Below are 144179 nucleotides of genomic sequence, written 5' to 3'. Positions count from 1 at the left end.
TTTTTTGACCAAAAGAGGTAGATTTTAATGATAACTTTGATACAATAATATATAAGTTGTTGCAATAAACAATTTGCTACTTCTAATATCTTGTAACTATAGATTATAACTTCACGAATCTTATTGCAAATTATTGCAACGATACATTCTTTGCAATAGATAATTGTTTCAAATTTGTCATTAAAATAGATTATAAAATAATTAATATTAGGTTATTGCAATGATATCTTCATTGCAACTTTTTTTTTTCATTACAAAAATAGATTGTAAAATAATTAATATCAATATATTACAATGATATCTTCATCTTAGCTTTTTATGTTTATGATTACAATAGATTGTAAAATAATTGGTATTAAGTTATTATAATGATATATTTGTTGCAATAAGCTATCGCTTTAAAAATTTTGTTCTAGTAAATTGCAAAAATAATTTGCATAAACTTATTGGAATGATCTTTTTATTTTAAGTTATTTCAACAAATTATTCTCATGCAGTAAGGTATTAAAGCCACTATTTCAATTGAAAATTATGAGTTATTGCAACTAATGATTGTTAATACAATAATTTATCACTTTTAAGTTACTATTGCAACAACTTTTAATTTGTAGATGTGATATTGTGTCTAATACCACCACACTAATTTTGTTGAATTAATATTTGCTGTAATAGACTTATATTGCAGTAGTGAGGTGATATACATTGTACCGACTATTAAACAAGTATCGATATCAAGCTGTACTATAGATTTTTCAAGTGTTTAGGTTGGTATTGATGTTTTAGACAGTACAATAAAAATAAATAATTAAAAAAATTATATAATATATTGTTTAAGCTAATATACTAGGTTAATATACCTATATAGGCTAAAATTTAATCATATAAAATATATGCATTTTAAATTATATCTTTATAAACAAATAAATAAATACACACATATATAAATAATGGTAATCTTGAAATGGTACATAGAAATTCATCAATACCAAAACATTTTGTTCTCCATGTTAAAAACCAAAATAGTCTTCGATACAATATCAACTCCCTTATTTATTTATTTATTTATTTTGAACTTAAATGGTTTAAACAAACAGTAGGAATCTTCAATGTTTGGAGGGAATCTTGAGATCATGACTTCAAGGTGATCTATTGACTAAGGGTAGAAAAATTGGACATGACCTGTGAACCCGATATGACACGACACAAAATTAGCAGATAATGGGTTTAGGCTTAATGAATTCATGTCATATTCGGGTTGACATGATTAACCTGTTTAATAAACGGATTGGATTAATGTTCAACCTATGGAACCCGCTTGATCCATTTAAACCATTTAATTAAATGCAATTTTACTAATATACCCTACAAACCCTAGGTATATAAACTTATTAGTTGTTATGGTTTACCTTCTTTGACATAATGCGATTGATTATTTGTGATAATAAGATATGCTTTTGAAAGCTCAGATTTGTGTTAAAAACACAAGAGCTGTTCAAACTCCAAATTAAAAGATTACGGCTAGGTTGATTTTACTCCAACTTAAACTATGTGTGGAATAAAGTAAATGCTAGCGAACAAAAAATAAAACTACTTTAAGCCATATTCATCATATCACAGTAGTAAAATGAAAGCTAAAAGAGTAGAGAAGAGAAATGCAAACACAAGATAACACACCGATATGTTATCGAAGAGGAAACCGAAAAACTCGGCAAAAAACCTCTCTACTGCCCTTCAAGCGGTAAATCGATCCACTAGACAATAAGTTGGGATACACAAATAGCAAGAGACCCTCCAAGCCTAATCTACCCAGTGCACCTAAGCCCTTCAAGCTCCTACTCCAACAAGACTTCTCGGAATCGTGTCTTGTCTAGCTTTCCAGATCCACCAATGCGCCCGATTGCATCCACCAAAGCTTGGCTTCTTCCAATGCTTCCTAGCAGCACCAAAACCTCACTTGATACTCAAATTGGGTGTAGTAAGTGTTTGGGCTATCAACCTCTTAAGGATATGGATATGGAGAGGTAAGAGTATAAGGACAATCACAAAGGATTGTGTAGATGATTGTGGGTATACAATCTCTAATTCTCAAGTGTGTTTGCTAGGGTTTTCTCTCTGAAAAGAACTCCTTACCATTGTTATTGATTCCGTTCCGTTCCGGCCGAAACGGCCGGAATTTTCCATTCCGGTATGCAAATTGGTACCAGAATACCCCACATTCCACCTCGAGTCAGATTTCGGGCAGTTTCGGGCCATTCCGGACAATTCCGGCCAATTCCAGCCGAAATGCAAATTCCGGCCGGTATAGGATTTGGCCTGCTATGGAAAAAAAAAAAAAAAAAAAAAAAGCTCATTTACGCCGTTTTGGGCTTCACTGTTTCTCATTCAGCTTCAACATTGTCTCTTTGAGCAACCACACTTCTCTATTGTTGACATTTTATTTGCTAGAGAACACTTACCTGTTGGGCATGTTGGGGTCCAGCCTTGATTGTGTGAGGAAGCCTTAAAACTTAAAACCAAGGAAAGCATTAAAAAAAAAAAAAAAGCAAAGACGTTTGTGAAGACTGGAGAAGAAGAATGGAGGAGATCAGATGGGAAGGACATGGTAAGTGGAAATGGAACATACGTGTGGAGTAATGGAGGTTGTAAGGAAACTTCTAGGAAATTTCCCAACTCAAAAACTAATCCTAGATTCTTATTTATTTACAATAATGCCACAAGTAAAAAGTTAAAAAATATTCACATAAATTTTTTATCAACTTTACTTCATTTGCTTTTAAGGGGAAAGAGTATACACTGTACATTTATTAATTTGTTTATAATTATGAATTTTATTTGTAGAAAATTAAAAATATTTAAATATTTTTTAACCCCACTTTATTTAAGATTTAAAAAAAAAATTAAATTCATTATTTTATGTAATAATAATATATATATATTATATATTTTTTTAAGGAACCCGAAACACCTTGAAACGGTACGCCGAAATAAGCCGGTACTGAAATATTCCATTCCACTGGACAAAACAAAACGGGTCCTGAAACGGAATTAATAACATTGCTCCTTACAATATGTGGGTATATATAGTGTGGATAAAGACATGGTGGAGCAGATGAGCCAAAATAGCAAAACAGAATGTTTCGTGGGTATCTCGCGGGAAGGCCTTACCCGCGAGCTACTCGTAAAAACCAGCTGTCACCAGATTGTCATAACTCTTCGCATTCCAATCATATGCTCTTCACGTGGCTTACTTTGCAGGAAGTTTACTAGCGAATTACCTACGAAAACTCCTCATTCTTCAATGCAAGCTTGAGTCTTCACACTCTCTCTCACACATAATCCATACAATGAAATCCCACATAAAATACAGGGTAAACATGATTGAATAAAATTACAATAAAATTTGGCCAGGGATTAAAGCCAACATAAAATAGTTGTAAATAACAAGTCTATGTAAGTATCAAGATCAACAAGACTATTGACTAATCATTCATAACAAGCTTGAAGATCAATTTACAACAATCACACATAGATTTCAAGATTTTTTCCATAAAGATAGATGTGCATACAAAACAAGCTACGCTCGTAAATGCATTATGTCATTAGTATGAAGGTACTAGGCCAAACTCACATGTAATAAACACAACACAAACGATCAAATTTTTTGGAGATTTTTCAATTTTTATGGGTTTTTGAATTTTTCAACACACTTAAAAACAAAACAAGTAAAGTAAGATCAACAAAAGCAACAAGTACAAAACAAAACTTGTAAAAGAAACATACTATAAACCGGAAGCAATGACACAAGAAGATTATGCATGTCATGATGCATGAACCTATGACCCTGAACATTGGAAGAATTTAATGCATGGGCATAGAGAGTGATCATGCATAAGTGCCCTTCTTCACCCACACTTTACTAGTGTTTTGGGTGAGACCTTTAGATGGAGGGGTACTACCAACATAACTTTCCAACCTCGAAGTGAAGCTAGCAAGGCATAGAGAGATGTTCTTCAACATTTCCATAATGTCTCCAATGAGAGGTCCCTCATTTTCTCCCTTAGGTTGTGCTCCTTTTGGTCTTTTCTTTGAACTTTCTTGACCACGCATTGAGTCAGCCTTCTTGAGTGCATGAAGCTTGAAACAATTGGGCCTTATGTACCCTTGAATGCCACAATGATGACACACATGTTTCACTTAAGGTCCCCTTTGATTTTTGGGTAATGACTTCCTTTTATCCTTTGATTTTGCACCAATGGTTCAATTTACAGCAGCAAGGGTCTCAATCTCAGGCTTCACTTCTTTGAGTTTCTCAACATTCTTGGTTGATATGAACCTAACTTCCTTCTTAGGTTCGTTGATGAAACTTCCTTCTCCAGTGTCGCCCAAACCGGTCTTATCATGTGAAGATTTTTGTGAGGACAATACGTTGTCAAGTTTCTTGGTAGAGATACACTTAACCTTGACATTAGCTTGGATAATTTCAAGCTCAAGAAACTTGATCTTAGAATAAGCTTCAACCAACTCTCCCCTGAGTCTCTCTACTTCACATTTTGCTTCCTTAAGTTGCACAAGGGTACACCTATGCTTTTCTTTAATCTTCTTCATCTTTCTCATAGTATGGTTCACAACCTTGGTGTATTTACCACAATCTTCTAGCAAAGAATCATATGCTTCTTGAAGGTTGTTATCACCTTCATTTTGGCATACATCTTTATCTTCCGATTCTTCAACTTCCTCACCCTCGGAATGCTCACCAAGTTTATCTACCAAATTGCTCAAATCATCCTTAGAGTCAACGGAGGTAATTTCCATGAAGGCCCTATAGTTTCCATCACTGTCACACTCTCCTTTCGTGTCTGAATTTGAGTTTTCGGAGTCGCTAAGAGTAGTGGTAAACACCTTACCCTTCCCTCTCAAATAGTTGGGACATTCCTTCTCGAGGTGTCCATGGCCGTTGCATTCGTAGCACACGATTCCTTGAGGGGATTGAGAGTCCTTCTCATCTTTCTTCTTGAACTCCTTCTTACCACATTTGGAAGATGAAAACTTTCATTTGCTGAAAGACTTCCCACTGTTTTTCATCTTTAGAAATTTTCAGAAGTTCTTTGCAAGGAATGCTACCTCCTTCTCCACATCATCTTCTTCGGAGGAGTCATCCACTCTCTCGTTGATGGTTTTGAGAGCAAGTGATTTGCTTGGCTTGTGGGAAGGTAGTCCAAGCTCATATGTTTGGAGAGATCCAATAAGCTTTTGAATCTTGATCTCATCCAAATCTTTGTTTTCTTCTATAACTGTGACCTTTGCACGATAGCTCTCTGGTAAGGACCTCAAAATCTTTCTCACCACCTTAGAATCCTTAATCTTCTCTTCGAGATTGAGCTTGGCAATCATGTTTTCATTGAGCTTCCCATAGAATGAATCAGATGACTCATCGTCACTCATCTTAAGCTCTTCAAATCGGGTGGTAAGCATTTGGAGTTTTGTGTCCTTGACTTTCTTGGTACCTTCATAGGTAGTCTCAAGAATTGTCCAAACTTTCTTGGCGGTCTTCACATGCGATATCCTGTGAAATTCATCAGTAGACACACCACAAAAGATAACATTAATTGCTTTACTATCGGCATTTGTCAAAGCAAGACCTGCCTTGTCCCATTCGGACTTGGCTATCGTGGGTCTAACATACCCGTTCTTAACAGAATCCCATACGGACTTATCTATAGCACAAAGGAATGCCCTCATACGGACTTTCCAAACACACATAGTTGCTCCCATCAAAGAATGGTGGAGCATTGAGCGATTGTGATCGATTCATCACAAAAGGGGTCTAGGATTGCACTTAGGTAATGAAACCACAGCAAGTGCACCCGATCTAATACCAATTGAAAGCTAGGATTTGTGTTAAAAACACGAGCTGTTTAGACCCCAAATTAAAAGATTACGACTCAGTTGATTTTACTCTAACTTAAACTAAGTTCGGAATAAAGTAAATGCGAGCGAACAAACAATAAACTACTCTAAGTCATATTCATCATATAACAGCAGTAAAATGAAAGATAAAAGAGTAGGGAAGAGAAATGCAAACACAAGATAACACGCTGATGTGTTGGAAACCGAAGAACTCGGCAAAAAACATCTCCGCCGCCCTCCAAGCAGTAAATCGATCCACTAGACAATAAGTTGGGATACACGAATAGCAAGAGACCCTCCAAGCCTAATCTACCTAGTACACCTAAGCCCTCCAAGCTCCTACTCTAACAAGGTTTCTCGGAATCGTGTTTTGTCTAGCTTTCTGAATCCCACAATGCGCCCGATTGTATCTGCCAAAACTTGGCTTCTTCCAATGCTTCCCAGTAGCACCAAAACCTCACTTAACACTCAAATTAGGTGTGGTAAGTGTTTGGCTATCAACCTTTCAAGGATATGGATATGGATATGGAGAGGTAGGAGTATACGGAAAATCACAAAGGACTGTGTAGATGATTGTGAGTATAGAATCTCTAACTCTTAAGTGTGTTTGTTAGGGATTTTTTCTCTGAAAAACACTCCTTATAATATATGGGTAATGTGGGTATATATAGTGTGGGTGAAGACATGGTGGAGCAGATAAGCCAAAATAGCAAAACAGAATGTTTCGCGGGTATCTCGCGAGAAGGCTTTACCTGCAAGCTACTTGCGAAAACCAGCTGTCACCAAATTGTCATGACTCTTCGCATTTCAGTCATGTGCTCTTCACATGGCTTACTTCGCAGGAAGTTTACTCGTGAGATATCCGCGAAAACCACTCATTCTTCAATACAAGCTTGAGTCTTTATATTCTCTCACACACACATGAAATCCCACATAAAAAACAGGGTAAACATGATTGAACAAAATTACAATCAAATTTGGCATGGAATTAAAGCCAACATAAAATAGTTGTAAATAACAACTTTACAACTTTAGTTTTGAATGATTATTTGTGATGCTTTTACTCATTAGTTCTGAACTTTATATTAAAAATATTTATTTATTTATTTTTCATAATTTTTTTAATTTTGATAAAATCTGATAAACAGGTCAACACGACTGATCCGTTTAATTAATGGGTTGTGTTAGGATTGATGAATTTTGACCTGTTTAATGAACATGTCAAGTTAGTATTGACATATATAGTCGGATACTTATGAGTTGACACGAACTGAACACGCAAACACAAATTACCACCCCTGCCCCTACCATTGACAAAGAAGGTCATGATATCCTCCGTATTCCATTCATAATAATATCACCTATCCATAGCTTTCTTTCTTCTTGTTTTCAACGTTATAATCTTTAAATTTCGAAAATGCTACTAGACCCATTGACTATTGACGTCCATAATATTTTTATTGTTATATATAGTAATAGTGAGGCGTTAAATAATTCAAAATTTCAGTGTATCTAATGATCATGTTAAACATTGGACACAAATACCAAACAAGATCTAAGACTAAAAATTGGACACCTCTCCATAGCTTTTTTTTTTTTTTTTTTTCTTTTTGTTAATTTTTCTCTCAAATTTTCTTCTCTAATTTAAGACTAAACATCTCTTTCCATTGGATTCCTTTTATATCTTGCTTTATGTTAATTACATTTTATTTTTTAATCAAATGGCATCTTTTTCTAGTATCTTTTCATCTTTAGATTGAACAATCATTCCAAGTTGTTGTTATTATTATTATTATTATTATTTTCAGAATGATAAATGTAGTGGAAATAATCAAAAACAAAAAAAAAATTAACATATACTGACAATAAATAATATATACAATACTTTAGATATTGTTCCTTAAGTTCCTCTCTTAAAATTCAACTATATGACATATTTCTCATGGGATGAAAGTGTATTTTTAGTTAAGTAATCATATGACTAAATTTTAAAAGCAAAACCTAAGGAACATCATTTAAATACTATACCTAAGTTTTACCCAATTGAAAAATTGTACATCACATGGACTACACAACCTGCTTAATCCTCTTTTATTTTTTTATTTTTTTCTTTTAAGATAGTAACAATATGCTACTTACACTATAGCTCAAACATTTTCTTCCCTAGACCCCTAAATACTTTGTACATGGAAATGTGTCATCTTAAAACCACATACTAACAACCAATATTATTCAAGTTTCAAAATTGTATTCTATAAAAAATAAAAAAAAAAAGTTTCAAAGTTGTACTTTCCAAAAAATAAGAAAAAAAAAACATTTTCAAAATTGTGCATATTGTGGGGAGTGAAAGAACCTAAGTGGGTATTTGGGCCTTGGGCTTTATCAATGGGCGCTAGTTCGTTCTTGACTAAAGGCTTTTAGGGCTGCAAGTTGGCTCACAAGCCGAGAGCCCGAGGATTCATCCAAGGTAGAGTCTCTCCTCGGACAGACCCGTGATTACTTGGAGATTCACTAGAAAGATCAAGACAGAGTTCTGGAAAGACTGTAGGTTAAAGAGGGGATCCAAATACTCCCTAGACATGGTAGTGTAAGAGAAATATCTCAGAAAAAGGCTGCTGCCTCCACATTAAAGACCCTGCACCTACCTCCCTGGTCGCATTAATGGGAAAGTGACCCATGAACAGTAGAATTCAGCCTTCTAGCTAGTATTTAAAGATTTCAAGAAAGTGGTAGAAGGGATTTTTTGGGTGACACGTGGATAAAAGGAGAAGGAAAGGAAGTATTTAAAGGGTAAAGGGGGTAGAAGAGAGAGGAGGCCTTTTTAAAAAAGAACTTGAGAAGGACTAGAAGCTGTAACCTTTATAAGGAAAAAAAGAAATAATATACAAAGGGTCCTCGGCCTACGTCCGAGGAGGTTCATTTTGCCCTATTTGTCCATTGTTTATAAATGCTGTAATATTCTGGCCCGTTCATCAAGTTTCGAGCACCATCGAATTAGATTTTGAACCCACACTCTACAAATTTAATTGTTTAAGGCTCATTGGGCTTGAGCCCACGTACGTTTTTGGGTCCAAGTGCAGTTGTGCATTTACAATTGGCGCCGTCTGTGGGAATCTAGCGGTGGAAGAAATCGAACATCATGGCAGGCTTAGGCTCACACCATGCAGAATCTCAGGGATCGCAACCTGAGGATCTTTTCGAGCATCTTGAGCGCCGAAGGGATCGAGAGGGTAGCGCTCGCACCGAGTATGCTAGAACGAGTCATACTCACAGTGGAGGAGACAGTGCCACCCATGAAGATGGTGCTAAAGCCATGTAGAGGGAGATTGATCACCTTAAGAAGAAGCTGCGTCGCGTCAGGCGGAGGCGTGCTTCACCTTCATCCAATACCTCTTCGGGGGAATCTCGGGGAAGTAGTTACAATTCGAGGTCATGGTCGCACCCCAGCAAAACATCCTCTTGCGAAGAGTATGGCCTACCAGGTCATAGGAATAGGAAGCTCCCTTCCAGGGGCTTAGGGAACGATGCCATGAGCCGAGCGTTGCACCAACTCTCTAAATCGCCATTCTCACGCAGGATTGAGAAGGGGAGGCTCCCCAGGAGGTTCACCCAGTCCACCTTCACCATTTATAACGGCCGGACCGACCCGGTGGAACATGTGAGCCACTTTAACTAGAGAATGGCTGTTCATTCTCACAATGAGACCCTAATGTGCAAAGTCTTCCCTTCTAGCTTGGGACCTGTTGCTATGAGGTGGTTCAACGGTCTCAAATCAGGGTCTGTAGGTTCGTTCGGGGAACTGACCAGAGCATTCGCGTCACGGTTCATTACGTGCAGCAGAGTTCCTCGACCATTGGACTCACTGTTGTCTATGGCTATGAAAGAGGGCGAGACGTTGAAAGCATACTCCGACAGGTATTGGGAGATGTTTAACGAGATAGAAGGTGATTTTGATGAGGTGGTGATCAATACTTTTAAGGTGGGCCTTCCCACTGATCATGACTTGAGGAAGTCCTTGACCAAAAAACCCGTACGGAGTGTACGTCGCCTCATGGATCGTATCAACGAATACAAGAGGGTTGAGGAAGACCAACAGCAAGGGAAGGGTAAGGCGAAGGTTATCCCGCAGGAGAAAATGGATTTTAGGTCGGACATATATCACAACAACAGGTCGAGAAGAGATTACTCCGGGCAGTCTGGCTCAGCGGCAACTCAGACTGTTAATACTGTATTCCGAGAACCAGTGCACCAGCTACTGGAGAAAGTCCGTAAGGAACCCTACTTCAAATGACCCAGTAAGATGGCGGGGGATCCTGCCAAGAGGAATCAGAATCTTTTTTGTCAGTACCATCAAGACGTGGGTCATACTACCGAGAATTGTCGGACCCTCTGGAACCACTTGGAGCAGCTGGTTAGCGAAGGAAAGTTAAGGCAGCACCTGTACCAACCTAGCGGACAGGGCAGTCAGTCTGACTTGAATAATCAGAGGAATAACTCATCTTGCCCTCCTTTGGGAACAATCAACGTTATCTTCGCTGCGCCTGGCAGAACTGGCTCATGTCCCACTAGGGTGATGGCAGTTTTGCACTCCCAAGCCGAGGAGGGGGCTCAAAGCCGAAGAGATTGAAACTGAATGTGCCCGTCTTGGAATTTTTAGAGGAAGATAAGGTTGGGACCATCCAACCCCATGACGACGCCCTAGTAGTTACTCTTAAAATAGGGAATTATGATGTCAGAAGGGTAACGATTGATAAAGGCAGCGGCGCGGATATCATGTACCCTAACTTATTTAAAGGGCTGAAGTTGAAGTTGGAGGACCTCACCCCTTACGACTCGCCGTTGATAAGTTTTGAGGGGAAGGCCGTTATACCGAAGGGACAGATCCGGTTGCCTGTGAAATCTAGCTCGGAGACGGTCGAGGTGGATTTTATTGTGGTCGATGCATATTCCCCATACACAGCCATCCTTGCCCGGCCCTGGCTGTACGCTTTGGGGGCTGTTTCTTCCACCTTGCATGTCAAGGTTAAGTTCCCTTCAAAGGAGTACATTGAAGAGATTCTCAGCAACCAACTGGTGGCCAGGCAATGCATATCGGTCGCAGTGCTACATTAGACCGAAGCACAATCCTCACTCTCGACTGTGAAAGACTCATAGCAATTAATGACTTTGGATGCGCCCGATGTGGTGGCAGCAGAGGAAGCCATATGCGAAGACCTGGAGAAGTTTCTGATATCTGATGATCTCGAAAGGTTCTTTCAGGTTGGGGTATGTTTGCCACACCAAGAGAATATGGAATTGGTGGAGTTTCTAAAGAATAATGTCGATGTTTTTGCCTGGGACCCCTATGAGGCTCCAGGAGTGGACCCAAGCTTTATTTGTCACTATTTGAACGTTAATCCCGCTATTCCTCCTAGAAGGTAGCCCCCTCGGCGTTCTTCCAAGGAGCACTCTGAAGCCGTTAAGGAAGAGGTGCTCAAGCTCAAGAGGGCTGGGGCTATCAAGGAAGTTTTCTATCCAGAGTGGCTGGCACACACAGTTGTGGTCAAAAAGAAAAATGGAAAATGGCGGGTATGTGTGGACTTCACAGATTTAAACAAAACCTGCCCAAAGGACTCGTTCCCGATGCCGCGCATCAACCAACTAGTGGACGCCACCGTCGGACATCCTCGGATGAGTTTTTTGGATGCCTTCCAGGGTTATTACCAAATTCCATTGGCCGCAGAAGATCAGGAGAAAATTGCCTTTATTACTCCGACGGGAAATTATCACTATAAAGTGATGCCGTTCGGATTGAAGAATGCTGGGGCTACTTACCAGAGGATGATGACTAGAATGTTTGAGTTGCAGCTTGGAAAGACCATTGAGATATATGTAGATGACATGGTAGTGAAGAGTAGGACGGTATCTGCACACGTGAAAGATTTGGACGACACTTTTCAAGTACTTAGAAAGTACAAGTTGCGTCTTAATACCTCGAAGTGTTCATTTGGTGTGAGTTCTGGGAAGTTCTTAGGTTATATGGTTACTCATAGAGGGATAGAGGTGAATCCAGCACAAGTCAAAGCTATTCAAACCTTACAGCCACCTCGGAATCCGAAAGAAGTTCAAAAATTAACCGGAATGATCGCCGCTCTTAGCAGGTTCATCTCTCAGTCAGCTGACCGATGCAAGCCTTTCTTCCAACTTTTGAATAAGTGGAAGGGGTTCCAATGGTCCGAGGAGTGCGTTGTAGCCTTCCAACAACTCAAGGAATATCTTTCCCGGCCACCCATTATGTCTCGACCTGAAGTGGATGAGGTCCTATTTGCGTATCTGGCAGTAGCCGTCCATGTGGTCAGCCTGGTCCTCATAAGGGACGACGGTGTGGTGCAAAGACCGGTCTACTAAGTCAGTAAAACGCTGAATGACGCCGAGGTGCGTTACTTACTTTTGGAGAAAGCACTCTTAGCCATAGTTCATGCCACGCGGAGGCTTCCTCATTATTTCCAGTCCCACACCGTTGTAGTTCTGACCCAACTGCCTCTCAAGTCAGTTTTGCGTAGCGCTAACTACTCTAGAAGGGTGGCTAAATGGGGAACTATTTTAGGAGTGTGATCACGGGTATAGGAACCCTGACTTGGGAGGTGTATGTTGATGGGGCCGTTAACCAGAAAGGGTCTGGTATCGGACTTGTCCTGGTATCCCCCGAGGGAATTATCTTTGAAAAATATCTGAGGTTGGCGTTCTCGGCTACAAAAATGAGGCCGAGTACGAAGCAGTCCTAGTCGGCATGAACATGGTGTATAAGATGGGTGGAAAGGGAGTTCACATGCGCTCGAATTCTCAATTAGTGGTTGGTCAGGTAACTGGGACCATGGAGGCTAGGGACCCAAGAATGCAAGAATACTTGGCCCAAGTCAAACGTTTACAATCTAGCTTCGATTCCTTTATCCTATCACACATTTCTAGAAGTGGAAATACACATGCAGACTCCTTGGATACCTTAGTGACATCCTTCGTTCAGAGTTTGCCTAGGACTATCCTTGTTGAAGATTTGCTAGAGCCAGCTCTTACTACTGTTTCTGCAGTTCGGATCCACTTAATAAGGCCTGGACCTAGTTGGATTGACCCTATGGTATCTTTTCTGAAAAATGACATTCTACCCGACGACAAGTCTGAAGCAGACAAGATCCGTCGAAAGGCAACGCGTTTCTGGTTGTCCGAGGATCAGAAGCTGTATAAACGATCGTTCTCCGGACCATATCTGTTATGCATGCACCCCGAGTCAACGGAGGCACTTTTGGAAGAACTGCATGAGGGGATTTGTAGAAGCCACACTGGAGGAAGGTCCCTAGCCCATAGGGCCCTGACTCAAGGATATTGGTGGCCCAATATGTAGAGGGCTCAACTCAGGAGACCAGGTAGCCGGTGCTCGGCGCACCTCGGCCATGTCTCTAATCTCCCCACTCTCAACTGAACGAGCCCGTCCTTTGCCCTTGTCCAGCTTCTGTTGTTGAGCTTGCTGTGGCTGTTGTCTTGGCTTCTTCTGTTTTTCGCCACCAGCCTCCTCGGCCTCCCCCTTCCTTTTCTTCTTAGGCTCCTCAACCGGAGGTTTAGGTTTGGCTAGAGGAGGGGGAGGTGGCAAAGACGGAGGAACTTGGGACCCTCCAGCTCTTTTTTGGGCAACTTTCTCGCCCCTCTTAGTTAGAAGGCCTTGAAGCTTGTCCATTTCTTCCTCCTCGGAATCATCTTCTGGATGGGCAACTACTAACCCTGCAACTCCGGAGGCCTCGGCGGGCTCTTCTTCCTCGTCAAAGAGCACGACGAACTGGTTTCCTCGGGGTCTTTTGATGTCCTCGAGCTGAAACTTGTCTATCTCGTCGTCCAACGTGTGCGAAGAGGACACTTGCTCCTTCGGGACAGCAGTTGCTTGAGAGTGCGTCGAGAGAGGGATCGCCGTAATGGGACGTGTGTACAGAATGGTGTTGAGGTCGTCGGGGATGTCGTAGTCAGCAAGAAAGTTTGGTCTTGCTACGTTTATTCTCTTGCGCCTCCTATCTCCCGCGATAATTGCGTTCTCTATCTCCTGGAAGTCCAAGGATATTAGGTCGTACCCTGGTATTAGGTGAGCCACTCTAAGCTGTAAGTCTTCACTCACGAAAACTTCTAATTGCAGCACGTGGTTCAGGTCAGCAACGTTGCGATGGCTCAGGCGTGGGCGCACGAGTTGTTTGTCTGAGGAAAAAGAGACCCAAAAAGGCAAATGTGGTCAGATTAGTAATGCATATAACAAATCGAAGTTAGACAGTTTGTGAAAGTAAATAAGCATTTAAGGATTTTTAGATGGAATTACAGGGTTGGGAAATTAGATCCTAAGGAGTCACACCTGGATCTCCCCATACGACTGGGCAGTGTGGGCCGTCGTGCCAGTTGCCTGAGGCGATGAGGTAGTCGTCCTTCATGCCTTTATTGGACTTGGGCAAACAGGAAATTAACCTAACTACACTAGACTGGGATTTAATGTAATAGCCTACGTTCCTAAGTTTGTGGCATTCGTACATGAAGACAACGTCATGCCAAGTGAGGTTCAAGCCCATATGCTCATTTAGGGCGTCGACATTTCCTAATACCCTAAATACATTGGGTGTGCACTGGTCAGGGCACAACTGGTGATTGTGAAGATATTCCCTAGTTACGCTTCTCATAGGGAGGGTCATCCCACCTTCTATGAAGGCAATCATAGGGATGATGACCTCTCCCGTCTTCCTAGAACCAACTACGGCTTCCGCCGGACAGTATTTCAAGCCTACGTCGCTGAGAATCTAGTATTTAGCCCTAAAATCTTCCATCCCAGCGGCGGTGTCAACTAAACACTTAAATCTACCCATCTATGAGAAAGGAAAGGGAAAGTTTTAAGAAGGAAAATGGTTAAGAAGGGAGCCGAGGATAGAATCTGAGGAGAAAGGAGTAAAAGAAAAAGTAGGAACTTACGAGTTTGTAGTTATGTGAGTTTCCATGGATTTCTTGAGAGAAAAGGCAATGACTGATGTTTTGATATGATTAAGTTCTGAAGAAATAAATGATGGCGCATATTTCCAAAGCGTTATGACATGCGAGAAGCGGTCTCGAAATTGGATTCATCCCGCCAAATTTTCAGGGGGCAATACGGACCGTTGGATGTTCATCTCACCATTGAACGTGGGAAACAAGGTGTAACTTACGGTCATAAATGCGCGCGTTTTGAAATTCGAAGCGCCAGACGGCATTTTCTGGGAAATGAAACGATTTCCACACACGTGGTGAGGTACGAAACATGTGGGAGAAGTTTTCGTCGGATCAAAACTCCATTTTCCTCCTCGGATAGGGAAAAATAAAGTTTTGAGGGGCTATTGTGGGGAGTGAAAGAACCTAAGTGGGTATTTGGGCCTTAGGCTTTATCAATGGGCGCTAGTTCGTTCTTGACTAAAGGCTTTTAGGGCTGCGAGTTGGCTCACAAGCCGAGGGCCCGAGGATTCATCCGAGGTAGAGTCTCTCCTCGGACAGACCCGTGATTAATTGGAGATTCACTAGAAAGATCAAGACAGATTTCTGGAAAGACTGTAGGTTAAAGAGGGGATCCAAATACTCTTTAGACATGGCAGTGTAAGAGAAATATCTCAGAAAAAGGCTGCTGCCTCCACATTAAAGACCTTGCACCTACCTCCCTGGCCGCATTAATGGGGAAGTAACCCCTGAACAGTAGAATTCAGCCTTCTAGCTAGTATTTAAAGATTTCAAGAAGGTGGTAGAAGGGATTTTTTGGGTGACGTGGATAAAAGGAGAAGGAAAGGAAGTATTTAAGGGGAGAAGGGGGTAGAAGAGAGAGGAGGCCTTTTTTAAAAAGAACTTGAGAAGGACTAGGAGTTGTAACCTTTATAAGGAAAAAGAGAAATAATATACAAAGGGTCCTCGGCCTACGTCCGAGGAGGTTCATTTTGCCCTATTTGTCCATTGTTTATAAATACTGTAATATTCTGGCCTGTTCATCAAGTTTCGAGCACCATCGAATTAGATTGTGAACCCACACTCTACAAATTTAATTGTTTAAGGCTCATTGGGCCTGAGCCCACGTACGTTTTTGGGTCCAGGTGCAGTTGTGCACTTACACATAGTTAGCATAGTACTACTAGATTTCAGTCTAAATAGTAGTGGCGGCTCCTTGCTAAAAAATGTATATATATTTGCCACAAAAAAAAAAAATTATATATTAAACTAACCTATTGTGACCACCCTAATAAAAATAAGGAATATCTTGACTTGAAAATCACTAGAATTTAAGTTTAATAAAAAGAAGATTAATGCTACATATACAACAATTCCACAACAAATCTTATGTAATAAGTAGTTACTGATTCTAATTTAGACCCAACACTAACATCACTTTTAAACCTACCCATAATAGCTTATCGTATAAGATTTGTTGTGAAAATATTGTGGAAATAACATTATTCCAAAAATAATTTTGGCTCCCAAACATAATCTTTAACCCCTTAAATCCAAAAAAAAAAAAAAAAGTCTTAATAACAAAAATAAAAATTAGTCAAAATAACAAAAAAAAAAAAAAAAAACAAATAAAAACAAGACTAAACCAAACAACAAGTGAACAAATTATTTAACAAAAACCTATTCGAAAACAAAAAATAAAATAAAATCCTTAATTATTAAAATTCTCCTTAGTGACCACCCTTAAAAATAATCCTGAAGTCGCCATTGTAAAGGATGCTTTGTTTTTGTGTTTCACTTTTCAATATGGACTCCATAATAATTAATAAAGTACAATTTTATTTTGAAAATCAAAGTACATGTATTAAACACTGTATAATATAGGTATGTGTTTATATATATATATAAAACTCATGTTCAACCTAGGATGAAAATTTATATTAAAAATACATGGTTTTATACTAATATATACAAAAATATGGATTAAACGTTTTTCATATTATAATAATATATACAAAGATATTCTAACTTGATTAAATTCTATTATAAGCTTATTGGCACTATAATTATTATTATTTACTTTGCAAGTTCATATTTTATATATATATATATATATATATATATATATATATAATAAATATAATTGTCAAAATCATGTTATATGTACTAAACATCGATATTTTTATATGCTGGGACAAAAGTAGAATTCCATCTTAGAGGACTAAAGCATGACATTTTCTGTGGGGGGGGGGGGTAAGATCCAAGTACAGAATAGAACCCGTCGGCCAAGTCCGAGAAAGGGAAGGGGCCCGCCCACGCACTAGTCTTTACCCAACACGTGGATTAGAATCCAAGGAGGAACCACGAAGAGGCTGACCTTCTGAGGAGCCTGAAGAGCGAGCATTCCTCGGGAATTGCTGGGCAGACCACTTGCACTAGATAACAAAAGGTCAAAGAAGATGGTAGAGACGTGCGAGCAAAGCAGAGGGAAAGCATCCAGACAAAATAACATTCACCTCTGCATTCAATGTATTGCACCAACTCAAGTCGCTACATTAATGGAGGAATGACCTCTGAACAGTTCCTTAACAACTTGCAGCACACTCTACCACTTCCAACAAAACCTTGATAGGATAGGCATCTAAAGGAAAGTCAGTGACTCTACAAGTGGAGGGCTCAAATGCAATTCAGCTAAGTATATATGGAAAGGAAGCCCCAATAGAACAGGGATGAAAAAATTGAAAGGAAATACTGATATTGTATAACACTATCCTGTAATCAAGACTTGAAAAATCTATGAACGACTACTCTTCGGCTAGGCCCGAGGAAGTGTTAATTCCAAAAATCTATTCTTCTTCTTTGGAATGTCTAACTTTTATCATCCACCTAAAGCTTAAATCATACTAGCACATTGAATTTGACCTTGAAAGCCCATTTTCTAACAAATTAATTGTATTGGGCCGTCTAACCTAAATCCATTACTCTAAGTGAGCTTAGCTTGTTAGACACGCTTACAATTGGCACCGTCTGTGGGAATGGGTCATCTTTAATCTATCTTTGTGGTTCATTCAGTGCTAGTAAAAATGGCAAACTCCAGGAGAGATGAAATGGGGGCTCATGGTGATAGAAGGGGAGATAAAGAAGAATCTGTGGGCTCTCACTGAGTCAACCAATTTGTGAACTTTAAGAGAAGAAGGGACCAAGAGATAGATCGGTCTCCCAGTATTAGGGTTGAACCTGTCCATTCGGACCACATCAATTGAAGCCACGCAAGACTAGGAAGTCATGTATTGCATAATCAAGAGATGCAAAACCTTAGGTTGGAGATTGATCACCTACGTAGACAACTTCTATGTAGAGTTCATGTCAGAGAGGATAAAACACCTTTGTCGTGCCAAAGCTTTGATTCAGAAGAAGAGCGAAGTTACAGGCAAAGATCTAGAACTCTGAGTGAATCTTTTATGACATCCTCTCATACAGGAGATGGAGAAAGACATCGTAGAAGAAGAAACAGAAATTCACCCCCCAAAAATATGGGGAATGATTGTATGAGTAGGGCCTTGCACCAAATTTCTAGGTCACCCTTTACACACCGCATTGATAGGATCAAGCTACTTCATCGTTTTGCCCAACTAACTTTCGCTATTTACAGTGGAAGGACTGACCTAGTGGATTATGTGAGACATTTTAATCAAAGGATGGTCATTCACTCCAGAAACGAAGTGCTCATGTGCAAGGTGTTCATCTCAAGCCTCGGGCCCATTGCCATAAGGTAGTTCAATGGATTGGAGGAGGGCTCGATAGGGTCTTATGAGGAGCTAACTAGGGCACTTAGGGCCAGATTCGTGATCTGGAGCAGGATCCCTAGGCCTCTGGATTCTTTGCTTTCCATTGCCATGAGAGAGGCAGAGACCTTAAAAACTTATTCTGATAGGTATTGAGAACTTTTCAACGAGATTGATAAGGATTTTGAGGATGTGGTTGTCAGAACCTTCAAAGTAGGGCTGGCCATGAATTTATATCTAAGGAAATCCCTTACCATAAAGCTTGCTTGAAATATGCATTAACTTATGGATCGCATTGACGAGCATAATAGGGTTGAAGAAGATCAAGTGCAAGGAAAAAGGAAGGCCAAGGTTTTCACACCCGAGCGAAGGGATCCTCGGCCTAATAGATTTGGCCCTAATCAACCAAGGAGATACTTTTTTAACCAACCTCCCTAGTGTAATACCTCAATGGTTAGCTCGATATTCAAGTAACCCATATATCGGGTCCTTGAATACTAGAAAGAGGTGGCATCATACCCATCATTGGGAACTATCCATGTCATTTTTTCCACACTGGATAAGGAAGCAAGGCCCTCATCTAGGGTAATGGCTATCTCACCATACTCTGAGTTTGGAGAAGAGGATAAAGGGTCCAAGAGGATTAGGTCAGAGCTAGAGCCAATTCTGGGCTTATCGGATGCTAATAAGGTGGACCTTCTAGCCCCATGATGATGCTCTGGTGGTTGCTCTCCAAATTGGAGGGTTTAACGTAAGAAGGGTAATGGTTCAGTTTACTATAGTCAATCACATAAAATTTGTCCTTAACACAGTCCAGTTTACTATAGTTGCAAAAAAATTAGCTTTAGCTTCTCCAACAACACATTATTTTTTGGTACTTTGGTGGTAAAATAGTTGTTTTTATTAAAATATAATCACTATTGTGAATATTTTTATTGTTTTTGTTAAGTTTTTTTTTTGGGATGGTTGCTATTTGGGTGGGGATAGTTAGGCTTATTGTGGAGAAAGGGGGCCTAAGGTTTTGGGAGGGGGCTTAACTACAAAAATTGAAAAAATATATATTATAACTTAAAAAAGAAATTCTAGACCCAAGGGGGCTCGGGCTCCCTTGGGCCCCCGCTCCCTTGGGCCCTCACCTGGATCCATCCCTGATCATCCCTCTTAACATCTTTATCTCTGTATTATAAGGAATATATAAGATTGTTTATTTGTTTTTTATACAGGATTCTTCTACTTATTCATTTATTTATTTTTTTTTATATATTTTTGTTTTTTTTTATGTGATGTACATCATTAGTTGCTAACCAATTAATCTATTAACATATTTATAACCTAATTGCTATGCAAGATTTAAATCACAACTGATAGCATATTTGTAACCTAAATACCATGCAAAACATTCATACAAAAGATAACTATAATGTTCTTTGGCCTTCCTCTCCTGGTCACGATTCTTTTTCACCATACCTTATGCACAATTATTTTAGAGTATTTACATCAATCTTAAGGTCATTTTAATCAAATTTCGTCTAAAAATCACACTTTTACTACTTTAGCTAAGGAACTATTCATAGATGACTATAGATGACTACACCAACCTCAATACTCTATAATATTATATTTGATTATTAATTTTTCACTCTCCATTAATTTTTGAGAAGAGAGCTTCGCAAGAATGTAAGAAAGAGTAGTACATGAACAAAGAAATTAATACTCTATTCATCCCAAACTGTTGGTCCTCTATTCCATTTCAAGATGTCCCAAATTGAAGTCATTTTTATAATAATAATAATAATAATAATAATAATAATAATAAAATTTCTATCCTAATCATTTACCTTATTTAAAAAGTCAATACTATTCTTTTTCTGTAGTTTAAATGAATTAATGTAGTTTTGAAAATTTGTACCTTTTTAACTGATACAGAATAAATTAAGAAGTTGAATTTTTTGAACAAGACATTTTGGGCTAGAGGAAGTATAAATTTTTTTTTTATAGATAAATAGTGGCTCAATATTTGTATTGAGACTAATATAAATTAGTTTAGTGGATGGTTTATTGAGGCTTATGCAAGGGTGATTTTGTGAGTTTAGTATTTTTTAGCTAAATATTTGGTATATTGATATAACACTCAAAACTCATACCAAGGATTTAGATGCACGACTTGTCTTATAAATAATCAACATTTGCTATAATGGAACATGGTGTAATTAAATATCCACAAATTAGAATCAAGCCATTAAATATTTGTTATAAAATTTATCAAACTAAAACTTTAACAATAAAGTCTCCAAACACAATCCTAAATAGTTTCAAGAATACTAAACTCACTATACTAAGAAAACATAATAAAACAGTCCATCAACTAATATAACTTCAAATGAAGTCTTTAATCTATGGCTTCAACGATCTACCACCAAAAGATATTCCACTGCTCTAATCTGAAAGGGTAAAGAAAGGGGGGTGAGCTAAAAGCTCAATAAGAGACTACATAGCATGATGATGTCTCTCAAAACAAAACAATAGTATCATTGACAAAATATAAGCTTTACAAAACATTTACAAATAGTTTGAACATTAATATAATATACTTTGTAAAACTATCATGAAGAAAACATTTAACTATAAAACTGTAATTAGTAAATAAAATACTAATCATTTTAATTGGCCAAAATACACTAAATAGGTAGAAACAATATGATATAAAAATAAACAATTTTTTCACTTACAAAGGTCAATAACAATAAAACAATAGTTCGATATGGAAAACATTAGTCAACCAAAAGACATAAACTGCTAAACACATGATGGGTATTCTCATGGGAAACAATAATACTAACCTCATAGAGACAACACTAGCTCCAAAGAGCATACTATAACACTGGCTCCGAGGAGCAAACGATAACACTACACCACACCACGATAACACTACACCACACCACAATAACAAGACGTAGGCCGAAGACCAACACTTAATCCTATGTTGACAAAGGTTGTAGAAAATCTAGCTGACCACTTGAATTTTTTTTATTACAATATTGTTAATACAAATCATATATCATATAATGAATAGTTTCTCAAAAATGTAGTTTTTGAGTCATTCTTAACAGATATAATTTCAAAGAAACTTACAATAATAAATTTCAAGTATGTATAAAGCATTGGCAATAATATAAGATTTTACAACTTCACTGTTGCAAATATGTACACACACACACACACACACACACACACACACACACACACATGTTTTGAGAGACGTCATATTCTGAAGTCCACTTATCTCTAGTTGCTAAATCAAGCTTCACTTCAATTGCTCGAAACAATGTCAACTAAAACCTTTAAGGATCAAATAACTCAATAATGGCAGGTTTTAAATAACAAAACGTCCCCTTATAAAACTTTTCCTTAGCCACTATGAAGATTTTGTAATATTAAATATAACATAGCTTTCTAATATACATCATGTCTATACTATATTTTGTATAATTGTAGTGTAATCCCTAATACTACAATCTGTTATACCTATATATATATACCATTGAACACCACGTATGGATGTCTATATAGGCTCAACTTATAAAATGTTGATACTACTACACATATATATTAAGATCTCTTTCAAAATCAAATAACTAATGTACGTTTATATAGATACTTCCATGATAGCCGATTTTCCCTTGAATATATCAATATAATTTCTAAGACTTCCCTGCGACTATGAGATGATGAATCCTAAGATAAAGATGCGTTTAATGATTTTCAATAAAGCATGTATAGTTAGATGTTTACCTCAGTTTAATATGAACTTGCTGGCTGCCTCTAGAAGTACCATGCTATTCTATTCTTTTCAATGTAGAGAAACCCAATTTCTTTGCTCTTAAACCTTTACACGCTAAGCACTAATTTCTTTTTCTTTTGATTTTTTTTTTTTTGTTTTTCGGAATCTTGTAGTCTCTCTTTAGGTTTCACGTGGCTGACTTAAAAAGACCCATTATATACCTCTAAAATAACACTTTTATTCAGTCTAGGAAGACCAATCCTACTCCAATTAGTACCCTTAAATAAAATAAATTCATCTTTACAGAGTAAATACATTTCCTACTTGGGCTAGAATTTAAAACTCACTAAAAATTATCTCTTTAGCCTCCAAGAAGCCTATAAAACTTTTTTTTTTATACAAAGAAGCCCATAAAACTTAAACAAGCTTCCAGGACTTTAATTTCATAGACTAGAACTCTAAAGGATTCCAATAACACTTAAACTCTTAGGTTTTAATCTCTTATAATTTTTCTTAACTGATAAGAAAACTAAAAGTTTAATATGAATAATCCACAAAATAACTCTCCATGCTACATCTTCTTTTATTTATTTTCTTTATAAATATCATAATATAAAATAATATCACCTTCAAAATAAATTAAATAATTCATCAATTCCACTTTAGAAACAACTAAATTAATTTTAAGTGGGGCGAGTGTTACAATTGAGTTTAATGTGAGTGCTGTTAGGACTTTGAAGATTTAAAAAGAAATTGAAGCGATTCATAATCGGTAAAAGAACATGTTGCAATTGCAGTAAAATTTAAAAAGAGCCTTCTCTGTCACTATAGTTTTTCTTTTTGTTGATAATCTTGTCACTATAGTTTAATTGGGCCGACATTAGATGACGACAAAGATTCTCCATAGTCCAATTTTTGTCGGTTATTTTTTTAATGTTTATTTGATTTGTTTGTTGCATTTTCACACATGACTATTTCCTTTTCTTTCTTTTCCATTTTTTTTTTCTCTCTCTTTGAATCTCACTTTTCAGTCTTTTGGTGGTTTGTATTGGGGCCACAAACTTTCAGCCAGGTCAAGTCCTAGGAGGCTAGTACCAAATACGGTTGAGCTTCCATTCAGCAAACCACACACACACACACACACACACACACACACACACAAAAAGAGCTTCAATTATTTTATTTTTTTATTTTGGGAGGGGGGTAGAAGAATCAAAATCATAATTTGATTAACCGATGGTCTAGCAACATAACCTATTTTATAATGTTTTTCCCATAATTGGTTAAAATGTAAAATTGTGAGGGATGTCAATGTATTCACTTAAAAATGATTGTCTACTGCTCATAAAGTTAAGCTTAATATCATAACAAGTGTGAAAATAGTTATGGTCTAGCTAATTCTTATAATTAAACCATTTTCGAGTTAGAATGTGGTGGACTGACCATATAAAGTAATTTCTCATATGGTATATATGATTTACAAGTATATGTGAAATCTATTTACTATATATGAGGGAATGATTGTATATAATCATTCCACAGGATATTTACCATTTAGTACTCTAAACTCAAAAGAAAGAAAAAGAATAGATAAAAAGGAGGAAAAAAAAGTTGAATTGGATAAGTATTCTAAAACATGTGCTGAGAAGTGAGACCAAAAAAAGTTGATTTCCACTGTTGTTGTACGAATTAGCTAGGGATAATTCTTGCTGCTGGCTGGGTCATGTAATTAATTGGACGTGGACATAAAAGAAATCCATTCATGAATGAGGAGGAGGAAGAAGACGTATTGTATACACACCTTTTTTGAGGGCTTAATTCATTGGACTGACTATACCTGCTATTGTTGTTTAAAATTTTGGTCATGGTACATGGTTGAGTCTTGCTGTACTTTTAATAGGGATTAGGTTTATTTATTTATTAATTATTATATTAGTCTTAATCAAGGATTAGGTATTTTGACTTTCATGGGTTATGTGACCAAGCCCCATGACCTCTCCTCAACTTTGTGATGCACAAAAAAGTCAATGTTTTCGATTTTAACGAACTTTTAACGATTTAATATGAAGTTATTATTGTAAACTATTTCTCACAATAGGTCACTAGACAATCTATTAATTACTCATAAATTATAAGCTGTAACAAGTTCAATTTTGGTGTGCTATGCTTCTCTGCTATAGCTGCACTTCCATCCTGGAGGGCTCACTCGATTCAGTATAAGGCTTAGTTAAGACCTTAACTTTAGGTTATGTATTTTTATATTTTACATATCAATTAAACTAAAAATTATTCATTCTTATTATTTTTTTTATACCAAAAATTAATTATTATGTTTTTGTATCTAAATTTTAATTAACTTTTAAATCGATTTTAATTATGATCTTATCAATTTTAATTCTGAAAAACTTTCTTTTGCTGAAGCAACTGTAACAACAATTCTATAAGTAATATATGTATTTGCAAAATGATTTCGTCCTTAGATAATATCAAAAATTGTTATAATACATGTTTGAACATCTTATAATTATTTTTATTTTGACCTTTATGTCTTATGATTTCATTATTTCCTAATTGCTTCATTTTTATGAATTTCTTGTTTATTTGGGAAATTTAATTTCATCTAAATTTCCTATTATATCTTTTATATTGTTAACAAATCATATTTGAAATTATAGATTCTTTTCTCTCAATTTCCTTTTTAAGATTTTTTTTTATATTTAGATTGATATTTTCTAGTATGTTCTAGTAGACGTTTATACTTAAAAAATATTTACAAATAGAATAAATTCTATCTACAATATAAAAAATAATAATATGACAAGAATAAAATAAAATTTAAAACCGACTATTATAATAGCTACAACAACTATAAAATTATCGTTATAGCAACTTCTAGTTCCACCATCAATATTACCGATACTATTATCATTATCACTACCATCATTGATATCACCTCACACTACTAACTCCCTACTACCATTACCAAAATCAAGATATACAATATCACCAATGTTACTAATTACTAAGGATGGCAATAAGGTTGGCTTCCTATTTTCTGCCCTAACCCTACTTTGAGAAGGTTTCTTTGTCCCTACCTCTACCCCCTTAAATAAAATTTATAATTTATTAAAATTAGATTTAAAAGTATCCTACTTTAAATTAAAACTCATGAAACATCATAAATTAAGTTCACACACACATAATTCATGAATAAAAACAATTAAAAAAAATCAAATCTTATATAGTAAATAACATCTCATTAACATGAAATTTAGCATGCATATATATATATATATATATATATATTTTTTTTTTTTTCTTTTTTTTAAAAAAAATGAAAAATATCGAATTCAATATATAGGTTAAGGTCAAGTTACGCCTAGTGTAAATCTTTATAGTATTCCATTAGTTTAATAAATTTTTAATGGATTAATACTTTGAAAATATGATTCTTAGATTTGATATTTTCATTTCTCTTAATATGTACGCTAAATTTTATGTTAATAAGATCACAAACTCATGTTTTGTGTGTAATGATAAAGTCAATTTTTTTAAAATATTTTTTTTCATCTTATATTAAAAAAGTTATCAATCTTTGATCACCTTAATATTTTTTGATATTCATGTTTATTCATCAAAACAATTATTATTATTTTTTTTTTTTGGAGAAAATCAAAACAATTAGTTTAATCCACAGGATTGAAATTTTTAATGAATGAAAAGCTTTTGAGCAGGACTTTTTGTCAGGGTTTATATTTATTATTATTTTTCCCTAGTGAACAGCTTAGCAACAAGGTGAATTAAAAAAAAGATTAAAAAAAGAGTGAATAATTTTTTAATATAATGCACGTTTTCCACAACTTGTCACAAATTGCAAGTGACAATAGACGCACGTGTTCACCGAAATGGTAGTTCGCCACCTCGACTCACCTACATGTAGTAGGCCGCTTAATCCTAAGTGCTTTTTTTTTTTGCTGGAATCCTAATAAATGCTGCTGACACATACAACAACACAGGAGTTTTTTTTGTTTTTGTTTTTTTTGTTTGTTTGTTTGTTGTGGAAATTGAACAATTCATTCGTTCATTAATATGTGAAAAATCTTGATATAAAACATCCACAGTAGTAGGTGGTGAAGAGTCTTCCATCAAATACATTTCATCACTAATTGTCCTAGCATGTCGAGCTAAAGAGTGTGCAATTATATTACCACCCCTTTTAATGTAGCTAATTGAAGCATATTGCAGCCCACGAACAAGGTGTTGGATGTCTTCAAAGATGTGTCTCAGCAAGGAGTTGTTTTCTGTAGAGCATGATATTGCATTCATCACCAATGCATTATCCCCTTCAATGACCAATCTTGAAAAACCAGCTTCAATGGAGAATTGAATAGCTCTCCTACACGCCAAAGCTTTAGCTTCTGCACTGTTATGAACCAAAGGACCCTTGATCGACATCCCAACCATCACCTCACCCTCTTCATTGTGGATAATTGCCCCAAATCCAAAGCAGATCAGGTTAAAAAAAAAATTGCTACATCAAAGTTCAACTTGTATACTGATGTAGGTGGTGGTGTTCAGGAAATTCTAGCAGGTGCCGTGACTGGTATAGCAGCTAGCTGAATCTGTGATTTTTTGTACTCATTGAGGTAGTCCGGTGATCTTTTGTTCAAACCCCTTGGATCCATCATCTGTCCTCCATGCACCACCTTATTTCTTTGATTCCATATAAGCCATGATTGAACAAGAAACAACTCAAAATCTGCATTAGATAACCTGTCAAAAAGAAATTCAAATAGCTGAATAATATCACATTGGTTAGTTGATCACTTTTGCAGATTGATTGAGCTTCCTGCCCACACATCTTGAGCAGCAACACACTCCCATATAGCATGAACAGTAGATTTCGGAAAAGATTTTCAGCAATGACACATTGGATCTGATATGATTTTTCTTCGAGCAAGGTTGACACGAGTTGGTAGAATTTCATGGCAAGTCCTCCATCCAAAAACCTTAATTTTATTAGGCACCGTAGCTTCCACAACTTCTTCCAAATCTGCAAACCACCAAGACCCCTTGAACTTTCTGCCCAATCCTCTTTTCACATCACCCTTCTTGCTATATAATACTTGGACCTGACTAAATACACTCCCTTTCTATTGTGCAGCCACACCACAAAATCATATACTTGTCTATGGCTCAAATGAATTTTGCAAATAGCTTTAGCATCCTCCCTATGGAAACTAGACATGATAATATCACGCCTCCAACAGTGTGATACCGAATCAATAAGCTCGGACACCAACCACTCCTCACTTTCCTCTTGAGGTGGGTGAAGAATTTTATTAGCTAGATAGTTAGGAATCCATTTATCCTTATGCACTCTAATGGACACGCCATTCCCTACCCTCTAACAACAGCCACTCTTTAAAATTGTTAGTGCAACCACCATACTTTTCCACACATAAGAACTATTAGGCGAGACCACAACATCTAGGAAATGACACCTTGGAAAGTACCTAGCATTGAAACACTGAAAAATGAGTGAATCATGGTCATGCTGTAGTCACCACCCTTGCTTAGCTATCATAGCAAGATTGAAGCTTCTCAAATCCCTAAATCCCATCCCACCATAATTCTTTGGCTATGATAAACTATCCTAACTCTTCTAATGAACTTTCCTCTCATCCCCCACTTGACCCCACCAAAATTTAGCACACAAAGCATTTAGCTCATCACACAACTTCAATGGCAATTGAAAACTCCCATAGCATAAGTGGGAATGGATTGAGCAACCACCTTAATGAACACCTCCTTTCCAGCCTTAGACAACATCTTGCATTTCCAATCTTGCAACTTTTTCCAAACTCAATCCTTTAAAAAAGAAAATGTTTGGTATTTTGCCCGACCCACCAAAGTTGGTGATCCCAGATAGGATTCAAACCGCTCCACCTCCTTCACGCCTAGGACTAACACAATCTCCACTTTTTGACTGGCAGGGGTATTTCTACTGAAAAATACAGATGACTTTTCCATATTAATACGTTGGCCAAATGCACTTGGTGCGGACACAAGATACAAGCCCTCAATTATACGCATGTATGGGAGGAAAAGCAAAAAAAAGACGGCCCAACCTGTGGCCTTATGGATGGAGCCTGTTAGTTATTGGGCTTGAGATTAAGCAAGCCTAAGCATTTAATAATTAGGGTTTCTCTATACATTTTATTGTTAGCTATTTAGCACTTTTTCTGATTATTGTAAGACATTTTTTTAGAAAAATAAGAAAACGTGTGTTTCTTTTTACACTGGTGTCGACTCTAGTTTTTGCTTGGTGTTGATTTCAAGCAGCCCTTAGGTGCTGACTCCTAGGGTTTATTTTGTTGTTTATATGTTCCATTAAAATAATGTGGTTGTCCTACGTCAGCACTGTCATAAGTATGCAAAGCCTCATTGACCACAGCAAACTCACTGTTTGTGGCTTTAATTTGATCATTGTATTTTGTGGGATTTTATTGTATTGGGTTTAGTATTAAGTTGGTGAAGAATTGAGCATAAAATGAAGAATTAGTGGATTTCGTGAGTGCCTTGTTAGTAGCTAACCCATGAAAGAGCCACGTGAGAAGCACATGCTAGAAGCTGAATAGTCGTGCCAGTTTGAAGGATTTCGCGAGTGTCTCGTGGGTAAGGCCTTCTCGCGAGATATCCACGAAACTCTTTGCCTAGACGATTTTTAAGTGTGACTTTTTTATCTTTCACCCATACTATATATACCCTCATTACCCACAAATGTAACAGAGACCATTTAGAGAAAAAAACCCTAGATAGGTTTTCTATAACACACCCCCATCTCTTAGAGAGAGAGCTACTCATCCTTAGTGATATATCATTATAGCCTCTTCTCCTTCCCTCTCCCATTGTCATACCTTGAAAAGAGATTTTTACCTAAACACAACCCACACTTTTTCATAGTGTAGAGAGTGTTTTGGAGCTTGGAAAGTTTTGGGGATTTGCCAAAAGAAACCAGTAAGGCTTGGCAGATGCAATCGGGCGTATTGCGGGATCCTGAAAGCTAGACAAGACATAGTTCCAAGAAGCCTTGTTAGAGTAGGAACTTGAAGGGCTTAGGTACATTGTGTAGATTAGGCTTGGAGGGTCTCTTACTATTCGTGTATCCCAACTTATTGTCTAGTAGATCGATTTACCACTTGGAGGGCGGTGGAGGGGTTTTTCGCCGAGTTCTTCGGTTTCCTCTTTGATAACACACTAGCGTGTTATCTTGTATTTGTATTTCTCTTCCCTACTCTTTTAGCTTTCATTTTACTGTTGTGATTTGTTGAATATGGCTTAGAGTAGTTTTATTATTTGTTCGCTCGCATTTACTCTATTCTGCATTTAGTTTAAGTTAGAATAAAATCAACCGAACCGTAATCTTTTAATTTGGTGTCTAAACAAGCTCTTGTGTTTTAACACAAATTTGAGCTTTCATATATATATATATATATAAAAGTTGAATGGGCAATATCACTGGAAAAAAATGGCTAGTGAATAGTGCAAATTGAACAAAAAAAGAAAAGAAAAATGTAGCTACTACTATAACTTTACGACATTCACACTTTTGTTATAAAAGTGTTGTGAAAAATGTTGTAAATGTAACACTTCTTTTTTCATAATACCTTTATTTTTAGTTGTCGTTAGTTATAGTATGATATTTTATTTTAACCTATAAGAAATTAACACCTCAACAATTGTGATATTGTGACAATTTATTGTATTAATTAACAGCTCTATATAAAAATAAAAATAAAAAATAAAAAAGAGTAGACGGGATGATATTACCCGAAGGACAAAAAAGGGAGCAACGAAATAGTGCAAAGGATTGAATAAACCAAATGACTATAGTGCGCATCTGCGACTTCTATATATAGAAGAAAGAGACATAACTTCCTTAGCATATTTTTTAATATAATAAATAAAAATTGGAACAATAAAATTTTCCCACCACTCGATCATTAAAATCAATTAGAATGAATATATATATATATATATATATATATATATATATATACACACACCAATATTCTCACTAAAAAGAAAAGGAAGCATATAGAATAGAAGAAAAAAAAAATGAAGATCTGGCAAGAAAGTGTGAAGCGCGTAGAAAAAAAGAAGAAAGAGAAGAAGAAGAGTAAGGATGTTGCATGGAACGTGGAAAATGCTTGGAAACGTGACAAGAAAGTATAGGCCCTACAGACCCTACATTATTAAAAAAGTAGAAAGAAAGAAAGTGTCGGGTCAATTTAGAACTTCTCCAGACTTTTTTTTCTTTTTTTTTTTTTGTTGAGAAATAAGACTTTTTTTTCTTATAAAAATTACTTTTCCAAATTTCAATATCTATTACATAGTATAGTACACACCAATACCGCACCCAACCCAATCCATTGTTTTTTTTTTTTTTTTAATATTTTAATTTGATGGTGTGCGAGCTTGACTTTGAAATTTTTTTTTTTTAGTGTACAAAGAATTCTAGTGGCAACCGACACACCTATCACATTCATAAAATAATACCAAATTAACGCACGCCAAACAAAAGCGAACCCATGCAGTAGTACTCTTATCCTTTTACTATAAATATATACTTTTAAATATGCAACTAAAAAGTTCATGCCAGCTCTTCAGCTAATAAAACTCTCTTTCCACCAAGTTTCCTTTAACAACAAGTTGATCTTTTTTGGTTTATATATATATGCTCTTCCATTAGGATCACTTGGCAGAAATTCTAACAATTTGAACACTTCCTCACACTTGAAAGTTGTGACTTGGTCTGGGTTTTTTGTTGAGGATTCTGTAATTACACAGCTTTATCTCTTTTGGTCAAACTAACTTGCATCTTCTGGAAACTTGGGTTCTGGGTTTTGCAAGAAGATTTGGTTGGACTAGTTCGAACTCGACGGCTATGGATTATTCTTCATGGAGAAGAAGTACTTGCTTGGATCTTAATGTTAATGTTGCTTCTGTACCGGTACGTACGTGTGGAAAATTTAATCTGGCATTCCCAGAAGCTAGCTAGCTCTAGCTCTTATTGACATCATATTTACTTGAATTCATAAACTGAGAAGTTTCTTTCTATTTTTTTTTTTTGGTTCCAGAACGAAGAGATGGAAAGCAATTTTATAGACTTTGAAAGGAAGCTCTCAGTTAAACAAGAGGTTGGTTCATTCTCTCTTTTCTTTGTTTTTCCTTGTGATTATGTTTTATTTATTTATTTTATTATTCCTTTTGTGGCTGTCAATTGAAGGCTATGAAGTAGAAAGATAAAAGTGAATTTATATTAAGTTATTGGCCTAATGAAAATGAAGTTGAGCAAGGTTCATGCGACTCCAGCAAATAAAATTGAGAACTTTTCTTTTCCCCAACAAAAATGACATTGTTTAATGTTGCTTCATATGTAGTGCTACTTCATTGAAGTCACTAAATGTTAAACCAAAATTACTACTGAAACTTGATTTAAAAAAAGTATTTCTTCTATGAAAATGTTGCTCTTAATTAATTGCACTGCATGTCTGAAAATTGTTTTGGTACTATATTCCACCTTCAATGTTTTAAACTATATTCGGGGTGCTAAAATTATTATGCTTAATTATGTTCAGACTGGTGCTTTGGTGGAGGAATTGAGTCGAGTGAGTGCAGAAAATAGGAAGCTAACTGAAATGCTAACAGTGATGTGTGAGAACTACAACGCTTTGCGAAGCCAGTTGATGGATTATATGAGCAGGAACCCCGAAAAGGAGCTTAGCCCCTCAAGGAAAAGAAAGTCTGAAAGTAGTAACAACATTAATAATAATGCCAATGGAACTAATGGCAACTCAGAGAGCAGCTCAACTGATGATGAATCATGCAAGAAACCTAGAGAAGGGACAATCAAGGCAAAAATCTCAAGGTCTTATGTCAAGACTGAAGCATCTGATACTAGCCTTGTAAGTTATTTACTCACATAGATCTATATATTAATATATATCTCTCTCTTTTTTTGGCCGGCCATGCATATAGGGCGTAAATTAATTTACATGCTTTACTTACTTTCCATGACTTTGTAGGTTGTGAAGGATGGATATCAGTGGAGGAAATATGGACAGAAGGTCACCAGAGATAATCCCTGTCCTAGAGCTTACTTCAAATGCTCTTTTGCTCCAAGCTGCCCCGTCAAAAAGAAGGTGAGTGATTATATTCAAAACCATGTTTCCCCTAATTTATGATTATCTAAATTGTTTTTCTCAAAAAAAAAAAAATTAGCACATCTCATCCAACTCACATATATAGATAAATAATCATGTCGCTAATCAAGTCGCTAATCAATTCTCCCTTAAAATATAATATGGAAAAAGATCATCTCCATTTGAAATGGATCAATTTCGAAATTTAGATCAAATTAAACAAAAGTGCATTCTCTGACATATCATTTAAAGTTTTTTGAGACATCTAAAGATGAATACAAAATCTTTTTTGACAACATGTTTCCCATTCTGTTTTAATAAAAGTATTTAGTAGCAATCTAAAGTGGCTATGGTTAAATTTGGCTGTTCAGGTACAAAGAAGTGTGGAAGACCAATCAATTTTGGTTGCCACCTATGAAGGTGAGCACAACCATCCTCATCCTTCTCAACTTGAGGCAACATCAGGCTCCAACCGCTGTGTGACCCTTGCATCACTCCCCTGCTCAGCCTCTCTCAGCTCATCTGGCCCAATCCTCACTCTTGAGTTGACAAAATCTAAATCCAGTACTAATGACATCAAACCATCAAAACCCAAAATTGATTCACCGGAAATCAAGCAGTTCTTGGTGGAACAGATGGCTTCATCATTGACAAAAGATCCCAATTTCACAGCAGCACTTGCGGCAGCCATCTCAGGAAGAATGTTACACCAAAATCAAACTGAAAAATGGTGAATGTCCATAAAGAAGTTACACATCAAGCATTCTGTAATGTCATAGAACTATTTCTAAGATTAGCTAGGATGTTTATGTAAATACAACAATCGAAAAGTGAGAAAAAAAAATATATTTGGAACTTGTATTGTTGAATTTCCTCTAACTGAGAGGAATGTATTTTTCAAAGTAGGACTGCAATTTCAGAAGATTAACCACGAGGCAATCCAAGCTCAATTGAGCTATACGCTTTGATCTATGCAGTTTCATGAATGAGAATTAGAATCAGAACCTTGGAAGTATATTAAGTGGGATTATTTGGTCCTGAGTCTAGGTACTGAGTTTCTGCCCATCTTATGTTATGAGCCCCTCTCTGCTAGGATTTAAGGAATTGTATGGTAGCTGAATTTGAGGATGCTAGGCCTTCAAGAATAGAGAAGGGAAGAGATGAGTGATAAGGAAGAGTAGAGAGGAAAGTATAAGAGTGGAAACAACAATCTTCTGTATGTGTTTATACATACACACCTTAGGCTTAATACCCTCAATAGCTACAACAATAACCACCACCCTAACTGCCATAACCACTCACAAGCACAACTGTATAACTGCCTTGCCAGCTGGCCAATCCTACCCATCATCCTAACTAACTAGCTTGGTTAACTAACTCAGATACAATGCCAATGTTAACTAACTCAGGTACAATGCCAATACAGCCCAATGCTACTCAATGGTTAACCCTAGATATACTCTAGTACAAGTATATACATCATAGTACAGGTATACAATGACACCTAAGCAATTACAATACACTATGACATAGCTACGGTGTGTATTTCCAGCAACACCACCACAACGCCACAGCACCCCAGCATCAGCAACACACGCATGTAGTGGCACCACAACAGCTTAGCAACTCAGCAACCCAACGTTAGCAGCTCATAGCATCTCAACATACCACACACATTCCTAACAATTCCCTCCCCCTTAAAGTACCTTGCCCACAAGGTGTAGAAACCTTTGCTGAAGATCAAACAAATTCTCCCAAGTGGCATCATCCTTGCTCTCACCATGCCACTGTACCAGCACTTGAGTGATGAGTTTGCTCCTCAACTGATGAGATGACAGCCAGAATTGACACAAGTTTAGGTGAAAGAACCATGTTTGCATTCATAGCTAGTACGGTAGTCCTAGGAAGCACATGTTATCCCAATTTGGCCTTTAGATTGAAAACATGGAATACAGGATGAATGAGTGACCCTTCAGGTAAATCAAGCTTGTAAAAGATTTCTCCAACCTTCTGCAGGACCTGAAAGGGACCATAAAACTGAGGAACCAACTTCCCTAACTTCCTATATTGCACAGAGGTCTGCTTATAGGGCTGTAACTTGAGGTAGACCCAATCTCCCACAGCAAAAGACCTATCCACTCTCTTTTTATCAGCAAACCATATCATCCTCTCTTCAGAAGCAGTCAAGTTGTGTTTAAGCAAGGACAAGAGCTGCTACCTATCCTTCAACAACAAATCAATAGCTTCCATTCTAGTAGTGCTTGGTACATAGTCCATGACCTTAAGGGGAGGATAACCGTATAAAGTCTCAAATGGAGTGAGCTTAAGAGAAGTATGGAAGTTTTTGTTAAATCAAAACTCAGCCAATGGAAGCCAATCAACTGAGGAATGAGGTTTGTCTGCAGCATAAGCTCTTAAGTAATGCTCCAAAATCTTGACAACTTCAGTTTGGCCATCAGATTGAGGGTGATAAGAGGAGGACATAGCCAACTTAATGCCTTGTAATTTCATCAATTCTTACTAGAATTTAGAGGTAATGACAGGATCTCTATCACCCACAATGGTAGAAGGCATACCATGCAACTTGAAAACAAATTGGATGTACAAGTTAGCTACCTTAGCAGTAGTGTAAGGGTGAGATAAGCGAATAAAATGAGCATACTTAGTGAGTCTGTCTACCACAACAAATACCATGGTCTTCATTTGGGACTTGGGTAGACCTTCTATAAAGTCCATACTCACATCAAGGCAAGGTCTTTCTGGAGTGGTTCAAGGCTACAACAACCCAGCAGGGAAGTAAGTCTCATTCTTGAGCTTTTGACATACATCACACTCCCTTAATTATTGTTTCAAGTCCTTCACCATACCAGTCCAATAAAATTCCTTTATGAGTCTATGGAAGGTCTTCAAATACCTTAAGTGACCCCCTAAAGGACTATCAAGCACCTACTGCAACACTATTGCTTTCAAATCCCCAGTATTACTTCCCAAATATAGTTTGCCTTTATAAAACAATAAGTAATTACAAAGAGCAAAACTTGAGGGAACACTCTGCCTAGATTGAATAGCTTGAATGATTCTTTGGACAGTAGGGTTAGTGACATAGCTAGACTTGAGATCATGGAGCCAAGTAGGAGTGGGAAAAGAAATTATACACAAGGTGCCAATTCCAACAGTGGAAGGTTTTTCAGTAGCAGCCAATGTGTCTTTGCTTGCTTACTCCCAAGTGCAGGAAATTGTAGCAATATAATTCTCGGGGTACTGAGGTTGAACCACAAGGAGCAGGGTAAATTTAAAGACAAAATAATTAAATAACAATTTAGGTGAAGAAGAAAAGTACTTTTTCTTGGAGATTGTTAACAAGAATAATAATAAAAGCCAATTTAAATCAATAATGTAAATACTAGAGCATCGGGATGTTTACCTATATCGATATGAGATTCTTTGTGATCTACGAAAATATATATTTCGTAATTGATTGTTCTTATACAATTAAAAACTTGTGATTTGGTTGAATTGAGACAATTTAAGAACGCATGATAACCTTCATTAATAATGCGGTTAGAAAAGTTTTCAGAAAAATCAATTCACTTTAAAACCTGATTTCTATTTGAAATTATTAGAAATTCATCTAAACAATAAGAAAAACATGATTGAACTTATTTAAAGCATGGAAGAATGAATACATCAAAAGAAATCTAATTAAACAATCAAATATATTGTTGATAAAATCTTAGAAAGAATCACATTGAATATTCATACCGTATAGAAGAAACATAACCCCTAACCCTAGCAAAGAGTTTAGGCTGCCATTAGAGAAAGGAAAATACAAGTTTTTTTTTTTTTTTTTTGGCCAAAATTCGTTCTACCAGCCTCCCTTCAAAACCCTAGCGTCAAAGTGTCCAAAGAAAATGAAACTTTTACTATTTTAATTTCTGTCCAGGTTTATAGTAGTAAATTATGAGTTGATTTCGGCCTTCAAAAGTTGAGAATTTCGAAAAACTTAAAAACTGGAAAGTTGTAGATATTTACGTCACGGTTCCAACCCATTTGGCCTTGTGTTAGTTGGAATTTTGAGGAGAGAGATACACCCAAAATACTGATCAGTACTCAAATATAATTTTTTTTCCTTTTTAGATTCTACATCTTTGATTTCTTTCCTTATTTGAAGCTTCCAAACATGGTAGATGGCCCAAGCACTCCAGTTGCACCTCCTCAGACATTTAAGCATGGTCCTTTAGCTCCAATTTAAATCTAGTTTGGCCTCCATTCTCTCGCAAATTCTTGTAAACTCATCTTTCTCATATGATTTTCTGAAAGTAGAAAATTACACACAATGAATGACATCTTATTCAAAAAATTATGTAAAGATAAATAATAGGGACTAATGCAAATCATGGCTTAATTATACAGATTAAGTATAGTAATAAGGAGATAAAGTTCACATAAATATATAACAAATATACATTTTATGGCGTTATCAGTCTTCCTTTCTAGAAAGAGCATCAACCACCAAATTTTCTTTTCCATGCTTATGTTCCACTATAAAAGCATAACCAAGAAGCTTTATGATCCATCTCTGCTGTGCTGGAGTTCCCACCCTTTGCTCTAGCAAGTATTTCAAACTTTGATGGTCAGTTTTGATCACAAAAGGCCTACCAAGCAGATAAGGCCTGTTAGGTTTTGAGTTTGTAATGTTGGCAAATCATGACAAAAACTAAGTCTCATTGGTTTAGAATGGTCTACATTGAAGTCCAAGGCAAAAAACTCATGTTCGGGATGAAACAAATTGAGGTACAATCTGTTTTGTTCAATTGGTACTCGATTGATCAAAAAGCATTCAATTGGTACTCGATCGATCGAAAGTCGCATATCAGCAAAAATCAGCAAACGTAAAAGGACCATAACTTGACTGTTTAAAGCCCAAATCGTGAGCTGTTTTTTCCAGTATTTAAAGGAAATTATAAGCAAACCCTAGAGAGAGTTTTCAGAGTTTTTTTAAGAGAGATTAGAGTGCATCTTGTGCCTTTTTTGTAGATCTAGGGTTTTGTACCCAAAAGCTCTCTAAGGTTGCTCTTTATGCTGTGTGTGTGAATATCTTGTGAGATCTAGAGATGTTTCTCTTTACATACACTTAGGGTTATCAAGATCTTGATTGATGTCAAGAGCTTGGTGATCAATTCAGTTGCAGATTCAAGAGTTTAAAGATATACAAGCGGGAGTGCTTGTGCTTGTGCTTGTTAGGAATCCAAGAAAGAAGTAGTCTGTGGACTCGGAGCTGTCACGTGGTCGTGGTAGTAAGTTTCCTACTCAAGGTAGCAATAGGATGTTAGTGGTTTAAGTTGCTATTGTGTAAACTTCAATTCTTTCATAGTGGATTCGGTTTTACCTTGAGGATAGCTAAGTTAAATCCTCCCCCAGGTTTTTTACCGGTTTGGTTTTCCTGGGTTATCATATCGTTGTATTATTTATTTTTCCGCACTGTTTCAATGATATGATTTATATGTGTTAACCTAGATCTACATAATTTACCTAAGTTAATCACTTGGCTAAATAACTAAGTTAATCTAGTTGTGTTTAAGGGGTCTAAAAACTGTACAAGTGGTATCAGAGGAGGTTAGCTCTAGTGTTTAGATCCTTTGATCTAAGAGTTAATCCTTGATCCCTGTTATCATGGATAAGTTTAAGTGTCTTTCTGCTTTTGATTGTGATGATTTGAATAAAAAGGACACTGTTGTTTCTATTGATCCTTTTGATGCTTGTGAAACTCTTCATAAGGAATTATCAAAATCTTTTAAAATTGCTAAGAAATTTAAAGAAAAGTTAAAATTGGCTAATCTTGAAAAGGAGGAATTGATTTTTAGATTAGATGAATCTAATAAAAAGAATAAATTTTTGAGAAATCAAATTTCCTCTCAAGATGAGAAAATGAAAAGCTTAGAACAAGAGTTAGTTGAATCTAAAGATAAAATTGAAAATTTGATTAGTACCAAGCCTGCTGTTGATAATAGAAGTGTTTCTGTTTCTCTTAAGCCTAAAACTAAAAAAGTTTATATCCCACATTTCAAGAGGAATAATAAAGAAAAGACTTATTTTGTTAGGTTAGACAAAGGTAAAAGTTCTGATGTAGACGCTGAAATTTCTAAACCTACGTCTAAACCTACGTCTAAACCTACTGCTAGTGTGCAAAAGAAATTTGTTTTTGTACCTACCTGTCACCTTTGTGGTGTTGTTGGTCATCAAATTGTTCTTTATTGAGGCAAAAACCAAAATCTGAGACTAGATTTGCTGTTAGGAATATTGATGTTTCTAAATTTGTTCCTGTTTGTTGCTTTTGTGGTGTCTCCGGTCACATTCTTCATAATTGTCAAAAATTGAAATTCAAAAATTCTACATTTCAATCTAGGATATGTGATGATATTTCTCCTGCCATAAGTCCATATAAATTGTTTCATATTCTTTTGAAAAGTTTGAGCTTGTTGGCTTGTGAAAGGAATTTGCAGAATTTCAGTATTTCTTAGAAGATTGGTGTAATCCCTCAATATACTCTGCTTCTCATGGATTTTCACCTACAAAGCCGAAGACTCGTGCTATATGGGTGAGAAAAGATTCTCTAAGGTGAGTGTTGCTTACTTGTCCTTGATTTAATTCTTTCAATTATTTGTGCCCATGTTTTGTTTTTGTTTTTGGTTGTTTTGTTTTTTAGTTTATTAAAAAAAAATCCAAAAACATTGAAAAATTTCTAAAAGACAAAAATATTTTATTTTGTCTAGTTTTATTTTTCCTTGAGGATTACATGAGTTATAATATCTCTCTCTTGATTTAGAACATGCTTGACATTGTTGAGAAACTTGAATAGTATGTATTATATAAGTGCTTAGCTATTTCTGATTTTATATGAGTATGTACTAGTTTGTACACATACTCATGGGTTAATTAAGAAATTGATATTTCTTGTTTGTGTACCCTCTATAGCTTAGTTTTGCACTGTCATGCATTGCATTTGCATTTTTAAACAATTAACATAATGTGTTCTTTTTAATTTTGGTCATAAATTTTTTAAAACCAAAAAGATTTTTATTTCTTTTGTATTACACATCATAGATATGTAATTGAGGTTGGCCATACTATCTTTACATAAATTGTTTATGTACTTTGTTTAGTTTAGATGAGCTTATTTTATTGCACTTTACTAGTTTGAGCTTTGTAGTGCATGTTGTGTGAGAGATGTTTATAGTTTTTGATCATTTAATCTTAATCTTGAAGTCACATGCTTTTCATTGTTGGACTTGAACTTAACGAGAAAGACATAAATAACCATCTCATCACTGTTTACTAGCCAATCATGAACACCTTAGTGCATATCATTAGATTTTGTGCTCAAGAAAGTGTAGCACATGCACAAAAAGAACATAAGGTGTAGCCTTGGATTAATGCTAAAATTGGTGTGTATATTATTGGGCTATATTTAATTCACAATGAAATAAAATTGGTGTGTACATTATCTTGACTATTCAAATAATTTCCAAATAAAATAAAATTGATGTGTACATTATGAGGCAAAATAAGAAACTTACATGATTACAAGCTTGTTTTCTAGGAGATGTGGAAGTTATATGATGTAACTCTTTAAATGATAGTCTCTTTCAAATTTATGTGATGAATTTTGTAAAAATTGTGATTGATTACTATCTACATATCACATCACATGTATCTCAAGTTTTTGCTAGTTGCACACACTACACAAGCTACTCTTTGTTAAACTTAGTACATGATATTGTGTGTGATCTTGTTGTGGCCATCCAAAAATATGTTTTCCATGGTGTTTGATGCAAAATATGTTTAAGGGTTGGTAAAAATTATGTTTTTGATGATTGAAAACTTTGTTTTGAAGTTCTGGGTTGAAAACTCATGTTTTTGAAAAAATTTTAAACTCATTCTCATGCATTTCATTCATGAAATAACTTGGTTTGAGTGGTTTTTGCAAAATCTTTTGCTGTTGTTTTTCAAAAATTATATTTTCTAGAATTTCGATCGATCGAATGTGTTTTTCAACCGATCGAAAATCCCTTGATTTTTAATTATTGATTTCTGCCTGACTCGATTAGTATTCGATTAATGCTCGATCGATCGAAATTGAAAAATTTTCAGTTTTTAAATTTGTGACCAAACTGCTTTTTTTCATGCATCATTTGTGTTTAGGATTCTCATGCATTGAATTGTTTTTTTTGGATCCATCTTGCAGTTTTGTGGTCATATCTCTCATTGTTTTCACACATACCATGCATAAACTTTGCTAAATAGGGTACTCAACTTGATTTAAAAATTGATTGATTAATTTTTGAGTCTTTTGTACATTTTAGTATATGCTATGTTTTATGTGTGAACCACATAAAATATTTTTCTTAAGAGATATGATGGATAATCAATGTGCAAATATTTTCTCTACTCATGCAAGTGTTTATGGGTCACATAGTGTTAAGTTTGCTTTTATTGAAATAGAGAATATTTTTCTTCATGTGTATCCTCAACTTAATTTTTTTTGAGTTTGGTTTGTGTTTTTTATTTTATTTTTCCCCACCTCCTATATTTTCCCCAAAGCTGTTTTTCCCAAACCCTGTTTTGTTTTTTATATTTTTATAGGGGGAGAAGCTTGTTTTTAAACTTTGTTGTTTATAGGGGGAGTTGTCTCTATTTATTGTAGAGTTGAATTGTTATGTGTTCCCTTAATTCTTTATTTTCTCTTATCTTTTGTTGCGTCTGTATTCTGTTTACTCTTTGATTGAGCTGTCTTTGTCAATACGTGACAAAAAGGGGGAGAAATAGATGGAAATTTGGAAAAGTTTGTTTTGTTTAGGGACAGATGAAATTGTTTTTGAAAGGGGGAGAAAATAAAACTTTTTGATGTATCTAACTTAGGGGGAGAGTTAGTTTACTTGTTTTTATATTGTGTTTAATATTATTGTTTATATGTCTTTCTTTCCACACATGCGGTGATGTGTTCTTTTGAGTATTTTCAGGAAAGACAAGTACATTCTGATCAAGACCTTCTACCTCTTATTGAAACTTCTAGGTTAGGAGTCCTAGATTGGGATTTGTGATGTATTTGGGCATTTTATTGCATATGGGCATTATGTTGTATGTGTGTTTTGTCACGGATTGCCAAAGGGGGAGATTGTTAGGTTTTGAGTTTGTAATGTTGGCAAACCATGACAAAAACTAAGTCTCATTGGTTTAGAATGGTCTACATTGAAGTCCAAGGCAAAAAACTCATGTTCAGGATGAAAAAAATTGAGTTACAATATGTTTCGTTCGATTGGTACTCGATTGGTACTTGATCGATCGAAAGTCGCATATCAGCAAAAATCAACAATGTAAAAAGGCCATAACTTAACCATTTAAAGCCCAAATCGCGAGCTGTTTTTTTCAGTATTTAAAGGAAATTATAAGCTAACCCTAGAGAGGGTTTTCAGAGTTTTTTTTAGAGAGATTAGAGTGCATCTTGTGTCTCTTTTGTAGATCTAGGGTTTTGTACCCAAAAGCTCTCTAAGGTTGCTCTTTATGTTCTGTGTGTGAATATCTTGTGAGATCTAGAGATGTTTGCCTTCACATACACTTAGGGTTATCAAGATCTAGATTAATGTCAAGAGCTTGGTGATCAATTCAGTTGCAGATTCAAGAGCTTAAAGATATATAAGCAGGAGTGTTTGTGCTTGCTGGGAATTCAAGAAAGAAGTAGTCTGTGGACTCGGAGCTGTCACGTGGTTGTGGTAGTAAGTTTCCTACTCGAGGTAGCAATAGGATGTTAGTGGTCTAAGTTGCTATTGTGTAAACTTCAATTCTTTCATAGTGGATTCGGTTTTACCTTGAGGATAGCAATGTTAAATCTTCCCAGGTTTTTTACCGGTTTGGTTTTCCTAGGTTATCATATCATTGTGTTATTTATTTTTCTGCACTGTTTCAATGATATGATTTATATGTGTTAACCTAGATCTGCATAATTTACCTAATTTAATTACTTGGCTAAATAACTAGGTTAATCTAGTTGTGTTTAAGGGGTCTAAAAACTGTACAAGGCCTCCGATTCTTCACTGCCACCACTAAAGCCAACAATTCCTTTTCATAAGTTGAAAGGGCAAGATTCTTCCCCTTCAATGCCTGACTGTGAAAAGTAATAGGTCTCTGATTCTACATCAAGACAGCACCTAATCCCAATCTAGAAGCATCACACTCCATAGGTAAATGTTTAGTAAAATCTGGTAAGGCCAATACAGGTGGATTATACATAACATCCTTGAGAAGCTGGAATGCACGTGAAGCTTCTATGGTCCAAGCAAAAGGATCATTTTTCAGCAAAGCAGTCAGAGGTGCTACAATCTGTGCATATCCTTTCACAAACTTCCTAAATATCCAGTGAGGCCCAAGAAACCTCTCAAAGTCTTGACATCCTTAGGAATAGGCCATTGCTGCATAACAACAGTTTTCTGAGGATTAGTCTTCACTCCTTCACCTGAAATGAGGTATTCCAAGTACTCTACCTCCTTACAAGCAAACACACACTTGGATTTAATGGCATACAATTTATTTTTAGTTAGAGCTTCCAATAGTGAATGAAGGTGACCAACATGATCAACCAAATTCTGGCTATTTACAAGAATGTCATCAAAGAAAACTAAAACAAATTTCCTTAAGAATGGCTTGAAAACAAAATTCATCAGGGATTGAAAGGTTGAAGGAGCATTGGTTAAGACAAAGGGTATCACCAAGAACTCATAATGACCTTCATGAGTTCTAAAAGCAGTTTTAGGTACATCTTCCTCTTTCATTCTAATCTAGTGATAACCAGACTTTAAGTCCACTTTTGAGAACACAGTAGCCCCAAACAATTCATCTAGCAGTTCATCAATAACAGGAATAGGGTACTTATCCTTAATTTTTTTTTTTTTTGATTCAAAGCCCTATGATCTATACACATCCTCCAAGAGCCATTAGTCTTCCTTACTAAGAGAACAGGTGAAGCAAAGGGACTACAATTGTTTCTAATGAACCCAACAGACAACAATTCCTTCACAATTTTCTCAATTTCATTTTTTTGATAGTAAATGTACCTATAAGGTCTCTGACAGATGGCTTGAGTTCCTTCCTTCAAGTTGATCTGATGCTCATGATCCCTTAAATGAGGCAGCCCCACAGGAGTAGCAAACACTGAATCAAACTCAAGTAACAAATCAGCAACTTCCTTAGGCAATTGAACTTGACGATCCACAGATAACAATTGGGACTAAACTGAAATATGCAAAACCAATCCCTTCTTCACTGTCTCTCTCAAGAACTGCTCCCCATCTTGTAACTTTGACCTTGCACTCCTCATACCCTACAATAAAACCTACCTTTGAGCATAGTGGAAGCTCATTGTTAGCAGCTTAAAATCCCACTGAATGACCCCTAAGGCACCTAACCACTAAGTACCTAACAACAAATCACAACCCCTCATTGGCAACTCATGTAAATGTACCAAGAACTCATGTCCTTGCAGCACTACTGGAACCTCCCCACATACACCTTAAGTCTTGATCACATCTCCATTAGCTAACCTTAACTTTCAAAATCCGAGAAACATCCACAGGACTGTGTAATTGTGAGACCAATGCAACATCAATGAAATTATGAGTACTACTTGAGTCTATGAGAATTACAAAGGACCTCTGCTTAATTCTTCCCATAACCCTCAGTTCCTGAGGTAGGAGTGCCACTCAAAGCAAAATGAGTGATCTCAGCCTCTTCTTGATTATGCAAAGCTTGATCAGGACTTCCACCCTCATCCAACTCAGTAATTTGTACACCAGAATTTGCTTCTTGAACAACCTCCACATAATCAAGAAGAAACAACATGGCATTCTTACACTTGTGACCAGGAACCCACTTCTCATCACAATTATAGCATAAACCTTTCTTTTTTCTCTCCTCCATTTGTACAGGTGAAACCCTCTTAATAGGTAGCCTAGTTTTAGGATCCAACAGAGGACGGGTCTTAGGTAAACCCAAGATTGAAGGCTTACCTTGTTCGAATTGCACTATAGAGTTCTTCTTGCAGTTCCAATTGTATTCTTCTTGGATCTTGGATAAGCCAAAAGCTTCATTTAATGAATTTGGATTGAGCATTCTCACTAGCAGCCTTATCTCATCTTTCAATCCACTAAGAAAACAACTCAACTTGTGGGTAGCAGACAAGCCCTTGATTCAATTAGACAGAACCTCAAATTGGGCTTTATTCAAGGATACTAAAGTAGTCTGCCTTAGCCTAATGTTTCCATTGGATCATTATAGGTAGTAGCATCAAATCTAATATGCAAAGCTTGAACTAATGACTCCTAATCAACAAAAACCCTTGCTTCCTCACTATCTTGAAACCATATCAAAGCCTCTCCTTCCATGTGGAATGAGGCTAGCATTAGCTTCTCCCTAATGGGTTTATTGTAGTACTTGAAGTATTGGTTGGCCTTGTACACCCAACTTGCAGGATCTTCACTAGAAAAAATTGGAAATTAGTCTCACAAGACAAGACAAGGTTAGCACTAAAGAATTAGCACATCGGGGTTCCTCATTTGTTGGAGAAAAAGGCAATCTCCCCCTGATCAGAGGAACCATATCTTTGTACAAGAGAAGTCAATTGTTGATGCATTTCATTCAAAGTATGAGTATGCACTTCTTGGATGGTTTGCATTTCATTAATATCTTTGGCATGATATTAGATGCAATGCGAAGAGAAGTAAGAGCTTCTTGTGTTGCAGCAGTTGTGGAACGAGTCTCAGCCATAGCCAAGGAAGGTTAGCTCAGATACCAAAATGCTAGGATTTAAGGAATTGTATGGTAGTTGAATTCGACGACAGCTAGGCCTCCAAGAACAGAGAAGGGAAGAGATGTGAGATAAGGAAGAGTAGAGAGGAAAGTATAAGAGTGGAAACAACAATCTTCTATATGTGTTTGTACATACACATCTCAGGCTTAATACCCTCAATAGCTACAGCAATAACCAACTCCCTAACTGCCATAACCACTCACAAGCACAGCAGTATAATTGCCTTGCCAGCTGGCCAATCCTACTCATCATCCTAACTAACTAACTCAGTTAACTAACTCAGATACAATGCCAATGTTAACTAACTCAGGTACAATTCCAATGCAGCCCAATGCTATTTAATGGTTAACCTGAGATATACTCTAGCACAAGTATATACATCACTGTACACGTATACAGTGACAACTAAGTAATTACAATACACTCCATGACACAGCAACAGTGTGTATTTCCAGTAGCACTGCCATAGCACCCCAGCATCACACACGCATATAGTGGCACCACAGTAGCCTAGAAACTCAACGACCGAACATTAGCAACTCATAGCATCTCAACATACCACACACACTCCTAACACTCTCTGTGTTAGTTTTTTTATTTATTTATTTTTTATTTTTAAATTTTTTTTTTGCAAGTTAACAAAAGTACAATAGTACAATAAAACTAACAAATTACGTAATTAACTGAGAGCGGTTAGTCCAAACATACTAATTCTTAAACCTACGGGCAATGGCAAGCTCATGGTCTCAGTCTAACAAGTTTTATGTTCCTTCCACTTATTTAATTTTGAACTAATTCTGCCAATGCTTGCTTCTCATTTGCTGAACAACTGCCTTTGTTGTAACACTCACAGATGCTTCAAAGGGCCAACTACATCTATTTTTGAACCATTGAATTAATGTCTCAACCAGTTGAGATAGAGGTTTGAATTCAATAATAATCCTGCCCATGGGGAAAAAAAATTTAAAGATCAATTGTGAAAACTGAAACTAAATGAGTGTGAAAATTGAAGCTGAAGGTTGGCAACCAAACTCTTCCTTTTTAAATTTTTTATTTTATTTTTTTATAATGGGTTTATAACCGCATAAGATTCAATAGGTTGAGATAAAGAGGTACTGTTTCCTATGTTCAGGAATGGACAGGAGGAATGCCATTGATCAAACAAGAAAACTAATATTTCGCAGTATCAATTCTGTAAATAACCAAGTCATTTGAGATTTTCGAGTCACAGATGCTTCAATCTATTTTTTCATATGTACATATATTTGTACATAAAACACTTCCCCAGAATCACTGCACATCATTGAGGTGGAGCCAACAAGAACAAAATTTATTTACTGTACACCAAATAAGTAAGATACCAATTCGATGTGAAACTCAATTCATCGGTAGTTCTTGCTAAGCCCAAGTGAGTTGTGTCATCTTGGATTTATGAGTACCATCTTTTTCATCTGATTTGGCCACGGTCAAACACTCCTTGAATCTTTTTTTTGAAAACAAAACCAATATTCATTCATTCATGTTTAAACAATCTTGATACAAGGCTTCTATAACCGGGGGAGGAGAGTCCTCTAGCCAATACAATTCATTATCAACATTTCTAGCATATTTGGCCAAAATATGGGCAACCTGGTTTCCCCCTCTTCTAATACAACTTATATCAGCATATTGCAAACCATGAATGCTGCATTTGATATCCTCATACACATGTCCCAGCAAAGAATGATCGCCTGAAGTGCTTGCTACTGCCTTCATAACAGCAACGTTATCACCCTCTATGATCAACTCAGCAAAACCTGACTCCACAGCGAATTCAAGAGCTTTTCGACACGCCAACGCCTCTGCTTCTTCACTGCAGCTAACCGAGGGTCCTTTGACAGACATTGCCACCATTAATTCACCTGCAGAATTTCTGATTACAGCTCCAAATCCCGATCTCTGAATTCCAGCAAATACTGCGGCATCGAAGTTAAGCTTGTACAACTGTGAAGGGGGTGGTTTCCATCTCTGTCCGGTCTGTGGCTGTGTGTGTGGAGTATTTATATGAGTTTGAGCATTTCGATACTCATCTAAATACTCCCCTGCTCTCTGATTCAGCCACTTCGGATCCCTCATTTGTCCTCCATGTACAATGGCATTTCTCTGATTCCAAATAAACCAGGCTTGAACAAGAAACTCCTCCATCTCAGCTACTGAAAACCTGTCCAAAACATACTCAAACAAAGCCATAATGTTAGGGAAATCAGTGGTACACTTCTGCAACCTTATAGCATAGCCAGCCCACACGTCTTGCGCAACTCCACACTCCCAGATTGCATGTATTTCAGATTCAGGCACCCCTGTGCAGCATTGGCATCCCATCTCAGATATTATTTTCTGTCGAGCAAGATTCATTCGGGTTGGGAGAATATTTTGGCAAGCTCTCCAGCCGAATATTTTTATTTTGTTTGGCACACGTAGCTGCCAAAGTTTCTTCCATATTTGCTGACCGCCAGCCCCTACCGAGCTGCCAACCCCATCATCATTCCTTACCACTTTCCTTGCCAGATGATACTCGGACTTAACAGAGTATTTCCCATGCTTGGTATACATCCATACCACTGAATCAACAATGTTCCTTCGGCTCAATGGGATTTTACAGATAGCAGTAGCCTCCTCCTCACTAAATTTTTCCAGAATAGTATCACGTCTCCACCCATTTAATTCAGTATCAATAAGCTCTGACACTAGCATCTCTCTATCAGCATCTTGTCCCCAGTGCAGAATCCTATTTGCTGAGCATTTAGGTATCCATTTGTTCAAGTATACTTTGATGGATTCACCATTCCCCACTCGCCAACAACACCCGTTCTTAAGAATAGGTAATGCAGCAACCATACTCTTCCATACATAAGAACAATTTGGTGATTCAGTCGCTTCCAAAAAATTACACCAAGAAAAGTACCTTGCCTTAAAGCATTGAAATAATAGAGAACTTCGATCATGCAGCATCCTCCACCCCTGTTTTGCTAGCATGGCAAGGTTAAAATATCTTAAATCTCTAAATCCCATCCCCACTTCATTTTTTGGCCGAGACAAAACATTCCAATTCTTCCAATGTATTTTCCTCTCATTGCCAATCTGACCCCACCAAAATTTTGCACACATAGCATTCAACTCATCACATAATTTCACCGGTAGTAGAAATACCCCCATAGTATATGTTGGTATGGATTGAGCAACGGCTTTTATAAGCACTTCCTTCCCAGCTCTTGATAACATCCTACCCTTCCACCCTTGTAATTTTTTCCAAACCCTATCCTTTAAATAAGAAAATGTTTGATATTTGGCCCTTCCCACCAACGTAGGCAGCCCTAAATATGCTTCAAACTTCTCCACCTGTTTAACACCCAAAGCAGCCACAATCTCCTCCCTTTGTTGATTAGGAGTATTACTACTAAAATATACCAATGACTTATCCATATTTATGCATTGACCAGAAGCGTGAGCATATACCTGCAAAACCCCATTAATCACTTCCACCTCACCCTGTGTAGCTCTACAAAAAAGTAAGGAATCATCAGCAAACATTAAATTTGTAATTTTTGGCGCTCTTCTACAGACAGATACCCCATGAATTCGTCCATCATTCTCAACCTTTGATAATAGTGAAGTCAACCCTTCTGCACATAGTAGGAACAGGTATGGTGATAGTGGGTCACCTTGACGAATCCCTCTAGAAGGGTTGATATTCCCATAAGGCTTACCATTAATTATAATGGAAAAAAAGGGTGTGGTAACACAACCCATCACCCAACCAATCCACCTATCAGGAAACCCCATCCTATGCATCATACCTTGTAAAAAAGGCCATTCAACCCAATCATATGCCTTGCTTATGTCAAGCTTCAAAGCAATCGAACCTTTTTTGCCTTTTTTCCTCACATGCATAGTATGCAAGGTCTCATATGCCACCAAGATATTATTTGTAATAAGACTGCCTGGGACAAAGGCACTCTGAGTAGGAGATATAATGGCTGGAAGAATTTGTTTTAGCCTATTAGCTAACACCTTAGAAATAATTTTGTAACTAACATTAAATAAACTAATAGGTCTAAAATCAGACATTTTCTCAGGATTCTTCACTTTGGGAATTAACACAATATTAGTATGATTAATATCAGGATGCATCACACCAAAATTCAGATAATCCAATATAGCAGAAACAACATTATCTCCCACAACATGCCAAAACTTTTGGTAAAATAGAGCATTCATACCATCAGGTCCTGGAGCCTTTGTTGGCCCCATTTGAAACAACACCACTTTAATCTCATCAGCCGTAAAATCACTGGACAATATCTGATGCATGTCAGGAGTAATCTGATGTTCCACAGTATTAAGACAATCCTGAATCTGGTCACACACACTTGCATTAAACAAACTATCAAAATAGTTAGTAGCAACTTCAGCTATTTTCTCCACTTCCTCCACCCACTCTCCATTCACATCTTTAACTCCATGAATATGATTTCTTCTTTGCCTTTGAGATGCTTTAGAGTGAAAAAATCTTGTGTTTTTATCCCCATGCTTCAGCCAAGCAATTCTAGATCTCTAGGCCCAGAAAATTTCTTGTTTCAACATAAGATCATCCAATGTTTTACTCACAATCAAAAATTCAGATCTAGACTCCTTAGTTCTCTCGGCTGCATTAATAATTTTAAGCTGTTTTTGGAGCTGCTTTATCTCCTCATCATTCAGCCTAGACCTTGAAGAACCCCATGCTCTTAAATCTTCTCCACAAACTTCAATTTTCTGCTTAAGCCGAGCCATACCATTCATGCCACCCACATCCACACTCCATGCTTCTTTAATCACCGTCTCACAATCTTCGCATAACAACCAATTTTCTTCAAACTTGAAACCAGCTCTTGGCTTTAGACCATTCCTCCCATAATGATTTGTTTGAAGAACAATAGGGAGATGATCTGATGCATGTGGAGAAAGATGGTTCACTGTGGTTAATTGGAATTTGTCTCTCCATGGTTTTGTTGCCACCGCCCTATCCAACCTCATTTTTGTGTTAGCATCCCCCGGTCTTTTGTTATTCCAAGTGTAAGGATATCCCTTATAGCCCAAGTCCTCCAATTGACAATTCTCCAATGCTTCACAGAATGCATCAACTTGACTCATCTGAGATGGTCGTTTACTAAGCTTTTCCGTAGTTTGGCTTATTGCATTAAAGTCCCTAATACAAAGCCAAGGCCCCTCCACAAAAGTCCTAATATGGGCTAGTAACTCCCTAGATTTATACCGTTGACACGCCTCAGGCCGACCATAAAAACTTGTTAACCACCATTCAAATCCATCATCCTCCCGAACCTTAACCAAAATATGATTTGCTGTGTAATTCACTAATTGTAGTTGTACTTCATTCTTCCATATCAATGCTAATCCACCTCCTGAATTAGGATGTTTAACAATAATCTTATTCGGAAGAGGTAGTTCACCATACAACTTTTCAAACCCTTCCTTATCTAACCGAGTCTCCATCAAGAAGCAAACGGTGGGAGCTTGTTCCCTCACTATTTTGCGAAGGCTATGACCTATCCAAGGGTTCCCAAGCCCTTGGCAGTTCTAGCTTCGTAGCCTCATTGCTTCCGGCAAGGGTGGTACTCCACCCTCGTCGATCCATCATCAGATTTTAAGGAATTCATCACTACCTTTCCACGTTTAGTATGCTGCACACTTTCACGATCCTGCTGACTGCTATAATCAGCTTCACATGATTTACCTCTCTTTCCCAACAGTGGTATCTCGCTGGCCCCAGGAAGCCCACCAAGCCCATAATCCATCCTCATTATACGTGTCCAAGTAGACTTCAACTTTGTTGATTTCAATTCACTCGGCCCACTCACTAACATGTTACTCTCCTTGTACACCTTGTCCACCAGCCTATCATTTGAATTCACGTTAATACTCTCCACAAAATTCGGGGTAGAGGTATCATGAATCTCACCCTTATTTGTTCCCATAAAAAAACCTTAAACTGTCATCTGAACCAACTCCTTTGTCTTTGCCTCGATTGAACCAACTCATTAAAAAATAAAAGTGTGCATGAAATGAGACTGGAAATATAGAAATCCTCAACTGTCATCTGGATTATGTCAAGTAGTGTTCCACATATTCTCACATCCTAGGTTTTGGATCACACTTTAAATATACCATGGCTGACCCGGTACTAATAGTAAGCTTTGCAATGATGCTGACACGTCAGCTTGTGTGATGTGCTGTTATTTTACTAGTAAATAGCTAAAGCTAATAGTTTGTTAGTGCTGATGTAATTGTCTATTAGTACTGATGTAAGCAATTAGTTAGCTGCTGCTTTGGTAAAGAGAACTGAACCCATAAATACTTGTAAGGTGACAGAGTGGAGGCATGAGAAGGCATGAGAAAATAAGACTACAACTTTTCTTCTTGAATCTCTCTATTTTTCTTCCTTCTTTATCTCTTTCTAGTTCTTGGAGGAAGACTCCCTCGAAGTAGTCAAGAATGTTTACCGCAATTGGTATCAGAGCAACAATCTAGCTGATAGGTCGAAAATGTATTGACCCTTTGTGATGAATTAACCAATTAATTAATCAAGTGAATTAATTAGGTTCAATTACATGCAATGAGCATGACAACACAAACAAATTATCAAATAACTAAATAGGCAGCGAAATTAAATGACACGGTGATTTGTTTACGAATGGGGAAAGCCTACAGGGCAAAAAACCCATCGGTTGATTTTAAGGTCACTACTCCCGAGAATTCACTATTATCAAAAAAATCGGTTACAAGTAAAGGAATCCCAATACCTTATACCAATATACAGTTGAACCCTTACCTCAATATCTAATTGGACTTGTTCTGTAGTGACAATCTCTCATTGTATTGCACGGCTCCCGTGACTAACTAAAAGATGCGCGGATCCTCGTACGCGACTTTATCACCAACTTGAGAAGGATGTTGGTTGCAAAGTTCTTCTGTTCTTCAACACATGAAGATCACGAAGTTGTTTGGTCACAAAACCCTACGGTGTACAAACACAGCAGCTTCTTCAAGAATAATGGCAAACTAGGTTTCCGGTCACACTTGAGGAATTATGCTCTTGTACAATTGTGCTCTTGGCTGTGCAACTTAATATGGCTCTTAAAATAATCCTTATATATGTTTTGGGTTGTGCGACAAGAAAACCCAAACACATATCACAGATTGGATGAAAAACAGTCTTGAAAAACTGAATTTCATAAACCTCGATAGATAGCCATTTATCAAGCTAGTTGTCGAGCCACGGGCTTCAGTAGCTTTTAAACCTCGATAGATACTAGCTGTCGAGATTTAAAATCCAACACTTGATTCTTGGATAGACTTGCATGGCTTCAATACTTGGACTTGAACTCTTGTTCCTTGAAGCATTAAACATATCCTAGATTTATCCAAATACAAGTTAAGTGTGTTTTGTCAAAGGATTAACCAATACATAACATGCTGACATATGTTTCTAACATCCAATCACATATGTCCTAACACCAGCCATGGCAAAAGGTACCAGTGCCAGATATTCCCAATTATTTGAGATAGTTGTCGGGGTAAAAATGAAACAAGATCAACATCAAAGAGCTATTGAGATCATAACACAGCGACCAACTTACCCAATTATCTGAGCCTGTTAAAGAAATTAGGTTAATTACACCACTTAAACCCACCAATAGCAATAAAAAAGAGGAATTAATGATGACCAATGGAGGTATGGGTTCATTCCCTAGGAAAATAAGATTAGAATTTCCTATGTTTGATGGGGAAGATCCAACTGGTTGGATCTATAAGGCCACACAATACTTCAAGTACTGTGACATCCCAATCATGAGAGGATTCTCATGGCTTCCTATTACATGGAAGTATCTACATTAGAGTGGTTCCAAGATGCATAGTTTTGATGGGTGGGAATCTTTCTTAAAGGCACACTTCACACTAGGTTTGGGCCAAGTGCTAATGATAATCCTATGGAATGCCTTACCAAACTTAAACAAACTTCAACTGTGTCTAATTACAAAGCTTAGTTTAAGGTTATATCAAATAGAATTAAAGGGTTATCTGAATCACATAGGTTGAGTTATTTCTTGAGTGGCCTTAGAGATGATATTAGATTACCTGTTAGAATGCTTAATCCATCTTCTCTGCATCAAGTCTTTGGATTAGCAAAGATCTAAGAGGAGTACTAGATTAGCAGTAGGAAAGGTGCCTTCAAACCAAGAGATACAGGGCGGGCAACAAACCAAACCATCAATACTTGGCCTTCCCAAATTAGATTCCAAACCTAGAGTTTCAATTCATAAAATTAGCCCTACAATAATATAAGAGTGGAGAAAGAAGGGCTTATGCTATTATTGTGAGGAGAAATGGCATTTAGCTCATAAATGTAAGACAAGCCCCAAGATTTTCCTCATGGAAATGGTCCATAATGAAGAGAACCAACAAGAATTACATTTGGAAGAGCTAGAACTAGCAGTGATTGAAGGAAGAATTGAGAAGGAAAAAAAATGCCATGACTTACCTCGAAATATCATTAAATGCTCTCTTGGGAAGCCCAAATCTTGGAACAATGAGGTTAATAGGGTTTATCAAGGGAGTTAAGGCTACCATTCTTCTTGATACTGGCAATAATCATAACTCCATCGATCCCTTTATTATATCCAAAGCTGCCTTAGTGATGCAAGGAGCAGCTATGGAAGTCAAGATTGCAGATGGGTCTATGATAAGGAGTGAAGGGGTCTATAATAGGGTACTGATTAAGATGCAGAGTCACACTTTCAAGGTTGATCTATTTGCTTTACCTATGGAAGGTTATGATGTGGTGTTAGGAATTCATTGGCCAAGTACATTGGGGTTAATTCACTGCTACTTAAAACAACTCAATATGAATTTCACATATGAAGGTTAGCAAGTTTTGTTGCAAGGTTTGAAATCAATGGGGCCAAGGTTTCAAGAGAGTGAATATTTAACAAAAAAATTCACCTAAGAAGGGCCTGGTAATAAAGATTATGGTGTCAAAAATATTTCAACATTCACCTCAATCTAATGTAGCCTTGCAAGAGCTATTGCGACAATTTGATTATGTATTTAATACACCAAAGGGGCTACCACGAAATAGAGGACATGAGCATCAAATAGTGCTTAAGGAGGGCATTCAACCTATCAGTGTTAGGCCTTATAGGTATCCTTTCTACCAAAAGAATGGGATAGAGAAGATTGTGCAAGAGATGCTGGAAACAGGGGCAATCAGATCTAGCCAAAGTCCAATTTCTTAATCTGTGCTTCTGGTTCGAAAAGTGGATGGCTCTTGGACGATGTGTATTGACTACAAAGCCCTCAACAAAAAAATAGTAAAAGATAAGTTTCACATCCCTGTTGTTGATAAGCTTTTAGATGAACTATGTGGTGCACAAATATTTTCTAAACTAGATTTAAGGTCTAGTTATCATCAAATTAGAATGAAAGAATCTAACATTCATAAAAATGCATTTAGAGCTCATGAGAGTCACCTAATTACCATCCCCAAACTGAGGTACTCAATAAAGGTTTGGAGCATTACTTGAGATGTTATGCAGGGGAGCACCCTAGACAGTGGTCTTTATGGCATTAGTTGGGTTTTGGTACAACAAAAACTTCCATACCTCTACTAAAACTAGCTCTTTTGAGGCCCTTTATGGCTATCCTTTCTCCCACTTTACTACATTACATTCCTGGTAAACACAAATTGGAGGCAGTGGATGCTCACCTTAAATCCAAAACAGTTGCTTTTGCTTTACTTAAGCAAAATCAGGTTGCAGCCCAACAGAGAACCAAGTCTCAAGCTGACAAGCATTGGACTGATAGGGAATTTTAGGAGAGAGATTGGCTCTTTCAAAAGCTTCTTCCTTATAGAAAAAAGTCCTTGGCCACTAAAGCTAATTTGAAGCTATCGCCAAGGTTTATGGACCATTCCAAATCCTTAAAAGGGTAGGTCAGGTTGCTTATAAATTGAATTTACCCTCTCATTCCAAACTTCACCCCGTTTTTCATGTTTTTTGTTTGAAACCTAAATAGGGAGATAAAGGAAAAATCTGGTTTTGTATCTCATACAAAATACACAGCGGAAGCAACAAACAAGAATCTATTTCATTCATGATTGATAACGTGCACTACGTAAATTTCAGAATTTAAGAACAAGATAGCGTACCTTGTGAAGGAAAAATTCTGGTTTTGCATCTCATGCAAAACCCACAGCGGAAGCAACGAACAAGGATCTATTTCATTCATGATTGATAACGTGCACTATGTAAATTTCAGAATTTAAGAACAAGATGGCGTACCTTGGTGTGGAGAAATTCAAAACAATGATTATAAGCACTTGGGAACACTTTTAATCTTCACTCCAATTCCACTTTACGCCCAAGATGTGTGGTCTCTTAATCAGTTTTCAAGGGAGAATGAAAGTGTGTCTCACACTCTCTCACACACCGTTTCTTATTTTTTTTCACTAAGAAAAATTCTGTATGTTTCTCTCTTTATAAGTAATTGATTATCTAATTGGACTGGCCTATTGGGCTTTAGTGTGTGGCTTGGAGTAGGACCAAAAGGGACCAATAAGACACTAGCTCCAATGGGCCTTGGGCTTTTCCGTCAACTCTTGACAAGTCCAAAGTTACCATTAATTATATTTAATACCACTATATAAATATAATTGCACTCTAGGCCTTATTAATAAATTATATCCCAAGACTTTATTATGCATGCAACCCTTTCATTAAAATATTCGTAGTAATCCAAAGTCATGAATATAGACTGCCACTTTGAAGATTACTACATCTTAATCCTTGAGTACCCGGTTTAATCCTTTATGTTATTCATCATATATTTATGAAATCCAATTTCATAAATATATACTTTAGTAACTCCTTACTAAAGTGGTTGGGCCCAACACTCTGAATAACTAAACCTATTAAACTTATCTCAAGGGAATATTTTGTATCTCCGTTAAGAGACTATGAATTCCATCTTGAGAATATATGTTCCATCAACACTAAATGTGGATGCCCAACATACTGAGGTTTTGACCGTAACTAATAGATCTCACTTCTGATATATCAAAGCAACCTACATCTCATGATCAAGTCCATTATTCTCTCAGGATTTAGAATTGATGTAAATAGAAGTCGTGAGATTTATTATTCATTTGACAGTCATTAGGAGAATAATAAATCTCACAGCGGTCCAGTTCAATATGTCTTAACTCTTAAAACATATCAACATACCAACTAGAAGTCTCCACTTCCATGATCAAGACAAATCATCTTAGTTGATATGTTATAGTCTTCGTAGATGAAACGCCCAATTTCATCACCGACTACGAACTAAACTTCTGAGTTTACAAAGAACTTGTGATTTATATCTTCTGTGACTTTTCACATAAATCACATACAATGCATCTCATGGACTATGATAATGTCTTAGTTCATTTATAGATAGTCTCATATAATTAAACAATTTAATTATTATATACATGCCAATAAATTGGGTTTTAGGGCATAAACCCCAACACCTTGGTGTGGTGAAATTCAAAACCAAAGATTGAAGTACTCGGGAATACTTTTAATCTTCACTCCAATTCCACTTTACGCCCAAGATGTGTGGTCTCTCAATCAGTTTTCAAAGGGAGAATGAAAATGTGTCTCACTCTCACATACACACCATTTCTTATATCACTAATAAAAATTCTGTATGTTTCTCCCTTTATAACTAACTGATTATCTAATTGGGCTGGCCTATTGGGCCTTTCCAATTGGGCTTTAATGTGTAGCTTGGAGTGGGACCAAAAGGGACCAATAAAACACTAGCTCCAATGGGCCTTGGGCTTTTCTGTCAACTCTTGACAAATCCAAAGTTACCATTAATTATATTTAATACCACTATATAAATATAATTGCACTCTAGGCCTTATTAATAAATTATATCCCAAGACTTTATTATACATGCAACCCCTTCATAAAATATTCGTAGTAACACAAAATCATAAACGTAGATTGCCACTTTGTAAATTACTACATTTTATCCTTGAGTACCCAGTTTAATCCTTTAAAATTATTCATCACATATTTATGAAATCCAATTTCATAAATATATACTTTAGTAACTTCTTACCAAAGTGGTTAGGCCTAACACTCTAAATAACCAAACTCATTAAACTTATCTCAAGGGAATATTTTATATCTCCGTTAAGAGATTATGAATTCCATCTTGAGAATATATGTTCCATCAACACTAAATATGACTGCCCAACATACTGAGATTTTGACCGTTACTTTAGATTTTACTCCTAATATATCAAAGCAACCTACATGTCATGATCAGGTTCATTATTCTCTAAGGATTAAGAGTTCATGCAAATAGAAGTCGTGAGATTTATTATTCATTTGACAGTCGTTAGGAGAATAATAAATCTCACAGCGGCCCAATTCAATATATCTTAACTCTTAAAACATATCAACATATCAACTAGAAGTCTCCACTTCCATGATCAAGACAGATTATCTTAGTTGATACATTATAGTCTTCGTAGATGAAATACCCAATTTCATCACCGACTACGAACTATAAATTCTGAGTTTACAAAGAACTTGTGACTTATATCTTCTGAGACTAAATCACATAAGTCACATACTATGCATCTCATGGACTATATGATAATGTCCCAATATTTATGTTACCATTATTTTAGATAAAAATAAAAAACTTTATTAATCACAATATTAAGTCATACACAATGTCATACATAATATCATACATAGCATCATACAATAGGATTTAAGGGCACTAATCCTAACAAGAGATCATGTTCAGACCTTAACTAACCTACCACCAGTGGATTCAGATGGTGTTTTATGCCTTGAACCTCAAGCCATTATTCAAATAAGGATGAAGAAGCTGCACAACAAGGCTGTGACTAAAGTTTTAGTTCATTAGCAGGACATTTCTACAAAAGATGCGACTTGGGAGCTCCTCCATACTCTTCAACAACAATACCCCCACCTTGTGGGCAAAGTGCTTTGAGAGGGAGGTGTGAGTGACTGCGCCCTCAACAAAAGAGAAACCATCAACACCTCTCTTTTGGAGTTTTGTTTATTGTGGAGTCGCCACTTATTTTTTATGTTTTACAAGAGAATAAGAAAAACCTATAAAAAATACCAAGTGCATGAATAACATTGAGTTTTTATTTATTTGAACATTTACAATTTGTGAAAGAAACTTTACATGGCTTTGGTCCTAATTACAATCTAGTAAAGAATTACAAAGCTCTCTGTCCTAGTTACAATCTATCAACAATAAAGACTACTCTACAAACCTAAGATCTATGGTCTGGGGGCTAGGTTATAGGATGGGAAGGTGTTAGGCACCATCTTGCCCAGACAAAATCCGGTCTTCTAGACTCTAATGATCATTTAAGTACCCATTAACATGCAATGATGAGATGCAACATGTGTTTGAATAACAAATCTAAAATTAAGTCAAGAAGTAAAGTTTATGAATCTACTCTTTTTTAAACTAAGAGAAATTTTGAAAAGGTATTCTAGATCTGTTTTTATTTAGAACATAAGAAAATTATAAAGAAAAATCCAGATTTATTTTTATTATGAAAAAGAAACAATGAATTGAAAAAGAAAAATTCAGATCTATTTTTATTATAAAAGAGAACATGAGATTGGAGAGGAAACTTTAGATTTGTTTTTATTATTGAGAAAAATTCAGATTTGTCTTTTTTATTGTAGAAAACATGAGATTTGAGAGAAAAATTCAGATTTGTTTTTATTTTTGTAGAAAACATGAGATTTGATAGAAAAATCCAAATATGTTTTTAATATTGCTGAAAACTTGAGATTTGATAGAAAATCCAAATCTATTTTTATATATTGAGAAAACATGTGAGATTTGATGAAAAACTTAAATCTGTTTTTATTTGTTGTAAAAAAAGATTTGATGAAAAAGAGTAATAGATTCTTAAAAAGAACTTCATAAACCATCTTAGATCTATTATGCATGAATCATATGATTATGAGATGAACAGATTAATCATAAAACATGAAAGAAATACATAAATAAACTTTGACTTGCATGCAAACAAATATATGAATTATGGAAACATAGAAAGAAAAGGACTTACAAACTAAAAATCTACTTGCACGAATTTTCTCCATGAGAAAGGATTACTTTAGAGATCAGAGAGAATGAATCTCTCTGAGATCTAAAGTAGTATCACTTAACAAAAAAGAAATTCCTAAAGCAGAGTTTCCAAAATTTTTTTAACGTAAGGGGAAGCTAGGGATGCTGAATGTTAGGTGGTCTACTCTATTTATAGACATGTTAGTTTCTTAGAAAATAAGGTAGGGTTGTTTAAGAATCAAGCCAGATCAACTTAAAAAATAAGCAAAAAATGTATGGAGAAAATCCTAAAAAAAAAAATTTGGATAAGAGTAAGTTGATTTTTTTCAAATCTAAACACATTTCAATATGTTGATCATATCTCTTTACTCAAAATTTTTATTAAGCTAAAATTTTGATAGCCAATGGTGTAAAGTTGTTATTTACAACTATTTTATGTTGACCTTAATTCCGTGCCAAATTTGATTGTAATTTTGTTCAGTCATGTTTACCCTGTATTTTATGTGGGATTTCATTATATGGGTTGTGCATGAGAGAGAGTGTGAAGACTCAAGTTTGCATTGAAAAAGGAGTGGTTTTCGTAAGTATCTCGCGAGTAAAATTCCCGCGAAGTAAGCCACGTGAAAAGCACATGACTAGAATGTGAAGAGTTATGACAATCTGGTGACAGCTGATTTTTGCGAGTATCTCACGGGTCAGGCCTTCTCGCGAAATACCCGCGAAACATTTTGTTTCACTATTTTGGCTTATCTGCTCCACCATGTCTTCACCCACACTATATATACCCACATTACCGACATATTGTGAGGAGTTCTTTTTAGAGAGAAAACCCTAGCATATACACTTGAGAATTAGAGATTGTTATACCAACAATCATCTACACAATCCTTTGTAGTTTTCCTCATACTCCTACCTCTCCATATCCATATCCTTGAGAGGTTGATAGACTAAACACTTATGATGGGAAATTTAGACCCTAGTTGATATAATTAACAAGTTTTAAACTCAAGTTGTTAATTAGATTTATTATAAATAGAACTTGTTAAAACAAAAAAACATCAATATCATGTCACAAATAATGCAACGGAAAAATAAATAAGACAAGATATGATGACCCAGGAAAACCAGTGAAACCAACCAGTTTCACAGTAAAAAACCTGGGGGGAAACCTTCCCGAAAAGCAATTCACTATAGTAAAGAGAAGTTTCAGATTTAGTACAAAACATTTGTCCTTAGACTCTACAATCTCTGTACATGAACTTACAGCTAAAACCTTCTACCGCTTCAGAACCTTTGAACTCTTCAATATATGAACGCCACCCTTTGATGCACGGATCCCAGTACATGACTAACTTCTTTGTATGAATCCTAGTACATGACTCACTCACCAACTTGAGGAAGAAGAATGTTGGCTAAAAAGTTCTTCACTTCATCAACAATGAAGATCAAGAAGCACTTGGTCACAAAACCCTAAGGCGCAAAGACATAGTAGTTTCTTTCATAGAGAATAAGGCTCCGGTCACCTTTTGCATGTGTTCTCCTTGTATTCTCTTATGTGACAGCCTTTAAAATAAGCCTTATATATATGTCTAGGGTTATGAGAAAAGAAACCCTACACAAATCCATAAGCATGGGCCGAAAATCAGATCTGAAAATTCTGATTTCTGTAACCTCAATAGATACCTCGATAGATAGTATCTGTCGAGCCTCATTAAACCTCGATAGATAGCTATCTGTCGAGAAGCTGTCGAGCTATCTGTCTGCAGGTGTCGAGCTATCTGTCCAACTTTAGTGAACAGATTTTCTTCACTTGTTTCTTGGTCCAGTCTTCATGGCTTTAATACTAGACTTGAGCAACATGTTCTTTGAAGTATTAAACACATCCTAGATCTACCTGAATACAAGTAAAGTATGTTTTGTCAAAGGATTAGCCAATTACATAAAATAATGACATATGTTCCTAACAAGTGAACCACATATGTCCTAACAACTTACCACACCCAATCAAAGTGTCAAGTGAGGTTTTAGTGCTGCTCGGAAGCGTTGGAAGAAGCCAAGCTTTGGTGGATGCAATCGGGCGCATTGCGGGATTAAGAAAGCTAGACAAGACATGGTTCTGTGAAGTTTTGTTGGAGTAGGAGCTTGGATGGCTTAGGTGCATTAGGTAGATTAGGCTTGAAGGGTCTTTTGCTATTAGTGTATCCCAACTTATTTTCTAGTGGATCAACTTACTGCTTGGAGGGTGATGGAGAGGTTTTTCGTCAAGTTCTTCGGTTTCCTTTTCAATAACATATCGGCATGTTATCTTATGTTTTCATTTCACTTTCCTACTATTTTAGCTTTCATTTTACTGCTGTTATATGATGAATATGGCTTAGAGTAGTTTTATTATTTGTTCGATCGCATTTACTCTATTCTGCACTTAGTTTAAGTTAGAGTAAAATCAACCGAGCTGTAATCTTTTAATTTGGGGTCTTAACAGCTCTTGTGTCTTTAACACATATCCGAGCTTTCAATTGGTATCAGAGTGGGTGCACTTGTTGTGGTTTCATTACCTAAATGCAATCCTAGACCCCTTTTATGATGGATTGATCACAATCGCTTAATGCTCCACCATTCTTTGATGGGAGAAACTACGTGTTATGGAAAGTTTGTATGAGGGCATTCCTTTGTGCTATAGATGAGTTTGTATAGGATTCCGTTGAGAATGGGTATGTTAGACCCACGACTGCCAAGTCCAAATGGAACAAGGCAGCTCTTGCTTTGGCCAATGCCAATAGTAAAACAATTAATGCTATTTTTTGTGGTGTGTCTAATGATGAATTTCATAGGATATCACATGTGAAGACCGCCAAGGAAGCTTGGACAATTCTTGAGACTACCTATGAAGGTACCAAGAAAGTCAAGGACATAAAGTTCCAAATGCTTACAACCCGATTTGAAGAGCTCAAGATGAGTGATGATGAGTCATTTGATTCATTCTATGGGAAGCTCAATGAAATCGTAATTGCCAAGCTCAATCTTAGAGAGAAGATTGAGGGTGCTAAGGTGGTGAGAAAGATTTTGAGGTCTTTACTGGAGAGCTTCTGTGCAAAGGTCACTACTATAGAAAAGAGCAAAGATTTGGATGAGGTCAAGATTCAAGAACTCATTGGATCTCTCCAAACATATGAGCTTGGACTGCCTTCCCATAACTTGCTCTCAAAACCATCAACGAGAGAATGGATGACTCCTTCGAAGAAGATGATGTGGAGAAGGAGGTAGCATTCCTTGCAAAGGAGTTTCGGAAATTTCTAAAGATGAAAATAGTGGGAAGTCGTTCAGCAAAGGAAAGTTTTAATCCTCCAAAGGTGATAGTAAGGAGTTTAAGAAGAAAGATGGGAAGGGCTCTCAACCCCTTCAAGGAATCGTGTGCTACAAATGTAGCGGTCATGGACATCTCAAGAAGGAATGTCCCCACTATTTGAAAGGGAAGGGTAGAGTGTTTGCCACCACTCTTAGCGACTCCAAAAGCTCAAATTCAAACACGGAAGGAGAGTGTGATAGTGATGGAAATTATAAGGCCTTCATGGCAATTACCTCCGTTGATTCTAAGGATGATTTGACCAATTTGGTTAATGAACTTGGTGAGCATTCTGAGGGTGAGGAAGTTGAGGACTCGTAAGATGAAGATGTATGCCATAATGAAGGTGAGAACAACCTTCATGAAGAATATGATGCTTTGCTAGAAGATTGTGGCTAATACGTCAAGGTTGCAAACCATGCTGTGAAAAAGATGAAGAAGATTGAAGAGGAGTATAGGTGTACACTTGTGCAACTTAAGGAAGCGAAGTGTGAAGTAGAAGGACTCAAGGGAGAATTAGTTGAAGCTTATTCTAAGATCAAGTTTCTTGAACTTGAAATTATCCAAGCTAATGTCAAGGTTGAATGTATTGCCATCAAGAAACTTGACAACGTGCTATCCTCACAAAAATCTTCACATGATAAGACCGGTTTGGACTATATCGGAGAAGGAAGCTCTAGCAGTGAACCCAAGAAGGAAGTGAGGTTTGTATCAGTCAAGAATATTGAGAAACTAAAAGAAGTGAAGCCTGAGATTGAGACCCTGCTGTTGTAAAGAGAACAATTGGTGCAAAACCAAAGGATAAAGGGAAGTCATTACCCAAAAATCAAAGGGGGCCTCAAGTGAAGCATGTGTGTCGTCATTGTGGCGTTCAAGGGCACACAAGGCTGAATTGTTTCAAGCTTTATGCACTCAAGAAGGCTAACTCCATGTGTGGCCAGGAAAGTTCAAAGAGAAGATCAAAGGGAGCACAAGCTAAGGGAGAAAGTGAGGGACATCTCATTGGAGATATTATGGAAATGTTGAAGAACATCTCACTATGCCTTGCTAGCTTCACTCTGAGGTTGGAAAGTTATGTTGGTCGTACCCCTCCATCTAAGGATCTCACCCAAAACACTCATAAAGTGTGGGTGAAGAAGGGTACTCATGTATGATCACTCTCTATGCACATGCATTAATACTTCCAATGTTTAGGGCCATTGGTTCATGCATCATGACATACTTAATCCTCTTGTGTCATTGCTTCTGTTTATAGCATGTTTCTTTTACAAGCTTTGTTTTGTATTTGTTGTTTTTGTTGATCTTACTTTACTTGTTCTGTTTTTGAGTGTGTTGAAAATTTAAAAAACCCATAAAAAATTGAAAAATCTCCAAAAAGTTTGATCGCTTGTGTCGTGTTTATCTAATGAGAGTTTGGCCTAGTACCTTTGTACTAATGGCGTAGTGAATTTACGAGCTTAGCTTGTTTTGTATGTACATCTATCTTTGTGGGAAAATCTTAAAATTTATGTGTGATTGTTGTAAATTTATCAGTACACAAACACACTGTTTTTGTACTTTTCTGATTTTTCAAATTTTATTTTATTTTTATGAAGGAAAAAAATAAAAACAAAACTGAAAAACAACCAAACAAAAACATGTCAAATAAAGCAATGCATAAAAACTAGATTGTCTTAAATTAAGAAAGCAAAACACATAAGTAATGCAAACATAACAAAAACAGGGAGAGAGAAAAAGTGACTAAATCACTTGGAGCCCTTTTCCTTCCACACCTTGGAAGAACCTTTCCTTTGAGCAAAACCTTGAACTGGCGGTGAGGGGGAAGAATTGAAACCGTTCAAGTTTGAAAGAAACATGAGGGCCTTGAGGAGATCTCCAAGGGGAACAAGAGATGATGGAAGCTGATTCTGGTTTCCCGACGAAATCATGTTGTTGCTTCGTTGAGTGGCTAACCACTTATAGAAATTGGGTCGAGTATGTCCAGTTGTGCCACAGTGATGACAGAGATGTTGCTTCTTCTCTTTAGACTTTTGAGCATTACTCTTCTTAGCCCTAGCATTTTTGGTTTCTTTCCTAGCAAGCTTAGGAGGTGCTCCTAAGATAGATTTACCCTTGTCTATGTTCTCACTAGCTATCACAGTTTTAGCATCATTATTCTCAGAATCAATATTGTTAGTAGGAGAAACAAAAATAGTAGTACTAGAAGAAGCAATATTAGGAGAAGAAAGATCATACCCTAAAACGGTTCAGTCGGAGGCAAATTTTTGCATGCTGACATCTCATCAAGCTTTGCACTTAAGGTCCTCTCCAACTGAACTCTCACTTGGAACAGTTCCGCTTCAAGCTTCTTGGTCTTCTCAGCCAAGTAATTGTTCTCAAACCTCAGTACTCCAATAGTCTGATTTGCTTCATCAAACTTTGTGGAGAGTTATTCTCGTTCAAGCTCCACATCACTGAGCTTCTTGGTAGCCAACCTATACAGCTTCTAATGTTTTTTAGAGACCTCGTACAACTTTACATAGGCTGTGTGGATGTTATATTACTCATCCATCTTCTCAAATTTTGATTCCACCAAGTTTTATTCTTCATCCCCATCTTCTACAATCCCCTCAGTAGGATTGACACTGGCAGTGAAAGCATTTAGGATTCCGTCATCTTCATTTTTGGAATCATCCTTAGGTTCGGTGTCGTTTAAGGTTGCAACAAGTGCCTTACTTTTCCCAATGGACTTGAAATAGGTAAGGCACTCTTGTTTCATGTGACCGAAACCTTGACACCCGAAACACTTGGGTCTTGAGGGAGCAGTGTACTGACCGTCATCCCTAGCATCCTTCTGCCCTTTGTCTAGGCTCTTAAACTGAGAAGAACTTGATTGCCTACGGTCCTTGTCGAAGCCCTTTGCATTGGCATTCTTCATGAACTTCTTGAACTATCGGGTGATGTAGGACTTCATTTTAGAATCTTCATCATCGGAAGACTCATCAATGTCACTGCTCTTGGCCTTCAGTGCCATGCTCTTGCTCTTGCTTAACTTCCCGAGCCTAAACAAACCCAACTCACAGGTCTGCAGATTTCCAACAAGCTCTGTCAAAATATTCTTGTCAATATCCTTTGATTCCTTAATGGCGGTGATCTTGGCATGAAATCTCTCGGCCAGAGATCTGAGCACCTTTCTCACAATCTTGGGTTCGGGAATGGTTTCCCTAAGATTGAACGCTGAATTCACTATGTCCTTAAGCCTAGCATAGAACTCATCAAATGACTCATCTTCCTCCATCTTGATTTCTTTAAAGCTAGTAGTGAGCCTTTAAAGTTTTGAATCCTTGACAGCCTTGGTTCCTTCATAGGTTGTCTGGAGAATGGTCCACGCCTCCTTTGCAGTTTCAGTAGAGGAGATCTTCTTAGATTCCTCATTTGTGACCATACTAAATAAAGTATTTAATGCCTTACTGTTGAAGTTCCATCAAATAAAGGAGGTGACTATCCTCTATCCATGACAAACAGGGGTCAATGGATCTCACAACAAAGATTAAAACCACTTGATAGGCCAAGAATGTATTGACCCTTTGTGATAAATTAACCAATTAATTAGCCAAGTGAATTAATTAGGTTCGATTACATGCAATGAGTGTGGTAGCACAAACAAATCACCAAATAACTAAATATGTAGTGGAAATTAAATGACATGGTGATTTGTTTACGAATGGAGAAAACCTACATGGCAAAAACCCCACCAGGTGATTTTAAGATCACCACTCCTGGGAATCCACTATTATAAAAACAAGTGGTTACAAATAAATGAATCCTAGTACCTTATACCAACCTATAGTTGAACCCTTACCCCAATGCCCAATTGGACTTGCTTTGTAGTGACAATCTCTCCTTGTATTGCACAGCTATTGGTACGTGACTAACCAAAAGATGCGCGGATCCTAGTACGCGACTTGATCACCAACTTTAGAAGGATGTTGGCTACAAAGTTCTTCAGTTCATCACACAATGAAGATCATGAAGTTGCTTGGTTACAAAACCCTATGGTGTACAAACACAACAACTTCTTCAAGAACTAGGGCAAAGTAGGTTTCCGGTCACACTTGTATAATCATGCTCTTGTGCAATTATGCTCTTGACTGTGTCACCTGATACGGCCCTTAAAATAATCCTTATATATGTTTAGGGTTGTGAGAAAAGAAAGCCCAAACACATACTCACAAATTAGTTGAAAAACAATCCTGAAAAACTGAGTTTCATAAACCTCGATAGATAGCCATTTATCGAGCTAGCTGATGAGCCACGGGCTACAGCAGCTTTTAAACCTTGATTAGCTGTCAAGATTTAAAATCTAGCACTTCTTCACTTGATTCTTGGACAAACTTGCATGGCTTTAACACTTGAACTTGAAACCTTGTTTCTTGAAGTATTAAACACATCCTAGATCTATCTAATTACAAGTAAAGTGCGTTTTGTCAAAGGATTAGCCAATACATAAAATGTTGACATATGTTCCTAACATCAAATCACATATGTCCCAACACTTCACTAAATGGGTAGAAGCTGCCTCATAAAAGGTTTTGAATTCAAAGAAAGTTGCTCAATTCATTCAGACCAATGTCATTTGTAGATATGGTTTACCACTTGAAATCATCTCAGACAATGGTTTGCATTTTATGGGAGAAACAAAAAAGTTGCTACGACAATTCAACATTCAGCACCACAAATCCTCGCCCTACCATTGTCAGACTAATGGAGAAATTGAGGCTGCTAATAGGAATATAAGGCGAATCTTGAAGAAGAGCACAAAAAACTACAAGGACTGGCATCTATAATTACCCTATGCACTTTGGGGGTATAAGACATCAATTCTATCTTCCATAGGAGCCACTCCTTGTTCATTGATGTATGGGATGGAAGCAATCCTCCCCATTAAAATCGGTGTTCGTTCATTGAAAACAGTGCTGGAGAGTGAAATCCCTGAAGTAGATTGGTTGCAAAGCAGATATGACCAGTTCTGCATGATGAACGAGAAGAGACTCAAGGCCTTTACCATATTCAAGGTTACCAAAGGAGGCTTAGGAAAGCTTTTGACAAAATAGTGAGAACCAGAGATTTGAAGATGGGAGATTTAGTGCTAAAAGAGATCCGAGCCCTGATTCAAGATGCAAACGGGAAGTTCAAGCAAAATTAGGCAGGTCCTTACATTATCAAGTAGATATACTTTGGGGAGCAGTAAGGTTGATGGACTTAGATGCAAACCCTTTCATTGAGCAAAACCAACATGGATCAATTGAAGAAATACGACGTTTGAGGTGGTAGTCTCAAAGCACCACATCTGAAGTGGTTGTAAATTATATTGTTTCCCTTTCTAGGTTTGTCAAAAAATAAAGGGGTAGGTTGAAAACCCAAAAGGGCAATCTATGCAAAAGGGAAAAAAAAAGTGATAGAGCCTGCTAGGTTGAAAACCAAAAAGGACAACCTTGGCAAAAGTTAAGGCAAATAAAAAAAATGAACTACGTGATGACCTGATTCTTCTGCCAAGAGGGTACATAGGCAACCATGCATTGGTCCGGTCACAATTTCCCCAAATCCACCATTTACCCATTAAGCAAAAAAGAAAAAAATTTCTAAAGTTCCACCATTCCATTAAACCATGCCATTACAAAAAATCCAAAACCTAAACCCTAAACCAAATCTTAGGAACACCTTAAATAGAGCCCTTAACTTAAAATTCCTAAAGAATTCCTAAACTGAAGAGTTTCACACCCACTTTTAAAATAAACATGTTCAAAGCCAAAGAAAAGATGGTCATTTTTTCTTCAGTCTTTTCTCATTGGGTCGCCCATTTCTTTCATCTATGTTAGGTACCTTGTCATCTGGGTCTCTCCTTTTAAATTCATAGTTGTCAGCCTCATCTCTTTCTTGGTTGTCTCTGAGGAATTGCTTTCTCATAGTAACCATAATAGCCTCCTTGTCCACAATCTTGTTCACTAGCCAGTTAGAGTAGTCCGTGGTCATCCTTTGAAAGTGAACCTTAACAAAGGACTGATCCACTTAGTTAGCCATCTCCAAGTCCAACAACATGTTCCTTATAGAAGTAGGATTTATGTCCACGAGAGTAAAATGTTTTCTTCTTTTTCCACCAAGTATTCCTTGCTTATATTGAAATTGTCTCAAAAGTTTGTCAGCCTTGTAGAAAGTTGCTTTCCTTAACCCAACTAGGAAGATGTGATCTGATCTTGGAGACCGCAACAAAGGGGGTGGGCGCTTCCACCAATAACAATACCACCGAATGGAGGCGCTAGATTTCTTGTTCAGAAGTTTCACCCAGTCACTTTCAATTTGACACTCAAATTTGAGGATAGTCCTACTAAGAAAATTGTTAAGACCATAATCAGCAACAATAGGTGTGGCAATCATGTTCAATCTTTCCATTAACAATATTTGCAAAGCCAAGAGACTCCCAAGAAAGTTTTGTGACTCTCCACCATGGAATACAGAGTCCAATCCCAGAACAGTTTCTACTAAGATCAGAGGAATAGGATTATCACCATTTTTAATTTGATTAACAACACTTATGGCTCGGGCATCCACAAAATCAAGCCTTCCAAAGCAAACCAAGAATTTTCCCACAAAGCAAAGAGCTAAGCCAAAATTCTTCTGTATATTGTCAGCCACTCCATGAGTACGTTTATTGATCAATCTAGAAAGAACCGTACGAAGATTCACCATGTGCCCTTCGATCATGCTATTGGTAATTGAAGTAGGAAGTCCTAGAGCATCAGATAAATTTTCCCTATGCCTAGGATCATAAGAAACTGCTACGGATTTCTTGCTAGGATCATAACCCAGGATAGCTGAAAATTCTTCAATAATGGGACAAAGTTCAGCAGTTTGAAATCGGAATACATGGTCTTCAATATCCCAGAACTTCACAGCAGCACAGAGGATATCCCACTTGATCTTGACATTCCTCAGAGCCTCGATTCCCTCTAGTTTGTAGGTTGTAAAATTGGTCTTTGATTGTTAGCCATGGACTTGCTTGTGATTATTATGTCTTGCTCACCTTGATTCAGAGAGTTGTTTGTGAGAAATATTGCTAAAGTAAGCTACTTCAGATCTTAATCAGTTTTAAATAAGTTTCAAAGGGTTTGAAGCTGAGTAGGAAAGTGTTTCATGGTCACAAACGAAGAAAATATCTTTCAAAAAACTTGAAAACGCAAAACACGTGTCGAAAAATTGTGAGGAGTCAGCCCACCATGGCATAAGCCAGTTGACGCATTAAAGTGCCTTTCAGCACTTTAAAGGTGTTGATCGACACTTTCAAAGTGCTGAACGGCATTCCCCTAGTGCCAAACGACACTTAACTCCACCAAGGCTAATTTGTCCTATTTTGCGTTTTCGGGCACTCTTTAGATCCGTTTTTTACCCCATTTAACACTCAAATTTTTTTTAATTATAAACTGGGGCATTCAAACATGCCTTACCCACTTGTTTTTTTTTTTAAAAAAAAACATCACTTGCATCACTACTTTCAAAAAAAAAAAAAAAAAAGAGGAGAAAAAAAATTGATCAAATTAAGATTTTTCAAGACCATGAATTCATATCTCAAACTAGGGGCATTCGACCATTCCTTGTTCATTTTCAAAAAAAAAAAAGGGGGGGGGGGGGACCACCATCATCATATTTTCCTAAAAACCAAGATTTCAAGATTTCCAAAAATCATGCATTCATTTCTAAACTAGTGGCATTTGGCTCTACCTCATTCAAGTAAGTGCAAATTCCATCAGAATTAGTCAAGATTGGTACTACAAGATCTCATCAGGTGAATTCTAAAATCAATTCCAAGGGCAAAGAGCTAAAAAGTGAAATTAATACAAATTTGTCTAAAGAAACACTTCTTGTTTTTGCAGAAAGTAAAAACACAAATCAAGCATCATTGGGACTCTGGGTCTGTCTACGCGAAGACCTCCTTCACCCACCTCTAGAGGAGCCGCCTTCAGTGTTTCCTTCTTGACTTGCATAAAACTGAGATTCCTACAGCCGGTTCTCAGGCTCAAGATTTCTGATCCTTTCATCCAAGGATCTTTTGTTGGCATCAGCCAATGCCATTCGACTCACCTGAAAAATCAACAAAGACAAGTGTTAGATCAATTGTCAGGAAAGTCCATGCAAAAAACACTTAGAAAGCATTATCTTATACCCAGCTCACCTCATTGATCACATATACTGAGTACGTGCTACCAGTTGCAAGCCTTCAATCATTTGCATACTTTCTTCCCCAAGATCAACATCGACCTAAAGTACAAATGCATCAGTTCATGAGCAACTCAGTGATCCAAAATAAATGAGGACAAGAAATTAGAAAATTCAGGAATGTACTAGATGAAGCCAAGGAACATTTGGGTGTGTTGTGGCCTGTCTAAAGTCATGGAGCTGTACGACCCTTCAGGACTCAGCACTTCATATTGCCATGCAAGAAAGTGGGGATAGGTCTCCATGAAAGAACTAGAAAAGCCATTAGCATGACTAGGAGGGGGGGTTCTCTTCTTCCTCTTCCTCTTCTTCAGAAGATGAAACCTAAAAGTGCAACATGCAAATATTGTCACAAGGCCAAAATATAGAGGATGAGCATACAAAATGAAATACAATTTGACTTCAAAAGGGAAGGGAAATACCGATGTCACAGGAATGCCAACTAGATTGCCCTGCAATTGAGTTTAAATAAATTCAAAATAATTTCCTGGTATCCCTAAAACAACATGGCTAATTCAAGCATAAGCGATCTCTTCATTAGCTAGAAGGTCAGCGAACCGGATGAAGGGACAAGGAGGAACCAGAATTGTTGTAGGAGGGTACATGTGTTGAACTTAAGGCGACACCTGACGACTATTCAGGTCCAGAGCCCATTCACATTCAGCATACTCCTCACATCGACACCAAGGATCCAATGACATCTGAAAATCACAAAGAATCCAAAATGAGAAGAAGACCACACCACAATCAAACACCAAAAACCCCACATCAAAAATGGCAAACTCACATCAACCACAGTTAAATTGTCAATCACCATGCGCCAAACTTCCAAAGAACGCTTGGAAGGCATTGATAGACGGAATTTGGGCAACCAATAGAGAAACCTCAGATATATGCCATCAACATCTTCCTGAACCTAAGGACCAACCCCAAAATATTCACACATCCAAACTTAAAAAAAATCAGCACACATCATTATGACATAACCAAAACAATATTCAAAAGAAAACCCGCACAAAACCAAAAATTCCAAACCTCACCTACCAAACAAATGGTGCACCACCTAAGCTTGAGAGGCTACGTCGAGAAAGTTGATTCATGAAGTGCAAAAGGGTAGCGTAAGCCATGCCACCCTAGTCATAAATTTTGATTTAGTCAATATCCTCCAAACTCCATAGCTAGCACAAACTCACAGTACTACCTAAGTCCGGGCATAAGAAAGTTCCAATGAAGAGAAGCATGAACATGCATGCACCGGTTGCTATGGTTTTACAGTTCTCAATATTCTCATACAGCCACATCAAAGAGACATTTTTGCTCTTCAGTTTTGAAGGCATTATGCCAAAGAGACTCTTAATCTCTTTTGAAGTGAAGGAATCATTGATCTTGATTCTTTCACGGTCCAATCTCAAGCTTGTAATGATGGAGAAGTCTTAAGGCGTCAACATCACTTCACCAATGCCTCGAAAATGGAATGTGCACATGGTATCCCAAAACGTTCTGACAAAGCAAGGAGTAACTGGACATCCTTGTACTCATGAGTTTCCTTGTTCAATAACTTTGGAAAAAAGTTTGAAAGCTGGCTTCATTGATGATGTTCTTAATATCCGGAGACAATATTTCTGAAATGCCTTTCAACATTTTAAGGCAACCTCAGCTCTTAAGTTTCTGCAAAACAACGTTTGACCTAACATCAGCACGACCAAAAAATCTCATGTCCAACCAAAAAACTTTTTCCATGACCAAAATCACAACCAAAATTTTTTTCCATGACCAACATCACATCCCCAATAGAAATTTTCCATGATTCAATATCACATACCCAACAAAAATATTTCCATGACCAAACATCACATACCCAACAAATATTTTCCATGATCAAAGTTCCATGCCCAATACAAAAAAATACATGCCACCACAAAATTTTTCCATACCCATACTCACCAAATTTTACCATGCTCGTGAAATAAAACTTACACATACCAACAAATTTTCCGCACTCATCATGAATTTGTTCAACGAAGCCTATACAACAAAATTTTCATAGCAACAATGCCCCAAAATTCAAGCCAAAATTCATTCAACAACATCACAAATTACCAACATTGCCAAATTCCATGGGTAATCAACATTGTTCAAGTTACACCATGTCAAAAACTCAACAATTAAAAAAAATCCCCAAAGTCAAGATTACAACATGATCAACCATGCAATGTCCAAAATTCCAACAAGAGCAAACAACAACAAAATGACAATGTCTTAACACCAAACTCTCAATGAAACATGAAAACAACAAATTTCCCTACAAAAAAAACTCAACTTGAAGTTCATCTTAGAGTGTAGAGCATGGGTCTTGGGGTCTTGAAGGAGCCCCTCTTCATCGCTCCATTCAAGAGATGGGTGATATTTTTTCCCATGAAAAGTGAGAAAAGATGGCCCGTTGGAAGATGATGACATTGTTAGTGCAAAGAAAAAGGAAGTATGGAAATGGGTTTCACAAAATGGGTGTATAGCGAAAATGGCCAAGAACATGAGAATCTGAAAACAATATTGAGGGATAGTGAATAGTGACAATGGTGGAGGAAGGAAGAAAGAAGAGAGAAAGGCAAAAAAAGAAAAAGAGAAGTCAAGGATGGGGGCCAAAATTCGCCCCCCCCCCCTCTCATTTTAATCTGAGTTGCTGAGTCAACTCCCAAAAAAAATTCTTATTTTCTTTCTTTCTTTTTGAGAAAAAGAAAAATCAAGAAGGATGAATGAAAATATTTCAAAGCTTAAAAAATATATCAATTAAAAAAAATTTGTGACTTTGAAGAAAATTCTTGTAGATGATCAAGAACAAAGATACCATTTTTCTTATAAAGAAAAGGTTAGTTTTTTTTATAAAAAAAAAACTCTCAATTTCAAGTTTCAAATTTTCAATCCAAAGTTTTTTATAAAAAAAAAAATCTCAATTCCAAATGTCAAATTTCAAATCCCAAATTTCAAATTTCAAGTTTCGAGTTTCAAAATCCAAATTCTAAGTTCCAAGTTTCAAATTCCAAATTCCAAGTCTCAAATTTCAAATTCCAAAGATAAAATCTTTTTCAAAGAACTACAAAAATCAATCAAAGTTTTCTTGCTAAAAGAAAAAAAAAATGGAAAATTAGAAAAGAAAAAATGAAAATCACAGGTCTCAAAAACAATGGGATAGCAAAGCATTCATCATTTAAAGTCTAATCCCAAATTTTGACTTTTTGCAAGCAACTGTTCAAATCAAGGTAGAGAAGCCCTTTGATCGACTTTTCAGCAAGATCAAGGTAGAGAAGCCCTTTCATCGACCTTTCAACAAGATCGAGGTAGAGAAGTCCAGCCTTTTGATCAACCTTTCAGCAAGATCAAGGTAGAGAAGCCCTTTGATCGACTTTTCAGCAAGGTCGAGGTAAAGAAGCCCTTTGATCGACCCTTTAGCAAGATTGAGGTAGAAAAACCCTTTGATCAATGTTTTAGCAAGATTGAGGTAGAGAAGCCCTTTGATTGAAATTTCAATAAGATTGAGGTAGAAAAGCCCTTTCAACAAGATCGAGGTAGAGAAGCCCAGCCCTTTAATCGACCTTTCAGCAAGATCGAGGTAGAGAAGCCCTTTGATCAACTTTTCAGCAAGGTCGAGGTAGAGAAGCCCTTTGATCGACCTTTTAGCAAGATCGAGATAGAGAAACCCTTTCATTAATGTTTTAGCAAGATCGAGGTAGAGAAGCCCTTTGATCGACGTTTTAGCAAGATCGAGATAGAGAAGCCCTTTAATCAACATTTCAGCAAGATCAACGTAGAGAAGCCCTTTGATCAACGTTTCAGCTAGATCGAGGTAGAGAAGCCCTTTGATCGACCTTTTAGCAAGATCAAGGTAGAGAAGCCCCTTGGTTACCTTTCAATAAGATCTAGGTAGAGAAGCCCTTTTTCCTTTGTCAATCTGCCGCATTTAGGCTGGGATAGAAAAGCCTCTCAGTCACTCCAGTTATCAAAGATTCATTTCAAAAGTTATAAGTTATCAAGTAGGACAAAGATTCACAGTTTTCATTTTTGACAAACAACAAGATACTAGTTCTATGTTCCAAGGTTTTTGGTTCTAGGGCTAGGTAGTCTTTGAAAATTCAACCTCAATCCAATCATGAATGCAAAAGTCAATGTCTTTGTTTTACATTGACATTTGCTTTACAAGCTTTGTCAATGAGGGGCATTCTATATACACTTGATTTTGCAACCATGATTTAATCAAGGAAGATGGCTAGAATGACCATTCATATACCCAAAATTTAGAGTTGCATTACATGCATTAATTCATTCATTGCATATCATAAAAATGATCTTGAGATTCTAATGATCACGAAGGTATGTCAAATTCCTGAATCAGAATGTCGGATTGAAAGATATGACAAGATCAAGTTTGCCTAGTCTAGTCTGCATGCATTTTGTTTAGGTGGAACCAACCACATATGATTAGTTTAAATTAATTTTGATTGGATAGACAATTAAAATTAATTAATTAATTTTGTGATTGGTTGTTAGTTAGTGTCAAAAATAGGCTTGCTTGCATGAGAATAAAGAGAATAATCAGATAATAATAAAATTATGGATAATCAAGACTTTTGGGAATGTTTACCTACAAGATAATCATTGTTGAAGAGACCTGAATCATCAAAAAAAAGTTCAATTTTTAAAATATAGATTAAAAGCGCGTCTAAGTGCAAGTCCTGGCTTAAAAACCCTCAAAAAAGCAGTCCAAGGTGGACCAAAATTCAAACACAGGATCGGCACCCAAAAGGGTCATTCGGCACTTTTGGAGTGCTAATCGACACAAATGTGGGCCCTAGCTCGAGGACACTTGGATTGAGATAAAACACCTCATTTTAAATTTTTAAGAAATAAGGATGTGGCTCAAGGGCCCTGATCATTTAGCTAATTTTTCAAACATCCCAGCCTCTATAAGTAGAGGCTGCATCTCAAAATTCAGCACACTTTTTTGACATTCTCTGATTACTTTCTTTCTGGCTATTCTCTTCTTTTATTTTCTCTCTTACATTAAAGACATTCTAGAGGCTCTGGCCTTAGGAATTTCTTTTCTGTAAGCAAAGTATTTTAGGGTTCAAAGAGAATTGAATAAGTTTCTTGGAACCCTAAAATATTCCTACACTAAGAAGAGCACGCTTATGCAAGAGGTAGTTTTTCTTTTCTTTTTCTATTCCTTTATATTAATTCTACTTGATGATGTATGAATAGATTTATGATGTTTTTATTATTTTTTTATTCCTAATGTCGTTGCCAGGTGTTGTTAAACTTTTCTTTAAAACATGTTCTTAGTATATTTTTGATTATTTCTATTTTGAGTGTGAGTTTAGGAAGAGCGTTTTGCTCATTTCCAGTGGATGCTTTTTTTTTAGTGGGTCCCATGTACTATTCACGGGACCCACAAAGTACTTTTTTCAGCAAAAACAACTTTAAAACTAGGTCACACGACACTATTCATACATTTAAAAATTATTTTCAGTTTTCAATTTTCAGCAATAAGCGGTATTCAAACAGACACTGAGTCTCAAAAATCTTTTAATTAACAAAGATTTAAAAAAAAAAAAAACTAAAACTAATCTTTATTTTCATTAAATACAGATCTGATTTTTTTCACAACTCAAAACTTATCCGTATATTCATTAAATACAAATCTGATTTTGTTTACAACTCAAAACTAATCTGTATTTTTATTAAATACAGATTTGATTTTTTTACAACTCAAAACTGATCTGTATTTTCATTAAATACAGATCTGATTTTTTTTTTTACAACTCAAAATTGATCTTTATTTCATTAAATACAGAGCTGATTTTTTTACAACTCAAAACTGATTTGTATTTTATTAAATACAAATCTGATTTTTTTACAACTTAAAACTGATCTGTGTTTTCATTAAATACAGATCTGATTTTTTTTTTTTACAACTCAAAATAAAACTGTACTTTCGTTAAATACAGATTTGATTTTTTTTACATACCAAAACTGGTCTGTATTTTCATAAATACAGATCTAATTTTTTTTAAATATTCAAAACTGATCTGTATATTCATTGCATACAGGCCTGATTTTTTTTAATAACAAAACTGATTTGTATTTTCATTAAATATAGATCTAATTTTTTTGAGAAACTTTTCTTTGTCACAAAATGGTAGATTCTGGAATTTGAAACAGGAAGCCAAAAGTTGAGATTTTTTTTTTTTGGATGCATGTAACATAGATTTATTTCATGAGTGTAGTTCCTCTTTTAAAGAAGAAGTCTTTTCTTATTTTATTCATAAAATATTTAGATCTAATGTTTTATCTATAAATCTAGATTTTATTATTCATGAAACAAATCTGATTTTTTTTTATACACATCACAAAGATCAATTTTTTTTCTTACAAAATAGATTTGGTTTCTTTTTAATGAATCAAGATCAATTTTTTTTCTTACAAAAACAAATTTGATTTCTTTTTAATGAATCAAAAATCAATTTTTTTTTCCACAAAAACAGATCTGAATTTTTTCTAAAAAAAGAGGACACATTTATAAAATAGATTTATGTGAGTCAGTTTTGGTTAAGTGTGTCATGTATACAACGTATCATTCATATCATGCATAAAAGGGTATATTGGTCATTAAAGTCTAGAAGACCAGATTCTGTCGAAGCGGAATAGGTGCCTAACACCGTCCCATTCCATAACCTAGACTCTGAACTTAGTTTCTTTTGGATAGGTAGACCTATGCTTTGTCTTTCTTTTTATTTTTGGGTAGATTGTAACAAGGACAAAAAGCCATGTATTCTTTTGGTAGATTGTAACTAGGACTCAAAGCCTTGTAATATTCAATCTACCAAACTTGTATTTATTTTTATTCAATTAATGACAATGAAGCATTTTGATCATGTAAAGTTGTATTATTATTATTTTTTTTTGGTACAAAAAATAAGTGGCGACTCTACACCACTTACCCCAAAAGAGAGGTGCCCTTCAAAGCACCCAAAAATCTCTTTTTTGAGAGGCCTAATTTTACCGGTCTCTCACAATCACCACTTCTAAGACGAAGAGTTGCATGGTCCATATGCGTTCAATGGCTACCATCGACCAGGAAACAAGGAATCCTACTAATGCCTTGGAAAGGCAGGTGCAAACCCTGGTTGTGGCGGTAGAGTGACTCAACTAGGAGTTGGAGCAACAACTGAACCAAAGGAATGAGTGACGCCAAGAAGGCCAACACGATGAGCAGGATATCAACGAACAGTATGGAAGTCACCTACCGATAAGAGATAGATAAGAGAGGGAAGACCAAGAAGAGAGTAATGCCCCCAGTAAGAGGGATGGGCCGGAAGATACTAGCCACTCCTCTAAGATGGAAAATAGTGCGCTTCGCATGGCCCAAGACATGTAGATGTTGAAGGAGAAGATGGATATGATGATGAATGCCATAAGGGGATGGGTATCCACTAGTCTAGATAAGTTGGTCCATCGGATGGACTCCCCATTCACTGCCCAGGTGACTTACATCCCCCTCCCAATGAAGCTCCAGATGCCACAGGTAGAAGCATATGACAAGTCAAGGGACTCGCATAACCATCTAGAGTCATTCAAAACCTTCATGCACCTGCAAGGAGTTCTAGAAAAAATTTTGTGCAGGGCCTTCCCTACCACACTCAAGGGGCCAGCGAGGGTATGGTTCAGTAAGCTTACCCCAAACACCATATCTACCTTTAAAGAGTTGAGTAGACACTTTGTCATGCACTTTATTGGGGGGAAAAGATACAGGAGGTCTTCAGCAGCCATACTAAACATTAAGCAATGGGACGATGAGAGCCTAAGGTCATATGTGACCCGTTTCAACAAAGAGGCCCTCCTAATTGACGAAGTTGACGACAAAGTCCTTGTCATTGCGTTCGCCGGTGGATTATATTCGGGAGAGTTTCTTCTTTCTATCTACAAAAATGATCCTAAGACGATGGCTGAAACACTGTACAAGGCCACAAAATACATGAATGTTGAAGACACGATGATTGTCAAGGGGGACAGACTGAAGAAGAGAGAAAGACAAGATGACCCTTGTCTAGACAAATGAAGGAAGTCGGCCAAAACAAGTGACCAAAGGGATGACAGGAGACCAAGGCCTCATCTGGGGAGGAAAATGAACTTTACTCCTTTGAATACCCCGTTGGACCAAGTTCTCATGCAAAGAAGGGATGACGCAGCGTTAACTTGGTCGGATAAACTGAAGGGTAATCCAAACAAGAGGCCATGAACAAGTACTACCACTTTCCACAAGGATCATGGGCATGACACTTCCGAATGCTATGACCTCAAGCAATAGATTGAAGCCCTCATCAAGTAAGGAAAGCTACAACGGTTCATCAGGGGCGAAGAAAACCCGCTAAGGGACCTTGAACCCAACCGACGAGCCGAAGAAAGACCCAAAGACCCACTCAGAGATGTAAGGGTGATTGTAGGAGGAAACATAATGGAAGGATCCTCTAAGATGGCAAGGAAGACATACTTACGAACGGTGCAAAGCATCCAAATTTCTAGACAATCGTCTGAAGCAACCAAGGTTGACAACCCTACCATTAGTTTCACAAAAGAGGATGCTAGATAGCTACACCACCCTCTTGACAATGCCTTGGTTATCAACTTATCGATTGCAGACTTCAATACCTGACAGGTGCTAGTGGACAACGGAAGCTCAGCAGACATCATTTATTACCTCGCATTTTAGTAGATGAGGATTGACAAGGAGCACCTCTCACCCTCAAGTACCCCATTAGTTGGATTTGGTAGCACCAAGGTTTTACCCATGAGAGCCATTACCATGCTGGTAGCCATTGGAATATACCCTTAGTAGCGCACTAAGGAAGTCATTTTCATGGCCGTCGACTGCCCTCCCCATACAACACCATCATCGATCGACCTACGCTCAATGCATGGAAAGCAACATTGTCCACATACCACCTGCTAGTAAAGCTCTTATGGGGTAGTGAAAGTATGAAGAGACCAAAATGGTCGCCTGCAAATGCTACATTGCTATGCTAGAAATGGATGATCACTTGTAGGCCCTAAACATTGAAAAAAGAAGGGTTACAGTATGAATCGCCCGTATCGGCACACAGGCCGACCCCTCAATCCGCAAAGAGCTCACCATCTTCCTGAAGAACAATCGGGACGACTTCGCTTGGAGCCATGAGGACATGCCTGGCATCAATCCAAGTATCATGGTCCACAAGCTCAATGTGTGCCATCCTTCCCTCCGGTCTGACAGAAAAAGAGAGTTTTTGCCCAAGAAAGAGACAAGGCCATAGCTGAAAAGGTGCATAAGCTACTGGAAGCAAATTTCATTAGGGAAGTTTACTACCCTAAATGGTTAGCCAATGTGGTCATGGTTAGGAAGACAAATGGAAAGTGGAGAATATGTATAGATTTCACCGACCTGAACAAGGCATGCCCCAAGGACAGCTACCCGGTCCCGCACATCAACCTTCTCGTAGACTCTACAACCGATCATCAACTGCTGAGTTTCATGGATGCCTTCTCTAGATACAACCAGATCATGTTGTTATGAGCCAAGGACTCTTTTGTTACAAGGTCATGTTGTTTGGACTAAATAACACAGGGTGCAACGTACCAAAGGCTTGTAAACAAAATCTTCACACAACAAATTGGGCGGAATGTCAAAGTGTACGTAGACGACATACTCGTGAAGAGCGCGAGGGAGACTAGCCACCTGGATAACCTTCAAGATACATTTGAAACCTTTTGCCTTTACGACATGAAGCTCAACCCTAGCAAGTGTGTATTTGGTTTAGCGTTAGGAAAATTCCTTGGCTTCATGGTATCAGAACGGAAAGTGGAAGCCAATCTCGACAAGGTTCGAGCCATACTGGAAATGATGCCTCCAAGAAACACTAAGGAGGTGTAAAGCCTAAACGGTAGGGTAATGGCCCTCAATAGGTTCGTCTCCTGGGTGATAGACAAGTGTTTACCATTCTTCAAGACACTAAAGAAGGCGCTTGAATGGACCAACGAGTGCCAGAAAGCTTTTGAAGAATTAAAGGTGTACCTTGCGTCCCCACCATTACTCAGTCCATCCAAACCTGGTAAAGAAATCTCCCTTTACTTGGCTGTGTCACCAATGGCTGTCAGCTTCGCTCTTATCCGAGAAAAGGAGACATCCCCCAATGAAGAAGTTGGCCTTCGTGCTAATCACAGTTGTGCGAAAGCTCAGGCCGTACTTCCAAGACCACACTATAGTGGTCCAGACAGACAAATCGTTATGGAAGGCTATGAATAACACGAAAGCAGCAGGGCAACTAGTCCTATGGGCAATAGAGCTCGATGAATTTGACATCCAATACTGGCCTAGAATCACAATCAAGCATAAGCCTTGGCTGATTTTATTGCAGAGTTCACGACAGAAGGGTGCGAAGGAAACAGAGAGAAAAAACCAACAGTATGGATGATATGGACAGACGACTTGTCCAATCAATGCAGTCGGGGGAGCTGAGGTCCTGTTACAATCACTTGAAGGAGATAACGATAGATTGTGCAATCTGCCTCCAATTCCCTACAACCAACAATGAGGCGGAGTACAAAGAAGTCCTCTCAGGTGAGTCAGTTGTCATACACTGCGACTCGCAAGTTGTTGCCGAGCACATCAACAGTGACTATGAAGCAAAAGAAGAATGGATGAAGGAATACCTGAGTCTGGTCAATGAAAAGACGAGAGAGGGGTTCTCAGCCAAATTTGTGCATAACCGTCGCTAATTAGGTACTATCCTTTGTCCAATATGTTCCTGCCATTGACAGAGTAGAAGTGCAAGCAATCCCCATAGGAACCGACTAGACAATGCCAATTGTATCCTATCTCAAGAACGATACGGTCCCAAAAGACTGCGATGCTTCCCAGAGGCTGAAGGTACAATCGTCACGCTTCGTGCTAATTAGGGACGTCTTTTACAAGAGGGGCTTCTCCTGTCCATATTTGAGGTACCTAGCCCCCGAAGAAGCAGATTGTCTCATGAGAGAGGTCAACGAAGGAGCATATGGAAACCACTTGGGGGCACACTCGCTGGTCTACAAGCTGATATGAGTAGGATACTATTGGCCCACCATGCAGAATGACACCCTTTCCTACATAAAGGTCTGTGACAAGTGTCAACGCTTCAACAACATTATATGATAGCGATGGAGGAGCCTACACCGATGAGCGTCCCATGGCCGTTCCCCCAGTAGAGGTTAGACATAGTAGGACCCTTCCCCATAGCAGTCCGATAGCTCATGTTCCTTATTGTTGGAATCGACTACTTCACCAAATAGGTTGAGGTAGAGCCACACAGAGAAGAATATATGAAGTTTCATCTAGAAAAGCATTATTTTTTGCTTCGGGATCCCTAGGGTCTTCGTCTCTGACAATGGAGAGCAATTCGACAATAACACATTTCGAGATTTTTGCCAATAACTAGGAGTCAAGAACCGTTACTCCTCTCCGGCCCATCCTCAAGCCAATAGACAAGTTGAGGTAACTAACCGATTCTTGCTCAAAATAATCAAGACTCGACTAGAGGGGGCAAAAGGTATATGGCTAGACGAACTACCCGGAGTCCTTTGGGCGTTCCGAACGATGGCGCGAACACCTACGGGTATGACACCTTTTCGCCTCTCATTTGGAAGTGATGTTGTCATCCCAACAGAAGTTAGATTGACCAATTATTGTGTGGTCCACCATGATTAAGGAAGGAACGAGGGGGAAATGCACCTATAGTTGGTTCTCTTGGATGAACTTAGAGCAATAGTTGAACAGAGGACAGCTCGTTATCAGAACCTCATGGTGAAACTCTACAACACCAAGGCCAGGCTTTACCATTTTTAGGTCTAGGACTTGATCATTAGGAAAGTAACAATGGCCACCAGAGACCCCTCACAAGGCAATTAGGCCCCAACTAGGAAGGACCTTACAGGACCAGCAACTACCATAGAAAGGGAATCTACCACCTAGAAACACTCAACGAACAAAGGCTCCACCACCCATGGAATGCCGAGCACCTGAGGAAATACTATTAGTAGTAGTCGAATGCAGCTTATTTTATCGCTTTCTTTTATTATTTATGTCAAATTTGGATACTGAGAGATTTTTTATTTTTTAGGGATGTTAAGATTCTTTCTATCTCTTCTATTATTACTTAAACGGATTATCAGAAATGTTGTCCTACTATCGCTCGCAAATTGTGTTAAGTCCTACCTACAGGGTGGACAGACGTCCAAGGATACCGACGGGTACCTGGTCTCAAAATTATATTAAGATTTAAGTCTTACCTACGGGGTGGATGGACGACTAAGGATACCGACGGGTACTTGGTCTCAAATTATGTGAAGTCCTACCTACGAGGTGGACCAACAACCAAGGATAATGATGGGTACCTAGTCTCAAATTATGTTAAGTCCTTCCAACGGGGTGGACGGACGACCAAGGATAATGACAAGTACCTAGTCTCAAATTATGTTAAGTCCTTCCTACAAGGTGAACAAACAACCAAGGAAACTGACGGGTACTTGGGCTTAAATTATGTTTAAGTCCTACCTACGGGGTGGATGGACGACCAAGGATACCAATAGGTACCTGGTCTTAAGAGAGCTGCTAAGTAGAACACGCAAAAATAGCTACGAGACAAATGAACGAAGTAAAACGTTGATAGCACAAATATGACAGAGGCATGTACACAATTATAGCAAAAATAAAAAGCAAAATGAATATAAGCAATGGATAAAAGCAATAGATATAAACTCGAAGGGGTAAATGTTTTTACATAAAAGCCCAAAAGAATGAGCATCCACCATTGTCTTACAAATAAACTTATAAAAAGGAGATTTAAATTCAACTTGAAAAAGAGCAGGGTAGAAGTCAAGACAGAGGAGCATAAAAAATAGTTGGATCCACAGTAGACAGAGCGTCCGCGATAGATTTAACATCTACAGCAGACAAGACCACGGGAGCCATCAGGCCTTCAACGGCAGATTGGACGATGACCTCAGCATCGGTGTCCTTCACCTCCTGCTCAATGGTATAGGTAGAGTCGTCAATCTCATTGTTGACGACGTCATTCCCCCAAGAGTCTGTAGGACAGTGTCATCGATGGCAATCTGGGACAAGTCCAGATCAAGGTAGACAACTTTAACCTGTTTTAGGCAGTCGTCAAAACTGTCACTGTAAAAGGCTCCACACTCATTGAAGAAGGGTTGTGAGACCTGAAATGCTGCCACAGCGTTAGCTTTGGCCTTGTCCATCTGCTTGCAAAAAGTAGCCAACTCCGTCATTAGGTTGGTCTTTGCTTTCTCTACCTCCTCACAATGACGGGTCTCCTCCTTAAGGAAGAAAATCTTCTCCGTCAGATCCGTGTTAAGAGTACGAGTGGCCTCCTTGTACTACTCCCTCTCCTTATTCTCTATCTCATAATGCTTGCAGAACCAACGAATCTCCCCCTCGCTGGCCACACATCTGTCTTGAAAGGCCTTCATTCGTACTAATGCCTGAAATAAAAATGATAGTTGGAGTGGAAATACAAGAATTACAAACTACCATAAGCGATGGAGACATGCCCTTGACAAGTCATAGAGAATGGAAGACCCTAGGTCCTTTAACAAGTGCTCACCACAGGGATCCAAGTCCGTCTCCTTGATGATCAAATTATCCATCTCGACGACATAATCTTTATGGGTGACCAGCCTTTGGACGAGCTCAAAGATGACAGCTCTTTCCCTGTCATCAAGCCCTACCCTACTCCATGACGAGAGGGAGGAAGGGGCGAAAGAGACTTCTGCTGTTGCTCCCTAACAGATAGGCTCGTCCCCTTCTTGGATAGATGGACGTCCTTGGCATTGCTCTTTCTCTTTTGAGCAACCTTAGGGCTTACCTTGAGGGCTGACGGTGACGCCTTCCCCTGCTGCTTGCGTGCAGTAGCAGACTTCCTTACCAACGCCCTCTACCTATCAGCTTCCATCTTTGAAAAAATTAACAAAGAAAGTTAAAAAAAATAACAAACAGACTAAGAAATGAATGGACATAGATACTCACAAAGGCGAGAGAAGGGCCTAGGACCATATCAGGTAGAAATCGTTCACTGTCCATATCAAAGGATGAAGGGACTAGGATCATCACTGTCCATTTGACCCACCATCTCCTCATGACCCTTTTCCTCCTCATCTTCCTCCCCTTCTCCCTCTTCCTCTCCTTCATCCTTTTCCTTGTCACCCTCTTCCTCCCCTTCCTCTTCCTCTTCACACTCCTCCTCTTCCTCCTTGGTAGGGGAGTGAGTAGACGGTTTCCTCTCTAGGGACCAGTTTACATCCTCCTTAGGCTTGCGCCCGGACGAATAGACCTCATCGTAGCCCACAACCTCACAGACTGATGGTGATTGTTCACTTGTCGCTTCTCTATAACCTGGCATCTATTCACCTACAAGCGACGGAGGTATTCTAGGAACCTATCTAACGGGTCTCTAAGCAAGTAACGACCAACTAGAAAAATAAATGAAAAATAACAAAGGAAGAGGTGAGGAAACTTACCAAGAGTGGACAATGGCTCAAAGTGATGGGCCCCTCAAAGACAACGAGGTATACGGTGACGGTTGCTTGTGAACGACAGCGCGACATCTTAAAACTCTCATTGAATGAAAAACAAAGTAAAGAGAATAACTAAAGGGGGAGGAACTATTTATAAAGCGTAGAGGCACGGTATACGAAGGGACGCCTCTGATTAGAAACGAGGCCAACCAATAGGTGCCATGTGTCACCTAGCATTTAAACCTATGACTGCCTATGCTGTTTAATGACACTTTCTTCAATGAAACTATAATTAATGGTCATAAATACCGATTTTACTCTAAGGCCTGTCAAATATAGCCGACGGGACCTCGGAGTAAGGGCAGCTGATAGGGGTATTTTTGATAAAAGTAGTCGACCTATAAGCAGAAGGCTAGGAGAACAGATGACCTCTATGAGATCATCGGCTTCATAAAAGATGACGGAGGAAATAACGGAGGTGACGTACCCTTAGTAAACAGAAGGTACTTTCAATAGATGACGTCGCTATAAGGGCCAACAGATACATCTCCCACCAAACCAACAGGTGAACCTAAGGTGAAGGGCGACCATAAGGCCGACGGGATGGAAAAGCTGACAGGTCTTACATGGTCTTGCTTGGACCTCACGAATACTCATATATGGAAATGTCTTGCATATCATGCATGAAGGCCCTATTTACGTTCCCACATCTTCCCCATATGGAAAGACATCCTAAAATCTCAGAAACCCTAATACCAAATCTCCTCTACAAGGAAAGTTCCCTACTTCTGAGGGATCTTGGTTCGCTACTCGCCACTATATAAGCACCAGACCTCTTTTTTTTCTCAGGGATGCAGAAAATCCCTAGCTCTCTCACGATAAAGTTCTTAGAGATTTTTCATTCACTGACTTGACCTTCAGAGGGTTTTTGGCTGGTACCACATCGATGCCTTCTATTTGGTCCTTTATTCTTATTCCACAGGTACACATTGGTGTGATCTAGAGCCTACAACTCATTGACGATTTCAGCCCGTCATCAGTGAGAATCTTAACAACATACAATTTGAGAGAGAGGGAGAGATATATATAATATATATATATATTGTATTGGGGTAACTTGGTGTGGCATGTCCAAAAGGAATCTAGAGAGTTGTGGCTGTGGTCTTTTTCCTTTTTGAAGTTTAGTGGGTAATGCCTAAACGCATAATACATCTGTTAGCTTGTTGAGGTTGTTTTGGGTCGACTTTGGAAAATTGAAATTTTGAAGGCTCAGTTCCTCATTGTTAATGTGGTGTGTATGGTGAGAAAGGAATATTAGAACCTATGAAGAGTGTGAAAGGACCATTTTAGGATTATTTTCATTTTCAAGCTTATTAGGAGTCTGTTTGGGAACAACTTATTTATCACATTTCAGGATTATTTTCAATTTTAAGTTGAAATTTTTTCGCTGAAAGTACTGTAAATAAATGTAAAAGCTAGCTGAAATAGTACAGTATGACCTATGAATAGTATCAAAAAGTGTAGTAGGATCTATGAATAGTAGTAAAACTAAGCTAAATAGTAAAATTAGCTGACTTTAAACTCACTTCCCAAATACAACCTAGATTTTTTTTTATAGAAACGAGAGGTCTTATATATATAACCAAAGCCTCTGAAGCTCTTACAATTTTTCACACTAGCACAATATTTAAATAAAACTATCATTTTATTTAAATAATTTTTTTTAGTCCAAATTTAACAAGGAGTGAAACTCTATCTCTATAACAAGTCCAACTTAAACTCAAAGTTATCTTTTTTTTAAACAAAATTATTTTTGTTTAATATACATTAGATAGGTGACCAAAATCATGAATGTTGTTCTTGAGGTAGGGATGACTTGGTATGCTCAGAAGGTTAACTGTAATAATATTTAGCTTTTGGTGGTAAGCATGGAGGGAAAGTATTCATAACTCTTGTCTTCTTTGTAGGATAACTTTTATATATATTTGAAAAAGATTGCTACACTTATAGTCTGTGTAGTCTGTATATGCTATATAGTATGAGATAATGATCATGATCATGACGTTTATAATATATTCTTAGGTGTTGTCTATTGTCTAATCCGTAAGAAGGTTTAGTTATTTATATGAACTTTTTGAGACATAAGAATGCTAGGAGGCACGAACAAAATTAGTTATTCAATGACTACTACAAAGCAACAAAAGAAGAAGATACAAAAAGTTATTTAAAATTGAAAAAAAAAATCACAAAAAATTATGAATAACATTTTTTATCTTTCAATTGATTGCAAATTGTTATTTTAACATTGCAACATTTATTGGATAATTGATGATATTAGATGTTTGGAATCCTAAGTTTTATTTAATTTTTTTAATTGATATTTTCCATTTACTAAGACAACAAAACGAAAATTTTTAAGGCTGTTTAATTAGTACTGTCAACAACATTGCATATGTGATAACTTTTCTTCTTTTATTGTTGGATTTTTTTTCATAGTCAATAGCTTTCCCGTGCATCACACGGGTTAGCGACTAGTTTAATTTTAAAAGAGTTTAATTGTGGGTGTACCTTTATATACTTCACGTATGTATTTGCGCCACATGCCTCTGCATCTTAATAAAATTTGTTACTTAAAAAAATTTTTAAAAGTTAGAATGTAGCTTGAGAATCCTATTTGAGACCCCCAAGGTTTAGTATCATTAATCTCGATTTGATGAACTTCAGTATCATTAATCTCGATTTGATGAACTTCAGTATCATTAATCTTGATTTGATGAACTAAATTTCATTAAAATTCTCCATTGGCTTGGTGCTGACTCAAGGCAACCCTAGTTTGTGACTCCTAGGTTTTCAATCCCTTTCACTTCAGATGACTACTACATATACCACACAGAGAGTTGACTGCGAAACTGATACTAATTATTGGTAAGTTGCATACACAACCAGTGGATCAATGAAATTTATACATTCTATTGGCTTTGGTTTGAATCAACACAAGTTAGGAGGTTTTCCCCACTATTCTGTCTATTCATTGTTATAGCAAATTGCACATCCATCGGTTTCCTGAAACAAGTTTCCAGATTGTTTGTAGAAGAGAGAATGTTTAAGAGTTATAGTGGCTGATGACGTTAAAAGAATCCTTGGTTAAGTTTGATTGGCAGGTACATGGTGTAACACCCCATTTGTTAATTGTAATTTGGAAGAAGCTTGATGGGCAATTTGGTAATTTTACTTGCAAGATATTTTAGGGACAAGCTTGGAAATAGACTTCATCCCCTTAAGTTAGCCCCCCCCCCTCACTTTCAATTCAAGTGTCTGCCTCTCTCTCTCTCTCTCTTGAGTTGCCACCCCTGACCCCTCTCCCTTTCTCTCACTCAAATTCCTCTCTCCCCACGGTCTTCCACTAAAACTTCTCCAGCCATGAGTTTCTTTTCAAGCCATCACCACAGGTTATGAAGAAAAGATTTTGGCAAGAGAAAGACCCATTTGGCCAAGCAAGGAATATGAGGTAAAATTCCTATTTTCCTAACAAAACTAAGTAAAATCTAGCCATGGAGTTTATGCTAGAGCAAGCTTATTTGGTTTATGTAAGAAATTCTTTTTCGAATGAAAAGTTTGGTTGGTTTTGAGTCATTTGGCTCTATTATGCATCCAATCACGATTTTGTCTTGGTAATGGGTTTTGGAGGTCTTGGAGTTGTGGAGAGGTGCGCATGTGAAACTTTGATGATTTGGGCAGCGAGTGTTTTGTTTAAATCTGAAAATTTCAGTTCATTGGTGGGTTTTTGCTTTAATGTGATGATTTGGTTTTACTATGGGTATTTATCCTATTTTGTTTGTATTGCTCTTTGATGTTGTGGGTTTTGTTTTGGGGGTTGTTTTATTGAGTTGTTGGGACATTCAAGACTTTATTTGAAGGCTATTAATTTCATGAGGTGAATTGGATGTTTTGTTTGGCAACCATGTGAGTTGGGTTTCTTGAGAAATCTTATAGTTTTTTATTTTTGTTGAGGATTGGGATTTATTTTTGAACGTGAGTTCCTTGCATTTTGGGAAAGATTTTGGCATTAGGTGATAGTTGACGATATTGACTATGAAATTGTTTGATTGATATGTACATTATGCTTGCTGTGTGCCAAGTGTTTGATAAATTGCCTATATGAGTTATAGGGTTGAATTTCTTAACTTGTGTTGTGATGGTTGTCATATTAGGTTATGGGTTGTAATCTTAGTTATCTATATGAGATTTTGGGTCTGATTCCTTATTTTTAATATGCTTTAAATCTGGTGGTTTTAATGTGAGTAAATTCTCAAATAATTTGGGCTAGTCTTACAACTATAGCAATTTTCTAAAGCTGTCATGACAGATTTGAGTCAGCCGCAATGCGTGATTTTTAATAAATTTGAGCTGAATTTTTGGTGGTACATACTAGACATATAAAGGCTTCTCCCCATTTAATTTCAAGCTTTTTGGATAACACTAAGTGGACCAAACCAATTTTATAATAAGGACTGACCTGTTGGAGGTTATCTAAAAGTGTGATTAGGATGCTGAGACTTTAAGGAATTTACTCCAAGCTTTTGTGGTGTGGTTTAGCTTGTAAGTCCATATGTGCTGTCTGTGAAATTTTTTTACTTTGGCTAATTTTATCATGGGTTGGTAGTGACATACGTTGTATCAAGTTGGTAAATGCACATTGTTTGTGAAAGGGAAATTAAAGGCGTTGGTTGTGTTGTAGTCCTATGAGTTTCTTGTATGCTTGTTTGGTTCCCTTTTGGGTAGGGGTACTTGTCTTGGGCTGGTAAAGCTAGGCTTTAGGACCTTAGGTTTGATTTTTGAGGGAATCCTTTCCGATTTATGGAGACAAATTTGATAGCATAATTTTTGTAGTCGGCCTTGTTATTAATAGACTTGATACTTGTGTTTCTAGGTTCCAAGGTACTTGGTGATGGAACTAGTAACTTGATTGGTTGAATGCGGTGCCCGGTTGAGGTAAATTTGGAAGGGACTGCTAAGGTAAGTAGCTTCTTAATGGGATATTTTTGGAAAATAACTATATTTTATAAATGATGTTTTTGGGTCAAGCACATTTTGGAAAATTATATATGGATATATGTTTTCTTAAAATTGTTGTGTTGTGACCCTATTACATATTATTATATATAAAAATGCATCATATTTGGTATTGCATTTGGGGAAATGCATGAATTGTTGATATGGAAAAATGAGCATCTTTTATTTAATCTTTGATAAGGAAATCATGGATTTTATGGTATATTAGAAAATCAAAGATGCTTATCTTGTCTTATTATGTGGGAAATTGATAGAAAATCTTTTTCACAAGAATGAAGTTGAAAACCTTACAAACTTTGTGGAAGTTAGATTATTAAGGTTTTTCTGAAACTACCTGGATATAAACTATGTGTTTCAAAGTATATGTTACCTGTGAGCTTTATGTGATTTTAACACCATACCATGTGTGATTTCCCGGTGATCACCCGATTTGGTTTTCGTAGTCTTTGTGATAATGGAATCAAATCCAGGTCAGTGCCCTTTCACTTTGGATGACGCGTTCTTCCCTGCTGCCCATGGGGGGAAGAGGTTCCTTGATAGTGTGTGGGTGAGGCTGCTGCCCATGGGGCTAAGAGACCACATGCAAGAGAGGTCCTATTTGATGCGCTCTCTTTGCTACCCATGGGGAAGAGAGAAAAACCTTGAGGGTATGGGTGAGGCTGCTGTCCATGGGGCCAAGAGTCTGCATATCAGAGAGGACAATATCATGCCAGTTGTGAATAGGTGGATCCCTTGACCGGTCTATGTGGTAATATGGTATATTTGTGATAAAATTATCGTATGTTAGATTTTATGGCTTTGGAAATTATATTGTTAGTTCTCACAGATTATAATATATAGTTTCATGGTATTACTTTGAGAAACTTTGTGTTTAATCATTTAATCATTCTTGTTACATTATTATTGAAAGAGATCTTGCAGTATTCAGTTAGCAATTTCCCAAACTAAAACATGTTTTGCAAACTATTTATAATCATGAAACTTGCATTTCCCCCACCCCCATTAATTATGTGACTTACTAGGCTTTAGCTCATCCCACTCTCCAACAGTTTTTCAGATAAGTTTGCTATACCTCGGGCATGGAGCTTGTTTTATTGGTGGTGATTGGAGCATTGTGCTAATTGAGAGATTTATACTATAATTGGTTGGTGACTCAACTTTCTAAATTTATTGAGGCCATAGTTAATTCTATCAGAGGTTGGGCCCTTGAGGTTTGTTAGCCTTGGGCATAGTAGGCATAGATTCTATCGTCGTAGTTGCCTATCCTAGGAAGGATTGTGATTTGAAGTTGATCCATTTGGAGTTTTGGAATTTCATGTATATTTGGAGACATTATTTGTAATTTTTATTGTTTGTAAAAGTGTTATAGAGCTCTGACTTGTAATATGAAGATTTTAGTATGGTTATTTATCCTTATCATGTGTTGAGGAGAAGGGAAAAAAAAATCTCCTACGTTCTCACTCTTAATGGTTCTTCTCTCACGCTTTGGACCCTTATGGGTTTGGGGTGTGACACATGGGATGGCATTGACCTAAGTCTAGGAGAGTAAAATCAAGAAAGTTCTCTCATCTACTCCAAAAAAAATAGATTTTGTGTTTGCTTTCTCTTGAAGGTTCTAGTAAAAAAAATGAGAACTTCTGAATTTTTGGTCAGACTTAGATTTGCATGGCTTATTTAATGCCCCTGTTTTTTTTTTTATCATTTTTTCTTTTCATAAGAAAATGACTAAAGCTTTTTTTTGGGGGGGGGGGGGTTTGAGAGATTGAGGGGTTTTACAAGTTGCACAATATGTCCAAGTAGCCTAAGGCTAGGAGGTGTAGGAACTTCAAGTTAGATCAAGCTAAAAACAATGTTTCCTTTGGACTTATGATTGAAAGAGTTTCTTTGAGATTCTTTTTTGGTTAAAAAGACGATATATTGCAGAAACTAAACAGCTACATCATGTTCCAAGCAGAGCCTGGTCATATACATGCCATGAAGGTCCTCTTCAAACACATTAACTAAGTCCACAAGCGGACTTTCAAAATAAATAAAATCTAAATTCCTATCAGCATCCATCCTAGCAAGTATATCAGCACATCGGTTAGCCTGGCGGAAGCTGTGCTTAAATTGAATCCATTGAAACCTGCAAATTAGCTGTCTGCAGTCATCCAAAATAGGGGAAACTATATTATTCTCATAGCTTGAATTTTGAAAAATATCAACAATAGCTTTTGCATCAAGCTCAACAATAATGGAAGTGATATTTAAATTGCAGCACAATATAATCCCATCTCTCAGTCCCCATAACTCAACCACAAAGCTATTAGTTAAACCAATACGTTGAGAAAACCCAGTAACCCAACCTCTCTGATTATTTCTCACAATACCCCCACATCCAGCTAGACCCAAGTTGCCCAATGTTGAACCATTTATGTTCAGTTTGCTCCACCCTTCTTGAGGTCGCTCCCATCTAACTTCCTTCACAATGTATCGGATTGGACCTCTATTTAAGCATGCATAATACATAAACTCCATGGTTTGTGCAATGATGTCTGCTGCTAGCCTTGGATTGGGATTTTTCCTATTAAACACGACATTGTTTCTGCTTCTTCATATGTTCCAAACTGCAAAAGGATAGATCATTTTCCATGGGGGCTTACCAAGAAGCAAGCTACGACTCATCCTCCCATTCAAAGTAAGCCACTCCTGCAAATCTATCATCCAAAAGGCTTGGTTAGTGTTATCAACACCCAACTGCATCCACACAGCCTTTACCCAAACACAATCTCTGGGGGCATGCATAATTGATTCCACCTCCACTCTACAAATAGGACATATCTCTTCATCACCCATCCCTATTCTAGCCAAACATGCCTTAACTCCAACACTCTCATGATCACACCTCCAAAGGAAAGTCTTTATTTTTGGAAGGGTTTGAGCTTTCCATATCCAACCTGACAGCAAAAGGAGGACCAGGACCAAAGTTTTTAGCAATACTATAGGCACTCTTAAGATCAAAGACACCCCTTGGATTCTCCATCCACACTAATCTGTCCTTACCTCTACCTATCATAGCTATAGGAGTAGCTTGAATCATCAACTTGATGTCCATAGGAAATTCAAATGGAATTAGATCCCAATCCCAACCCGAGTCCACCAAAATATCTCTCATTGTCAACTAAGCTGCTTCTTGAGTTAAAGGCCCCTGAATCTGCTGCAGAAGGGGTCATTTATTTGTCCAACTCCCTGACCAAAAGCTCAAATTGCGCTCCCTACCAACTGCCCACATGCTTCCTTTAGTAAACGCCTCCCTTCCTTTTTTGATCGTTGCCCAAATATGAGAGCATGGAAGTCTATTAGCATTGATTGCATTCATCCTTCGTTGATTGCAGTACTTCTACCTTAAAACTTTGGCCCATAAAGTTTTTTTTTTTTTTTTTTTTCTGTAGCCAGCCTCCAATTTAGCTTAGCCAACAGAGCAATATTTTGCCCCTTTGCTGTTTGCAATCCAAGACCACCTTCCTCCTTACGCTTGGTCACCTTTTTCCACCCAATCCAATGCATCTTCCTGATTGAGTCCAAGGAGCTTCATAAGAAATTCCAGTTAACTCAGTCAATGCCTTCAAGTATTCTTCTAGGAAGTTGAGTACGCTTCATAACATAGGCAGGTATTGTAGCTGAAGAGGCTTGTATAAAAACTGATTGACTAGCCAATGAGAGCATATTTTCTTTCCAACCCGCTAATTTTTGCTTCACCCTATCCAAGATGAAATTGTAGTCCTTAGGAGAAGTTTCGGGCTGCTTGATAGGAATTCCAAGGTACTTGCCAAGCTTTGGAGTGGAGGCAAATCCAAGAATATCACAAAGCGATTCTCTAGTATCTCTATCAACATTAGGCAAAATATAGACTTTTGATTTCGCTTCACTCATTGTTTGGCCCGACAAGTTACAAAAATCATTAAGGACGTCTCTAATGGCCGAACAATTGATATAATCCGCTTTTGCAAAGAATACAAGATCATCCGCAAAGAGCAAATGAGAAAAGGTCGGGCCATTTCGAGAGGCCTTAACAGGTTGCCAAAGATTCTGACTGCATTTCTCTTCAATTAGTTGGCCAAGGAAGTGCATGCACATAATGAAGAGATATGGTGATAAGTGGTAGGCTAAGAATGTATTGACCCCTTGTGATGAATTAACCAATTAATTAGCCAAGTGAATTCATTAAGTTCAATTACATGCAATGAGTGTGGTAGCAAAAACAAATCACCAAATAACTAAATGCAGGGGAAATTAAATTTGACACGGTGATTTGTTTACGAATGAGGAAAACCTCCGAGGCAAAAACCCCACCAGGTGATTTTAAGGTTGCCACTCCCGAGAATGCACTATTATCAAAACAAGTGGTTACAAGTAAAGGAATCGTAGTACCTTATACCAACCTGTAGTTGAACCCTTACCCCAATACCCAATTGGACTTGTTCAGTAATGACAATCTCTCCTTGTATTGCATGACTCCCAATACGTGACTAACCAATCGATGCACAAATCCCAATATGCGGCTTACTCATTTGCACGAATCTTAGTACATAACTAACTCCTTTGCACGAATCCCAGTACATGACTAACTCCTTTGCACAAATCCCAATACGTGACTCACTCACCAACTTGAGGAAGAAGAATGTTGGCTGTAAAGTTCTTCACTTCATCAATAATGAAGATCAAGAAACACTTGGTTACAAAACCCTAAGGCGCAAAGACACAGTAGCTTCTTTTAGAAAGAATAAGGCATCGGTCACCTTTTACATGTGTTCTTCTTATATTCTCTTGTGTGACGGCCTTTAAAATATGCCTTATATATGTATAGGGTTGTGAGAAAAGAAACCCTACACATACATGCAGCATGGACCAAAAATCAGATTTGGAAATATGAATTTCATAATTCTAGATAGATATTGTATCTGTCAGCAGATGTCGAGATCTGAATAGATAGAATCTGTCCAGAGCTGTCGAGACTCATTAAACCTGAATCATAGCTATCTGTCGAGAGCTATCGGGAATCTGTCCAGCTTTAATGAACAACCCTTCTTCACTTGACTCTTGGATGGATTTGCATGGCTTTAACACTTGAACTTGAAACCTTATTTCTTGAAGCATTAAACACATCCTAGATCTACCCAATTACAAGTAAAATGCATTTTTTCAAAGGATTAGCCAATTACATAAAATATTGACATACGTTCCTAACATGATTCACAGATGTCCTAACAATAAGGGATCTCCTTGCCTTATCCCTCTTGAGGGGTATATCGGGTCAAGAGCTTCGCCATTAAATAGCACTGACGTAGACATCGTGGAAACACAACTCATAATGATGTCAATGAGATCTGAAGGAAGATTTACTCTAATAAGAGTTTCCCTTATGAAGCTCTATTCAAGCTTGTCATACGCCTTCTTCAAATCAATCTTCAAGGCCATATACCCAACTCTCCCTCTCTTTTTGCATAGCGTATGAATAATTTCTTGGGCTATGATGGCATTATCAATGCCCTTCCTACCCAGAACAAACACTATTTGAAGAGGAGAGATTAGCTTATCTAATAAAGGCCTCAATGTAGCAACTATGATTTTGGTCACAATCTTGTATACTGTAGTTCCCTAGGGTTTCCAGACCTTGAACTTGGGTATAAGAGCAATATGGGCGATGTTTAAGTATTCTAGAATTTTCCTCTCAATAAAAACCTTCTTTACTTCCTCAATGACATACTTGCTCACAATCAACCAGAATCTCTAAAAAAAAAAAAAAAAACACTACATGCAGCCCATCTGGCCCCAGTACTTTAAAAGCTTTAAGAGACCATAAAACAAATTTAACCTCATCCTCTGTGGCAACTCCACTAATGCTGGTTTTTTCTTCCTTAATTAAGCTAGCTTGCCATTGAGACCTTTCGGGTACTGCCCTATTGGCACTAAGCAGTGAGGTGGTGTATACTTCATTGAAACCATTCCTAGCAAACTCTTTAACTTCATCCTTTTCCAACAACCACTCCCCCAATGCATCTTTAATCGCCATAATTTGGTTTCTCTTTCTCTTAACAAAGGTTGATACATGTTAAAAGGAAGTGTTCCTGTCACCCTATATCATCCAATTGACTCTTGACTTAAGAGCCCAGAGCTCCTCCTCCTCCTCCTGATTTAAAACCATATCAAGCTCCTTCAGAAGGGAATTCTCTAAATTCAAAAGAAAATTGGATGGCCTAATTGACATTGTACGCTGAATTCCATTAAGCCTTGCCATGATGCTCTTCTTCCTAGCAAAAATATTACCAAACTGCACCTTGTTCCTATTATTTGCATCCCTTTTGAAATGCTTTATGGCCTCTTGTAGTGCATATGATTGTCCCCAAGCCTGATTAACAACGTGAGGGAAAGTAAGATCCGACAACCAGCAAGTCTTGAATTTGAAAGGCCTACTGCCTCACCTTTGGACTCTAGGAAGCACTTGAAGCATAACCGGGCAATGATCTAAATGACACCTTGTGAGGTGCACAACTCTGGCTTTAGGATATAAGAGACACCAACTAGGGTTAACAAAGATTCTATCAATTCTCTCCTGAATAAGAGCTTGTACTTCCCTTCTGTTAGTCCAAGTAAACCGAGGCCCCGAGAACCCAATTTCAATCATGCTACACTTGTCTAAACTCTCCTTAAACAACAAAGATCTATTGACACTAACAGCCATTCCCTCAAATTTATCTTCTGCTTGAAGAGGCTCATTAAAATCCCCAGCTAAGACCCAAGGCATATTATGAAGTTCTGCAACTTTATTAAGGTTATTCCATAAAATGTGCCTTTCAACACTCCTAGGGCTAGCATAAACAGCAGTAAATAACCAGTCCAGGTTAGAATTTCTTACCTTAACCATCACATGTATCTCCTGCTCCGTGCTTGTAAGAGGAGTAATCTCCACTCTATTTGAGTTCCAGGGCGGCCACAACCCACTAGCGTATCCAATAATGTCTATATGAATGGCACCATCAAAGGGCAATCTGTCTGTTATCTCCCTTGCCCAATCGATGGAAATATGACATGTTTGTATCATATACAAAACATATGCAGCGGAAAAATAACGGATCTACTTCATTCATAAAAGTTAACATGTACTATATAAGTTTCAGAATTTGAAAACAAGAGTGTGTACCTTGAAGTGGTGAATTTCAAAACCGAAGATCAGAAGCACTTGGGAACACTTTCAATCTTCACTCCGATTCCACTAACGCCCAAGATGTGTGGTCTCTCAATCAGTTCCAAAAGGAGAATGTCAAAGTGTCTAACACTTCTTACACTATTTCGTAATAGTGTTCATACAATTCTCTCTACAAAAAATTATGTATGTTTTTCCCTTTGTATCTAACTGATTATCTAATTGGGCTGGCCTTTTGGGCCTTTCCAATTGGGCTTAAGTGTGTGGCTTGGAGTGGGACCAAAAGGGACCAATAAGACATTAGCTCCAATGGACCTTGGGCTTTTCTGTCAACTCTTGACATGTCCAACGTTACCATTAACTATATTTAATACCACTATATAAATATAGTTGCACTCTAGGCCTTATTTATAAATTATATCCTAAGACTTTATTGTACATGTAACACCTTCATAAAATATTCGTAGTAATACAAAGTCATGAAAGTAGACTGCCATTTTGTAGATTACTACATTTTAATTCTTGAGTACCCGGTTTAATCCTTTAAGTTATTCATAATATATTTATGAAATCCAATTTCATAAATATATACTTTAGTAACTATTTACTAAAGTAGTTAGACTCAACATTCTGAATAACAAACCCATTAAACTTATCTCAAGGGAATATTTTGTATCTCCGTTAAGAGACTATGAATTCCATCTTGAGAATATATGTTTCATCAACATTAAATGTGGTTGCCTAACATACTAAGGTTTTGACCGTAACTCAAGATCTTACTCCTGATATATCAAAGCAGCCTACACCTCATGATCAAGTCCATTATTCTCTTAGGATTAAGAATTCATGCAAATATAAGTCGTGAATTTATTATTCATTTTACAGTCGTTAGGAGAATAATAAATTTCACAGCGGTCCAGTTCAATATGTCTTAACTCTTAAAACATATCAATATACCAACTAAAAATCTCCATTTCCATGATCAAGAGAAATCATCTTAGTTGATATGTTATAGTCTTCGCAGATGAAATGCTCAATTTCATCACCGACTACAAACTACAATTCTAAGTTTACAAAGAACTTGTGATTCATATCTTCTGTGACTTTACACATAAATCACATACTATGCATCTCATGGACTATATGATAATGTCCCAATATTCATGTTACCATTATTTTTAGATAATAACAAAACAATTTTATTAAACACAACATTAAGTCATACATAATAACATACATAGCATCATACAATAGGATTTAAGGGCACACATCCTAACAATCTCCCACTTGCCTTAAAGACTATTGTGCACTAATCTAACTCCCATCTCCTCCAAATGTGACTCGAAAGTCCTTTGGGGCAAGGCTTTAGTAAAGGGATCTGCCAGATTCTTTGCACCATTAATCTTTGCTACAACCACATCTCCACGAGCAACAATGTCTCGACTGATGTGATACTTTCTCTCAATGTGTTTTCCTTTCTTGCGATTCCTTGGATCCTTGGATTGTGCAACCGCTCCACTATTGTCGCAGAACAATGTAATAGAAACTTGCTCAATTCTCACAACACCAAGATCAAAAAGGAATTTCTTGAGCCAAACACCCTCCTTTGCTGCCTCACAAGCAGCAACATATTCGGCTTCCATGGTGGAGTCAACAATACAAGATTGCTTAACACTACTCCAACTTATGGCTCTACCTCACAAGGTGAATACACAACTCGACATGGATTTTCTAAAATCTAGATCCAACTGAAAATCTAAATTTGTATAGCCAATGGGAATCAAATTCTCATAACGGTAAACAAGCATATAATCTCTCGTTCTTCTTAGATACTTGAGAATATGCCTTGCAGATTGCCAATGTTTTGGTCCTGGATTTGATTGATATCGGCTGACCATGCCAACTGAATAACAAATATCCGGTCTTGTACAAAGCATGGCATACATGAGACTACCCACAGCAGAAGCATAGGGAACTTGTCTCATCATGTTTTCTTCCTCTTGAGTCTTAGGCCTGATAGGCCAAAAACGTATTGACCCCTTGTGATGGATTAAGTTGATTAATTAGCCAAGTTTATTAATTAATCAAATTACCATACAAACGTGTGATAGCACAAACAAATCACCAATAAACTATAGTGCAGCTGAAAATAAATTGACATAGTGATTTCTTTACGAATGGGGAAAACCTCCAAGGCAAAAACCCCATTGGGTGATTTTAAAAGGTTACCACTCCCGAGAATCCACTATTATCACAACAAGCGGTTACAAGTAAAGGAATCCCAGTACCTTATACCAACCTACAGTTGAACTCTTACCCCAAATACCCAATTGGACTTGTTCTGTAGTGACAATCTCTCCTTTTCAATGCACGGCTCCCAGTACGTGACTAATCAATTGCGCGGATCCCAGTACGTGACTTCAATCACCAACTTGAGAAAGATATTGGCTGCAAAGTTCTTCAGTCCATCCTCACAATGAAGAATGAGAAGACATAGCAGCTTCTTCACAAAAAGATGAACTAAGGCAACTTTGTCTCCGGTCACAAATTGCTTGAACAGACTTTACTCAATGCTTGTGCAACTTGTGCTTAATTTGACGGCCTTTAAAGTAATCCTTTTATATGTCTAGGTTTACGAGAAAAGAAGGCCCAAAGACATGTCCACGAATTAGAATCAAAACAATACTGAAAAACTGTTTTTTTTTAAATCTCGATAGCTAGAGGTGCCAAGGTGCTGTTGAGAAGTTGTCAAGCCACGGGGCTAGAAAAGCTTCTTAAAGCTAGATAGATGTAGCTGTCGAGCCAATTGTCGAGCTTTAATGAAGAGCACTTCTTAGCTTGTTTCTTGGACAGACTTGCATGGCTTTAACACTTGATCTTGAAATCTTGTTTCTTGAAGTATCAAAAACATCCTAGATCTACCCAATTACAAGTAAAGTGCGTTTTGTCAAAGGATTAGCCAATTACATAAAAGAATGACATATGTTCTTATCAAGTGAATCACATATGTCCTAATAATCTTCCCCTTTGGCAATCTGTGACAAAACCACAACAAACAAATGAACATATGAGAGAAGTCATAAATCACTCAACTCATACTCACTTGTTGAATACAATAAAATCTATCCTAATATAAACTCTTGAAAAACTTTGCAAGAAGAGAGTTCATGACAAGTAGACTTTGACAACCTGTATTTTTGAAACACTTTAAACAAAACACATCAAGGTATCTTTGTGTGAAGCAGAAATAAGAGATTGCATACAAAATAAAGAAACAAGTGTATAAAGAAAGAAAAGAACCAACAAATGTAGAGGTAGGTGAAAAAGACATACATCATCATATATATACCACTTGGGAAACATCATGTATGTAAAAAAAATGGTCACAAGACCTAGGTACAAGAACAATGTATCTCTAACAAGAAAGAAAAGAAAAGATACATATAATCCTAACTACATCCCTCAAAAAAAACTCTCCCCCTAACAAAAATCTCCTAACTCTCCCCCTAAGAGTGACTACTCTCATATCCAAAACTACTCCCCCTTTTTGTCACGAGTGACAAAGGGTAAAAGTGTCAAGTAGACATTTCGTCAGAACTGGAAGAGCTAGCATTTCCATCCTCATCATCATTATTCTCGGAACCATCATCAGGTGTCTCGAATGCCTCGAGAGGAGGAGAGGGAGACTCCACAAAACCACCAAGGCGAGCCTACCGTCTAGCAATGCGGCCAACACGGGTGTTCACCTGATACAATTCCGTAGAAAGTGTATCAAGACAAGCATCCATGTGCTGAAGCTACGCCATGATCGCATCCAAAGTCACACCTCCCGCTGAAGAAGAGGGATTGAAGGTAGAAGGAGCCGAAAGAATGGGAGGAGCTATCGAACCGGACCTCCTCGCACGAAACTGCGCCTCGCTCCGTTTAACGGTAGTGTAGTCAATGGCACACATAAAGGAGAAGTGGTCAGATGCGGGAAAAGGAACAGAAAAATGGCATAAGATCCGCGTGATAGTAGAAGGAAAGATGAGCTTATCACGGGTAGCCGTATCCCTATAAACATCTATGATAGAAAGGATAAAATGTGAAGGAAAATCAATGGAAAGATCCTCAAGAAGGGACAACAGAAAAAGAGAACGAGACTCTGTAATGAAGTTGTAGTGAGAGAGAGGATACAACACAAAAGTCATCACCATGTTCAAGAATCTAGGACCTTTAGTAAAAGGTCGACATGATGTAAACTAATGCTCACCCCAATCAGCTAGACGCTCATAAAAAGTAGAGATCATCTCGTCTTTGGACACAATCCATAGACGTTCACAACCGGGGTAGTCAGGATGCGCAACCCTTGGAGAACGAAGCACATCAGATACCAACTCCGGTGTGACGACAATGCGCGTACCTTGAACACGAGTATGAAAGAGAGGTACTGAAGGATCAATTCCATGCATGTTGGAGTAAAACTCCTGAATTAGCACGAAAGGACATGTGACAAGGACGTCACACAGTGACTCCCATTCCAGTCTGTGAATGACATTGGGAAGGTCAATGTCGACAAAATCCGATAAGACAACTTGGCGTTCGGAATGAACACCTCATTTAGAGAAGTTCTTTGAGAAGTCCTTTTGGGCTTTCTCATCACGAAACCGGACAGAGGACGGAGCAGGAGCAGAAGACGAAGTGGCCTTAGAATGCAGAAGGTTCTAGACCAGAGCAGACTTACGTTTTGGTGCCATTGACGTACTAACATAAACAAGAGAGAGAGAGGGAAGAAAGAAACACTCAGAAAAGTTCCAACACAATTCAAATATAGCAAGTATATTGAAAAGAAAGAACGTGTGCATGAAAAATGCATGAACATGTGACATGCCATATAAAAAACATCATGGGCTTCACCCAATCCAATCCTACCAGCACACAATCAAATTGCACACATCTAAATGCATGATAATACAGTTATTATGCTTATGAGATGCAACGTATGAAATTTGAAACTCATTTAGGCAAAAACTTGTCCCAAATTTTCACAAAAACTCAACAATTTTGAAAAATCCCAAAACAATTTCAGAAACTCAAAAACCTAGGTATGAATGCATGAAAAGAACATGAGGAAAGATAGAAAAGAAATCATACCAAGTGATTTGAAGCAATAAAGGCCGAAAATCACATGAGTTAAAGGTTTTGAGAGAGAAAAGAATGTTTGGGAGGTGAACAGGTACGGATAGATCGAGAGAGATCAAGAAAAATGAGATCTGAATCACGCTGAAACAATATATAGAACCTCAGTAAATCTCGACAGATAGAGGTGTTGAGAGGTATCGAGACAAGTGTCGAGATAGGTGTCGAGAACACAGGTGTCGGCAGATGCAGCTATCGAGGAGGTGTCGAGGAAAAAAACATCAGACACAAGTAAGAAGCTCGATCGACCCACCAGCTGTCGAGAATCTATCAAGAGGTCAGGAGGTTTCTCGAGCGATCCAGAAGCTATCGAGAGGTTAGGAGGTTTCTCGATTGATCCAAAAGCTATCAAGAAGCTATCGAGATTGTGATAAGATGCAACTGAAAAGCTTGACAAATAACCCAGGTATCGAGAGGTGTCGAGAAGGTATCAAGAGGTGTCGAGAAGGTATCAAGATGGCTTAAAAACAGTTTTTCAGAGAGGAGAAAAACACAGATATGAATGCAATCAAACATGCAACTCAGCCAATGATCCAACCAACATTTTAACCTTTCAAAACATCTCTCAACTAACAAAGAGTAAAGCATTTAGCTCCTAGAAACACACACACACACACACACTAAACAAGTCTAACCAATTTTATATTTTAAAAACAAGTTAAGACAGTTTAGTGATCATACATCAACATATGTAAACCTTGTGATGGCCAAATCACATTGTACCTGCACATGTATCAAGAGTAGCAAAAAATATTACGTGTTATGTGTGAAAAACATTGCAAGATTACACAAGTGTCTCAAAGTTATGATGATTTGAGATATGAGAAAATCACTTTAACTCACACACAATCATAACTGTTTGATGGGGACTATTACCTTTGAGGTACATCCTATAACTCTCACATCTCCTAGAAAACACGCTTGCAATCATATTTAAAGCATTTTGTTCTTTTTGCTTTTATTTTCTTTGCATATTTTCTTTTTATTAAGCAAACCATGCATGGGTATACAAAAGAGAGAAAAGAAATACCCAATTATGTTAAGCTTTTGACATTGCATTTTTGCTATGTCAAAGCATACAGATGTCATTGACATTGCATTTTTGCTATGCCGAAGCATACAGATGTCATTTCATGATTGGCAGATAACAGTGGTGAGATGGTTATTTATGCCTTTCTCTTAGGATTTTCTAGTCCTTCCCGTCAAAAAGAGTGACATAAGTGTTAAGTACAAGAGATCACTTAATCTTACTCATCACAAACAAAGAGCTACAAAGCTCACTTGCTTAGTTATGCATAGGGATGCTCATCTAAGCTACAAAAGATACAAAGTTTAGAAAACTCTGTTTCAATGGCCATATTAAGGTTCACAAGAATTGATGTATACAAACACACACTGTTTTTGTATTTTTCTGAATTTTTCAATTTTTTTTTTTTGAATTAAAACAAAACAACTAAAAACTAAAAAACTAATAACCAAAAAAATGCAAGACAAAACAAAGCAAAGCATAAAAACTAGATTGACTCAAAACACTAAAGCAAAACATACAAGTAATGCAAAAACAAAAACAGAAGAAGAGAGAGAAAAAGTGATTAGATCACTTGGAACCCTTTGCCTTCCACACCTTGGAAGAACCTTTCCTCTTTGCAAACCCTTGAACCGTCGGTGAGGGCAAAGAATTGATACCTTTCAAGTTTTAAAGGAACATGAAGGCTTTAAGAAGATCTCCAAGAGGAGCAAACGAGGACGGAAACTGATTCTGGTTTCCCGACGCCAATATGTTGTTGCTATTTTAAGTGGCTAACCACTTATAGCAATTTGGTCGAGTATGACCAGCTGCTCCACAGTGATGACAAAGATTCTGCTTCTTTTGTTTAGGCCTTTGAGAGATAGCCTTCTTAGCCCTAGGGTTTTTAACTTCCTTCTTATCATGCTTAGGGGGTGCTCCTAAGATAGATTTACCCTTGTCTATATTCTCACTAGCTAATTCAGTTTAAACATTAGTGTTCTTAATTTTAACATTATTGCTAGGGGAAACAAAAACAGTAGTACTTGCAGAAGCAATATTAGAGGAAGAGAAATCATACCCTAAACCGGTTTGATCTAAAGCAGATTTTTAAAAACCGAGCATCTCATCGAGCTTAGCACTTGAATTCCTTTCCAGCTGAGCTTTGACTTGGAATAGTTTTGCCTCAAGCTTCTTAGTCTTCTCAACCAAGAAGTTATTTTCAAACCTCAGTGCTCCAATAGTTTGATTTACTTCATCAAACTTTATGGAAAGCTCTTCATGTTCAAGCTCCACATCACTAAGCTTCTTGGTGGTTAACCTATACAGCTTCTCGTGCTTTTCTGAGACCTTATATAATTTTGCATAGGTTGTGTGAATGTCATCTTGATCATCCATCTTCTCAAACTTGGTTTCCACCAATTCCTCTTCTTCATCCACATCTTCAATAATCTCTTCAGTAGGATTAACTGTGGCAGTAAAGGCATTCAAGATTCCGTCATCCTCATTGTCGGAATCATCTTCAGGCTCAGTGTCGCTTAGCATAATAGCAAGTGCCTTACTTTTCCCAATCGTCTTGAGATACGTTCGGCATTCCAGTTTCATGTGTCCGAAGCCTTGACACCCAAAGCACTTAGGTCTTGTAGGAACAATGTACTGACCGCCATCCCTTGCATCCTTCTTCCCTTTGTCTTGACCCTTGAACTGAGAAGAACTGGATTACCTATGGTCCTTGTTAAAGCCTTTCCCATTGGCATTCTTCATGAACTTCTTGAATTGCCTGGTGATGTAGGACTTCATCTTAGAATCTTCATCGTCTGAAGACTCTTCCGTCTCACTGCTCTTGGCCTTCAGTGCCATATTCTTGCTCTTGCTCATTTTTTCGATTCTAGATAAACCCAACTCGTAGGTCTTTAGATTTCCAACCAGCTCTGTCAAAGGAATTTTATCAATATCCTTCGATTCCTCAATCGCGGTGATCTTGGCATGAAATCTTTCGGGCAGAGATCTGAGCACTTTTCTCACAATCTTGGGTTCTGAGATAGTTTCTCCAAGATTAAAAGCAGAGTTCACTATGTCTTTGCATAGAACTCATCAAATGACTCATCCTCCTCCATCTTTTTCTCTTCGAAGGTTGTAGTGAGCCTTTGCAGCTTCGAATCCTTGACAACCTTAGTTCCTTCATAGGTTGTCTGGAGGATGGGCCATGCTTCCTTTGCAATTTCAGTGGAGGATATCTTCTTGAATTCCTCATTTGTAACTGCACTGAACAACGCATTCAATGCCCTGCTGTTGAAGTTTTTCGCCTTGATCTTTGCCTCATCCCAATCGGTCGGTGCTTCCTTTGGCTTGGTCCAACCAATCTCTACAGCTTGCCACACCTTCTCATCTAGAGACTGCAAAAAAGCTCTTATGCGTACTTTTCAGTATGCATAGTTAATCCCATCAAATAAAGGAGGGATAATAAGAGATTTTCCTCTATCCATGACAACAGGGGTCAATGGATCACACACAAGGATTAAACCCTAATCAGAGTGTGCCTGCTCTGATACCACTTGATAGATCAAAAACGTATTGACCCCTTGTGATGGATTAAGTTGATTAATTAGCCAAGTTTATTAATTAATCAAATTAACATACAAACGTGTGATAGCACAAACAAATCACCAATAAACTATAGTGCAGCGAAAAATAAATTGACACGGTGATTTGTTTACGAATGGAGAAAACCTCCAAGGCAAAAACCCCACCGGATGATTTTAAGGTCACCACTCCCAAGAATCCACTATTATCACAACAAGCGGTTACAAGTAAAGGAATCTCAGTACCGTATACCAACCTACGGTTGAACCCTTACCCCAAATACCCAATTGGATTTGTTCTGTAGTGACAATCTCTCCTTTTCAATTCACGGCTCCCAATACGTGTCCCAATACGTGACTAACCAATTGCGCAGATCCCAGTATGCGACTTTAATCACCAACTTGAGAAAGATGTTGGCTGCAAAGTTCTTCAGTTTATCCTCACAATGAAGAATGAGAAGATGCTTGGTTACAAAATCCTATGGTGCAAAGACACAACAGCTTCTTCACAAAGAGATGAACTAGGGCAACTTTGTCTCCGGTCACAAATTGCTAGAACAGACTTTGCTCAATGCTTGTGCAACTTGTGCTTACTTTGATGGCCCTTAAAATAATCCTTTTATATGTCTAGGTTTATGAGAAAAGAAGGCCCAAAGACATGTCCACGGATTAGAATCAAAACAATACTGAAAAACTATTTTTCTTAGATCTCGACAACTAGAGGTGTCGAGGTGCTGTCGAGAAGCTGTCGAGCCACGGGGCTGGAACAGCTTCTTAAAGCTTGATAGATGCAGTTGTCGAGCCAGCTGTCGAGCCAGCTGTCGAGCTTGACTAAAGAGCACTTCTTAGCTTGTTTCTTCAACAGGCTTGCATGGCTTTAACACTTGATCTTGAAAGCTTGTTTCTTGAAGTATTAAAAACATCCTAGATCTACCCAATTACAAGTAAAGTGCGTTTTGTCAAAGGATTAGCCAATTACATAAAAGAATGACATATGTTCTTATCAAGTGAACCACATATGTCCTAACAAGGCCTTTGGTCATCAGACAGAGGAACTCCATGTCTAAAAGGAAGTAATCCTTTCTTGGAGTTTTGCATGCTAAACCTTTCTAGAACCTTATCTATATATCCAGCTTGTGACAAACCTACATTCTATTCTTTCAATCTCACCAAAGCTTGATCCCTAAAATATAGTTAGCTTCACCCAAGTCTTTCATATCAAATTGGCTTGACAACCAAACTTTTACAGATGACATTACTCCTACATCATTTCCAATGAGTAGAATGTTATCAACATAAAGCACTAAGAACATTACTACTTTATCTTGATGTCTTTTGTACACACATGGTTCATCAAGATTTTTTTCAAAACCGAATGATTTCATTGCCTGATCAAATCTGATGTTCCATGACCTAGATGCTTGTTTAAGTCCATAAATGGACCTTTTCAACTTGCATACCATATGCTCTTTGTTCTTTGCTATGAAACCTTCTAGTTGCAACATGTAGATTTCTTCTTCAAGATTGCCATTAAGAAATGCAATCTTGACATCCATTTGCCAAATCTCATTATCATAATGAGCAGTAATGGATAAGAGAATTCTGATAGATTTAAGCATGGCTACTGGTGAAAAAGTTTCATCATAATTAATGCCTTCTTTTTGTGTATACCCTTTCGCCACTAGTCTTGCTTTAAAGGTTTCAACATTTCCATCTATCCCTCTCTTCCTCTTGTAAACCCATTTCCAACCAACAGGTTTAATGCTGTTAGGCGCCTCTACAAGATCCCAAACTTGATTGGAATACATCGAATCTAATTCAGATTTCATAGCTTGGACCCAATGATGTGCATCTATATCATTCATTGCCTCCTCATAAGTGTAGGGATCCGATTTAGCCTCTTCTGAGATAGCTTCATAAGTTTCTCCCAAACCTATAAATCTCACAAGAGGCTAAACAATTCTCCCACTACGACGAAGCACTTGTGTACTAGACATCTCATGAGTAGTATCTTATGGCGTATCTAATACAGCCACATCATCCCTAGCTTCATACATTAGTTGTTTAACTACAGGTTCATTCATTTCAGCCAAGACAACTCTACTTCTAGGAGTAAAATTATTCATATAGTCATTTTCCAAGAATTTGGCATTTATGCTAACAAATACTTTATTATCCTTATGACTATAGAATAAACCTCCAACTATTCCTTTTGTATACCCTACAAAGAAAACCACTTCTGTTTTAGACTGTAACTTGTCAGACTTTCCTTTTAACACATGTGCCGGACAATCCCAAATATGGAGATGTCTCATACTAGGCTTACGCCCATTCCACAACTCTATAGGTGTTTTAGGAACAGACTTCGAAGGTACTAAATTCAGGACATAAATTGCAATACTTAAGGCATATCCCCAAAAGGAAATTGGTAGAGTCGAATAACTCATCATGGATCTAACCACATCTGAAAGAGTCTTATTCCTTCTTTCTGTTACACCATTTTGTTGTGGAGTTCTAGATGCAGTCAACTGGGATATAATCCCATTTTTAGTCAAGTAATCCTTAAAATCCCCAAGAAGGTATTCGTCACCTCGATCAGATCAAATGGCCTTTATGCGTTTACCTAATTGATTCTCAACTTTAGCCCTAAACTCTTTGAACTTTCAAAAGCTTCTGACTTCCATTTCATTAGGTACACATAACCAAATCCAGAGTAATCATCAGTGAATGTAATGAAATACTCATAGCCACCTCTTTCTTGGATTGACATAGGACCACATACATCTGAATGTACTAATTCTAGCAAATCTTGGGCTCTTCTACCTTTTGCATTAAAAGGTCATTTGGTCATTTTACCTTCCAAACAAGATTCGCAAACTGGAAAACCATCAAAGTACATGGGCCCTAAGAGTCCATCTTTGATAAGTCTTTAAATTCTGTTTGAATTAATATGACCCAAACGCAAGTGCCAAAGATACGCTTCACTAGAAGGAAACTTTCTCTTTAATGATTTTACATGTGAATTATTATCTAATTCAGAATTCTATAATTCATGCTTAGCAAGGGTTAAAATATAAAGACCATCAACAATATTGCCAGAACAGATAAACACTTTACCCTTCTTTATTACAACATTGTCGTTAAGGATAACACAATATCCATCTTTAACTAAATAAGTTGCAGAAATTAAATTCCTACAAACATTAGGTACCAATAGACAGTCTTTCAATATTAAAACCCTAGGCTCAAAGCACAAATTAACAACACCAACAGCTACAACCGGAATCCTGCTCCCATCTGCCAAAGTAAGAAACAATTTCCCTTCACTCAGCTTTCTTGTCTCCGGAAACCCCTGCAAAGAATTGCAGATATGATTAGTACAACTTGAATCCACACACCAGGAATTCATGGGATTCTGTACCAAACATATTTCAAGAAAAAAGGAACTTTTCATACCCTTGTTCTTGGCAGCTTTAAACTTTGGACAATTCCTCTTCCAATATCTTTTCTCACCACAATGGAAATACTTCCCTTTGGTCTTCTTTCCCTTGTTAGCAACCCCTAAGGCAATTTGCTTACCCTTTTGCTTAGTGAAGTCCTTTCTCTTCTTCTTCTTACCCTTGCCTTTCGACTTAGGTTGAGAAGTAGAAGCTTCACCCACATTGGCTTCAACACTAGAAGTACCAAGGATGCCTTCCGCCGCCACTAACTCATTCATTAATTCAGACAAAGAATAAATTTTTTTGTTCATATTATAATTCAGTTTGAATTCCTTGAATGATTTCGGTAGTGACTGGAGTATCATATCCACTTGGGATTCTCCATCAATGTCAGCACCTAAAACCTCTAATGTATTCAGATTAGAGATCATTGTAAGACAATGCTCCCTAACTGAACTACCTTCATCCATTTTGGTATTATAAATTTGCCTCATGGTTTCTTGCCTTGCTGAACGGCCTTGCTCACCAAACATCTCCTTCAGACTTTGCATAATATCCAAAACTAGTTCTACATCCTGCATTTGATGCTGTAGAATATTTGAGATAAATGCTAGGATATAGCACTTGGCTATCTCATTAGATTTCTTCCAACGATCATATCGTTGTTTTTCCTCAAGAGGAGCATGTAATGAAGGAAAGGTAGGACATGGTTGAGTAAGTACATATTTGTGCTCTTCAGCTGTTAAAACAATGTCCAAATTTCTTTTCCAGTCAACATAGTTGGATCCAATCAGTTTGTTTTGATTAAGAATAGAAACAAGTGGGCTAAATGATGTCATGTTCAAATCTGAAAATAATAAACATGAATATAATAAGTAAACTGGACATTATCAATTTAGCATATAAAAATATAGTATGGAACCTTAATTAAAAACATAACATAATATATGCAACGACAACCCAATCCCATATTCAATATCCCTCAGCATAGAGTGAACATTAAATACTATGATTAATTGAGAACTATTCTCATTATTAGTGTTATCATGATAACTCTTATCAAACACTAATAATATGTCGTATTACCTTTAGCCTCTAAGTAATAATAGTAAGAACTCAGCATAGAGGATACTATAATACTTAGTCTAGTGTATACCATTGTCTAGAATCATGTGTAGTCACATTTCATCCCTTTAACAGGCTTATTTTGTAGTACCATGATAAAACACCCTCCGCATGGAATGCAAAGCTCGAAGCTAAGACAAGATGTTTAATCAAACCACTATAAACCAGGAAATTCAATCTTGTAGGACCATGAAATAAATACTCTCCGCGTGGAATGCTAAGCTCGAGGCAAAGACAAAGTACATATTTCACACTACTATGAACCAACAATGGAGACCGTAAGATGCAACCCTTGTATCTCTCTTCCACTAGATATTTTAAAATAAAGGTTTTTAATTTAAAACATGCATAATCTAATTACACACAGCCTTGCTCATTAATATATGTTAAAAACACTTAAAGAAAATTCTAGATCCATAGTCCTCGATTGATCCTCGACAGATGCTCGATCGATCGAGAAAAATTCTGGATGCTCGATTGATCCTCAACAGATCCTTGATCGATCGAGTAAATTTCTGTCAGCTCGATCGATGCTCGACAAATGCTCAATCAATCGAGCATCGCGAATTTCAAATTTTCCAAAATTTTTCTAAGACAGTTTTTTAACATTTTCATGAACAAAACAACCATCATACAATCATAATGAACAGAAATTGATATCAAAACTAAATTTCATTGATGTTATAGCCTTAAAGTTCAGTTTAACATACTTAAACTAAAAATTAAACAACAGCATAACATCAAAATCAGTTTTTATCAAGCAATAATTTCAGCAACCATGCAGAAAACGAATTTCAAACAACATGAAACTATCGTCTATAATTCCAAAACTATAAACATGTTAAACAGATACAAAATGAAGACCGCTCTGATACCATTTGATGAAAATATGACATGTTTGTATCACATACAAAACATACGCAACGGAAAAATAACTGATCTACTTCATTCATAAAAGTTAACATGTACTATATAAGTTTCAAAATTTGAGAACAAAAGAGTGTACCTTGGAGCGGTGAATTTCAAAACTGAAGATCAGAATCACTTAGGAACACTTTCAATCTTCACTCCAATTCCATTAACGCCCAAGATGTGTGGTCTCTCAATCAATTCCAAAAGGAGAATGTCAAAGTATCTATCACTTCTTACACCACTTCGCAATAATGTTCATACAATTCTCTCTACAGAAAATTTTGTATGTTTTTCCCTTTGTATCTAACTGATTATCTAATTGGGCTGGCCTTTTGAGCCTTTCCAATTGAGTTTAAGTGTGTGGCTTGGAGTGAGACCAAAAGGGACCAATAAGACACTAGCTCTAATGGGCCTTGGGCTTTTCTGTCAACTTTTAACAAGTCCAAAGTTACCATTAACTATATTTTAATACCACTATATAAATATAGTTGTACTCTACGCCTTATTTATAAATTATATCCCAAGACTTTATTGTACATGCAACCCCTTCATAAAATATTCGTAATAATACAAAGTCATGAAAGTAGACTGCCACTTTGTAGATTACTACATCTTAATCCTTGAGTACCCGGTTTGATCCTTTAAGCTATTCATAATATATTTATGAAATCCAATTTCATAAATATATATACTCTAGTAACTATTTACTAAAGTAGTTAGGCCTAACATTCTGAATAACAAACCCATTAAATTTATCTCAAGTGAATATTTTGTATCTCCGTTAAAAGACTATGAATTCCATCTTGAGAATATATGTTCCATCAACATTAAATGTGGTTGCCCAACATATTGAGATTTTGACCGTGACTCAAGATCCCACTCCTGATATATCAAGGCAACCTACACCTCATGATCAAGTCCATTATTCTCTCAGGATTAAGAGTTCATGCAAATATAAGTTGTGAATTTATTATTCATTTGACAGTCGTTAAGAGAATAATAAATCTCACAACGGTCCAGTTCAATATGTCTTAACTCTTAAAACATATCAACATACCAATTAGAAATCTCACAGTGGTCCAGTTCAATTCCATACTATGATATTCATAATGAACTGATGTTGAGGAGTGGGGCACTCGTCAGCAGGAGGCATCGATTTCGCCTCCTCCCTCAAATTCCATCCAATCTGCTTCAACATATCTAGTGACTGCCCTTCCCCTGGAATCAACGTTATATTGTGCTGAAGCACGCCCATCTCCATCTCTTGAGACATTACAAGTAGAATGAATATCACATTTGGCTAAAAGACTTGAATTAGCTTTGTCTTATTCCTACTGCCCATGAGGAAAGTGGAGATTGGTTGGTTCTCTAGCATTCGTCGCTCTGAGAGACATTCCGTAGGATTCACTTCACACAACACAAGTACTGCTGAAATTTGTGGCAGTGGTTCCCAAACCATCCGTCGTTCCTTCTCCATCACCGGCACATCCGCCATGAACTACCACCATGGATTCCTCGCCTCTGACCACACCGAGTCTGTCAAAGGCATCCCTCCCTCCCTCACACTCTCTGCTGCCAGAGGAAATATCAATTTCCATGCCTTTCAAAGTTTGCAATTGAACCACACCATAACTCACATCGAGTTTGCACGAATTTCTACTATCACCACCTCTGGGATTTCCACTACTATGCCCTCCAAAATTTATCGCCCACCTCTAGCCAAGGCATGCTTGCGAGCTGAAACTAAGAAGCAAGTCTCGGTTTTGATTCTTCACCTGATCTTGGCTTGCACCCTCCATCTCGAATCGCTTGGTCACCACTAGAGATAGGCATTGCTTTTTCCTTTTGGGAATGCGCTACAGAACTGACTTGGTCTCTATCAGCCGTGCCTATTGTAGAAGTTTGGGATGCCCTAGCGTGGGCAAGTACCTTCTTGCTCTTAATATATGCTTTATGGTTGGGCTTAACATGAGCCACTTCATCTCCAACCTGGAAGTCCATATTATCTTTGTCTAACATCCTTGGGCTTGATTCCATAGGAGTTTGGGCTTGAGCATGCGTGTTTGTCCATATGGTTTGAAGGGAGCTCGCCAGCTGGGCTCCATTAATTACTCTCAGTGGAGACAGCTTTTGTTTGGCATCTCTACCAAGCCCATTGGTGGGTTCCACCTTGCCTAGGCCCATATTGGCCTTAACTCCATTCCCACGATTCCTTTGCATTTGCCTCAAGTAGTCGTTGGCAATTCCAAAGGGGTCCCTCCACTTCTTTGGGTTTTTGTCCCATTCTTCTTCCTGCCAACCACCACCCACGGTCCGTACATAGTATCCTAAATACCATCTTGCACGTCCTTTAACACAGCCTTGGTGACCCCCTCACTCAACTTGGCATTATCCAAAACATGCTCTTTGCGTCACTGCTCTCCTTTGTCCTCAACAACCACCGCTTCCATCTCATGCACCTGAGCACATTGGCGTATCATGTACGGGCAATTTTCCCTCTGGTGACCCATTCTTCCATAGGATAAGCACAATTTTTGAATACCTTCATAGTAGACTGGTTGTTCAAACTTGCCAATCAAAATTGCCGTGACCAAAGGCTTGTCAATATCAATATGAACACAAAGTCTAGCAAATCTTCCTCTAGCCTCAAGGGCAGTATGAGTATCTATTCTTAGAACATTACCAATGGATTACCCAATCTGGAGAAGAGCTTCCACATTGTAGTACTCAATCGGAAGTTCATTAAGTCTTATCCAAACTACAATCGAGGTTACACTCGCTGACGCTGGTCGAAAATTCGGCTCCTATGGTCTAATGGATAGGAAGTGCTCACCAATAAATCAAGGACCCTTCCTAAGGATATTTTCATAATCTTCTTTCAATGACAACCTCACAAGGAAGAAGCCATGCCCCAAATCCACACAGTCCAGTCTACCAGCAGGTTTCCACATGGAAAGTAGTCTCTAGTGTAGAAAACTAAAGTCAACTGATTTGCCATAGACCTTGATAATGAGTGCTTTGGACCATGGAGTGCGAATGTGCTGTTTGAATTCTTTAGAGAACTTGACAGTAGCTAGTCCTTCACGGAGCACCTCTATTTCCTCATCTGAGTCTTCATCGTCTTCCATACAATCACCAAAGTTAAAAGCCTAGGTGTAAGCACCAGGTATTTCACCAACAAGTTTATCCTTGGCCCTGCTCCATGACCCTTGACCACGGCTTGGCAATGATGACCCCGAATCTAGACCTCCTTGGAAGCCTGCATAGCCAACCTCTTTAACTTTCTTATTGCTGCGAAGGGGAGAGCTCCATTAAGTTTTTTTAAAATTATTTTATTTTATTTTATTGATAAGTTTTTTCAAGAAAATTAATATGGTAAGTACAGATTGAATGCATGTAAAGCAAGTCCCTTGAAGGTTGTGCGTATATGAGGGTAGAGGTAAACATTTGAGGCTCTTGCCTAACGTTAGGTCCAACAAGCATGCGGTTAAATTTATGACAAGGGTGTAATATTCTCCTTTTGCTAGTGCGAACAAACTTTTTTTTTTTTTTAATCTTTTTGATAAGTAAAGCAAAAGTGACAACTAAACTTGCTCCTTAGAATGAAGAAATGAGGGTTTTAAGTTTTTTATTTGTTGCGCTTCCCTCTTTAAAAAACTTAGACCGTCTCCCTTTTAATTAGCCTATCCCAATAAGCAAATATTCAACTCAAAAACTTAACGAAAAAAAAAAAAAAAACTTTAAAATAAAATATTAAAAAAAAATCATTGTCATCCCAATATTAGAGTACTAGCATCAGGTGTTCTAAATACTAAATATTTAGTATTTAGAACACTAAATACCAAACACGTTACTGTACGAGACATTTTAAATGCTATATTAAAGTATAAAAAGTAATTTTTGGTTTGTGAAAAAAAAAAATCAATAGCTTATGCTCTTAATTAAGAAACAATATTATTTTGTGTTTTTTTTTTTTTGTCATTGTTGGTAGATAATTACATCTTAATGTATTAAAAAATAATGATTTTTTTGTATTTATCTTGGTTGATAGTTTGCTAATACTATATGGATAGCTTTTTTTTTTTTCTTATACTTCGCTCCCTAACTTGAAATCCTAGATCCCCCTGATTTGTTGTACCCAGAGGGAAGAGTTTCCTTGGTATAGGACATCACAGCGCTATCATGTGCCAGTAAGAGCAAGCCTCCCCGCTAAAAAATAAGTATTAACTTTATTTCTTATGCAGTTCTACACTTCTACTTCTACATAATATTCCAAAGCTTTCAACTCCAACCAAAACTTGTTTGTTTTAGTGATCTTCATAATTAATATCTTACTACAAAAGAGACAGTAAAGAACTAAATGAACTCATAAAAACACTACACCAATCAAGTGCAAGATATTTCAATTGAGCAAGTTGGAGGTCGGAGATTCTCCAAGTAGCATTATCAGTATCAGTATGAATGAATGAAGTGGTCTAAGTGACCCAAGACAGACTAAATTGAGGAAAACACAGATACATTCATTCATGTACCTAATTAAGTCGTAAACAAAGTTGAGTTAGGATAATAGTTTAATTTCAACTGTTTCTGGAATCAGAAGAAGCAGCAGCTTCGTTTTTTTTTTTTTTTTGGACATTAAAAAGGTAAAAACAATCTGAAGGAAATAGTATATATACGGAAACTTGTTTAAAAATCTAGGTAGAGGTAGAAGAAGAATTGATTTTGATTTATGAGAGCGCCACAATTGCAAAATCCATGTAATTAGTTCATTAATTAATGATATTAGATGATGTCCGGTGTGATGCATGGCCTACTTTACAATTTTATTTGAAATCATTTTTATATATATTAAGACTTACCTATAATGCTTACTTTGTTATATAATATTTATATTTACCCACAATATTGTTGAATACTTTGAAACTAGATTTTCTTAATTCATATTTTATTTTAATAAAAAAAAGTATAAAACTATAAGACTATAATATATTATAATATTTACTATTAAAAGTTTTTTTTTAATCTATAAATAAGAATTTTAAGCATAAAATACTTTTATATGCTAAAATTATATAAATTTAAGCAACCCCGAAAAACTTCCTCAACTACTTTATTCTCACAACCAAATATAGAGACCTCAATCACAAACACCCAATTCATTATCTCAATCAAATTAAGAAAATCATTTGTAAGTATCAACGTAAAGAAAATGTCATTAAACAAAGTTTAATTGGCTAAAAACATATCAAGTTATCAAAATTTTATTGTCTTTAGTTGGGCTTTCATATCCTTAAAAAAAGCAGAAAATACTTTGAAATCATTATCAATTTTCATTTTTATATCACTATGGTTCATACCGCATTAAGGGGGAAAAAAAAAAAAAAAGAAGAAGCTACCATCACTATGGCTCAAAGAGAATCATAACCTTCACGAAATCTATGATTCTCTATGAGCCTTAGTTATAGCCTACAAAGAAACCTACAAATTATGAGTTCTAACCAAAAAAAAAAAAAAAAAAGAAGCTAACTTCATAAATAATAAATTAGAATGTTTCTTTTTCTTTAGTTCTAAAACAAAATGCATTTATGACTTTCCCAAACCGAAATCCCAAACACCCATAGACTCAAAGAGAATCATAACCTTCACAAAAACGCAAGTCCCCTTCCTTAGTTATAGCCTACTCATACAAGTTAGAACCAAATGCTACTGTAATGTTGGAGTAATATAGGTGTCGTTGAAAGGTTAAAAGTAAATAACATCATTTTTTGTCTGAATATATTTGTGATGAGATGGCATAAAAGGTTGTGGTCATGTATATATAAAAGAGTAGAAGTAAAAAAAGGTGAATGGAAATGTAAAGAGTTTTTTTGTGCGTGACAAAAAGGAAAAGTCTGGAAATATTTAACCAAACGCTACAAGAAAAAAGAAATAATACAACAAGAATTATTGCAACAAAAAAAAATAATGGATGTAATATATATATTATTGCATCTCTAGGTTTTTGTTGTAATAGTAACTTAAATTTATTACATCAATATGAAATTGTAGCAATAATTATTATTTTATATCGAAATGTGTTTTTGTAATAAGTAACTCTTATTTTACATTGAGATATGTTGTTGCAATAGGTAATCTTTTATTTTACATTGAATTATTTTGTTGTAATAGGTTAAATCTTTATTTCAAAGCAAATTTTTTTGATATAATAAAGGTGAGTAATTGAGTAACAGAAAATTTTGGAAAATTAGCGCTATTTTTTTCATTAATTTCCTCTCTCTCACCCATGTCTATCCCTTTTTTTTCATCTCAATATTTCTCTCTCACCCACACGTCTTCCTCTCTTTTTTTCTCATCTCAATTTCCCACTTTCTCTCACCACATTCATCTTCCTATTTTTTCTAATTTCAAATTTAACTCACACTCACACCCATACCTAACTCTTTATTTATTTATTTCTTTTCATCTTAGTTTCCCTCTTTATCTCACCCACCTATATCTCTTTTTTTTGCATTTTTTTAAAATCTCAAATTCTCTCTCTCTTTCTCATGCCTACCTCTTTTTCTTTTTTCATCTTGGTTTCCCTCTTTCTCTCACCCACATTTATCTCCATATTTTTCTCATCTCAATGTCTCTATCTCTCTCTCTCTCTCTCTCTCTCTCTCTCTCTCTCTCTCCACGCCTATCTCTTTTTTTTCTCATTTCACTTTCATTCTTTCTCTTAAGCACATCTTAAAATTAAAATTTACCTACTAACTACAAAACTTGTCTCTCAAATTTCTATATCACTCTCATATCTACTAACTCTATTTTTTCTCTTTCGAATTTCAGTCTCTCTTAATTCATATAGTCTACTTGGAGAGACTCTTTCTCTAAAGATTTTCTCTCTAGTTTTCAGGTAATCTTTTGGTTCTCTTTAAATTTTAATTTGATTTTTCTTTGTTTAATTGCATAGTTTTCAAGTAGTATTGTTTTAAATGTGCTTTTTTTTTTTTCTTTAGAATCAATGATGATGTATATTGGTGTCATTGTGTTGTATATATAATGTTTTTCAACTTTATACTTATTTTCTTTTTCTTTTTTTCCAAAATAGGTGATAAGTCAATGAAATGGTTGTGAAACATACTTGGATAATACCTTCAGGAAGAAAATTTTCTTTCATGTTGTATTGATTTTTGCATACTTTTTGAAACTATGTGATTGAATGTAAACTCCACAAGTTGTGTATATATTTGTGTTTTTTGACATACATATTAAAATGAAGTATTTCAAATTTTTCATCTTTTATGTATATCTTTAATTTGTTAATATAGTTCCTAGATATGGTTTTTGAATTGCAAAACAGATTAATGAAAAAATCATTCTTAAAAAAAAAGATTTACTTATTTTTAAATTTTTTTTTAAAAAAAATTTTATTAAAAAAATCAACCTATTGCAACGAGATTTTCAAAGTAAATGATTGCAATATGAGGAATTTATTGCAACGAAAATTTAGTGTTGCATAAACCTATTGCTACAGAGTTTATTACAACGACTTGCATCGACTTTTTTGTCGTTGCAATAACACTTATTACAACAACATTAGTTGTTATTGCAACGACTTTTTTCGTTGTATTAAATCTTTTTTCTTGTAGTGAAATGAAACAAATATTAGTCTTAAAACATTGAATAAAAAAATGCAACAAAAAGTAGTCTTAAAACATTGAATCAAAGGAAATAAAGAGTCCTTCTTTTTAAATTTGTTCTTATCTCTGATGTGACTTAAGAGTATTTCAATTCTCTTCATAGAGTGCGCCATATGGCAGCATCTCTTACTCACTAGCACGAAGTCTCTACTTACACACACACACACACACACTGATTGAAATAGAGCAAAGCTTACCGATATGAATAATAACAAGTTAATTTAGAGTAACATAGAGAAAGAAGAAAGAAGGAATACGTATACCGTGGGTCTTGTGAGTAAGGGCAAGGGCAGAAGCGTTTCAAGGGCATCATCAATCAATCTTCAAATTATTATCCACCTTCCTTTATTATTTAAATACATTGCTTCAACTTTTTCTTCTCCATCCTCAATACTCTTCCACTCAACGACTAGGAGGAAAAGGAAGAGGCCGAGCATGACTAGTCATGCCGTCTAAGCGTTTTGCCTTCTGGATTTTGATTTTGATTTCTTCATCTTATTCTTGTTTTCTGGGTTGGGTGGGCCAGCGGCTGGGCCTAGAACCGATCGTGACTTGATGTTCATCGACCGGACTTGTGGTTGCCCCACATTTATTGCTAGGGGTGGCAATTCATGTTCACGTGTCGGATTTGTATCATGTCAACTCATAAGTATCAAACTATATGGGTCAACACTAACTCAACATGTTTATTAAACAGGTCAAGATCCCTCAATCTTAACACGATCCATTTATTGAACGGGTCAACAGTGTTGACCTATTTATCAAATTTTATAAAAAAATTATGAAAAAACAAACAAATAAATATTTTTAATATAAAATTCGTAACTAATGAGTAACTACATCACAAATAATCATTCAAAAATAAACATATTTCAATATCACAAATAATCAATCACAATATGTCAAAGAAAATAAACCACCACAACTTATAAGTTTATATACCTAGGGTTTGAAAGGTATATTGGTAAAATTTCATTTAATTAAACATGTCAAATAAATTAAAAGGGTTCCATGGGTTGAACATCAACCCAACCCGTTTATTAAGCGGGTTAGTCGTGTCAACCTGAATATGATACGAACCAATTAAACCTCAACCCAAAACTTGCTAATTTTTTGTTGTGTTGGGTTCGCGAGTTGTGTCCAATTTTTCCACTCCCTATTTATAGCTTTTCCTTCTCCTTTCTATAGCAATTTTTAAAAAAGGTTCAATCTTCAAAGCTAGAGATGTTTGTTTGTTAATTGTAATCGTAATTGTAATTGATGATGATGATATGAAAATAAATGAAGGCGCAACGGAGTGTTGTGTTTTGTTGAGTTTAAAGGCATGATGAGTAACATTAAGATTGACAAGTAAAGTATTTTGATAGACTTCAATAATCCGAGAGAGAGGTAGTGCTCACCAGTTTTTCTTTTTTCTTTTTTTGTGCAAATTAACTCCCTTTTTCAAACATACTTGCTACTTAGCATGGTTTCCAAATTATTTAGGAAACTAACATTTTGAGTCTCTTAGACTCAAGTTCACTGTAGAAACTCAAATCTCAAAAAATCAAGTTCCATGAGATGGAAAAGTTGAGGTGGAAAAAAAAATCCACGTGGAACTCAAGGCTCTAAGACTTGAGTTCCACAAAAAAAAAAAAAAAAAAAAAAACTCAACTGATACTTTTCTTCTCTCCCACTTCCGGCCCCAAAAAGGCAAAAACCCAACAACAAAACCAAACACCCACGCAACAAACCAAAACTGAAAACACAACTCCATCAACATGAACAACAACAAACCCAAAAAATTCATAATACCCAAATCCACTAAAAATTCACAAAACCAAAACCTAAACCCACAAAAAATTCACAATACCCAAACCAACCATGGCTCTGATCAGATTTGGCTCACGTCCCACATCCACAGCCACATCACAACCACAACCACAACCACCACTAGAGCGGCTACCAAAATCGTGAACAAAGAGTGAGGCCTGAGAAAGAGAGGGACGAACAAATGGTGAGAGAGAAAAATCGAAGAGAGAGAGTGATAGATCTTACTGTTGATGGCCAAAATCAACTTAAGCAGTAAAATTGAAGAAGAGAGAAGACGGTAATAACAAAGGCAAAGAGAAAAAAGAAAGAAAGAGAAAAGAAGAAACTGTCTGAACTGAAGAAGAAAGAAGTAGAAACAAAAGAAAAGAAAAAGGTTGTGGATTTTTCTTTTGAGGAACTTGAGTCTCTAAGACTTAGGTTCCATGTGGATTTTTTTCACCTCATCTTTGAAATTCATGGAACTTGAAACTTTGAGACTCGAGTTGTTACAGTGAACTCAAGTCGAAGAGACTCGAGATGTTAGTTTCCTAAATAGTTTGAAAACCATGCTAATTAACAAAATTGTTAGCATTTTTTGGTGTTAAATTGCAAAAGAATTTGTGCTCACTAATCATTCATTACCACCTCTTCTTTTCTTTTCTTTTCTGTTTTTTTTTTCACTGTCCCACTATATATTAAACTTCTTTTGCATTTAGCGTTATTTTTTCATCATCTCACCAATGATGGAAATCTGCAAGTGGTGGTAATCTAATGTGGAAGAAAATATCCACGTGGAACTAAGACTTGAATTACTGTCATAAGAACAGTTCTCCAGACCTTTCTTCTTCCTCCATTCTCCAGATCCTTCTCCTCCTCCTCCTCCTTCTTCTTCTTCTTCCCAGATCCTTCTTCTTCCATTCTCTAAATCAAATCCTTCTCCTCTTTCTTTTTCTTCTTCAAATCATAACCTTCTCCTTTTTCTCCTTCTTCTTCAGATCTAAAATAGATCATCTTCTCCAAAACAAAACTCGAGTTTTGAAGACTCAAATTCCACGTGTATAAAATATCCACATCAACCTTTGCCAGAGTATCAAAATTGAGTTTATGAGACTCAAGTTCCGTTATTGAACTCAAATTTAAGAAATTCAAGATGCTAGTTTGTTAAAATGTTTCAGTAGCATGCTAACTAATGAAATAGCTATTAAAATAATGCTAAATGGTAAATTTCCCCCTAAATTACCATCCTTTTAACATAATAAAAATAAAGATTTCCTATAATTGCCAAGAATTATATTAAATATACACTAAATTATAAATTACAACCATTGTTCACAATTTAGTTGAATTTTATAATTTATTTTAATTCTTTAACTTCGAACTTTATTCAATATAATTATTTCGTCCACTATCCTACTTGGACTATCATTGAATCCTCATAAAATTAACATCATTTTGAAATCTTAAAACTAGCAGCAACAACAAAAACAAAAATAAAAACAAATGTCATTTTTAAGACATTTAACAACACATTGTAATGGAAGGAGAAAAAATGACTACATTGAACATTAAGGAATGTTATAGGACTGAAATGAATAAATCAAAAGTTTCAAGGTTAAATTAAATTTTGGCCTAGATTGAAAGGTATAATTTATAATTTAACCTAATAATAATGATTAATATCACTTTAAAAATTAGTAAATAAATATTTGAATTACTACTAATTTATGATTTATAATACATAATTTATTAAGTAGTAAAATTTGTAATATCTCTAACATCACTTTATTCATTATCCTTGCAATAAGTATAAGGACACAATATTTTCACAAAAAGTAACTTTGTAAATTTATTCAATCATTATCCTTGAGTTTTTAAATTTACATGGGGAGTAACTTGAGTCACTCCAATAAATTTACATATGGAATAATTGTTTACCAAAAATATTACATGGGGAGTAATTTTCTCACATTCACTACTAATTCAAGTCACATTGAATAGTAACTTTATAAAGGGGGTATCAATATCATTTTACCAAATAAAAAAAGTTAGGCCATTTTTAGTGGTATTTTAGTTATGTACTATATTATAAGCATGTTTAAAAAACTCTATATACTATTTCCTAAAAAAAAAAAAGATGTTTATCCCATATTGGTTGTGTGTGTTAGAATTTTAGTTCTTATAACCTTAAGTTATTACTACAAAGGTTATGGCCTTTTGTAGTGGTGCTTGTTATGTAATATATTATAAACTTGTTTAAAAAATTTTATATACTACTTTTGTGTTTGTATGTTCTAATAAGTATTATTGTTTTTTCAAAAAAAAAATACTAAGTGTACGTTTGACATTGCCTTAAAAATGCAGTTTTTTGTTACTATTTAGCTTATTTTTGTTACTATTTAGTTTATTTTTACTACTATTATACCGTACTATTTTCAGCAAAATGTTTTCATTTTTAGTTAAAAAATAAGTTTTCCCAAATAAACACTAAAAGTACCATAGAAGAATGCATCATCTATAAGTAAAACATAATTTACATTAATAAAATCCATAATATGAATTAGAGTAATCAATATATATTTACTATTTGACTTGAAATTTTCTTAATTAAATCATTTCAAACCCACGAGATAAAAAAAAATGTTAACAAATAATCTATAAAAAAAAATAAATAAATAAATAAAAATCAGCAAGGTACATGACCCACTTATCCAACCGCCATCCACACACCGAAATCCAAACTTGTGAATAAGCAAGCAATAACCCCTCCAACAATAATACCAGAAAGTGATCAAAAGAGAGAAGAAAGTAAGTTTAACCATGGCTACAACTTCTCTACACCCCAAATCCCTGTCACCCTTTCTCACAAACCCACCTTCATTCCCCTCTCCCCACATCTCCAAACTCTCATTCTTGCACCCACCACACCACTCCCATTGCACCAAGAGATCAAACCTACTCCTCATCCAGCAAGCCACCAATAACAAGAAGAAGAACCCCTGGCTCGACCCTTTCGATGACGGTGAGGATCCTGAAATGGAATACGGCTCATTGTTCACAGACGGTAAGCAGGACGAGGACCCCCGCCCACCAGATAACCCTGACAACCCTTACGGGTTCTTGAAGTTCCCAGCTGGATTCAGTGTGGAAATCGCCTCATTGGGACTGAAAATAAGAGGAGATGTTAGGCGGTGCTGCTGTGTGGTCTCCGGCGGTGTGTATGAGAACTTGCTTTTCTTTCCGGCCATTCAGTTGATCAAGGATAGGTATCCGGGTGTGCAGGTGGACATCATTGCATCAGCTAGAGGGAAGCAGACGTATGAGCTGAATAAGAATGTGAGATGGGCTGATGTTTATGATCCTGATGATGATTTCCCGGAGCCCGCCGAGTATACGGATATGGTTGGACTTCTTAAGGTTGGTGGTTATGTATATGTTTTTTTTTCTTTCATCTTTTAAACTATGTTTGCAAATTGGTATTTTTGTTATAATAATTTTTGGCTTCTCAAATCCTATGGACATTGAAAAAAGTTACTCTCATACCACGTTAATTAAAAAGAGAAAGAGAGCGGAAGAGAAATTTGTATTTCAATGTGAATTATAATGAAAATCTATATACGAGTTACATTGAAACATAAAATGAAGGTATGTAAATTATTAAGTGTAATTCTTAAGTAAAGGAGGGAATCAAGATTTGACAATGAAGCAAATTATATTCAAATAATATTTTTATTAGGGCTACAAATTTTATCACTCGCTTTTACAAATTGATGTGCCAACTTCTAAACTTAATCCAAAGATGTAATTAATAAATTTATTAATTATATTGTTAATGCGACACTAATCACATTCTATTTCATGTCAATTTGTAATTGTTGTGCTAGCTAGTTTGTATATATTTTGTAGAAAAATTGGCAGCAGGTTTTCCTAGTTTTCTAAGAGGTGACATGAGTGCTTGCATTGGGCTTCTCTCTTTCAAGACTAAATGATAAATGTGGAAGAAAGAAAAATCAGAATTTGAACGCATTTTGTTCTTGCAAAAAAGTAGGCATTATTGAGTGATCGAATACTTGATATGGATTATTCCTTTTAAGAAGTAATTCCTCTGTGCATCTTTATAACAAGGGATTATAATCCACCTGGGCTATAAATGAATAGTGCCTTGTTCTTACAGAGTAGGTACTATGACATGGTGTTATCAACCAAACTAGCAGGGCTTGGCCATGCAGCATTCTTGTTTATGACGACAGCTCGAGATAGAGTTAGCTACGTTTATCCAAATGTAAATGCTGCAGGAGCAGGATTACTTCTGTCAGAAACATTTACGCCTGATAGTTTGAATCTCTCTGATGGAGGATATAACATGTGAGTTTACAGTTCAACACAGAGGATTTACGTACTTGAATATTCACTAATTCTGTACATAAAGATGCCCCTTAGTGTAATAGTAAAACATTGTCCTTTCTGACAAGAATTTTGTTGTGCAGGATAGCATATCTTTAGATGGCCATAACACAAGTAGCATGTGCCTTTCATCATAATAAAAGACCCCAAATTAGCATCGAAATGTAAATAGATTGAAAAAAAAAAAAAAAAAAAAGAGAGAGAGATAGAGTTTCTATTGTATAATTGACAATCTGTTTGGTGCTTTTATCCTAGAAAGTCTTAACATGGGTTTGTTTAAATTAGGTACCATCAGATGCTTGATTGGTTGGGAAGGCCATTTCGAAGTGTGCCAAGGCAAGTTGTTCCTCCCCTCAGAGTATCAATTTCAAGGAAGCTAAAGGAGGTTGTAGAGGCAAAATATAAGAAAGCAGGTGCAGAGAAAGGAAGATACATAGTAATTCATGGGATAGAATCAGATTCAAAGGCCTTGATGCAGTCTAGGGGGGATTCTGATAGCTTGCTACCCATTGAAGTATGGGATGAAATTGCAGAAGCAGTCAGGTAGTAAAATTTTATTATAGAAAAAAGAGAAGAAAAGAAAAGAGGCTTGACTTGTGAGCTAAATGTGCTTGTATTTAGAATGAATTAATTTACTCCCTCCATTATCGCTAGGTTAGGCCATCTTTGACATTCTTAACTTAAATGCCTTTTATTATAAACAGACTATCTAAATAGAGTTGAGATAAAGAAAGTGACATTGAATGCAAAAGCTACTCATAACTTTGCTCGGACAAATTGTCTTGTTTTTAAAAAGTTATGTTTTATTTTCTTTTTATTTCTTTGAAGTGGCTTTTTTTGTTTTTTGTTTTCTGACCATGAAATCATTTTCAGCATGAAAGTGTTGGGTTGGAGATGCAGCCTTATTGTCAATTAACCAACATGCTTTTTTCATTAGATAATTTTACTACCTAATCTTCAACCAATGAATTTTATAAGACGCACTCTCAAGTCATATACTAAATACTTCAACTCAACTGTTCTGCAGCCAGGAAATTGTGCATTAGTACCCAGTACACCGTACCACTGAATGTAAAAAATCAATGCTAAATATAAATGAATTACACAAATCTAAAACTGTAATGTGGATGTATCACCTAAAAAAGAAAACTGAAGTGATGTGGTAGTGTGCAGAAGAGAGGTATTCTGTGCCATATGTATTGTTGGCAATAAACCCTCCACATCATAGTATGGAAGTTTTATAAGAAATATTTGTACAAGAAGGATTTTCCATAGAAAAGGGAAATCAAAGTAACATTTATCAACAAATGTATGATTAATTTCATTATCAATCTAGGACTTCTATAAATCAAAGGGGGGGAAAAACACAAAAGTTAATGTCTTACACACATCAGTCAGTCCAGCAACTGTATGCAATTGATCTAATTGAATCCCTTATTTTCTTATCCTGACTGAACTGCCATGTCTGCCCTCCTAGTTGGCCATGGTTTTAGAAACATTTTGTGAAGCTCATGTGGACGTATTGACATGAGATTGTATTTGTTCACAGGGGATTTAGGCCAGTTTTTGTGATTCCACATGATAAAGTAAGGGAGGATGTGGAGGAAGTAGTTGGAAATGATGCAAGTATTGTGTTTATCACAACCCCTGGCCAGGTAACATTGTCCTCTTTCAATTAGTCTTTTTTGAATAGTTATTGCACCAAAAGAGAAAAAGAAAAATTAAAACACACAAATATGATAGGAAATTTTTTATAAGGATTATGTGGTGCAGATGAGGTCAGAAAGGAAACCATGTCTAGTGAGATTGGTTTCTCAACTGCCCAGGTTGGAAATGCCAATCAATTCTGATAATGGCCTCTGGCAACAAAATTAGTTTAGTGGTTGCAACTTTCAAGTCCCTCTATTGTGGACCGACTGTTGTCAAAAGGCATTCACCAAGAAACCTTGAGTGACGAGTCAACATTCATGAAAATACCCTCTCAATGCAATATGATACGTTGTGTTTACAAAGGACAGTTGCAAAACAGTACCCAACTTGTAAAACATACAACGATAATACAAATTTTCTACGAAAGGATAACATATTAAGAATGATAATGCTAGCTGATTCAAGGCATGAAGCATTTACAAATTCCAGTAGTGGCACTTCATGGTGTGGTTATGCATGCTTCAGCTGGCAGCTCTCATCAATGACTCAGCTGGCGTAATTGCTACAAACACAGCTGCTATCCAACTTGCAAACGCACGTGAGAAACCCAGGTAAATGCGTCTGGCAAAATAAAATCACTAGTTTGCTAATTGAGTAGCAAAAAGAACCTCTGTCCCTTTACAATATTATGTATTACAGAATTTCATAAGTTTAGAAGGTACTTGATGAGACATAAGTTTGATGCGTCTATTATACATATTTGTCACAGCATCGCATTGTTTTGCTCTGAAGAAAAGGGGAAACTATTTGTTCCCAATGCAGAAGAGAAGAAATGTGTCATTGTCTCGTCCAAGACAGGAAAATTAATAGACATTGACATTGAAGCAGTAAAAAGAGCAATTCAAATTTTTGATGTGTCCTTAGCTCTAGCCTAAAAAGGAGAAGAGGGTCACTTCCTTTTCCTTTTTTTTTTTTCCCGAAAATTGTTTTGTTATTCTGGTTGTTTAGCTTTGTTTAAATATTATTGTAGAAATGAATATCAATCTTTCTCTTAGTGTGGGGGTTGGCTAAGCATGACCTCAAAATCAACCATGTATAAAAGTGCAAAATTCAAGTTTGTTATTTGCCAAACCAGATTCAGCAAAAGGGGTTCAGTGGTTCAGCTCTTTGTAGGAGTTCACTGAAAAAGACTGACATCTTGAATGAAAGAAATTAATGTCATCAGAATTCTCCGAGACAAAAATTGGAACAAAAATCTTAAACTATGACCTCTTATTTCTGATGAATATCTTAAGCCGAAGGTGTAGCATTTCCCTCAGATTTAAGACTGGCTTTTTAACACAAAATACCTATGCCTAGGGTGTCTTGGACCTCCATAGAGAGTTGCAAAGAAAAGAAAGAGAAACAGAAAATGGAATTTGTTAATGATTGGCAACTCCTCATCAAGACAGCAAGAATCAGGGACAGGAAGTATAGAAGGAGTGGATATACTTTTGAGGCCAAAAATATTGGAGTCAAAACTATTTGAATGTTGCAATAGCTGAATGCAAATTCCACCCCCTAGCAGGTCAAGAGGCCATTGTGGTAGCTGTCATGAGAGCAAAGGAGCGGGGATTCAGCAAATTAATTGTGCTAACCAACAGCAAGAGCACAGAAAAAATATAGAGAGGCACGAGAGGAACTAATTGGAGAGAACGCGTCCTGCTCACTGACTAGAAGTCCCTTTCTTTTTTTTTCTTTCTTTTTCTTTTTTGATATTCAAACTGTTCGAAACTTTCATTAATAGGGATAGGATTTGATAATCTATCATCCGCGGAGTGTTCTCCACCCAGATAACATCCTCAGACAAAAGTTTTGCATGCCTAGCCAAAAGGTGAGCTGCTAAGTTACAGAACCTCCTCACATAGCTTGATTTCCAGGTGCTGCTTTGCTGGAGCCAGAATTTAATTCCTTCAATCACTTTCTTGATGGAGCTTGAGGGCAGATCAGGGCTGGAAATGGCATTCATCACAATTTGGGCGTCTCCTTCAATAATAAATGGGCTTAGGCCAAGATCTCTAGCTAGACGAACACCCTCCTTGGCTGCCTTCGCTTCCACTTCTAATGCCCCCAGAGGAAGGTCAATTCTTTTGCTCATTGCCCCCATTATCTGCCCCTTTTCATTTCTAATAACCAATCCAACACCACAGCAGTTCAGCTAAACACTGCCCCATCCACATTTACCTTATACCAACCTTGGCAAGGGGGCTTCCAATGAGAATTTTCTGGAATGGAGGTTTGTCTTGGGGCCGGAGGGGGGGGTGGTTCTATCAGAATTCTTTAGCTAGACTCACGGCATCTCTTGCAATTAGTTTGGCTTGTTTGCATCTTCCTTCATGCTTAACCGAGTTTTTGTTCTTCCATAAGCTCCAAGTTGTGATGGCAAAGAGCTCCCAATCTACTGTTTGTTGGTCTTCCCACAACTTCTAGACAAAGTCAATGAACTCCTTCTGAGGGCTGGGGAAATCTGGGAGGGTTAAGTTGGACTCTTTCCAAACCTCCAATGCCAACTTGCAGTCCCAAAGAATATGTCCTGATGATTCACACTTTCCACATAGAATGCAGTTGTCATCAGTGGTCCCCTTTTTGATCTTGAGGTGATAATTTGTGGGAAGTATGTCCCGACAGGCCTTTCAAAAAAAATGCTTGATTTTGTTTGGGCAATTTAGCCTCCATATGGCCTTCCACAAATTTGCCATCTTTGAGTTGTTTGAATTTCCCTCTCCATCGTCTGTGTCATTCTTTAATCCATCTGATTATGCACTCCTAGCAAAGAAGCAACCGTTTTGGGTCCAGGCCCAAATCAATGAATCATGAGGGAGACTAGGTGTTGGAAAATCTAGTTTTGTATCTCATACAAAACACACAGCGGAAGCAACAAACATAGATCTATTTCATCCATGATTGACAACATGCACTATATAAATTTCAAAATTTAAAAACAAAATAGCGTACTTTGGTGTGGTGAAATTCAAAACAAAAGATTAGAAGTACTTGGGAATACTTTTAGTCTTCACTCCAGTTCCACTTTATGCCCAAGAAGTGTGGTCTCTCAATCAGTTTCCAAGGGAGAATAATCGAGTGGCTTCTAACCACATATACACACCACTTCACAATGGTGTATCTCTCTTATTCTTTTTATTATAAAAAAATTATGTATGTTTCTCCCTTTATAACTAACCGATTATCTAATTGGGCTGGCCTATTGAGCATTTTCAATTGGGCTTTAGTGTGTGGCTTGGAGTGAGACCAAAATGGACTAATAAGACACTAGCTCCAATGGGCCTTAAGCTTTTCTGTCAACTCTTGACAAGTCCAAAGTTACCATTAATTATATTTAATACCACTATATAAATATAATTGCACTCTATATGGCCATTCTACTCTATCGTATGCCTTTCAAGCCTTTCTTGAAAGTGTCCTTGACCTCTGATTCCACATCATCTCCTCCCTGATTAGTGTTTCATTGATTTCTTTCTTTAGAGATTGGATCTTTTTAGCTGATTCGTGAAGTAAGCTTAAGGATTCAAGTTGTTGGAGGTGATTTTTCTTCTGTTTAAGAACCTTGTTGACATTGCCAAATCCATTTTGATTCCACCTCTACAACTGGGATTGGCAGTTCTTGATTCTGTCTTGTATTTGGAAATTAGGATCAGCTCTCATTGGGTCCCAGGCAGCTTCAATCACTTCTTTGCATTTGTTGTCTCCAGTCAACATGGCTTCAAAGAAAAACCTTATTTTCTTTGGCTTTGCCTTCCTGGGTTTCCTCAAGAATAAAGCCAGTAAACAGTGATTAGACACTAACATCAAAACATGGTGGACTTTGGCTTTTAGGTACTCCTCTATCCGTCTCTCATTCGCAACCACTCTATCCAATCTAATGAGTGTTCATTGCTCTCCTAGACGTTTGTTGCACCAAGTGTACTTCTGGCCCATGAAACCCAAATCATACAGTCCACATCAGTGCAAGCAGTTCCTAAAATCTTCCATCTATTTGGCCTTACGATCCATCTAGCCCAGCTTCTCACATCAGTGCCTTCCTACCATAGAAGCACTAATCCACCACTTCTGTCGTCATTGGAGACCGAAATCCCTTATGTGAAGTCAAGCTTATTTTGGAGTCCTTTCATGCAATTTGTGCTTGCTTTTGTCTTCATAAGGAAGACAAGAATCGAAACTTTTGATTTCACCTCATTGGTGAGGATCCAAACCGTCGAGGGAGATTTAAGATCCTAGCAGTTCCACGCCAAGATGCTCATTGGGCTCGGCAATGCTGCATCGCAGCCATTGTCTCACCACCATCCTTTGAGTTTTCCCTATCTAGGTTATTACTTGTTTGTTTCTTGCCCTTTCTTCGCTTCAGGTCAATGATGTTTGGGTCTAGTTCAGATAAGAGGGTTGGGCCTTCCCTTTTCTGATTGATTGGGCTGAGGTCTGTATCCTTGTTCTTTGGTTTTGTGGTTCTAGCCAATCTTTTCTAGTGGCCGCTCTTCGGGCCCAATTTTTCAGCGACCATCCCACCTCTTGGACATAACTCATGGCCATTGGGCCTATTTTGGTGTTATCAAGGTCTCGACTTCACATGGTAATATCCTCAAGTGAGGTTAGCGCTAGAATGAAATCAAACCTGGGGTCCACCTCCTGTTAGGTCACTTTCTCCCACTGCATAACTTCCTCAGCCCCATTATGTTTCATAGATGCCTCCAAGTTTTCCTTCCGTATTATAGGAAGACTATCCTCTGTTCTTTTACTTCCACTACTAACCTTTCCTTCTTCCTAATAAGCCCTTAGGGCCTGTCCCGATGCTTCTGAAACCGTTTTCTCATTCGCCATGTTTCCCTCCCCCAAAAGTGGCAGGTTTGACCTGGGTTTTTCACCTACCCTATTCTCTATCCTCGGGACCTGGGTTGCCACCACTGGTGCTTCCACATCACTTCTCACAGTCTCTTTTTCGGGTTCCCGACTAATAGAGGGCCCATTCTTGATTGGCTCCTTTCTGAGCTTCTTTGCAAGCTCTCTTCTCAGCCATGCCCTATATTGGAGGTTCTCAATTGCTTCTTGTTTATCTTTCTCAAGAGTGTCAAGGCAGTCCTTTACGCCGTGGTTCAACAAGCCACATTTGTAGCAGAAATTTTGGAGCCGCTTGTACTTGAAGCTAACCCATCTTCTTTCCCCTCCTTCAATCGTGACCTTCTTTCCTAGAACAAGTTTCTCCGTAGCGTCTATCTGGACTCTAACCCAGAGGTATTTCCCCAATTGGACTCCCATTTCCAGAACATCGACATCTAATACCTTGCCTAACTTGGACCCAATGGACCATCCTATCTCCTTTGTTCTACTCTTGAAAGGGAGGTTAAGGATTTGGACCCAAAACGGAGTCCACCTTAGGGAAATTTCCTTTTAGGAATTGTTCATCTTCAAAGTCTTGGAGAAGGATGAGTTGCTTCTCATAGCTCCACAGGCACATGTCTAAAACTTTCTTTTTGTCTCTCCCATCCCCAAACTCCACAAGGAACAAGTCCTCCTCTATCTCAGAGACCTGAATCCCCTTGCTAGGTTTCCACAACATCCTAATATTCTTACTTAGAGCTTCAAGATTGATGCTCCTTTGTGTTAAAACTTTCATAACCATAAAGCTCTTTCCGATTTCTTTTGCTGCCTTTGTATTACTGCTTCCCAGTTTTATCCTCTTGTCCTCTTCCTTGGTGAGGGTTAACCTCTTCCATAACGTTTCCAAATCGTCTGCCATGTACCTATGGTTACTAGGCCTCACCAAAATGGAGACCACTAAAACTCTTGCAAGGAAACTCTGCAAGACCTAAACTGGGTCTACGTGCACAAGAGCATGAGAGCACCTCAAATGCTAAATCGAAGTCTCTTTCTCAATAGGGAGTGAAGCTAACAATCAAGTCTACCTACCAGTATTTTGAACACCACCTACTACAACAATGCCAAATTAGCATCCAAGGAGCCTATGCATAATTTTTGGTTTCATCCAGACTTGAGCTATATTAATTCCCATATATAAAGGGAGTCATATTTTCCATGTTTATTGTTTTGTTTTCTAGCTTGTTATTCTTTCTGGACTGTTAACATTCAATATTAAAAAAATATATTAAAAAAAAAATCAATTTTACCTTAATGATTTTACATCTATTTCCATAAAGTTAATACATAATTGTAAATTGATATGACCATTGCCGTCACCTCTTCTTTTTCTACTTAATTTTTAAACAACCAAACAATGAGAAAGGGTAACAATTTCCCCTCGAGTCTCTACTCTTCTCTCCATCCGAACACAACTCTTCTCTCCATCCGAACACATTGTAAGCCCTCTAGGGATTATTTTGCTCAAATGAATTTAAAGGGTATATTATAATTTACTCACATGTAGTTTGATCGAAATTTAAGTAGCCTACTTATAGTTTAAAATTTGATACTTTACCCACTTGAAGTAAGTTCAGTTAGAGTTCCTTAACACATTTATGTTAAAAACATGGCTAAATATGTAATTTTGCTTTTTTTTTTTTTTTATACAAGATATAATAAGATAAAAAAAATAAATAAAAAAAACCTAGCAGAACCCATGTATCATGGGATCTCAAACCAAAAGTAGACAATTTAAATTTAGATCAAATCTTAAGTGGGTAAAGTGTTAAATTTCAAACCATAGGTAGACAACTTAAATTTCGGTCAAACCACAGGTGGGTATATTATAATTTGCTCAAATTTAAAACCCGTTGCATTTATTGATCTTGGGCTCTAGAGAACCACTATTTAGATTTCCTAGTTGTTGCACAAGAGCATTCACATCCGGTCTTCTATATGTCATATGTTGGTATATTTTAGCTTTAACGCATAAAAATAGAGCATTACCCAGTCTTGCAAAATCTTACAATTGCAAAAAATTTGCAATTGTGCTACAATGCCATCACCAATATATAATTGCATTGTAGCACAATTATAAACGAAAATATTACATTTTTTTTTATTTCCTCCTTTGTTTTCTCTCATTCCGACTCTCACTTCCTCTCTTTATGTCTCTCATAACTCCTCCTTCCTCACTCCATCTCTCACATCTCTCTCACTCTTTCATTCAAAGCTTGCGCTGGAGCTAGATTTTGGATTTGGGATTGGCAGAGCTCGGAGATCGTGGTGGCGTGAGTTTGGATCGGTCGATCGGTGGGTTTGAATAGGTGGATTTGTTGATTGGTGGGTGGATCAGTAAACACAAACACCATTCGACCATACCCAACAAAAACCCCTCCTTGAAAACCTAAACCCAAATCTCCAAAGACACATACCAAAAAGAGAGCTTTGAATAGAAAAATAAAGAAAACAATGAGATAAAGAGAGAGAGAGAGAGAGAGAGAGAGAGAGAGAGAACCCAAAAGAGCCATTGTGATGGTTGATTGGTTGGTCGATAGCTTCGATGGTGATTATTTTTAAATGGGTTTGCTGGGATATATGTGGTTTGGTTTGAACTGATGGTTTAATGGTTTTTTTTTTTTTTTTTTAATGTGGTTTCGGTTTTGGTTTGGATTTGATGGTTTGGTGGGTGATGCTGGGATATGTGAGGGTGACAGTGTGTTGGTGGGTGGCATGGTGGTGGCATTTGTTGTGGCCGGTGCCAGAGGTAGAGGGAGAAAGAGGAAAAGGAAAAGAGAGAAAAATCGTAAAAAAAAAAAAAAGAATATTTAAATAAACTAGGAAAAAATAGAGTTTAGAATATTAGGTGTGTTGTAAAATGATATGGTGTAAATGATAAAATAACTTTTAAGATGGTAAAATAGATTTTTTTTTTTTTTTTTTAAATACGGGATGTGAACGCTCTGATGTTTTATGGCATCTCAAAACTCATTTAATCCGGGAGATAACTATAGGAACTATAGGAACGAGAAACCTCACAATGTACCAATCAATTATGCAAGATAAATTAATTAATTTCATAACAAAAAGAAAGACTGAAAAAAAAAGTCTACATAATCCGAGGTACGGTTAATTCTTCCATGATTGCTTCGCTAGTAATGTTGCAATTGTTGCAATCATGAGATTAGCTTCGCACGAGTAGCTGGATCTTCCTTCGATTCCACATAAACCATGAAAACATAGCCCAGTGACCAAAGAAGAATGTATTGAAAAGGCACCCAAGAAAGACACGCAAGAAGACTCATAATGCTTCCTACGTACTGAGGATCTCTAATAACCCCAAAAGGGAATTCTGTCACCCAGGAAATGTTCTTTCCAAAACGTACTCCATAGTATGTTCCAGATTCACCAAGCAATTGATACACCCTGTGATTTGAGAGTTTTAGTACACATATGAGAAGCATTGTAAATCCCGTTTATATATTAAGACAAAGCATTGATCTTTTTTTTTTTCTTTTTTTTTTTATAATTTCGTTTTGCTTTTGTGGGGTGTGAGTTTCTAAACTATAGGTGTCATGTATGCTCCGGCTCCTCAATAGTGTGCACTGCTATGGTGAAAGCGACAATAAAAAAGTATTATACATGAACGCATGATCTAACAACCCCTTGGTTTGGTTTTCATGTCTAGTTTTTGCTTGTGGGTACGACAAGTTAAGCGTCACAGTCAATGCATTTTATACAAAGCTCAATTTCCAACAAAAAACAGTAGCCAGATAAAAATATGGAGTCGACCTGAGTCAAGTACACTTCTTGGTCATATCTGTTAAGATTATTGCAACATTTTAAACACGCTTCCCATTCAGCAAACTCATTCTACCAGTTCCTAAAACCAAAAAACACGTGCCATGATATCATCATATGAAACAAATGACATGCTGCTACTTCTGAGCCAAAGAAGATAATCAAATACCAGTTACAGACATCATTTTCAATGACATATGCTAAAATTTTATCCAACAAACAACAATTTTACCAACAGGCAGCAAGCTCCAAACCACCGTCCAAACAACAAAGTAAACCAAACTAACCTATTAACCAAAGACATTGAAAGGAATCCTCTGCAAGTTACACAAAGACCTAATTTTGATAGTATCTTTTACATTCTTACAAAATTACAACATATATCTAACTTCCTGCCTAATGGCTTGAATAATCTCTACTTCAAATGAAGTTTGGTGGATTGGGTGATCAGAATTTCAGAATATTCCATCAAACTTTGTTTGGGAAATGGTTGTGGAGGTATGGAACAGAGACAAACTCACCTTTGGAGGTAGGCTATTGAGATTAAATATGGGAATGATTGGGGTGGCTGGTGGACAAAGAAGCTTATGGTGTAAGTTTTTGGACAAGACTGGCCAAATAGTGTGTCCATGCAACATAGGACAAGACTGGCCAAATTTTCCTAAATTCATCAAGGTTGGTGCTGGTAATAGAGTTCAATTTTGGCATGATTTGTGGTGTGAGGGTTGTACACTTTGAGAGGTCTTTCCAGAACTCTATAGCATTAGTTGTAATAAGGAGTCTTAAATTGCAGAAGTCACGCACTTTCCTAAACAGAGACTATTTTGGGATCTACAATTTTCTAGGGCTGTCCAAAATTGGGAGTTGGAATCTTTAACTGCATTTTTGCAAATAATTTATTCTATACCTCTTAATGGAGATGACAAACTTTGTTGGAAGCCGGTAAAGAATAAGGATTTTAAAGTGCGTGAATACCATTGCTCCCTTCCCTCAACTCCTAGCAATCTTTTTCTTTCGAAACCTGTGTGGAGTTCAAAGATCCCTCCTAGGGTTGCTTTCTTCTCATAGACTACCGCCTTAGAAAACATTTTGACTCTTGATAACTTATGGAATAAGGGTGTTACAGTTGTGGATTGATGCTATATGTGTAAAAGGAGTGGGGAATCAGCAAATCATCTTCTTCTTCATTGTCCCCATTGCTTTTGAATTATGGACTATTGTGTGGACTTTGATTGGTCTTCTATGAGTTATGCCACAAAGTGTTATAGACTTATTTTCAGCTTGGCAATCTCCTTTCAATAAACATCGAAATATAGATTTGTGGAGGGTTGTGGCACATTATGTCTTATGGTGTATTTGGAGACAACAGAACACAAGATGCTTTGAGAGAAGAGAACAGTCTATTCTCGAGATTAAATCTTTCTTTCTCCACTCTTTCTAGATTGGAGTTCTTTTTTTTAATTCTATTCCATGTTCTAATTTTTTAGACATGCTTGATCATTGTAATTTAAGAGATTGATGTACTTCTACCCAATACCCATTCACACCACCAGTGTACTTGGGTATTTTGATTAATAAACTATCGCTATTTATCAACAACAAAAAAAAATCTCAACTTCAAGGGAAATCTTTCCACAATAAATTCTAGAATTGGGATCAACCCAGATGTCGATATATGACAGCTGCCCATGAATTCTTATTTGCAACTGGCAGCCATTCAACATTATCTTCTCTGTCAATCAGAAATTTATTTAGCCTAACTTGAATCTAGATTCAAGACTAAGTCATCTGACACAGCTGGAGGCCAGTTCCAATGCCCTCAGCGGTCTCTTTGTCTGTTGCAAATTCACTTTCGAAATTTAGAAAGGGGTCCCTCAAGGCCTCAACCCCAAAACATACACGGCTTAATCAAATCCTTTAAAGGATGAATCACCCTTATTATAATCTCCAATCATTTGTACTGCTCAGCTAAAGATAATAGCAATCCTATGCTAAAGGAAGCTTCATCTTTGAAACCCACTTCATTCCCCATCCTTCAAGAAAAAAATTTATTGCCACCCTATTAAGAATACAAATACTTGCTCCTGAGAAAACCAACTATGGTTGGAAGGCAATTTGGAGGGCAAAATTTCCTACAATGATAATCATCATAGTTTTAATTTGGTCCCAAAAATAAATTCTAGGCTCCGTCATTGTCTGTGTATTCATTCATCTCATGTATTGTGTAACCATTATATTAAAACTTTGAACTTAGCTTAATGTAGGTCCAAACACATTATTCTATCCAGATTAGGCATCAAATATATGCAGAGGTCACTAGTTTAAATCTACCCTTTACCCTCCCCCGAGCCTAAATATATAGACGCAATTCTAAAACTATTACATGGGCAATTCAGTGAGAGCCCAAACATTTGCTCGGAACCTTTTTGTGAGTTGGTTGCAGGTAGCAACGGTTTATGGATCCACACATAGTCACAACATTTTTTTTTCTCAATGCCATATCATATATATACATAAGTTTAGGATGTAATAGAGAGATGAAAAAACAGAACATCACCACACAAAAAAAAAAAATATATATATATATATATATAGAGAGAGAGAGAGAGAGAGAGAGAGAGAGCAGACCTAAAGTTGAGAAACTGGCCAAAGAGGAAGAGAGGCCAGAAGTAGAGAGGAGGAGGCCAAGAGAGATAGTTGTAAGACACTGAGAAAAGTGACAAAAACTGAACCAGCTTCAGCAAATGGGACACGCTTGCCATCACCTTTGATGGGTCTCTTCCCTTCCCACACAGTTCAACCCATGACTGCGGATTTGTCCATAGCCAGAAATAAAACGGGAATGGCGCTATTACCCCAGTCGCTGCAAATATCCCCATTTCTCTCTCTCTCTCATTTCCAGTTCCACCCTTTTTCCCTTGAGAATCATACAGATTCTGTACTTTTACGGTTTTACCCACACCCACTTGATCAGTCTTCATGGGCTGGGCTTTTAATATATCAACTCATTCTCACCCACAGTTGAGCAGGCTTTGTAACTCAGACATGAATTGGGCCGAAACATTGGTATGGTTGTTTTTCTTTTTTGTATTTGGGATTTTAAATTATAGCTTGTTGCTAAAAATGTCTTCTGATTTTAAATGCAGTCCAGTTACGTGCTAAGTGTCCTTTCAATTATACTCTAGTTTTATATTAACTAGTTGCTAATCCGTGCTATGCACGGAAACTTATCTATTTGTGAGGTAAATTAATATAATTTTATAAAATTTTAAATTGATTAAGAAACTACACCATCGTATGATTTACTCTTGTATAATTTCAATTTGTGTTTCAAATTGAGGAATAAGTCATTGCTTGAACGTGCAATAGCTTACAAAAAATTTGTCAGACAATTTCAGACAGTACAAAAAAAAACTCAAAAATTAAGATATTAAAACTTCTGAAAGACCAAAAAATATTAAAGAAAAGTTATCAACATTTGAGTTTGAGTTTAAGTTGGATTTGATAAAGAGATAGAGTTTTACTCTTTGTTAAGTTTGGATTAAACAAAAATAATTTTGTTTTAAAAAAATGATGAGTTTGAGTTTAAGTTGGACTTGCCAAAAAAATAGAGCTTCACTCATTGTTAAGTTTGGACTAAATAAAAATAATTTTGTTTAAAAAAAATGATGAGTTTGAGTTTAAGTTGAACTGGTTAGAGAAATAGAGTTTCACTCCTTATTAAGTTTGGACTAAATAAAATGATAATTTTATTTAAATATTTTGCTAACGTGAAAAATTGTGAGAGTTTCAGAGGTTTCGGCTATATATATATTAAAGGGGATAAAATTGAGATGGGTGGTTAGATTTTACAAGACCTACCATAGGCAACTACACTAGGTTGACGGACGAAGAAATGAAGCGGCGCGACAACACGTATCATAGGTAGACAGATGACCTATGGAGAACGGATCACCTACAGTAGACAAATAATGGTGTGGACGGGTGCTACGGTGCATGGAGGCAAAAGCCACCTGGCACCTACATGGTTTATTTGGTCCTCAAGGAACTTTAAATGGAAATAACTTGTGCTCCACGATTGACCGTAGTCAACAGAACCTTTATATGGAAAGGTTTCCATAAAATACGTACATTTATGAGGATCTTCTCTGCAAGAAAATATTCCACTTCTCCAAGAAACCAAGATCGGTTCCCCACTACTATAAAAATCTAGAACCTTTAGAAACCAAGGTACGCATAATTCCCCCTAGCTCTGGCATTTTAGATTGGTGACAGTTTTCTGACTTAACCTTCGGAGGGTATTTGACCGGTACCACACCGGTACTCTCTTGAGGACTTCTTTTTTGGTGTTGTGCAGGTATTGTTCTGGACACGTCAGGACTGTGCAGCTTACGGACGATTTTCAGCATCATCAGCTGGCGCTGTCTGTAGGAAAGCTAGGAAAAGCCATACAACTGGTTCTTGGACAAAAAGTTGCATGGTGCTTACTCGCTCGATGGCAACCACCACCAACAACCAAGGAGACAAACCCCGTACCGCGACCCTTGGAAGACAGGTCCAGACTCTCGCTACAGCCATTGAGCGCCTTACCAGGCAAAACCATGAATTAGAAAAGCAGCTGTGCCAAAGGGACGCCGAGCCCCAAAATCAAGAAGAGGAGCAAGAGGGCAATAACCTTTCGCGCACTAACGATAGACAAGATAAGGAAGGACCAGAAGGCAATAACGCTATAAGTAGGCCAACGGCCATAAATATCGCCCCCCCAAACCTGGTCCCAGATATGCAGATGATGAGAGAACAAATGGACCTAATGATGAATGCCCTCAAGGGACAAGTATCAAGTGATCTCGACGAACTGGTGCACCGGACGGATTCACCTTTCACTGCACATGTTACTTCATTCCCTCTCCCACCAAAATTCTGTATGCCGCAAGTAGAAGCCTACGACGGGTCAAGGGATCCTTTGAACCACTTGGAGACCTTTAAAACCCTAATGCACCTGCAAGGTGTAGCAAACGAGATCATGTGCAGGGCTTTTCCCACTACATTGAGGGAACCTGCAAGAGTTTGGTTCAGCAGGCTAACCCTGAACTCCATCAGTACCTTCAAGGAGCTGGGCGTCCAGTTCACCTCGCACTTTATGGGGGGCACAGGTACAAGAAGTCGACTGTGTGCCTGATGAACATCAAGCAACGGGAGGATGAGATGCTAAGGTCTTACATCACCCGCTTCAACAAAGAGGCCATCTCGATTGATGAAACTGACGACAAGATACTCGTGGCCACATTCACCAATGGGTTACAGAAGGAAGTTTTTGTTTTCCCTTTATAAGAACGACTCGAAGACCATGTTTAATGTACTTTACAACGCTACCAAATACATGAATGCAGATGACGCGTTACTTACGCGGGAGGAGAAGCCCAAGAAGAGAGAAAGACTAGAAGAAGCACGACAGGAAAGGGGACAGAAGCCACAAAGACGGGAGACAAGCGAGAAGATAGACGCTTCAAGCCCCCCACGGGAAGATTCGTGAATTTCACCCTACCAAACATCCCCATCGATCAAGTGCTCATGTAGATAAAAAATGAAGGATCCCTAACGTTTAAAAAAGGCTTTTGAGTGGACGACCAAATGTCAACACACATTGAAAGAACTGAAGGCATACCTTTCTTCTCCACCTTTGCTAAGCCCATCCAAACCAGGAAAGGAGTTGTTCCTCTACTTAGCCGTCTCCTTAGCCGCTTTTAGTACAACCTTAGTTAGGGAAAAGGACGGGGTCTAGAAACCTATATACTTCACAAGCCAAGCACTTCGAGGCGTAGAAGAGAGGTACCTACCTATGGAAAAGCTCGTCTTTGCGTTGGTAACCGTAGCATGTAAGCTCAAACTGTACTTTCATGCCCACACTGTAGTTATTTTAATAGAGAAGCCATTGTAGAGAGCAATGAGCAGTCCAGAAGCGGTTGGACGGATGGCGCTATGTGTTGGTCAAAAACATGTTTGTATCTCATACAAAGCATTCGCAGCAAAGAAATTAATGGATTTACTTCATTCGCAATTGATAACATGTACTATGTAAATTTCAGAATTCAAGATCAAGAGAGCGTACCTTAATACGGTGAAATTCAAAACAAGAGATCAGAAGTACTCAAGAACACTTTTAATCTTCACTCTAATTCCACTTTATGCCCAAGAAGTGTGGTCTCTCAATTAGTTTTCAAAGGGACAATAAAAGAGTGTCTCACACTCACACACACACCGTTTCACAATAATGTCACACACACATGAAATTTTGTATGTTTCTCCCTTTGTATCTAATTGATTATCGAATTGGGCTAGCTTTTTAGGCCTTTCCAATTGGGCTTTAGTGTGTGGCTTGGAGTGGGACCAAAAGACCAATAAGACACTAGCTCCAATGGGCCTTGGGCTTTTCTGTCAACTCTTGACAAGTCCAAAGTTACCACTAACTATAATTAATACTACTATATAAATATAGTTGCACTCTAGGCCTTATTTATAAATTATATCCCAAGACTTTATTGTACATGCAACCCCTTCATAAAATATTCGTAGTAATACAAAGTTATGAATGTAAACTGCCACTTTATAAATTACTACATCTTAATCCTTGAGTACACGGTTTAATCCTTTATGTTATTCATCATATATTTATGAAATCCAATTTCATAAATATATACTTTAGTAACTCCTTACTGAAGTGGTTAGGCCTAACACTCTGAATAACCAAACCCATTAAACTTATCTCAAGGGAATATTTTGTATCTCCGTTAAGAGACTATGAATTCCATCTTGAGAATATATGTTCCATCAACACTAAATATGGCTGCCCAACATACTGAGGTTTTGATCGTGACTTTAGATTTCACTCTTGATATATCAAAGCAACCTACATTTCTTGATCAAGTCCATTGTCCTCTAAGGATTAAGAGTTCATGTAAACAAAAGTCGTGAGATTTATTATTCATTTAACAATCGTTGGGAGAATAATAAATCTCACAGCGGTCCAGTTTAAAATGTCTTAAATCTTAAAACATATCAATACATCAACTAGAAGTTTCCACTTCCATGATCAAGACAAATCATCTTAGTTGATATGTTATAGTCTTCGCATATGAAATGCCCAATTTCATCACTGGCTACGAATTAAAATTCTGAGTTTACAAAGAACTTGTGATTTATATCTTCTGTGACTTTTCACATAAATCACATACTATGCATCTCATGGACTATATGATAATGTCCAAATATTCATATTACCATTATTTTAGATAATAATAAAATAAATTTATTAATCACAACATTAAGTTATACATAATGTCATACATAGCATCATACAATAGGATTTAAGGGCACACATCCTAACACTATGGTCGATTGAGCGGAATGAGTTTGACATACAATATCACCCACGTACAACAATTAAAGGACAGGTTATTGCTAACTTCATTGTTGATTTCACCCACCCGGATGAGCAGGGTGCAGAAGGATGCCCCAAATGGATGATCCACACAGACAAG

The 144179-nt window shown here is 37.0% G+C and overlaps 6 protein-coding genes across 10 annotated transcripts; 3 read left to right on the top strand and 3 right to left on the bottom strand.

The window, feature by feature from the left end:
* The first annotated feature begins 31084 nt into the window (after positions 1–31084).
* LOC142636882 (putative WRKY transcription factor 40) lies at positions 31085–33657 on the top strand. Its single transcript, XM_075811172.1, has 5 exons — positions 31085–31450; positions 31578–31637; positions 32079–32405; positions 32526–32642; positions 33014–33657. The coding sequence occupies exons 1-5, from the start codon at positions 31385–31387 to the stop codon at positions 33374–33376; spliced, it is 933 nt and encodes a 310-aa protein (XP_075667287.1). The 5' UTR covers positions 31085–31384; the 3' UTR covers positions 33377–33657.
* Positions 33658–78743: 45086 nt separating this feature from the next.
* On the top strand, positions 78744–79424 carry LOC142635082 (uncharacterized). The gene has a single exon (XM_075809296.1). It carries the CDS (start codon positions 78744–78746, stop codon positions 79422–79424), a length of 681 nt encoding a protein of 226 aa, XP_075665411.1.
* Positions 79425–94573: 15149 nt separating this feature from the next.
* Positions 94574–95092, bottom strand: LOC142635081 (uncharacterized). Its single transcript, XM_075809295.1, has one exon. It carries the CDS (start codon positions 95090–95092, stop codon positions 94574–94576), a length of 519 nt encoding a protein of 172 aa, XP_075665410.1.
* A 2005-nt stretch (positions 95093–97097) lies between these two features.
* On the bottom strand, positions 97098–98063 carry LOC142635078 (uncharacterized). Its single transcript, XM_075809292.1, has 2 exons — positions 97464–98063; positions 97098–97370 (listed from the first exon to the last, which is right to left on the bottom strand). The coding sequence occupies exons 1-2, from the start codon at positions 98061–98063 to the stop codon at positions 97098–97100; spliced, it is 873 nt and encodes a 290-aa protein (XP_075665407.1).
* A 26524-nt stretch (positions 98064–124587) lies between these two features.
* LOC142637126 (photosynthetic NDH subunit of subcomplex B 1, chloroplastic) lies at positions 124588–128982 on the top strand. Of its 5 annotated transcripts, none has more exons than XM_075811400.1 (6): positions 124588–125295; positions 126053–126243; positions 126568–126825; positions 127832–127937; positions 128458–128543; positions 128702–128982. In XM_075811400.1, exons 1-6 carry the CDS (start codon positions 124699–124701, stop codon positions 128865–128867), a joined length of 1404 nt encoding a protein of 467 aa, XP_075667515.1. In that variant the 5' UTR covers positions 124588–124698; the 3' UTR covers positions 128868–128982. The 5 variants fall into 5 exon arrangements, 3 of the variants coding, with proteins under 3 accessions (XP_075667515.1, XP_075667517.1, XP_075667516.1); XR_012844554.1 differs by having other exon boundaries at positions 124608–125295; positions 128398–128543; XR_012844552.1 differs by having other exon boundaries at positions 124608–125295; positions 128388–128543.
* A 6876-nt stretch (positions 128983–135858) lies between these two features.
* Positions 135859–139563, bottom strand: LOC142633650 (phosphatidyl-N-methylethanolamine N-methyltransferase). The gene is made up of 2 exons (XM_075807890.1): positions 139270–139563; positions 135859–136266 (listed from the first exon to the last, which is right to left on the bottom strand). The coding sequence occupies exons 1-2, from the start codon at positions 139518–139520 to the stop codon at positions 136017–136019; spliced, it is 501 nt and encodes a 166-aa protein (XP_075664005.1). The 5' UTR covers positions 139521–139563; the 3' UTR covers positions 135859–136016.
* Between the last annotated feature and the right edge of the window lie 4616 nt (positions 139564–144179).

The sequence above is a fragment of the Castanea sativa genome, chromosome 5 (genome assembly GCF_040712315.1).
Source record: "Castanea sativa cultivar Marrone di Chiusa Pesio chromosome 5, ASM4071231v1".
In the NCBI taxonomy this organism is placed as follows: Eukaryota; Viridiplantae; Streptophyta; class Magnoliopsida; order Fagales; family Fagaceae; genus Castanea; species Castanea sativa.
Note: the sequence above shows the minus strand (reverse complement) of the source record. Positions and strands in the feature narration are given on the sequence as shown.

Excerpts from the sequence above, each read along its gene's own strand:
- LOC142633650 (XM_075807890.1), bottom strand. The coding sequence starts at position 139,520 with ATGGGGATATTTGCAGCGACTGGGGTAATAGCGCCATTCCCGTTTTAT. Across the intron at positions 136,267-139,269 it reads GGCCAGTTTCTCAACTTTAG|GGTGTATCAATTGCTTGGTG; the intron begins GTCTGCTCTCTC and ends CTCAAATCACAG.
- LOC142635081 (XM_075809295.1), bottom strand. The coding sequence starts at position 95,092 with ATGCACTTCCTTGGCCAACTAATTGAAGAGAAATGCAGTCAGAATCTT.
- LOC142635078 (XM_075809292.1), bottom strand. The coding sequence starts at position 98,063 with ATGATACAAACATGTCATATTTCCATCGATTGGGCAAGGGAGATAACA. Across the intron at positions 97,371-97,463 it reads ATTGCCCGGTTATGCTTCAA|GCTTGGGGACAATCATATGC; the intron begins GTGCTTCCTAGA and ends GTTGTTAATCAG.
- LOC142636882 (XM_075811172.1), top strand. The coding sequence starts at position 31,385 with ATGGATTATTCTTCATGGAGAAGAAGTACTTGCTTGGATCTTAATGTT. Across the intron at positions 31,451-31,577 it reads TTAATGTTGCTTCTGTACCG|AACGAAGAGATGGAAAGCAA; the intron begins GTACGTACGTGT and ends TTTTGGTTCCAG. Across the intron at positions 32,643-33,013 it reads GCTGCCCCGTCAAAAAGAAG|GTACAAAGAAGTGTGGAAGA; the intron begins GTGAGTGATTAT and ends TTGGCTGTTCAG.
- LOC142637126 (XM_075811400.1), top strand. The coding sequence starts at position 124,699 with ATGGCTACAACTTCTCTACACCCCAAATCCCTGTCACCCTTTCTCACA. Across the intron at positions 126,244-126,567 it reads TCTGATGGAGGATATAACAT|GTACCATCAGATGCTTGATT; the intron begins GTGAGTTTACAG and ends TGTTTAAATTAG. Across the intron at positions 127,938-128,457 it reads TTATCACAACCCCTGGCCAG|CTGGCAGCTCTCATCAATGA; the intron begins GTAACATTGTCC and ends TGCATGCTTCAG.
- LOC142635082 (XM_075809296.1), top strand. The coding sequence starts at position 78,744 with ATGTTGAAGGAGAAGATGGATATGATGATGAATGCCATAAGGGGATGG.